This window comes from Corvus hawaiiensis, chromosome 14 (assembly GCF_020740725.1).
Source record: "Corvus hawaiiensis isolate bCorHaw1 chromosome 14, bCorHaw1.pri.cur, whole genome shotgun sequence".
NCBI classification, from domain to species: domain Eukaryota; kingdom Metazoa; phylum Chordata; class Aves; order Passeriformes; family Corvidae; genus Corvus; species Corvus hawaiiensis.
In genome coordinates, this window is record NC_063226.1 from 5,865,030 (window position 1) to 6,004,883 (window position 139,854).

The following is a 139,854-nucleotide window of genomic DNA, read 5'->3' on the forward strand; positions in this document are numbered from 1 at the left end:
GAGGGTAAAATTGCCTCCTGCTAATTTGTGCAGATTCTCTCCCCTCTTCCTGGGTGCTGCTGCCCACCCTTGGCACTGCCCTGCTCCCTGAGCATCCCATGCCTGAGACTTGAGATGCCCTTTCCAACCAATCCACCCCGGGATGCTGGGGCGGAGGCAGCGGGTGGTTCACTGCATCCCTGCACGATCCCAGCTGGAAGGAGGGCAAGCCCAGGTGGAAGGAGGATGGGCAGGCTGTGAGCTGTGGCCGTGTTTGCATCTCCGTGGGTGTTTTCGTCATTAAAATGCTGTGGGAAGAGGTTACCTCGCCTCCCTCAGTGTTTGTTGCTCCTGAGCTGGAAGCAGGAGCTCTTTGTCAGGGAGAATGGCCAGGAGTTTTGGCTGGAAGGCTTTCCGTGGGCTGCCGAGGGCGTGTGGGCACCGGCCGTGGCTGTGGCTGCTGCCCACGGAGGTACCGAGGCTTTGGCAGGGGGAGGACAGGGCTGGGGACTTCTGGACAGTGTGGGTTTGATTTGTGCCACCCCGATGGCAAAGCCCGATGTCCCTTTTAATGGCCAAAGCCCTCTCTGTGCCTGTCACCTGCATTTCTGAGCTCATCTCTCTGAGGACCCCTCCATCCCCCCTATCTCCTGCGGGTGGTTACTGCCAGGAATTATCATCTGCCTCACAACTGCTTTGATCTGGTGCTCCCGGAAAAGGAAAACATGCGTTTTCTCTCTTTATTTTATTTTAAGCATCGTTTATCAGTGTAGCAACACCTTGAGGTGAAGGGGCATGCGGGCAGGGTCCCCAAACCATCCACCCCCTGAGGAAAAAGTCTTGGGAGCACCTGGAAGGATGGGATGGCTCGGGATGGGATGGCAGGGACCCCCTCTGCCCCCCATGGTGGGGGGTTTCACACAGCCGGGCATCCATCGGGCTCCCGATGCTCTCCCAATGCTCTCCCGATGCTCTCCGTGCCTCTAAGCAGGGCTTATCGGGGCTGGACATGCCTTGGAGGCAGCGCTGAAATGGATGCTGCTCACTGAGCTCCTTAATTGCTTTTAGCTGTAGACTTATTAAAGAACAAGATTTAAATAACGTCAGGGGGAGGAAGAGAAAAACACCTCAATAAAAACAAGCTGAAGGAGGGAGTGGAGAAGCTTCCTGTGGTGCCGAGCTGGAGTTACCGTGAGGAGTCGTCAGCAAAGGCTTCCAGGTTTCCTATTTTTCCTCCAAATCTGCTTTGAGTTTAAGCAAATCCCCAAAGATTGCCCATGAATAGTCATGCGGGAGCTGCCTGTGCCTGTGCTCCAGCCGCTATCCCAAAGAACTGGATTCCTGGCAAAAAGGAGATGAGAAAAAGCACCAGGTTTTCCTTGAATATTCCTTATTATTTGGGGAAGGCTTGTAGACACTTGTGCTGAGATCTGATAGGAAAAGATTTGCCCAATTATGGAATGGAAACGGTGCCGGGGGTCGCAGCCAAGGCAGGGAGCGGCTCCTGAGGCTCTGCCAGCCCAGCCCGGGCACAACCCCCCTGCCAGGCAGGGAGAGCTGCCCCTGCCCCTCCTGGCACAGCCCTGCACGTGTGGGTGTCAAACTCCGAGCGAAAAAATCATCCCGAGCACCTGGGGGAAATCCAACAGCAAAAAGGAGCCAAAACACTGCGGGAAAACTTCCCTTGATCACCCCTTGGTGTGCTCAGGGGTCGGGGAATGGGAGATGAATCCCAGATTTGCCCTGCGTGATGGAGGCAGATCATAGGATTCATCCCAAGAAAACACCCCGGAAAGGGCATTAGGAGGGGGACTCGTTGTGTCTCCATGGAGTTAATTGGGATCACGGCAGGAGGTGGGAAGAGGGTGCTGAGGAACCCAACACAAGCCGGTGGCTCTTGGCGTGTCCGGGGGCTCTCGGTGGGATGAAGGATTCACCCAGGGCTTGGAATTTGCCCCAGATTGCCTCACCTTTTCTTGGTAGAAAAGACCTTTCCCCCAGCAAGGTTTCTAGAAGTTGCTCTGGACTTGGATGTTGGGATTTCAAATATCAAAGGAACAAAAAGCTGGGGGTCACGTGTTTCTCTCCACTGTATCCGGTAATCCCACCAGCCATCCCCTTTCCCTGGAACTCAGGTTTTTTTCGGTGGAAATGCAGGAGGAAAATGGCAAAAAAAGGGGGAGAAGAATAGGATGGTAAATGGGAAAGAAATGTGAGAAGAATGGGATGGGAGATGAGAAGGAAATGGGAGAATGGGATGCTGGCAGGGCAGGAGCTCCTGCACCTCTGGAACCGAATGCTCCGGGCTCAGGATCTCTTTCCTCTGCGCCAGACCCAAAACTGCCTGGTCTGATCCCAGAAATGCTTTTGCCTAGGTCTGAAACTGGGAATAAACAAGGAGAGCAAGGCTATCCCTTGGCTCTCAGGGGTGCCCCTTGGCCCACAGAGAGGTCCCTTGGATCACCAGGGTGTCCCTGGGCTCTCGGGGGTGTCCCTGCGGAGCTGAGAATGGCAGCCGGAGCCGGGAATGGCAGCTGGAGCCGGGAATGGCAGCCGGAGCTGGGAAAGGCTGTGGGAGCAGGCGGGAAAGGGGCTCGGCCGCACGGGGCCCGTCCCTGCCGTAGCTGCAGCTCGTTAAAGTCTGGCTGGAGGCGAGAGAGATGCCTCGATAAAGATGTGAAGCGAAATCGAGGGTAAGTACAGTAATCTCCCAACTTCCCACCGGGGTGTGAGCGCCCAGGTTGTAAATAGGCTGGAATCAAAGACTCATAAACCATGCAAATTGCTCCGTGTGTGTTTGTCTGTCTCCTTCCCATGTCTTTGCCCCTCACCTCCTTCCTCTGTGTCTCTATCTCTCTATCTCTCCTCTTTCCATGAGCTCCGCTCTGCTCCCGACGAGCCTGTTCGGGCGAGGGAGGGAGGCTTTAAAAGGCATTTTTGTGGTTCTGGGCAGCAAGTCAAAAAAAATCTGCTTTTTTTTCCCCCCTGCCACCCTGCCCCCCTCCCCATTCCAGACTCAGGGACACGTCACCCCAAACCTACACAGCCATCAAAATAAACATTAATTAAGATATTTCCAGTGATCTTCACTGTCACAAATTACCAGCCCCACAAAAGTAGCGCTGCAACTGCTCAGGATGTTCAGTTTATCCCTTTTTGCGATTGCTGAGAGATAAAACTGAATTTCTCCACTTTCTTCTTCTGCCTTTCAGCCCATCCTGCTCCTCACAGGGAGCCAGCGGGGCTGGAAAAGCAGCGGCACCACGGAGCTGCATCCCCAAAAACTGCAGCGGGGCATGGAGCGATGTCCGAGTGGGAATCACAGAGCCATGACCCACCTGAATGGGAGGAATGTAGAGCCTTGTGCTCTGTGGGAAAGTGAGATCCCCTCCTGGGTCCTGCAGGGGTGGGGATGGGGCGTGGGGGATGCAAGGATTCAGGGATGCAGTGGTATTGGGATGTTGGGATGCAGCGGTGCAGTGTGAGGGGATGCAGGGAGGCAGGGATGCAGTGGCACAGGGATGCAGTGGCACAGGAATGCAGGGGCACAGGGATGCAGGGGCACAGGGATGACGGGAGGTACAGGGAGTGCAGGGGTGTAGGTGTGCAGATGTGCGGGCTGTGGGGATGCGGGGGATTAGAGGGGAGACAGGATTCAGGGATGCAGGGATGCAAGGACACAGAAATGTAGGGATACAGGGATGCAGGGTTGCAGGGGGTACAGGAGTGTAGGGGTGCTTGGGTGCAGGACTGTGAGGATGCAGGGATGCAGAAATGGAGGGATGCAGCACCACGTGGATTCAGGGGCACAGGGATACAGGAGCAGAGGAGAGCAGGAGCGCAGGGTACAGGGGTACGAGGGCACAGGGGTGCAGCAGTGAGGGGTCCAGGGGGCTGGATCTCCCTGTCCCGGCTCCCGCAGCCGCCCGGGAAGCAGCGTGGGCCGCCCGGAGCAGGCGGGCTGCCAGGAGCCTGAGCTGGCAGGGCAGGGTGGGGAAGCAGGAAAGGGAGCCCCGCTCCTCCTCCCCTCGGGGAGAGCTGTGGCTCTCGGCGGGAGGCTTGTGAGTACACACAGACTCTCTGGAGCCTCCCATGTAAATCCTGGCAGGACGAAGCCAGCTCTGAGCTCATTCACGTGAGATCACCGGCTCGTTCGGGGCACGCGGGTGGGGACGTGCCGGGAGCTCGGCGGGACCCTGCCCCGGGGGGCTGCCCTCCGCTTGGGAGCTGGGAGAAGAGCTCAGCCCGTCCAACTCCTCTCCCTCCAGGTCCCTCTTGCAGCAGCACCGTGCCCGTGTGGCCACACACGGCATTCCCCAGCCTCCTGCATCCAGCTGGCAGGAACCAGCTGTCGTGCCAAGATACGGGCTCTGATCCTGGGGATGGCACGTGGGACACTGGGGAGGGAAGGTGTGACACTGGGGATCAGCTCTGGCACTGGGGATCAGGTGTGGGATGGGAGATGGGGCACTGGAGACGGCCGGTGTGGCAGTGGGAATGGCAGATTTGACCTTGGAGATGGAAAGCCTGATCCTGGGGATGGAAGGTTTGGCACTGGGAATGGCAGGTCTGACCGTGAGGATGGTGAGTTTGACCCTGGGGATGGAAGCTGTGACACCGAGGATGGAAATGGTGACACTGGAAGTGGAGTGTCTCATCCTAGGGACGGAAGGTCTGGTCCTGGGAATGGTAGGTCTGGCCCTGGGCATGGCAGGTGTGGCACTGGGAAAGGAAGATCCGGCCCCGGGAATAGCGGGTCTGGACCTGGGGACAGCGAATCTGGTCCTGGGGACAGCAGCACTTGGATTTTCCACCCCGGCCAAGGAGCGGAGGCCAGGGCAGGCGGGGGAACAGCCCTGGTGGGGGCGATGCCTTGGGCCATCCCCCGGCAGCCGCGTGTCCCGGCACTGCCTCGGGCTCTCGGCACTTCCCCTGGGATAGGACACAGCCCTAGGTCACCTCCTGCTCCTCTGCCACCCTCCACCACTTTTCCTTTGGTGTTCAAACCCCGCGGGAGCTCTGTCTGCAGTTGCGACTTCCCCTGGCCGCTGGCGCTCCAAAGAAAACAGATCCATGTGTTTGAAAATCTCGGCTTACACAGCATTCCTTCAGCTTCTGCTCCTTTTTGGGGCTTCTCCTTCTTTCTCTGGCTCGGTGACCTGAAAATGCACTTTGTGTTTTCCCCGGGAGAGGTGGATGAGGAGAGCTCCGGCATAGCTGCATATTAAACCCCGCGGATTTTCCCGAGGTGCCGCTGCCGCGCTCCCGCTCCAACAAATTTTTAATCGCTCGCCCCAGATAGACCCGATTAGATTTATTTTTTTCCCCCCGCTAACAAAACCATGGCGTTTCCTGTGCTCCTTTCTGGCTATTCAGGCCCCTTTCATGTCTCCCTGCCTGTGGAAGGACGGCCGGCTCCGCACACCGGGATAGCGGCGGGAATTTCAGCGGGAATTCCAGCGACAAGCTGCTTATCTTCCCTGCCAGGTCATTAACGAGCTGCTGGTGCCTTTTGCAGGTCATTAAGGGAGATGTTAAGGAATGACCTCGGCTGTGTCCCCTTGGATATTCCCGCCTCCTCCAGCAAGCTCTGCACGAGTGGGTACATTGCTACCTTATATATATATAAATATATAAAAAGACACATAAAAATGTATATAAAATACACATATATAATATATAAACATATAAAAAGGCATAGACCACATATAAATATATAAAACTCATATATATCCACATACAAATATATACTGATGCATATATACCCACATATCTATTTATAAAATTACATGTATGTATATATATATATATAGATATACACACACACATTAATATATATCTATAGATGTTCCTTTTCCCACCATATTCCTCGTGGAATCTCCCACTTCAGGGCTTCTCCTTCTCCAGCCAATTTGAGGCATTTTCCTGATATTTTCAACAATAACAGTCGAAGAGTTAAAGGCAGCTCCCCAGCATGTCGCACCCCTCACCTTTGTTCTTACAAGAGTGAGGTGATTCACTTCTGATGGGGTTTTTAGGATGCATCGCTTGGTTTTCTGGGAATCTCTGGATGCTCAGGACCCCTCTGTTGCCCTCACTCCATGTTTAGGGTGGCACCAGCTGCCTGCCAGGGATTTTTCTTGTGGTTTTTGTTGTCCCTTCCCTGCCCCTTTGTCAGCCCTCAGCCCCACTCTGCTCTTTTCCAGGGCACAGCCAAAGCCACGGATTTGCTGGAGGTGGGGAATGATGTGTCCTGCCCTGGAGAGCAGTGGGAAGACAGAGCCAGGAGGGAATTCGGCCTCTCTCACCCATTTCTGTGGCCTCATTCGTTGAAGCCAGTATTCCTCCCTTCCCAGAGGTCCGGAGGAAAGGGAGCAGCTCCAGTGAGGATGTTTAGGATTAAACCTCTACTCCAGTTCCATTAAAACTCCTGATTAAAGTGCTGGACTCCAGACAATGCTTCCCTGACTTCCCAGTGCCGACAGCTGCTCCCCCACCTCCCACTTTCCATCGCCAGCCCAACCCCTTTCCAGCCACCTTTGAATTTTTCCCTTTCTTGCAGGGTTTTATTCTTTTTCTTTAATGTTTTTTTTTAAACCCCAAATCCATGAGTGGCCACTTCTAGAAGCGATAGAAATCTTATTCCCTGCCTTTGGATTTTTTTTTTTTCCAGGCAATTGCAGCTTGCAACACCTTAATTATTGCAGCTCTGAAAACCGGTTAAAGATTTTAATACTTCCTTCCCCAGCCTATTATGCAGCGACTTCTCAGCCCCATAAAATTTTCCTCTGGAGCCCCATGGCCTCGTGCTGCTGCATTTCCCTGCTCTGTCCTTTCCCGATGGATTAAACACCCCCAGCTCCCCCTTTCCCTCTCCTCCTGGGGCAGGTGGGAAGCGCCTGGATTTCCAGGTGGAATATGGGGCTTTTTAAAATTGAAATCCGGTGACACAGCCAGCAAAAATGTTGCATCACTTTAATCAGGCAACACATCTGCAGAAGGTGCAAGATTCCCGGAGCCTGAGCGCGGGAATGATGGGATAAATCACGGGAAAGGCGAATCCTTGACATCACCTTCGTGGCTGGGTTTGATGCTCTGATTTCACTGCTTCCCTGGCACCCATCCTGCCTGGCTGGCTGTTATTCCATGGGTACACGGCTCTTTGGATGTCTCCATGCATTCCACATCCTTCAAAAAATCCCTGAGTTTTTTTTTGTTGTTGTTTTATAGAGACTTGGGTTAATCACAAATTTTGGCCCCATCTGTGCAGGGCTCCTTGGAAAAGCACTTTCCAGGGAGAGGGGCCACGCCTCTGCGAGGGTGTTGGGGTACACGTGCCAGCCCGGTGGGATCTCATCCCTTTCATCCTAGAAAACACTTAGGGGGAATCTCTCCCTGGTCCCACGGTGCCTTTGGGATGAGAGAGGTTTATTCCCCACCGATGTTTTATTTAGGTGAGTTTTAAATAACTCCAGAGCTTTCCTGGGGGAACCATCCCCCGGATTTCTGCACTAAGCACTTTTTCCTGGTGTTCAGCCGAATTTTTCTTTTCCTTTTTTTTTTTCACTCTGTTTTATCCCATTTCTATTTTTTTTTCCACTCAGAAATTTCTCAGGTTATTTAAATGTGAAGTGGCTGTGGAATACATTGGGCTGCAGCTCATCACTTGATGAGGGGCTGATTGGGCTCAGAGAGACTCTGCCAGTGGCAGGGGAGGCAGGAGAACCGGGAATTTTGGGAATGATGCCGCGTGTCACCATTCCAGTCCCTTTAGAATGGAGCAGGTGAGGGAAAATCACCCGGATCATTCCCAAAAATGTTGTTTTAATGAGGTTTCAAGGGAGGTGAAAAGGGAGGAGAGGGAAGCCAAGAGTCCAGAATCCACACAGTGCAGGAAGGGCACAGTGGGATGTGCGGGAAGGGGGCATGGATAGGACACGAGGCAGCTCCTGGGCCCCAAAAAGGTGAAGAATTTGGGAATTCAGAGATGCCTTTTTTTGTCCCTCCCCAGCTGTAGGTGAGGACTCCGGGGAACACCAGGTCTGTGGGTGGCTTTTGGATTGCTCATGGAATGGGAGCCTGGAGCAGCACCCCAGGATGGAGCTGTGTGGGAGCTGAGTCCCCCAAAACCTGTGACACCCACGTGGGAATGTCCATGATAGCCCCAGGAATAGCGGGGCAGAAGCAGGGCAGGAAAAGGGAAGGGAGATGGAAATCCCGGTGACTCTTCGTGGAAGCACCAGGATCACCCACCACGCCTGGGATTTTGGACATGGATGGGGGGTTGTTGTCCCCTGGACCTGCTCAGAACCCCCTGGCTCAGCCCCCCAGGATATGGATCCCCTCCTGCTCCAGCCCAGAGCCCAGCCCAGATCCCAGTGTCACCGCTGCACCTGAGGCTGGGAACCATTTCCCACTTAATTTATTGGGGTTTTTTACCCCGAACCATGCAAGGAATTGCCCTGGTTGGGCACCACCGATTCCTTCCCTTGGCTGGGTGGGAAGAACTAGCGCTCTGCTTCCCTGGGCAGGTGTTTCCTGCTGTGGGACAACGTGGGGAGGGCTGGGAGCAGGTTATCCCCGTTCTTCCAGACTGATTCCCACCTCTCCAAGGTGTCCCACTGCCCTGGATGAGACCTGTTCCCATTCCACGGGGCCTCTCCCTCGTTACAGGTGTTTGCTTTGGTGTCGCTGACACATTCCAGAGTGGGCAGAGGCCACAATCCGGGTTTTTCCCGGCGTGCCAGGTGTGGCTGTGCTATGGAACTCTCCATGAAGTGGTAACCTTTGGAAGCTCGTGCCTGGCTCACCTGTGCCTGGCTCACCTGCTCCTGCCCTCATCCCAAGGATCCACAGCCCCAAATTTGTCCCCATTGGGTCGAGGTGATGGAGTCTGATCCCAAAGTGTTCCCGAAGGGATCCTGTGCCCTCCTCGCCGGGGGAAGTTGGGCACAGGGGAGCCGTGGGGACATCATCCTCCTTTCCATAGGATTCCCGGCTCTGGATCCCCACCTGAGCCTGTGCCGGGAGAGCGGCATTGCCATGGCAACAGGGCTTGATGTCACCGGCAGGGATGGAGGGGCAGGAGAGTGGGAACGGGCAGGGACAGGGCAGGGAAAGCCGGAAACAGGCAGCAAGAGCCAGGAATGGGCAGGGAATGGGCAGGGAGAGGGCAGGGAAAGAAGGAATGGGCAGGGAATGGGCAGAGAGACCCGGGAATGGGCTAGGAACGGGCAGGGAATGAGCCGGGAGTGGGCAGGGAATGGGCAGGGAAAGCCGGGAACAGGCAGGAAGAGCCAGGAATGGACAGGGAATGGGCAGGGAGAGGGCAGGGAAAGAAGGAATGGGCAGGGAATGGACCAGGAGCAGGCAGGGAATGGCCAGAGAGACCCGGGAATGGGCTAGGAGCAGGCAGGGAGAGCCAGGAACAGGCAGGGAATGAGCCAGGAGTGGGCAGGGATCCAAGGCCCCTCTCCCAGGACCCAGCTGGGTGCTCAAATATATAAAAAAATCAAATTTTTGGATGTTTTTTTCCCTCCTTCCTCAGGTATTTCCTTCTCCTTCGGGTCAGGATGGCTCCAGAAGAGCCCAAATCCCGCTGCTCCCTGTGCCCAGGGAGCCCCTACACTCCATGTGCCACCCCCAACTTGGGGTTTGCATGGAAAAAGTAGAAAAATCGCATTTAAAACTTTGACTTTAAAATAAATTTTATTAATATGGAGCCAATTTGACCCCGATTTTATCTTTTTTTTTATATAATTTTCTCAACAGAAACTGAACAGACCCCACCATTTTTTGAAATTTTTGAGCTTTAATTTGAATTTTTAAAATAAAAACTGAAGGGACTCGGGGGTGTTTTGGTTTATTTTTGTACTCAAAAGTGACTTTTTTGTTTGTTTTTCAATTTTCTCAAGACAAATGAAAGCCACGCCAAAATTTGTTGGTTTATTTTTGTAATAGAAAGGAACTGACTTGAGGGTTTTTTTTTAAATTTCCTTAATAAAAAGTGAACAGACTCGGGAAGGGGTTTTATTTTATTAATAGAAATTAAACCAACTCCAAAGGGGTTTATTATTGTTCTTGTAATAGAAAGTGAAGTGACTCCAAAGATTTTCTTAATAGGAAGAAAATTAATTCTGGATTTTGGCTCCCCCCTCCCCACGGCCAAACTAAAAAACGATTAAAAAATAACAGAAACTCCAAAAAGTCCAGAAGGCAAAAAAAAAAATTGCCACAGAAATGAAGAACCCACTTTAAACAAAATTTTAAAGGAACCTCAAAATGCTTCCAACAGAAAAGAAACTTTTAAAACGTTTAAAAAAAAAATTAAGAAAGAAAAGCTCCAAACAATTCTGGAAAGGAAAAAAAAATTAAAAAGTTAAAAAAAAAAAAAAATCGGAAGATCAAAAACAAAAAATCAAGAAACCTTGGGAAAAAAATTTAAAATCTAAAAACAACCCCTAAAAACCATCCCTAACCTCCAAAAACTACAATAAAAACCCCAAACTAAAAAAAAAAAGAAAAAATCACGTAGACTTAAGAGGGTTTAAAAAATGTAAAGACCTCGAAAAAATAAAAAACTTTCGAAGAATTAAAAAGAAAATAAAAAAGCAGCAAAAAAAATTCCAAAATAGTAAAAAAGAGAAACCAATCAGAAAACTGAAAAAATACATAAAAAATACTCTTCAAAAGAGTTTAAAAAATCAAAAATCTGGGAAAAAAAATTAAAAACCCTGTAAAAAAGTAGACAAATACCCAAATCTTAAAAAAAAGTGGTGAAAGGAAAAATATTTTCAAAACACTTTAAAAAGTCTAAAATATTTAAAAAAAAAATTCTTTAAACAAAGGCAAAAAAGTCAGAAAAGACTTAAAAGAAAACTTCAGAAAAAGTAAAAAGAATTTAAAAATCTTTTAAAAGCCTGAAAAAAAAAAAAAGTTTAAAAAAACTGAAAAAGCCTCAAAAAATCCCAAAAACACACAAATTTTTTAAAAACCCTCGAAAAAAGTCCAAAAATATTGGAAGAGCTTTAAAAAATCCCTCGAAAAAAATAAAAAATACTTTAAATTCTTTTAAAAACCCTCCAAAACGTCCATGAAGTGGAAAATCTTTTTTTAAAATGAGGAAAAAATCTGAAAAAATCGTTGAAAAAGCCTCGAAAAAGTTTTTAAAAATTAGAAAAACTTCAATAAATTTCTTAAAAAATGTAAATACCCTGCAATCCGCTGGAAAGAAGTCCCAAACCGGTCCAACTCCTTTAAACCCCTCCCAACTGAGATATTTAATGGAATATTTAATGCAATATTCACGTTCCGTTCCGGCTCCGCCGCCGCTTCGGGCCTAGCCAGCGGCGTCCGCTGGGGGGCGCTCTAGGATCGCGGCTGAGGGGGGAGGGCGAGGCCAAGCGCGGCGCGCAGCGGAGGGGGTGATGGGCTCGACGGGGATGGGGCCGGGCCGAGGAGGCGCCCACAGCGGCGCTCTGCCAGCTCGTCCCCAACGCTGTCCCCTCCTCACCCTCCCCCCAGTAACCCGGTAGCAACGGCGGGCAACCGGGGGAGGGGCATAAAAAAAGGCAAAAATCCTCCGCACTCCCCTTAAGAACCCACAATGGGCGTGCCCTCCCTCAAGGCCCCCCCCCGCTCCGCTCAGCCATTGGCCGCTGGTCCGGGCTGTCCGCGCCGCTGCCTGCGCGGAGGGGTAGAGCGTCTGCCGCGGCGGGCGGCGCCTCAGTCGGTGCAGGGCGGGCGGAGGCGGCGGGTCGGGAGCGGAGCGGGAGGAGGCGGCGGCGGAGCGTGATGGGCGCCTGACGCCCGGCCCGTCCCGCCGCCGAGGGACGATGGCGCGGCCCCGCGGCGGGCGGTGGCTGCTGGGTGTCCTGCTGGCCCTGTGCCGTCTCGCCGCGCCGCTCGCCAAGAGCCTGGAGCCGGTGTCGTGGAGCTCCGCGAACCCCAAGTACGTGCGGCGAGAGAAGGGGGGGGGTCGGGAGGGACGCGCCTCGCACCCCCCGCGGGGAAAAAGGCATCGAAACCGCGTTCTAAATGCGAATTTAACGGAAACAGCGAGGTTTTTAAGGAAAAATCGCGCCTGGAGGCTGCGGGCGGCGGACGGAGCGACCCCCGGCTGAGGACGGACCCGCGGTGCCGCGCTGCTTTCCGTACTAAAAAAAAAAAACTCCTTTCATTTTTTCCCCTCCGTTTTTAACTATGCGTTTGCTTTTTGCAGCTTTTCCTCTCTTGAAATCCATTTTTATTTTTGAAAACCACGTTTTGTTTCTTGATTTTTAATTTTTTTTTTTCATTTTTCACGCCTCATTTTTTTTCCCCACGGATCGCCGCTTCCCTCCAGCGTTTGGATTTATTACCTTTTTAAAAATTTTTTCTTTCTGGGTTTTCTCATCCGAAATCAGCCGCGGAGGAAGGCGAGGGGAGTCGTTCCGCCTCCACCTCGGGCTGGGTCCGAACAAAGCGGGCGGTGGGGCTGCTCCGCCTGTACAGACACCTAAATTCTATAAATTTATATATTTTTATATAAATATATGGATGTGCACGCGGCCGCCGTGCAGGAGCAATATGAAGGGCGAGGAGGAGGAGTGGGGGGTGTTCGGTCGCCCCTACCCCGGGGCTGGTGGTCAGGATGGGTCGGTGGCCCTTGCTCAGCTTTATCTTGTAGATCATGGAATGTTTATTTATCTTACCCCTTTCTCCCTTCAAAAAATTCCTGCCTTTAGCCTGCCCTTTTTTTTTTTTTCCCACCACACTTCTCAGGGCAAAAAATAACCCAAAAATAATCCAAAGAGTTTTTGAGGGTTGGAAAGAACCGAAACAATTTGGACAGCCTTCCTGCCTGGACACGTATTCCAACCAAATGTTTATTCCCTTGGTTTCTTGTGGGGGGGAAGGGGAAGGAACTTTGCAGGCACACTTTGTGTGTCCCCAGCTCTGGAAGCGCCGGGACAGCGGCTCTGTCACTTCGTTCTCCTCGGTGTGTTTTTCCTTTCTTTGGGAGTTGTGTCAGTTGGCTGGGAGCGGAGAGAGCCTTTTCCCTCGGGAATTGCCCCGCTGGATTCGTGAGCTTGGCGAGGGGCAGGCAAATTGGTTCCAGAAAACAGAGTTTTTATTTGGGAAAAGGCAGCTGGAGGTGGAGGCGGCTCCGGTTTGGTGGTGGGGGATGCCATGTCACCCTGCTTCCCGTCCTTATCCTGCGTTTTCCTTGAGCTGCCGAGGCCTGGGAAGTTGGGAGGAGGCCATGGCCATCGGCTGGCGCAGAGGTGACACACCAGGACTTCCCACTGAGCCCTGGAGTGGTGGGCTTGGAGATGTCCCTCCCTGGGGTGTCCAGGGAGAGCTCGAGGGGTTCCTTGGTTTTCCCGAATTGGGAGCTTGGTGGTTTTCTGCTCCCAGTTTTTGAAGCTCAGTGGTTTCTGCCTTTAGTTCACCCTTAGTTCAGAGCTCAGACGTTGTCTGGCTTCAGTTTTCCCCCAGTTCGGATCTCGGTGGTTGCCCGCTCTCAGTTCTCCCTGAATTCAGCGATTGGGGTTGTCCACCCTTGGTTTTCCCCAGTTCAGAGCTCAGAGTTTGTGTGCTTCCAGTTTGGAACTCACTGGCTGCCCACTCTCTGTTCTCCCCGAATTCAGATCTTAGTGTTTGTCTGCCCTCGCTTCTCACCCAGTTTAGAGCTCGGTGCTTTTCCACCCTCAGTTCTCCCCCAGTTTGGAGATTGGTGGTTGCCCACTCTCCGGGAATTTGGAGTTTAGGGTTTGTCTGCTCTCGGTTGTCCCTGGATTTGGAGCTCGGAGGTTGTCCGCCCTGGGCACAGCTTTCTGGGGATGTGGAGCTGCTCTTGTGGGTGCTTCTCCATCCCTGTATCGCCACAGGGACAGGAGAGAGTGGGAAGCGCCCGAAATGTCGGCGTTTCCACCCAGGAATGGCTTTGCCGGGACGTGCACGGGCAAAACCCATGGAAGTGTTTCGCCTCGGTGGGGATTGTTGGGGCCCGGCCGCGATCCCATTCAGATCCCTCCAGTCTGTGCCCCTGCGGAGCGACCCTGGATCCTCGTGTCTGGGATTTACTTTCCCAGCTCCGAGCTTTGGAGCGTGGCATCGGGCAGAGCCTCCGCATGACTGCTCCCAGCAAACCCAGTTGAGGAAACCAGTCTGGGGATTGGTGTGCTGGGCAAAGTCCGTCTCCACCTGGAGGAAAAGTCATGCTCTTGGTTGGACCGGGATTATCTTCCGGATAGATCCATGAAAACCCTTCGCCACTGTACCTTGGGCTTCCAAGCCCCTTCCTGGGGCGATGCCGGGGCTGTGCCAGCCCCCATCCCACTCTGCCGAGCTTTAACTCTTGTTTTTAGAGTAAAGAGAGCTAAAGCCTTTAAAAATAACACAGCTAAGTGGAATTTTCCAACGGATCCGAGGAGCAAGCATGGTGCTCCGGGCCCGGCTGGCCTCAGTGCGATTGCTGTAAATAAGGAAAATATTTTCCTGCCCTTTCTGGGCAGCTGGGAGCTGTGGGCTCCAGCTCCACCAGCAGGTCTGGGGCTCCTGGTGTTATCAGAAGGATGCTGATAACACATCCAATAGATGGAATGATTTCCTAATCGAGTTAAGTTAGGCTTAAGCTGTGTGCTGGGTTGGGAAGCCCAGGTCAGCTCCTGGGTGTGTGTCCCAAAGCCAGCGGTGAAGTCATCACCCACCTCCCGCTGTGAGGATGTTGGGTCTTAAAAGGGAAAAAAATAGGCCTAGGAATGGTTTTGTTGGAAAAAGTGGTAATTGTCTCAAACCTGTGCTTGGGATGAGCTCACCCTCTGAGTGAGCTTTCCCTGGGATGCCTTCAGAGCCCTTTGGAAGGGGGCTTGGAGAGGCAATATGGCTTTAATTTATTCCATCGTGTCCAAGGGGGGCTTTGGGGAAAGTGCTTTTGGGATTTACTCGTCCCCTTTGCTGCACAGCCGGGGGGCGGTGGGAGCGTGCTCTCCTTGGACAGCCAGGAATTGCCGGAGGAATTCTGGCTAAATCCTTTCTCAACTCCCTTGTCTGTAATTTGGGAGAAATATTGACCCTGGTGGGCTCCTGTACCGACCGTTAAAGGGAAGCATTCCTAATAAAATATGGTTTGGAAAATTCATTTCAGGCTGGAATTTGCCTCCCCAGAAAGTATTTTAATAAGGAGGTGGGGGAAATGGGACACATCATCCACGCAGCTCCAGAGAACGGCTCCTTTTGCCTCTGCTTTTCCCTCTTCCCCTTCCAGAAAGTTTTGCTCAGCTTTGAACTTGTTAAAAACAAAACAAATGCATTTATTTAAGAAAAAAAAAAAAGGTGAGGGGAAGAGGAAAAAAAAAACCCAGACAAAACTCTAATCCTTCATGGTATTTTTATTCCGCCTTTAATGACATGATGGTGTCCCATGGAATTCTGTCAGCGCTGGGGTTGAAGCCTGGCGGATCTTTGCCTCTTTTAATGCCGTTTTACGAGGGACAAAGTGCTTGCGGGAAGGCTGTTTCCGAGGGGAAAGGCTGGCCCAGAGCTCCGGAGAGGGGGGATTGCACTTGTCGGAGCAGATGGAATGGAATTACGGGAGCTGTGGGTGCAGGAGGCGCTCCGTGGTGTCAGGATTTGGGAAATAGGGAAAACTCGCTGCTTATTTTTAATTAAAAGTCGTTTCTGGCTTGTGGAGACTCCCCCTTCCTGAGGCTGAGAGGTGGGGAATGGCTTTAAACTAAAAAGATGGGAAGTTTAGATTGGAAATTGGGAAGAAATTCTTGGCTGTGAGGGTGGGGAGGCTCTGGCACAGGGTGCCCAGAGAAGCTGTGGCTGCCCTATCCCTGAAAGTGTCTGAGGCCAGGTTGGACAGGGCTTGGAGCAACCTGGGCTAGTGGAAGGTGTCCCTGCCCATAGTGGGGGGTGGCACTGGATGGGCTTTGAGGTCCTCTCACAACCGAAACCATTCCAGGATTAAGGATTCTGTGTTCCCATCAAGAATCCCATGGCCCCCATGTGTACCTTGGCCTTTCCAGGGCTTTGCTTCATCTCCGAAGGCTGGGTTGGGCAAAGCAAGCCTGGCCAGCCTGCTTTCCAGCTGGAGTTTCCCTTTGGTATGGGGGGGACCCTTTGCTGGGTGCCAGGTCTTTGGGAGCCCTCCCAGCTCCTGCTCCCCACAAAGCAGACTCCCCCGTGCCCAGCCCACGTTTCACCGGAGGCGTTCCCCCTCTCCCTGTGCCAGGGGGAAAGGAGCACCCGGGGCTCCTTGCAGGTCGTTTGGGAATGACTTCATTAACTTAAATTAAAAAAAAGGGAAGGCAGGGCTGTGGCTCTTGCAGTAGCCGGGTAAATACCACTGGATTCCATAAAATGGATTTAACTGCTTCCTTTAAAAGAAAAAAAGAGCCGTGATGGGGAGGCTGATTGATTGTAAAAGGAGCCGGAGCTTTCTCTGGAGCAAAACAGCTGCTGCAGCTCCTTGGATCCGCCTGGCAGCGGGGCTGGACGGGGCTTCCATGGGACTTCCATGCCATTTCCGACCGGCAAGGGCTGGCAGGGAGCTGGCGGGGGCTGCTTCTCTCTGCTGCACCTGAGCTCCTGTGTCACTTTGGGGGATCTAAGCTGTTCCATTGAATCCTTATCCCAAATGGGCTGGATGTGGCAGGGCAGGATGTGCCCGTGCCCTTGGTGGTGGGGTGGGGTGGGCTGGGGGTCCCTCTGAGCAGCTTCACGAGGTGCTGTGGGGCCCCCCAAACAGGCTTTATTGGGGACTCAGGGTGTCCCCAAGCCCTGTCCATGTTTTTAGGGATCACAGGGGTCCCAAAGAGCCGGAGCGCACGAGCAGCCCCTTGCATGACGTCCATCAGGAGCGGTTTGGATTGTCGCCTGTAAACCAGAGGCTTAGCAGTGGAGATGATCCCTTGTTTCCATGTTGGATTGTGTGTCCCAGCTTCCCCCCGGCTTTCCCATAGCTTTGTGCTCCCTGCCCCTGTGGCAGCACACCCTGTCCTCGGCACAGCAGTGGCCGTGGTGCTGGGAAGCCTGTCTGCCCAAGGAGCGCTGGACTCCGGTGGGAAAACATCTTGGAGCGATCAGTAGCACATGCTACTTGGAGTCTGGCAGCTGGAATAGGGTGGGGAGAAACAAAGCTGATTCCATTCTGTCTCTAATTAATGATTGCTGGGATCGAGGAGCAGGAGCAGGACTTGCTCGGCGCTATCGCGGCGTCACATCTGGGCAGGAATGCGCGGCCCGGCTGCAGGGCTTTTGTTGTGCAGGGCTGAGGGAGAGCCCAGCTCCTTGCTGCTGTTTCCTGATGCTTTTCCCCTTCCCATCCCTTGCTCTGGGTTGGGTGGTGTGGCAGAGAATCCTGCTCTGGAGAGCAGGAGGGGGATGGTGGTGGTGGTCCTCCTACTCTTGGAGAGAGTTGGTGCACTCCCGGCATCCTTCGGGATGGGTTTTCTTGCCCTTTGCGTGGATCACCAGCTCATGGCTGTGCCAGAGCTTCGGAATCCCATCTGTGGTTGGAGCCCTGATGATCTGCTCAGGGCTGTGCTGGAACCTCTGGGTTCCATCTCCCATTGGAGCATCAGAGCTCAGCTCGTGGCTGTGCCGGAGCCTGGGGATTCTGTCTCTGGTTGGAGCAGTGGTGCTCAGCTCACGGAGTCTCAGGATCCCATCTCTGGTTGGAGCCTCAGTTCTCTGCTCGTGGCTGAGCCTTGGAATCCTGGCACTCCTGGCTCCCCCAGCCTGTCCAGGCTTGGTCCCAGAGGAGTTGAAAAGCCAGGGCTAAACATCCTGCTCGGTGAGGCTGGATTTGTGCACGCGGTGGGGTTTTCCTGGCCCCTGCTCTTCTGTGGAGCAGGTTCTGCTGGAGCTGGAGTGGGGACTGCAGGCGATCCCTGGAGCACAGCTTGGGGGCCGCCAGTCCCTCCTCCCTGGAGGATGAGGGGACAGGTTTGGAGGGTTCCTCGTGGTGTTCCAGTGAGCAGTGGCTTCTCTGTGAGCTCTCCCTGCCGGAGCCCCCAGGCGGGATCCGAGCCGGCTCAGGTGCCGGCGTGGCAGTGCTGCCCCGGCCGAGCTGAGCTGAGCTGAGCAGCTGCACTTCAAAAATGCCAGCTATTTATAACCCTGGCTCGGCTGCTCGGGAATAACCTTTTCCTACCCGCAGCTGGCCCTTCCCAGGTGGGCTGCTCACCCTTTCAGAGGCCATGGGCCTGGGCTTTTCCAAGGGGGCTGTGTGAGGGCAGAGCAGGGGGGTTGGTTGGTGTCCAGCCATGAACTCCCCTTGGTGTTTTCCAAAGGGTCTATCCTGCTGTGGTGCTGTGCCTGCACAGAGATCCATGTGTGCTATGTCTGCTGGGGCTGGGCTGTGGTGAGAAGCTTGGAGTCACCTGGTTTGACATGGATTGGCCCTTGCTGGTGCCAACATGGAGGTGCCGGGGTGGGGTACTTGGGAGATGCCACACAAGCTGTCCCAGCTCCTTCTGTCCCAGCACCTTCAGGCCGGAATTTGGGAAGTACAAAGCCCTGGAGTGGGTGCCCTCCCTAGTTGGGAGTCGTGGCTGGTTTTGGTGGCACCCAGGCCTGCGTCACTGCTGGTGATGGGACAGGAACATCCCACTTCCCAGCAGTCCCTTTCCTTGCCCCTGGCATCCTGCCGGGATGAGCCCAGCCCTGTGCACCAGCTGCCATGCCTGGCTTTTGCCATCCAACCTCTTCTGAGTAGGTACTTTGGGAAAAGCAAAGTGCCTTTTCATGGCTTATGAGCTATAAACCCCCTTACACCATTCCCATTGATCGCAGAGTGTGTCCATGTTTTCCTTCTCATTAGGCTGGGAAGCGTCTGCGGTTGCTCGCGCGGGGCTGAGGCTCGGCGCCGTCTCCTCTTTGCCACTGATTTTTCCCTTTTAATGGATTTCTGAAACGTGGGAGCACGGCCTGGTGTGCGGGTTGGCAGGTGGGGCTGGCAGCCTCTGGATGTGGAGGGATGCAGGGATGTGCTGGCGCTGGGCTCCGCGCTCTTTGTCTGGGCTCGCTGTAGTATCGCAGCCAAACGCGAGAGGGAGGGACGCAGCCCCCTGCTCCCACTGGGATTTCGGGGGGCAAATTCTCAGTGGGGGTTGGAAGGGGAATGGGCACAAAGGGACTCCCCCATTAAGACAGGGTGGCCAGTGTTCCTGTGCGGGGGGTCAGGCGGCTCCCAGTGCCGCAGGGATGCCGGTGTGCCCTGCCTGCGGCCGGCCGGGAGCATATGGAAAGGATCTGGGTGTAATATCCCGGGCTGCTCCGCGGCTTTGCTGAAGAGGCCACTTCAGCAGGGGACGCGGCGTGGTTAGTCCTCCCGGCTGACACATCCCAGGCCTTCCTCCGACTTGAAAGAGCTTGAGTTCGCCTTTGAATCCGAGGATTTATAGCCCTTTTAGGCCTCTCCAATAAAAGCACGGCTCCCTCCTCAGACAGAGCCCACCGTCTCCCTCCTCCGAGCTCATTATCCCGGGGATTTGTGTTGCTTGCTCTCGCTCTGTTGTTCGCTACCGCCGCTTTCTTCAGATGTGTGGCCGAGAACTTCAGAGCAGAAAAGCTGAGCTGGAGCGGCCACAGGGCCCAGCCTCGCTCCAGGTTGGAGCAAGCATGGATCCACATCCAGTGGTGTTCCCAGAGAGAGCCCTTATCTGCTGATGATCCCCTGCAGTTGGGGAGCATTGGGGAGCAGTTCCTCTTTGTTCCGTGTGCTCCCTCAAGGATTGTGAGCACATCAGGATGAGCTCCCATTGCATGGAGAGCTGCAAGTGAGTGCTCCATGTATCCATCCCATCTTCCTCATCCCAGCACGTGTGGACACTGGAGCACCCTCAGCCCCACAGATTTCTGCTTTCTAGAGGCCCCTCAAGCCTCGAACTGTTTAAAGGGAGGCTTAGGGAAGAGGCCAGAGAAACGACATAATAATTATTGTATTACAAATTGTTTCCTTTAATGGACCCTGTCGGATCGCTCAGTCTGCTAAACACATTGTGCCCTCCCCCAGCCCCTTCCCACTGCTCCAGCCTCCCCTCGCAGCCCTGGCCTGCCAGAAAATTCCTCCTGGTGAGGAGCTGGGGTGGTGGGATGAGGGATGGGGCTGTGTGTGCATCCACTTGCTCCCACGGCTCTCCGTTTGTGAGGGGAGATGGCGTGGCTCCGCTTCCGCATGGGGATCCTCTCCCTGCGGGTCCCTGCCTATTTCCCATGCTCCGGAGTTTTGTATTGCCCTGGATGTTGCATATTCCAAGGGCTTTTGGCTGGTAGCACCCCCAGCTGATTCTGGGGGCTCATGGACATGGGCTCAAAAACCTCTTGCTGTGCAAGTGCTCCCTCCCTCCCATTCTTTCCTGGCGTTCCGGTGTGTGCTGGCGGAGGCTCCCAGGCAGCGTTTTGGCAGCTCCCAGCCCCGAGGGCTGTGGGGTGTAAGGAGAGGAGCCACCAGCGGCTCTGTGAATTTTTTCGTTGCCCCCCAAAGAATAAACGTGTTGGAATTAGGCAGCAGGTTACGTTTCTTCAAGGCCAGGCAGCAAATATGTTTTAAATTTGGCAGCCGACAGCGGAGAGCGGGTGGGAGAAATTTTCCAGGTATTGCGTTACACTTTCCCCTAAAAGGGCTCTGCTTTGGGGCTGGGGATTAAAGGGAGGAGAGGAGGGGGACCCCCTCCCTTTCACGTACTTGCAGCCCCGCTCTGAGGGTGCTGGGACTGGGATGCCCTCCCTGGGTGCTGCCTATCCAGGGTGATGCCCGCCCCAGGTGGTGCCCATCCCGGCTGAGTCAGGCCCTGCTCGGGGCAGAGCTGTGCTGCGGGGGATGATCGGGATTAACTTTTGGGCTTCCTCCCTCTGGGTGCGATGGGAAATTTACAGTGTGCTCTGGGCACCGCCCCGGCCTGCCGGGCTCTGCCTGGCCCCCCTCCCCTCCTCTCCTCTCCTGTCCTCCTGTGATGTCTTTAATAAACGCTTTATGCAAGAGCAGACCTGGGATCCACTCCCAGCACGGACCTGGGGCTCGGCCAATTAGTCAATTATTTCAAAAGAAGAAATTAAAAAAAAAAAAAAAAAGATGAAATGTTATTTTTGTAAGAGAAGGTCTGGCCCATGGCTCAGCCAGCACCCCCTCTCCTGTGGGAAGAGCTGGGGTGGGGGAAGATTGGGGAGCTCTGTACAGCCCCTCCCTCAGTGACCATAGCCTGCAGTGGCTGAATCCCGTGTCCCTCTTGTGTCTCCCCCCATGTTCCCAGGACAGGGAGCTGCCCCTCACACCAGGCAAGGGGAGGGGGCCTTGGCAGCTGCCTGTGCCCTCTGCACCAGGCTGTCCCTGCCAGCCTGTCCCTTGTCCCTGGGCAGCCAGGCGGGTGGTCCATGAATGTCCATCCCTGCCGGAGCTGGCACTGGTGCATCCATTGTTCCCAGCTTCCTTCATAGCATATGAGGAGGAGGAGGAGGAGATGCTTCCCCAGGAGGTGGGAAGGGCTGTCCCAGTGCCACTGGGGATGCACAGCCCCCTTCCCTCTCACTGGGCCAAGGAGGCCTGCCTGGATGGGGGTTTCAGGAAGGCGCTTGGAAGTGTGAAGGGCTGGAGGCAGCTGGAATTTCCCCTTCAGCTGTGTTAGGGTTTAAGATTTGTATTATTCTTCTTTCATGGAAATTTGTGAGGCCGAGATCTGGTTGTGCATCCCAGCCGGTTTGTGCCCTCCTTTTCCTGTGACTCCCTTTCCCTGTGCCCCCTTTCCCCTGCCCCCCATTAGCAGTGCCTCAGCTCAACTAATTACTGAAATAATGGAGGCAGCAACATCCTGGCAAAGCAGTGCAGGGAGCGGAAAGGAGAGGAGGGTCCCTTGTGCTTCCTGGACCCCCAGCCCTCTCCCCCTGCTCCGTCATTTGCAGCTTTGTGCCTGCTGCTCATTTAATGGCAGTAGAAGAACTTTTTCCTATTTTCCTTCTTTTTTTCACTCCCCTGAGCTACAGGAAGACTCGCTGGCAGTAGGGGATGGAGGAAAGCCTGCTCATGTTGCCTTGGTTTTCCCTCCCTGCAGTGAGTGGTTCTGGGGTGCAGGGATGGGGTGGGGGGGGCCCAAAGGAGTCCATTCCCAGGAGCAGCTCCCGATCCTGGTGAGGTTTAATACTTGATGCTGCTTTTGATCTCTGCCCTGACATGGTGAGCGCTGGATGCTGTTCCCTAATTACCCCCTTCACGTGGGGCTGTGCTGGGTGTTTGTGCTCACCCGGTCTCTCCAGAAGAAAAACCCACCCTGCGAGGGCGTGTGTGGGGTGGGGGAGCCCACGTGCTTTCCCAGACCATGGAGGAATCCTCCGGGCTCTCCATATAGCCCTGGGTGCTCCCACCCACGGCAGGCAGTTTCATGCTCCCTGCCTGGTTTCATAACATCCAGGAGAGGCACGAAAGTCTTCGTGAGCCACCTCCCTCAGCTGCATGTGGAACTCGTGAGCTCAGGATGGTGGGCAGGGGTGCCCCTTTTTTAGGTGCTGGGGGTTTGCTGGACGTGCCAGCCAGCTGGAAAAGTCCTGGTGCCCATCGACGAGCCCTTCTTGGCTGAGTTTTCTTTTTGGGATGCAAGCTGCTTGTTGTGCCCTGAGCACCGTGTGGGATGAGGATATTGCCAGGGAGAATGCAGGGACTCCTTAGCCTGAGGAGGGGGTGTTCAGGGTGGTGGGGAAGGGCTGTGGGATCCTCCTGCTCTCCTAGACAAGGCCTGTTCCTCCTTGTTTTTCCTCTTTGAGGATGGAGGCACGTGGGTTGAGGATGGAAACACATGGTTTTAGGCTGGAGGCGTGTTGGTTTAGGATGCAGCACATGGTTTGAGGATGGAATTGCATGGGGTGCGTTGGAGGCATGGGGACCATCCCACAGAGCTCCCAGGAGTTCATCCATGCCTGTAAAACAGTTGGAGGCTTTTGGGACATCAAACTTGGAAGTAAAATGTTGGAAGTGCTGCAGCGTCGTACCAGGGCACAGGCAGAGGAGAGAAATTGTTGTATTCCTTGTCTGAGCGGGGTTTCCTCCTTAAGGTGCCTACAGGTGCCTGTCGCTGGTGTGCCCAATTCTCCTGTGACCTGGCAGGAGGGACCTTGGCCACCCTGCCCTCTGTCGGGAAAGTCTCCACTGCCTCGTTGGGATGAGGGGGAAGAATTCCTTTCCTGGTTTATGACAGAGAGATTGCTGATACTGGGAATGGTTCCTTGCAGAAGGAGTGGGTGACAGATACAAGAGTGCTGGGATAATTGCTTCCAGATGCTGCCTCCCCTTGTCTGCGGGGCTGTGTGTGTTCCAGAGTCCTGCCAGCTCCAGTGAGCGAAACCAGGGAGTCATCCCAAAAAACAGGGCTGGCTGGAGCAGTGTCAGACAGCTCAGAATCCTCCACACGACTCCTGGTGTCACCCCAGCTTCTGGTGGCCAGTGTGACCCTGTGTGGCTGTGGGAGCAGGCGAGCTTGAGGGGACTCTCCCAGGTCTGCCAGCCCCCGAACTGGGGCTTCAGGAGGAATACCGAGTGCTGCGGGACCGGGATACACTCTGGAATTGGCAGCGCCGGCTGCATTGTGCGCAGCAGGCGGCTCTCCCGGATCCTGCCTCCCCTTGTGCCATAAACACGGCGTTTTTGGCATCTGGGCTTTCTTGCAGAGAGCCTGGTTGCTGCAGCAGCATTAATGATTATTTATTGGCTCTTAATGCCAAATAACGTCAACATCTGGCTGACGCAGCACACGTGTCCCTCATTCCATGAGGCATCTCCGGGTGCTTGGCGTTGGGTTGGCGTTGGGCTTGTGCGCTTTAGGAATTAGAAGGTTGCAAATGGTGGGGTTGTTTGGATACTCCCCTGAAGGGACAGATTCTTGAAGGGTTTCGCTGCTGACCTTCTCCTTAATTGCTGCTCTGTGGCGCCAGCAGGACCAGCTCAAAGGGAGCAATGAAGCATCGGCACCGGCGCTCGGCCCAGGGTCCCCCGAGGGGAATGCTGCTCCCTCCCTTCTGCTGGGATGGTGCCTCTCTCCATGAGATTCCCTGTGCCTGGCAGCTCGGAGCTCCACTCATAACACCTGTTTTAAGGTTACCATTCTAACCTTCATTTACACCAGCAGTTGAGGCAGAATTTTTCTCAAGGTGACTGCCACAGAGGTAAATCCAGCTGATTATAAAGGTGCCAGGGAAGAAAAGGGAGGAAAATGGCTTTGCCGCACATTCTTGCTGATGGACACAGGCTTTAGCTCCCTGCAGCTTTCCCTGCTTTCAGCCCCAGACAGAGCTTGGAGGGAAGGAGAAAGGAAAATGTGAATGGAGGAAAATTTACTTCTGTGATTCCTGTGTGGCTTCTGAAGGTGAGAGTTGAGTCACTTTGCCTGGAACCAGCTCAGCAATTCCACCTCGTCCCCAGAGAGTGTCTGAAGTCACACAGGGAGAAATAATGCTGGGGGTTAAAAATAGATGCTGACAATAGGAAGGGAGGACTGCAAAAGCTCTGTATCAGGCAAGGTGGACAGAGCCTGGTGAATGGCATTGGGACTGTGCACTGCTAGAGCTGGGCTTTACTGGGTTAAACTGGAGTTAAACCTCGTTTGCACTTGGAACCAGGAGCCGATTTCAGTCTTGGGCTTGTGTGTCCATCTGGCATCCTGGGGAAAGCACCTCTGCTTTTAAGGGACTTGGAAAAATGAGGGAGGATGTGGCACTGCCGGGGCCAGGGTTGGGGGAGAAAACAGCTCAGTAAATCCAAATTGCTGGAGGAGGACAGGTGGGACAGCGAAGGGGCAGAGCAGAGTCTGGCACTGGCACCTGTGGAAATGTTCTGGCTCCGCTGGCATTTTAAAGACTCATCTGCAGAGTGAAGCGCTAACACTCGATCTGCTTCGTTGCCAGCTGGGATGTGCAGTCATGACCAAGCCCAGAGCGCTTTGTCGGGGTCTCCCAGTGCCACCAGTGGCCTCCGTGCTGGGAGTGGGGTGTGCAGGGCGCTGCTTGGCCGGGGACAGCGGAGCGGGATGGTGGCTCCTGTAGCCCTTGCCCGAGGCTTTTGTTGAAGCTCACTGAAACCATCTGTGGCCACCGGAGCCCGAGCAGAGCCCCGGGCGACAGCGGAGGCTGGGGCAGTGAGTCCCCGGCCCCGCGGAGGGGACACGGCCAGCGCCGTCCCCCGGGGCGGCCGCCAAGCAGCAGGCGGGAGGAGATGGGGTCACAGCTCCCGCTGGAGCGGGACCAGGAGCGATTCCGACTTCTCTCTTAGTTTCCAGCTCTTTTCTTTCTCTCCTGTTCCTTTCCCGCTGGCAGTGCGCTCGGCCCTCTCCTGGGGCTGCGAGGACAATGGGGCTGCGAGGTGGGGTGGGAGGGGGACGGAGATGAAAGGGGAAAAGTAAAATCGAAGCATGTCTAGAAGGGCATTTTGATGTAAATGGGACTTTTTGATAGACTTGGAGAGACACCGGCAGAAAGGGCACTGGCCCCCTTCGGCGCACTGAGCTCCGGGCTCAGCTCTTTCATTTCGTCAGGAAAAGGGCATTTTTTCACCTCCTGTTGGGTGCAGCCACGGTTCCTCCTGGTCCTCTCCCCGTCCCCATCCCTGCCCGTGTCCTGGTGTGAAGCACTGTGTGCGTGTCTTAATGAACTCCAGCAACCGGAGCTCCCGTTCAGATGCTGAAAGCAGTGGCTGAAGCTCAGGAAAGGGAGATGGCTGCTTGCAGCCCATGGGCGGCCGGGAGGGCCCGGCTCCATCCCACCTTCCTCCCCCCGGGCAGCTCCCTCCTGAAACCTTCCCCCTCCCCGGGGAAGGCGCGTGTTTGATCCGCTCCCGTGCTTTTGATCCCAGCCTTTGTCCTTGGCACCGTCTCGCAGCTCTCGCGTGTCGGTGGAGATGTGGCCTCACCGTGAGTCATCCTCCTTCCTTTCTGCTGCTGTTTTATTTTTCCCTTTTCCTTCTCCTAAGAGAGCACTTAGTAAAAGGAAGCAGCGCATTCATCCAGGAAACAGGAGCACAACAAACGCCTGCCGTTCATCCTTTCAAAGGCGTCTCCCTTGAGCTGTTGCTGCTGCTGTGACAGGCTGGGGAGAGAGGCAGCTGCTGGTGGGGGGCCCGGGGATGCTCCCCTGTGCATCGTCCCCCGGGATACCTGGTCCTGCCTCGCCTCGGGGAGCCCTCGGGGGGTCACCTTCCCATGTGCTGGCAGCTCCTGACCCTGCCCAGGCGGGAGGAGGAGAAATGAGGACAGAGCTGCTCCCTGGAGAGAAGTCTGACAGGTCGGGGGGCTGGGAGGGGGGGGCGGGAAGGTCGATTGGAGCCGGCATCCGTGTCCGTGTGCCGGCGCTGGGGAGCCCAGGAGGAGCCCTGTCACTTCTCATCTCGGAGTTGTTGCCTGAGCCCGGGGCTGGGCTCGTGTCCTCCCCGCACCTCCCCGCCGCTGCCTTCAGTTGTCTCGCACACCGAGCTGTCAGCAGCCCAAAATTTACTGCTGGCATAAACCCATCAAAAAGCCAAACTGCTGGTCGGTAAAAATGGCAAAGCAATTGCAGGGAAACTTGTTTCTTCCTCTGACAACTTCTGAGTCAGTCCTTTAATCTCTAATCTAGGTTTATGGTCATTTTATTGAAATGCTGGGCTCTGTGGAAAGCTGACATGTATGACCATCATAAAACAGGAGTTATGGGAGCCCAGAATTGCCTTGATGGTCCAAATGTCTGCAGGAAGCATTTTTAAAATCTGTAATTGGGATTTATTTGCCATTGTGGCTCAAACTGTCAGGAGAAAATAAAATTACCAGCCTGGGATTTTTTTCCTCTTTGTCTTTTGACTCTTTCCACATATTCTTAAATCTTTTGGTGCTTTGCTTCCGTGCTTAATTCCCTTGTAATGGGGGGACGTGGGTGAGAGAAGGGAGCCCAGCCCTGTGGGTGTCCCGGCTCCCATCCTGGGGGTGCAGGTTCCCCGTGCCCTCCTGCCTCTGTGTCCTCCACCTCGGGATGGCTGGGATCTCATGAGTGTCCCATGGGATGTGGTGGTCATGGACACGTGGGGGATGTGGATGTGGGGACATGGAGCAGCAGGGGAGCCTGGAGGAGGCCTCTTGGCTGGTTCAGTGGAGGATGTGATTTGTGGGTTGGTGAGACTTTGTTGGAGATGGATGTAGCAGGAAGCGTGTGGTGGGCTGGCATAGGGAGAAGAGACTCCTGTGTCCTGCCAGAACCTGTGTCAATCAAAGCATCCACTGCCATGGGGTTAAAATGTGCCAACACCAGAGCCCAAGGCCAAGGGCACGTTTTGTACCAAGAGCCCATCTGAGGCAGTGCCATGGAGGGGGGTGGGCGATGCTGGAATGGGCCAAGCCCTGCTGGGTGTTCGGCAAACCTCACGAAGGACCTTGGTGCTCCATGTCATGTTCTTTCTTTTTTGGATGTGTTGAACCAACCCAGCTTTTGGGGTTTTTCTTCCCAGTCTGTGAGTGACTCCTGTGCTTTGCCTTATGTCTGTCCATGTCCAATGGACATCCAGGCTATGGATGCACCATATGGTTCTTGTCAGTGCTGCCATTCCCTGGCTTGCCTGGTGCAGGATGCACCCGGAAAAACTCCTGCCCCTTCCCCGTTATCTGCCATTCCCAATTTTCTCTCCATTAACCTGCGACCGTAAGCAACACCCAGCAGTGCCAGGTCCAGAGTTACCCTGGAATAATCTGCTGGGCTTGATAAATATCTCTGCTTCCGTTTTGTTTAACAAATATCTCCTTTAATGGCACAGCTTTTTGTTAAGCTTCCTCGCATTATCATCCCGCTTAATCATGCAGGGTGACTTCTAAAAGTTCTTTTTTTAAAAATGCCACTTTTTATCCAGGTTTTAAAATTGAAACTCATTTTTTATCCAGAGGCAGGATATAAATGAGTCTACTAAAATTAGATTAATCCTAATAAGAATGTCAGTTATCATTTCTGAATACATTAATTTTTTTTTTTTTTAAATTTTACATGCCTCTTTAGCTATAATTGCTGGTGTAATTTCTTACACAGACATGGTGTGTCCTCATGGTTGACAGAAATACTTAATGCAGTGTCGACACCGCACTAAGTTCCAAATTAGTGCGTCGCAGACACTGCCAACAGTTTGAACTTTCTCCTTAATAAGTTAAAAAAAGAGAAAGGCAGAGAAAAAAACATCTTAAATGCAATGAAAGACTTACATGGATTGAGGGGGTTGGAGTGAAGTGGGATAGTTGGAAGCTAGAGCCCCATGAAGGGCTTTTGTGGGAGAGGCAAGCAGGAAGGGATGGAGGAGCTGGGGGTCCTGGAGGTCAGGGAGGAGATTTGGGGTCCAGCGAGGCGTTTGTGGGCTGAGTCCTGCCGGGGGCTGGCAGCTGCAGGGCAGGATGGAGGAGCTGAGGGGCAGGGAGGAGATTTGGAGTCTGGTGAGGGATTTGGATGAGTGAGTCCTGCTGCAGGGGCTGCAGGGCAGGATGGGGTGGTCTCGCAGCAGTACCAGTGCTGCTCACTTGGGATTTTCCCAAGCCAGGATAAATGACCCTGTTTCCTGGGGGACACCCCAAAACCATCACTCCAAGGTGGGGCTTGGTCTCTGCTCTTGCAGCTCCAGTGGGTTTGAGGGTGCTCTGTTGTTGGGGACCGGCTCTGCCTGGGGGGTCAGCGGAACAGACGGACACCAGCCTTGGAATAAACTCCCGTTGGGTTGGTGGCATCAGCCCTCTCAGGCTCCCGGCATGGTGACATGGCTGGGACGTGGCCCCAGCCTGGTGACACACACTGAGTGGGGCGAGGACCACCGCTGCGAATGCTGGAGCTAGCGGGATTTTGGGACAAGGCTCTGGGAGATCGCATCTGGCAGCAGAGCAGGGGGGCAGGATGTGGTTGGGGGAGACTTTGGTCTCTCCTGCTGCTCTCGCCAGTTTTCTTCCATGAGTGTGGGTGGCAAGGCAGAGGATTTCGTCTCGGGGGGAGGATTGGGAACACTCCCCGTCCGCAGGCAATTGGAAACTGCTGGCGCTGGAGCGGGACAGGCTGGGTGCTCTGCCCTCCTCCTCCCCAGGCCCAAGGGCTGGGTTATTTTTAGGTTTAAACACGAGCTTTGCTTAGTGCCTTGTGAAAGCTCCCTCTGGGAGTGGGAGCCGTGTGTCCCGGCGGAGTCTGGTGACATCCTTGGAGATGGAATGAAGCACCAGTCCCAAGATCTCCGGCTCTGGCAGCGCCCGTGACACCGGAGCCAGTGCTGGGTTCTGGTTCCTCTCCTCTCCCATTCCCAGCTGGAAGTTGTATGTTGGATTGAAGTTCAGCTGTATGGTAAATCTGGCCTAAAAATAAAAGCAAGTACAAGCCAGATCTCTGGACTGGAGGAGAGATTAAAACCTGACACTGCTGTGCTGTGCTGGCATCTCTCCTGGCCCCTCCCTCAGCTGCTGCTCTTCCAATCAGCCTTCAACTGGGTAAACTGGGAGCAGTGGAAGGGCTGCTGAGGGGGAGCACAAGAGAGTCCCAACTCCTTCCAGTGGTGAAACCTTTAGGAGGGTCTTTTTGGTGTGGATATGGAGAAAATTTGGGCTGTTGTGCCAAAACAGGACCTCACAGTAAAGAGGGGATGTGGGCAGCACTGGGAAGAGGTTCTGGGGCGAAAGGGGCAATTTCTTCCCTTCTGAGTGACATCCAGAGCAGGGCTGGAGGAGGCTGGATCCAGCTTTCCTGCAGAGCTGGCTCTCCAGGCTTTGCTGATGGCTCAGTTCTGTGCGGGAGGACAAGAGGGGAGAAAACAAATAAACTTTTGAGGACCTGTGACTCATCTTTAGCTTTTTCTCCCAGAGCTAACCCAGCCCCATCCACCCCCGTGGAGTGGGGCCAAAGGTCCTGGGCGGCCGAGTGCAGCATGCTGGTAGTGGGGACTGGTGTGGGAGTGAGGAACACGGGGTGACCTGGTTCAGCCTGGAGAAGGGAAGGCTCTGGGGAAATCTTGGGACCCCTTCCAGTGCTTAAAGAGGCTCTAGGACAGCTGGAGAGGGACTTTGGATGAGGGACAGGACAAGGGAGAATGGCTTCCCACTGCCAGAGGACAGGGTTAGATGGGATATTGGGAAGAAGTTCTTCCCTGTGAGGATTGCGAGGCCCTGGCACAGGGTGCCCAGAGAAGCTGTGGCTGCCCCTGGATCCCTGGCAGTGTCCAAGGCCAGGTTGGATGGGGCTTGGAGCAACCTGGGCTAGTGGAAGGTGTCCTGCCCATGGCAGGGTTGGAACTGGATGGTCATCAAGGTCCCTTCTAGCTGGAGTGGGCAGCTGTGGGCAGATGTGCACATGCCCTGTGTTGGGATGGGGGGGTTGGGAAGCTCTTCATAACCCGCCAGGGCCGGTGGCAGCCGAGCGAGTTCCCAGTAGTGACGCCGGGGCTGAGGGCTGGTGATTTGCAGCTGCCTGGGAAGATGGCGCTTCCAGACAGGAGCCAGAGCTGGAATGCCAGAACTCGGAATGCCAGAACTCGTTTAGCCACTCCAAGAGCCAGGGGATCAAAGGGCCCGGTGTGAGTCAGGGCGGCGCGGTGGGGGTGACGCTACTTCCCTGGGACCAGGGGCTGGCAGGGCTGGCGAAACCCGGGAGACCTGTCGGGGCAGGGCAGGGCATCCCACAGCTGGGATGGGGAACCCTCCGCAGGGTTTGCTCCTCCCTGCCCAGTTCCTAACGTTGGGATTAATCCTTCAAACCGCGGCATTGCATCCCCAGGCTGAGCCAGAGCCCCAGGGACCTGGGTGGGTGCTCTGGAGCTGTCACCCAGCCCTCAGCGAGATCTCCAGGGATGGAAACATGAGCCCTGGGACACAGTGAGGGGCTCCTGGGAGCCAGGGGAAATCCTGGAGACCCTGTGGTTTCTGCTGCTCCCTAGGACATGTGTGGGCTTTATTTTTGTGGTATTTCTCAGAAAAATGTGGGAGGCTGGTGTCTCCTCTCCCTTGCTTTGGTGGTGGCCAGAGAACTGGGAAGCTGAGGGATTTGGGGAGCCCTCCTGTACTCCTTGGAATGCAGCAGCAGGAGCACCCAGTCACTGTCCCATGGGGAGATTTGAGACTCCCAGCTGCAGTCTGTGTTTGTGAGGTGCAGGGTTAGTGGGGTGTCAAGTCCTGGGGTTCAGGAAGGAAGGGGCTCCCTGTCTCCTAGGGCCCAACCACCAGTTGTAACTTCAGCTCTTGGCTCTTAGCTTTCAGTTCTTCTTTTTTTCCAACTGAGCTGGAGAAGTGAGAGATGGGAAGATGGGGGATCTTGGAAAACGCTGGGGTTTGTGTCAGGTCTGGTGTGCTGAGCCCCCCACCCACCCTTCCGTGTGCCCCCAGCCCTGCTCTGGGGAGGGGGGGCCTGCAATTTGCCTCTGTTCTGTCCCGACTGGGGTTGATCTGCATAAGAATGAGCGGGGCTTGGCGGGGAGGGCTTGTCTTGGGTTCCTTGGGCATATTCCTGCCGCTTTCCTGTCCAAGTGGGCGCCTGGAAGGGCAGCCCCTGCCAAAGTAATTCTTTGCTTTGGAACCAGGAGACGAAATCTCCTCCGTTTTATTTCGGAGGGGTCAGGCAAGGAGTGGGAACCCCGCTGATTCAACCGTGTTCCCTTTTAACCTGCCTCTCCCTCTCTCCCCCTCCCGGCCCCCCGTCCTCCGGATGAGCGGGGCTGTAGCCAGGGCACGAGTGGCCAAACCGAAGCCGGAAAACACACGGAGCCGAGCAGGAACATGAGCTGTTTCCGATGGATCATTTAATATCTGCAGCATCCCAGGGCTGGGATTGTGCAGCTCCTGGTGCCGTCAGGGTTTTGTGATGCCTGACGTGTGCTGGACTCTGTCGTTCTGCCTCCATGTTTTCCCTCTGGGTTTTAGGTGGTGGTTTTTGGGATGGGGGTCACGGTGCAGCATCCAGTTGCCAGCCCCTGTTGGGGTAGGGATTGGGGTGCAGGCAGGAGAAGGTGAGTGCCCGCTGCCCACACCTCGGCCCCGCCGCCGCCGCCCAGCCTCATTGTCTCACTTCTCTCTCCATTCCTACGCCAATTAAAGCGCTGTGTTGCCATTCATGGCCCTTATGGTTTTGTTCAGTTGTCTGTCAGCTCTTGTCAAGCCCTGTCCCCTTCCCCTCCCCCGTTTCCAAAAACAAAACCCCTGACAAACCCCCCTTTGAATCCCCTCTTACCTCACTCCCAACGTGGGGCCCCATTGCCGGGGGATGCCGGCGGCAGCGGCGGGGAGACCGCTCCCCATGCTGCCTTTGTGGGCCGCCGCCCCCCAGCCCTCGGCCTCCCGCTTCTGCCAGCATTAATTAGATAACTCGGCCCCTCTTGATTCCTCTGAGGGGAGATCGGGACGATCCAACTCCGGGGAGAAAATATGGCTTTTCTTCCTCTTTATTTTTTGGCCAAGCCCTTGGTTCCGTCGCTGCTGGAGGTGCTTATTGTGCTGGGAAATAACATGTTTGGGGGGGGGGGGGGGGGTGGTGTGGGGTGGGGGTGAGCCTGGGGGACTCCCAGTGTTCCTCATTCCCTGTCCGTCCCCCAGGTGGGTGTGGGTGGGAGCCCGGGGTCCCCCGAGCCCATGCCAGCGGCTGCAGAGAGTGCTGCAGGTGGCAGCAGCAGCCTGCACCAGTGGTCTGGCCCTAATTAAATCTGCTCCAAAATCCGTCAATTAGCAGCAGGTTTTGTTTCCCCTGCCTTGCAGGATTTGCATTGAGATTGTTCGGGTGCAGTGTCCGAGTGCATGGAGTGTGCGCGGAGCTGGGAGGACGGAGCAGCACATGGCTGCTCCCGGCAGGCCTGGCTGCTGCGAGGGCTGGGAGTCTTCCCTCTCCTCCCCCTCTCCTCTTCCTGCTTTTCGGGGCATGAGGGTGGTCAGCAGCTGTCCCTGGAAGTGATGGACTGGCATCAGGATACATCCTGGCCGAGCCCATGCTGGGACAAAGGAGAATGTTCTCCTTTTGTGGGCGCTGCCTTTGGTGGTGGTGATCTGTCGTCCTCCTTGGGGCTGCTGGGGAGTCACTTGGATACTCTCCCTGGCCATGCTCTAATTATGGGGATAGCTCAGGGAGAAAGCCCTTCCTGCAGCCCTGCTGTGGCACAGGAGAGCTGAGTCACTGGGGCCAGGGATGTCACCAGCTGTGGTGGCAGCCGCTGGCTGTGGGTGCCGAGGTGTGGCTGGCATCCCACAGCATCCATGCCACCTTTCCTGAAGCCTGCTGACCTGTTCTCCCAGCATCCTAATGGCTGGAATCCTCCTCTGCTCTTGGCTGGTGGTAACCTTGGTGTGACCCTTCCCTAGGAGAAGGGTTCTGGACTGCAGGATGGAAAAGCAGACCTGTCCACAAGCTGCACGTTTGCAGCTGAAACCAGGATCCTGCTCCCGACTTCCTGCTTGAGAAACCCAGCAGTGGTGGGTATTTTCATGGGAAAGTGGGCTCTCTGGTGTTTCCCCCAGATGCTGGGTAAGGGCTTGGTCTTCAGATCTATGGCAGCGACTGCAACATATAAGCAAAGCTCAAGGAGCTATAGTGGGACCTTCCCTGCATCCCACCTTCCCTGCGTCCCACCTTCCCTGCTTCCAGTGCTGCTCAGGGTAAGCAAGGTGCTCTCTTGGCCTTCAGTGTTTGAGGCTTCTTGGGGAGAGTTATGGTCCAAAGTGTTGAACATGAGGCTTGTATTTGCCAAACCTCTGTGTGAAGTGTTGGAGTGGCCTTTTGGCCGTTGCCAAAGCCATGGGAATCTTCAGAGCCACTGGTTTCCCTGCGGAGAGATGCTGGGAGCCAGACTATGACTGGGGCTGGTGTTTGAGTGTGGACAGACTACACTGCCTTGGGCATCACCCTCCTTTCTGGGCAGAGAGGGGCAGTTTGGGTTCATTTCCCCCTGCACTCAGTGTTTCCGTCCCTTCCACTCAATCCCAGCCCTGGCTTGACCGTGACCCAGAGTCGGTCACGGTGCAGAGCTTTCCGGGGTGTCTGTGCCAGGGGAACACTGGCTTGGCCATCTTGTAACTTCACCTCAAAAAATGTCACCCCTGGCACCCGGGGGTGTGGGGTGGGGGGGTTATCAGCCTGCAAGGAGCCTCCCAGCTGGCAGGAAAGCAACAAAGGGGTTTTGGGGAGCAGCAGAGTTGGAAAATGGCATCCTGGAGCTGGGGGGGGTCGGTGAGCGTTGCCATGGAGACCCGTTTATGCCTCACTGATGCGTCGTGTAAATCCGTTTGGAAACGAGAAGGGCCTTTTGTCTTTGGGAGGGTTGAATGGGCCTCATTAAACCCGAGATGAGGGAAAAAAAGGCCCTTAGAGTGTATCTGGGAGGGGGACGGGACAGCCCCGGGGGGGCTCAGCAGAGGCTGTTCCCTCTCCCAGAGATGGTGAGGAGCCGGGGGGTCTGGAAGGTGAGAAATACCTCCCTGAACAGTGGAGACCAAAGGAGTGAAGGAGATAGGAGCTGCTTTCAGATACCTGGAGTCGCTGGCTCTGTGTGGCCACCTCAGCTCCAAAGGATGGAGCAGAAATAGAAGAGGGCTGCCGAAGGGCAAGGAAAATAATTATCCATAGATTAGCAGGGGGAAAAAAGATGGCAGGCTCTTCTAAAGGAGACTAATAATAGAGGAGCACATGAAAGGAGTGGGATCTGAGAGAGTGGGGGTTCGTGTGCTCCTATTTACCCTCTTGTGGTGACGAGCGGCGCGATGGACAAGCGAGAAGGCGACAGATACAGAGGGAGGAACCTTTTCATTCCACTTGTAATTAACTTCCTTCCACGGAGTATCTTTGTTCCCAAGAGCTGAATGGGAGTCAAAAAGGAGAAAGGGGCTGTGCCTCTGCATGCTGGCACCACTCCAGGGAGGGGCTGTGGATGCTGGTGGTGTGCTGGGATCAGGTGGGCCTTTGGGATTAGGGTGTAATTCCTCTGGTTTGATTGTGCTCAGCTCTGGAGAGCTGAAGTGAGGTGGATGGGGGCTGCAGTGTCTCACTGATACCTCCTGGTGTCACCAGGAGAACCTCTCCCTGTGACATGGGGCGTCTGAGGTTCCCAACTCAATCTCCCTGGGGACCATGTGGTTGTCCCTGTCTGGTAGCACTGTTTGACCTGTGAAGTCCTGCTTCACGTAAGTGAGGTCCCAGTTTTTACTACTGACCTCTCAATTCTCAGTGAAAACACAGATTTTGGCAAGGGCAGAGGTGTCTGGCTGTCACCAAGGGAGTTTTGGACAAGCTGTGCAGGGACCCTCCAATGGCTGGAGTGTGATGTGGCTCTGTGACATCGGGGTCTGGAAAACAGCTCTGCAGTGGCAGAGAGTCCCAAGTACCTGGGCATGGCTGCTGTGTCCCGGGGAAGCTTGGAAGAGTGAGGCAGAGAGGGCAGGGTTGGATTTGTGTGTGGCTGGGCACTGGCAAATCGCAGGGCTCAGGAGTGTTTTTCAGGATCCCACACCCAGTTTGAACATGGGGCTTTGGCTTTTTTACTGGATCTGGCCCTTTCCCATCCCTTCCTTGAGGTGATTCCCAGTGGGTGGGAGCTGTGATCTGTCTGGAAGGACTCACATGTTCTGTTGGTGTGGAGAGCTGGGCCCACGGGGGCTTCAGCTGCCCAGACACCAGGAAAACCTCCCAGCTCCTGCAGGTCTCGCTCTGCCGGGCATTGTCAGCCTTCCCTGCCAGATGTACATGTCCTCCATGTAAGATCCAGTTATTTTTGGATTTCTTTGAAGCAAACAGCATTTAGCATATGTCATCTTATATGTATGTCAGCATCAGCTTTAGAATATCTTCTCCAAGGAGAAGGTTCTTGGGAAATGTTGTTCTGTTTCTGCCAAGCCCGAAATCAGGTGAGGGGTGTCGTATGCCGTGGACGCGAGGAAAGGTGATGCTGCCCTGAAGATTTTGTAGTTGACGTGGTTCAAGGAATGCTTGGATCCAGGGGGAGAGCAGTTGGAAAATGTGTCAACCCATTCTTTAAAAAAATTGTATTTATTGGTCTTCCCTAACAAAGAGCTGAAGGGCTGTTGGATTTTAAGGTTCCAGATTACTTACCTGCAGGACACTTGTGTCTGCAGGATTGCTGGGAATGTGTTGGCTCATCCATGTCTCTCCATGTGTGCCCACATGCAGGAGAGGAGCCTGCATGGGAGAGGGGTGTGGAGGAGGGGGGTGTCATTCCCAACACGACTCCTGAGCTTGCTCGGGCCAAACTTGCTCGGTTTTCCTCCTTAACTTGTGTTCTTCCTCCTCTCCCAGCAAACCCTCTCTGGGATGCCTCTGACACTGGGCCCTGGCTGAGTCCATGGCTCTTCCAGCAGGTCCCACCTGTAGCCCCTGGTCACTCCATCAGATCCTGCATTTTGAACCCCCAAGGGGAAGTGAGGGGGGCTCTGCAAGGGATTGAGGGCCCCACCAGCAGCCCCCCAACCAGGGCATGGGAGAGGCTGCACTTTAATCCCATCTCCCTGCTCCGGCATCCCGGCATCCCGCTGCCAACAGAGCTCCCGTTGTTTACCCAACTCGAAGGAATCGGTTTACAAGGCTCACAAATCCCCTTTTCACCTTTCCCATCAGAAAACACCTCCCGAAACAATGAGGAAATTGGACGCTGCCACCTGATCGCTCCCAAGGAACCTGCGGGGCCGGGAGCTGGGGGCCAGGAGCGGCACTGGGGATGAGGATGCCTGGCTGGGATGGCCGGGATGGTCCCTTGGCTCTGCAGGTGGGCAGCCACGGGTGCCACCCAAAAATCACCTCAGGGGCTTTAAGGGATGAAGCTGCCAGTGCTCTCCACCTGCTCAGCTGGCAAAAAAATACTTGTTTTAAGCTTTAATGGCTGTGGTTAATTATTCCTACTGCCTTGGACACCAGGAGAAAGGATGCTGGGATATTACCTGTGAACTGGTGATGGTGCCAGTCACAGGGTCCCAGAATGGTTTGGATTGGAAGGGACCTTAAAACTCATCCAGTTCCACCCCCTGCCATGGACAGAGACACCTTCCGCTATCCCAGATTGCTCCAAGCCCTGTCCAACCTGGCCTTGAACACTTCCAGTATGGGGCAGGAATAAAGCTGGAGCCACTATCCTCCTTGCCACGTGCGATGGGTGAGGTAGAGGAGAGTGATTCTTAACGCTGGGAGTTGTTTCAGCATTAAGGTTGAGCTAAATTTTAGTTTTTCTCTTTTTTTTTTCCCCTCCCACCTTAAAGCAGGGAAATCAAGCTGTGTTTTCCAGAGGAACAGCAGATTCCCCCTCCCCTCCTTGAAATTACACCGAGTGCTCTGAGGGCACGATGAATTTCCCTATTAATTTGAGAGTTGCTCTGTTCATTCCTCCGGGTTAAGATAAATCTGAAGACGTGTGCTTGTGAAGACAAGTCAAGAGTGTAATTCTTTTTTGTCTTCAACCATGCCTCAGAACTAAAATTCCTCGTCTTCAGAACTGGCTGAAATCCTGCATTCAGGCAACATGTGACAATTTTTGCAAGTTTTTTTCCTCTCCTTTTCTTGTGATAAATGGTGCTTTTCACTATGTATTTTAAAGGAGAATTTCCCAGAGAACTAGCCCCTGGCATGGTGGGAGCTGTTGTTGGTCTTCCTTAGGATGATCATCACAAGCTGTTCTTATGACAAAGCAGAATTTTTTTGGGAAATAAAGGTCTCTGTGTGTGGTGAAAAGCTGGAAGAGCTGTGTGAGGGGTTCAAGGCACACACCTCAGGTTTATCTCCTCTGCCTGTGTTGCCCAGGCTGTCATCTGGAAACAGCCCTGCTGTTGGAGAAGAGGGGAAATGGAGGAGAAAAAATCAGGAAAATTGGAGGACAAAGGGAAAACCATCTGTGTGCGGATGGGAATGCGGCTGGTGGGGAGCAGCAGCTGGAGGGAGCAGCGCAAAAGCTCCGTGCACAGGGAAGTGGCTCTGTCTTGCTCCGTGTTTGCATGGATCTGGAAGATGTTCCTGGGCTAATTCCCAGACAGCAGCTGTGTGCTTCTGGAGCTGAGGCTGAGCATTTATGGAAGAGATTTGCCTCCTTGTTTTATCCTTACATAAACCAAAGGTAGGCCTTGGTCCTGAAGTTCCTGCGATGAAGAGGTGCCAGCAGGATGTGGTGCTGGGAGGTTCTCAGCTCCCTGGTTGCTTCATGGCCCCTCCCCTGCTTACAAATCCATTTGGCATGTTCCCAACAGGCTGGTGGCCCAGGGCCGGGTTGGTTTGTAGGTGTTGGCCAAGGTTTTGGCCACAGAGGTGTGATAGGTCCTCCTGGTATGGAGATGAGGGTGGATAGGAGCCTTCTCCTCCTGCTCTGGCGGTGCAAGACATCTGCTTGACTTGTTTGTGGCTTCCTGTTTGGCATCTTCTGGGCAGGAGAGAGCTGGCAGGGGCTGGAGGAGGGAGCTTGAGTCACTCTGGAGTCCTGTGCCAGGAAGCCTCTGACTCAGCCCAACCGTGGAGAAAGGAGTGTGGGATCCAGCTGCCTCTCGAGGTGGGAACCTGTGCAAGTGTTCACTTGCGCTGCGTGTCTGCGGCCGGGCGGGGAGGGAGGGACAGGGGCTGCTCCCGGCTCCTGCTCCCGCTCCAGCCTTGCGTCAGGGCTCCGGCCGTGGGTGGGGAAGCCTTTATCACTCCCAAGCCCTTGGAAGCGCGTGCTGGCCACTGGCCAGGTGACCTACTTGGTAGTGTGAAGCAAAGCATGGCTCACCTGCCAGCAGTGCTGGGATGGAGCTGGGCTCTTGCATCCCACCTGCATCCCTAAACACTCTGCAGGGGTCACGTTTCCCACTCTCTCCTGGTCACCTTCTGCCCAAATCATAACTCGTACAAAACTCCCTGCAACCTCATGTGGCCAAGGTGCTGCTGTGCCAGTGGTGCTGGGGTTGGTATGATCCCAGCTGCCCCATTGTGCTGCTTTGGGTACTACTGGAGCTGATGTGGTGGAGGCAGAGCTGCAGCCAGGCTGGAAGGATGGATCCATAAGCCCTCTAAATCCAGCTGCATGGTGGGGCTGTGCCTGCCATCCCTGTGCCATGCCCTGGGTGCCAGGGATGCTCCTCTGACCTGGTGAGCTGCAAGTGAGGCGCAGATGATGTCTGTGTGTCTGCCCTGCTGCTACAGCTGGCACCGAGCTCCGGAGCCTGTGCCAAGGGCACTGGGGGTGCGTGGGCTCTGGCTCCGCCTGCCTGCTCCCAGCCCGGCCTGTGGATCTGCTGGGCTCCTGCAGCCAAAGGCCTGGTGCTGGTTCCAGCTCTGTGGCTTCTTGCTAAGACTTGCATGGAGCCACGGAGCAGGTTGGTCTTGTGTGTTTGATCTTCCTTCCGTGGAGCCTGCAGCTCCTGCTGGAGCAGCTGGCTGGGGGAGAAGGTATCTCGGCCCCCGTCCTATCTCCAGGGTGGGCTGGGGCAGGGATGGGCTGTGTCCGACAGCGGAAGGGGAAGCGTGGCCGTGCAGCCTTGGCAAAGCGCTCGCTTCGCGCTTTGCCGTGCCCAGATTACATTAGGGAGTTGCAGCAGAGATAACTCTGCAGGAAAATCCATTCCCACCTTATCTCCCATCAGGAACGCGTTTAGTTGCCTACATCAAAGTAGATGATCTGCTGCTTCACTCCTTGCTGCCCTAATCCTCTCCTTCACGCTGAAAAAACCTAATCAGAGCCTTGCCCCACCATAACGAGATCCGAATGTTAATTATCAGCATCTTGTCTTCCTTGCCTTCCCAATGCCCTGCCTTCCAGCCCCGAATAGCTTTCCTCCCTCCTTGCTCCTCTCCATCCGGTCCTCCCACGCTCCTGGGCACGCTGTTGAGCCTGGCTCTGTAGAAGTTGTCCTGCAGGATGCTTCCTTCCCTTCCATTTAAGGACAGGAATTCCTCAGGGAGCCAGGGTGTGGACGGGATCCCTCCGTGCGCCCCATTGTCAGGACTTCTCCCTATGCCTAATTATTGCCTGTCCCTGCAGGAAGCTCCTTGCCTGGCCGTCGGGCAGAGCCGTGGCGTCTCCCAGCCCTTTGTGGGAAGACTCATTCCCGGTTGGATGCCAGGCTTGGGGCCGGGAAGGGTGCCTGCCCTCATCATGGCTGGCGAGCGGGTCTGACCCAAGCCAGCCCTCGTTTTGTCAGCAGGAGCCTGTGCCGGGTCCATGCACAGGCTGGGATGGTGAGGGAAGAGGAAAACTTGATTTCGGTGTCAAAACCCATCTTACAGAGGGGGAGCAGAAGAGCTGAAGCACAAAGTAAATGGTGTCAGAGTGGGGTGGGCCGGGCTGGTGTGGCCTCTGCTCCAGCATGTGGTAACCTCTTACCCTCCTCTCTTCCAGGTTCATGACTGGGAAGGGGCTGGTCATCTACCCGGAGATTGGGGATAAACTGGACATTATCTGCCCCAAGGCGGAGCCGTCCAAGCCTTACGAGTACTACAAGCTGTACCTGGTGAGGAAGGAGCAGGCGGATGCCTGCAGCACCGTCATGGACCCCAACGTGCTGGTGACGTGCAACCGGCCTGAGCAGGAGATCCGCTTCACCATCAAGTTCCAGGAGTTCAGCCCCAACTACATGGGCCTGGAATTCAAGCGGCAGCAGGATTACTTCATCACATGTGAGTCGCCCTCCTCTTCCTTGCTGCCAGCCCTGGCTCGGGAGGGCTTGGGTGCCTGGAGAGTGTCACCAGGCGCTTGTGTGTGACTTGGCCGGTGCAGAGAGCTGACACGGACGGAAAATATGTCCCGCTGGATGGGAGCAGGGGGAGGAATGTGTCACTGGCCGAGTGGGTCAACAGTCCCTATCTGGCTGCTGTGCTGTGTCCCCTGCCCTGCTCGTGGCTGGGAGCAGGAGCACATCCCCATCTGCGGTCGGCCCTGCAGTGCTGTCATGCCTGGAGCCTATTTTTTGCTGCCATCTTTGCTGGAGGTGTTGCAGGGCTTTGCTTTGGGGCTGGGGAGAGAGAGGAATGGTATCCAAGGAGATGCTTGTCCTTATTCCTGGGTGTTGCCTCCCAGAGCAGCCCCAGCAGTGGCAAGTGCTGGTGGTGTCCAGTGTGTGATGTGATGGAAGTGGCTGAAAAATTCTGCACACTGGCCTGTTCTGTTTGTGTCTTGATGCACCATGGCGTTTTCTGGAGGGGAGAGAGAAGGAGGATAGAACTTTCTTGGAGCCTTTCTTGGCAGTCTGTGCGTGCAGGGGATCACTGCACAGAGATGTATCCGCTTGTGCCTGCTCCGGTGTGGATGGTGGGGGACCTGGGGAGCTCGGCCGTGTCTGGGTAGTGCTGCCAGCTCTCTCTTTGTCCCCTCCCCTCCTCCTCAGCCTGGCTGTCCCTGCCTGGCTCAGTGCACTGCAAAGGGCACAGCGGCTGCAGTGGCTCAGCTCCCCTCGCTGTGTGCCGCGGGCTCTGCGGCGAGCGGCCGGCGCAGGGGTCACCGCCCGCATGGGAGCGAGCGCCCGGCCGTGGGAGCGGTGTGTTCCCGGCTGGAAACAGGGTATTTTTAGCCTGGAATCTTTGGGAGGGGGCGGCGAGACCGTGGTGGGCAGTTAGGGGCGGGGGGGGGCTGTGCTGTAGCGTGATGCCATGGTGAGGCTGCGGGTCTGGATGTCCCCAGCGAGCCTGGCTGGGGCTGTTGGAATCTTGCTGCAGAATAATTTGGAATAAACCTGATGCAGAGGAAGCAGCTGGGCCTGGCTCTGGCAGGTCAGCCTTGAGCCCTTATTACTTCTGTTATGGCAAATTTTGCTGAGTGCTTCCCGATGCACAGCTGAGCTGGGTGGTGGCAGGGACTCATGGGGGGCTCTGTTCCCTGTATGGCCGTGGAGATGCCAAAGTGGCTCCTGGATGGTCAACCAAGAAAGTTTCCCTAACAGGAGGGGTGGCAGGAGGGACAACATGGCGCCACAACCCACGGAGCTGGCTCGGCTCGGCGCGGTGCTGGCAGCAACCACGGGCTCTGCAGGACTGAGTCACTGTGGCAGGGCCGGGCTCTTCCAGAACAATGGTCACTGTCACTGTCCAGACATGGGGATGTCTGTCCTGTGTCACTTGAGGGGCACCAGCTTTGAAGCCATCATGGGGGCAGGACACCCTGGTTCCAGCCCAGATGTCCCAGATGGGCTGGGGATCCCAAAAGCCCTGGCACAACTCCCATGTAGGCTCCTATCTCCCTTACCACAGGCGGCACCAGCCTGGTGGCTCTGGGACCCCAAAGTTCAGCCCTTCTGCTGTCCTTCAGCTGATGCAAAGCTTGATTGAATACAAGCTTTGCCTGCAGTGGGCAGAAATTGGGAAGAGAGGCCAAAGTGCCAGGCTTGGGTCAGGCAAACATCTTGAAGCACTCGATCAGTGGCTCCTCTGTGTTTGGGGGTCAAGTTCAAGCACTAATGTGGTCATCAAACTAATGAGGGCTGAAACTGGAGTCCTCCGAGCTACAGCCCATGGGACTCTCAGGCTGCAAAGAGCCCTCAAAGACAAATAGGTTCCCCAAAATGAGCTCAGGAGGTGAACAAAGCACTGAGAAGAAGAGATATGGGATCCCTCTTATGGTAACCAAGTCCAGCAGGAAGGTGGAGGCAGAAGGATTTACCAGCCCCTGAATTACCCAAATTTTAAGGAGCTGTTTTGCATTTCACACGAAAACTTAAGTGAAAATCAACCTCCCGGAGCTTTGGGAGGCGCTTTCACAAGCGGCCGCCGGTGCATTGCCGACTCCAAACGCGGCTCCCGCGGGGCCCCCGCGGCTTTGAGCCGGTGCCAGCTCCCCTCCAAGGCTGCCAGCACACCTGGGTCACTGCAGGTGACCGGCTCCAGCTCGCTGCAGATCTGACGGGACACGCAGCCGGGATTTTGCAAAGCCGGCATAGCCCAGCTTGGGAAATCCTGGCTGTGCGTCCCGTCGGATGTTGGGCTGAGCCTTTTAAGCTCATTTTTTAATATAAAATCCTATTTATCCTCTTGTTCCCAGTTTCAGGCTATATAGGGATGCAGCAAGCGGGATGCTTGGAGCATCCTGAGCATCCCTGTGGGATGCCCCCCCTCTCCTCAGGGGGCCGGCAGTGCCCTCTGCCCCTGCCATGGACCGTTTCTGACTTTAATTTCTCTTGACTCCTCCATGCTTTGATGCGAAACCCCTTGGAGCTGGGAGCTGCCAGCCGAACTTTGGCCCCTGGGTGGGCTGAGGATGCTCCTGTGATCTGGCCGTACCCTCTGCCGAGCAGCCCCAGGAGTTCTTTCTGCCAAGAAATAAAATAGCCAAAAAAAAAAAAGTCAAAAGTCTCCTGAGCGGACCACCCACATGTTGTCTTCTTTTTTTCCCCCCAATTTTTCTCCCCTCCCTTTCCCCAAGCTTTGCCTGGACACACAAAAGGTTTTTTTCTCCCTTTTCATTTCTAAGCCGGGGAAGCGATGCTGGAGCCGAGGGGAACAGGGCGTGTGCCGCTCATCCCCCACCTTCCCCAGCGGCTGGAAAACCTCCCCACTGGAGCCGGGGGGCTTCCCGGGGTCCCTCCTATTCAGGATTGCTCCTTGCCATTGCTTTGGATATGCCAAGCCTTGTTTAGGGACACTTTTATCACGGAGGGACACGGCCCCAGCCCTCAGCTTAGCAATGAAAAGGCTTTTGAAAGCTGCCGTTCCCTGTCCCCGTCCTCTCCGGAGCCTCACACTGACCCCCTCCACACCAGCTCCAGGCTTTCCTTAGAAGCATCTTTGCTCCTGGGGTGGATAAGGAAAGGTGATGCTTATTCCTAAGGCTTTCCGTAAAGAGCAAGATGCAGCTGCTCCTGCCTGCAGGTCTGCACTGGAGACTGAGACTGGGGGGGCACATGGGACTCCAGCAGGATGTGGGGACCATCCCCAGGATCAAGTGCTGAGAGGGTGAAGGAGCTGGGAATTTGGGAATTGTGTGTTTTTTATATCATGATGTGCTGTGGTTTCTTCCATCTCTGGTCTCCTGGGTGTTTCCCTGCTTGCCTTTGGTGCCTTGGTGGGATTCCCTGTCCCCAGTGTCCTGTCCCCTCCCTACAACATACATCCCACTGGAATAGCCTCCCCCCTGCCTGGTGCCTGCACTCGCAGGACGTCGTGGGCAGCTCCAGCCCCGCCACAGCTTATCCAGCCCTGCAGGTTCAGCTCCCTCCACCTCCCCTCCTAATTCACTGCAGCTCCTAATTGCATTTGCTGCTCCTCTTTGAACTTGCTCCAGTTTTACTATCTCTGGTAATGAGGTGCCTGGATAGAGATCCATTAATTCCTGTGTCCTGGCAGCAGGGTGACGTGAGGAGGAGCTCCTGGAGTGGCTCCCTGCTATCCCAGAGCTCTGGATCAGGGAATCAAAGAGTGGTTTGGGTTGGAAGGAACTGCTAAAAGTCACCTAGTCCATCCCTGGAATGCCCCATCCCTGAAAGAGTTCAAGGCCAGGCTGGATGGGGCTTGGAGCAACCTGCTTTAGTGGAAGGTGTCCCTGCCCATGGCAGGGGATGAACTGGATGGACTCCCATAGTTCCCAGTCCCTTCTGCACTTGGTTTTGGGGCTGGTGGTGGTCCTGGCAGCCCTTTCTGTGTTCAGTGGGGTGTGGAGACCCCAGGCAAACCTTGCTCAGCCTTGGGGTGTGCTCCAGGCAGCTGTTTGCAGAGGTGGTGGTGGTTCCGAGGTGTTCTTACAGGTGGGATCTCTCACCTGTCCCTCTCCCAAGCCCCAGGGCATGGCCGCAGTGTCCCACATGTCCTGTGAGCCTCTTTAAAGCACAGAGCCCTTGTTTGATGACAATGCTGAAGGAAAAGCAAGGTCCCAATAGATGTTGCCTCATAAATCCGAGGCGTTTGCTGTTTATTGTGAGTCCTTAAGCCCTTCAATCCATTTTTGATGTAATAACGTCCGTAATCCAATCCAACGCTTTTTGGCAGCGGGATGCAGCGAGAGCGGATCTATTACCCTGAGTGTTGTGTTAAAGCCCTTGTCTTGCATTTCTGTTTTTAGATGCAATTAGTCTTAACCTGGCAAGAGTTATTTGTTGTAAACCATGGCTGCTGCTGCTGCGACGCAGCTTCGTCCCTGGGCCGCACTCTGTCAGCGTTTTCCTGCAGCTCAGCATGGGGAAGGGGGTCACCTATACCCTGCCAGCTGCCAGGATCATCCTTCCTCCTTGGAAGCTTTTTTAGGACACGTTGCCATACTCGCTTTTCTGGCTGCGCTCCTCCAGCTTCCGTTGGTTTGGGAAGCCTTCAGCCCCTGCCAGCGTGTGTGTGCGGAGCTGCTCACGCTCCTTCCTGCATTCCTTGGGATTTGATAATTCCCTCCCTGGTTCCTGGGGCTGGGGGCTGTGCCGGGGGTGGGGGGTGGGGGGGCTGCTTTGTCAGCCTGCCAGCTCTTTGCTGATGCCATTTGAATGTGGCCACTTTCATGTGCTCCTCATCCTCCTTCCCACAACTTGTTTGGTGGAGGGGAGTTGAAAGCCCAAGGGCCGTTTGATGCCATGGATGGGAGCTGTGAACTTCTGCTGATAAAACCCAATTAAGTGGCTTCCTCATTCTTCCCCCAAACGGGCCTGGCTTGTGACACACCCAGGCCAAGCAGAGCCGGCCTGGTGGCATCCATCTGGTTTTGGGGCTTTGCTGCTCCATCCCCATCCCGCTGGGAGCTGCTGGCACAGGGTGGTGATGCCGCGTGGGAGCCGGCGGCCGGACACAAATGGCTCTAACGGTGTCCTGCTCCCGACTTCAAAGCCCGGGCCCTGGCCACGTCAAACCCAAATAATGGCCCTTAGACGACACGCAGTTCCTTGTCTTGCAGGCTTGTCTGAAGAGCGTGACCACAGTAAATGTGATTTTGTTGAGCCCTGTCCCTTAAGCCTCTGCCTCTTTTCTCTTCTCCTCCTCCCTCCTGACCTTTTCGGCTCAGCACTGTCCCTGGACAGCCCCTGGCAGCTGATCTCATGGCTCAGCCTTTCATGGCCCTAATAGGGATGAAAAGCCCCCTCAGAAAGGGCCGGTGTCCTGCGCCCAGCCGGGAGGTAAATACCCCATGCTTTGATCTGCTCTGGGGCCAGGGGGGCCCTGCCTGCCACAAACCCCTGCCCAGGGGTCCCTGCCTGCTATAACCACCCACCCAGCATTTCCATGCCCGCTCAGCTCCCTGGCTGCTGGGCAGCCCAGCCCTGCCCGCGGCCCTGGCACAGCCAAAGGCTCTGGAGCCGGGCACTGGTTGCTGTCTGCCCGGGAAATTCGGCTGGCTGCGTCCCAGGATGCTCTTCCCCAGGAGAAATGATTTCCAAGAGCATCTCTAGCATTGTCACGACCCATTAGGAGAAAAAAAACGTGTTTAACTCCTCAGTGCTCCTGAACACTGAGGTGACAGCAGAGATGACGTGCAGGAGTGATGGCAGTGAAGAGGTGACATCTTCCCCTGCATCACCTGCCTGATCCTGCTCTGCCCCCCTGTTCCTGGGACACTGGGAATCTGCCTGTCCCCCCCCAAAGAGCTTCCTTGGCAGCTGTGTTGGGGAGCTCACAGCAAAGCAGGTGTTTTGGTGCATCCCCTCTTCCCTTTCCTCATCCTGCTCTTCCAGCCCTTGCTCCTCCTGCTATGTCTGCAGCAAATCCCAGGGCATCTCCTGGAGCTGCAGCTGCATGGACTGTGGTGGACCTGGCTCTTCAGTGATGGTCACCTCCAAGGGCTTCCTCTGGGATACTGGAAGAGATTAAACTTGGCTCCTTTTGGATTAAACGTTGAGTAGGAGACTCTCAAGGCAGAAGGAGCTTTCAGCTTTATGAGGAATTGAAACAAATCCTGGCATACTGGTGTGTCTGGGAAGCTGTGCATGGAGAAGTGCAGGCATATTTCTTCCTTGGCTTATTTTTTTAAATAACTATAACATCAAGACTCTCTCCCTGGGCTTTTCCCCTGGGATCCCTATTGCATTCCACTGCTCCTGTAGTGCTGGGAAGAGGCTTGTCGGCATCACTGCCGCTCCGGACTGGTGCGGAGGGGCCTGTGAGGGTGGATGCTGGGATGTGATGGTGGGTGCTGGGATGTGATGGTGGGTGCTGGGATGTGGTGGTGGGTGCTGGGATGTGATGGTGGGTGCTGGGGTGTGATGGTGGGTGCTGGGATGTGGTGATGGATGCTGGTGATGGTGGGTGCTGTCTATCAGACCAAGAGCTCACTGGGGGCTCCAGGAAGCACTGCCACACTTGGACCCTGAGATGCGCAGGGTGCAGGGAGTCTGGCATTAATGAACTGTGACATGCCTCCCTTTTCCATCCCTAATTTCTAGGGATCTGTGTCTGTCCACCCCTCAGCCAGGCTGGCCCAGGTGGTGTGTGGCACCTTAAGCAGGTCATCTTTCCAGAGAGGATTGGTGTCACCCTCCATATGGAGTCTCTTTGCCCTGGGAGTGATGGTTTTGCTGCTGCTGTGTAATGCCTGAGCTCTTTTATCCCACCCTGACAGTGTGGAGTGGGAGTTACACAGCTCATGGAGAGGGGGCTGTGGGAGCACAGGGATCCAGGGGTGGCTGCAGTGGCTCTAATTTGGGGGTAGGGAGGCCCTTTCCTCCATCCATTACTCACCGAGGAGGCAAATCCTTGTCTGGATAGTCAGGGGTTTATGTGGCATCTGTTGGAAATTTCCAAACCCTGTAACTCAAGGTGTTGCTGGAGACCATTTGGTCCATTCACTGCTGGTCCACCTGGAGCAGAGACCAACTCCTGCCATGCAATCCCCAGGAGCAATGGATCATCTCCTGCTCCAGCTGTTGTGGGGTGCAGCACTGGGAGCCGCAGGTGATCCTGCTCTGAGCCAGCCTCCAGTGGGTGCACGACCACAGTGGGAGCAGTGCCTGGGCTGGCTCCTCTTTGCAGTTCTGGGCCAGGAGTTTCACCGATGTCACCTCCCCACATCCAGAAGTTCCTGGTTCTTATGCAAAGTTTGCCTGTAATTGCACTGGGGTTTCCTCCTGGCTGTCCCACAGCACCTGGAGTTCCTGTCCCTCCCCACTGCCTGGCACCTCCTTGGCTCCCTGAGCTCTCCCAGGCAGCTGGAGCTTCCAGAAGATCTGCACATGAATCAGCCTCTCTGTCCCTGATAACCTGAGGTTTCTCTGAGCCCCTGGGAGTGAGGATGGAGCCCGAGCTCAGGTGGGCAGCTGGTGTTGGCATTGGTCTTGCAGCTGGGGATGGCAGTGTCTGTCCCCATCCTCTTCCCAAAGGATTTCTCAGTCATCTCCCAGATGTTTTGCTACCTAACAGGAGAGATTTACCCTGTTAAAAGGCAATAATTGCTTTCCTCCTCTCCTGCTCCCAGTGGGGCCCACAAATGGCTCTGGCGGAGCATCAGGTGGGGAATTACCTGGCACTTTCATCCGACCTGTCTCCAGTTGCTTGGGGCGACTGCAGAGACTGTACAAATCACCCTCCTCTCCCAATGATGTGCTCTTTGTTTGGAAGGGATGGATAGACCTGAAGACAAAGGGTTTATTTAGGGCTGTGGTCCCCCTGAGCTGGGCAGGGAGCAGGATGGGGACACTGGGAGTCTCCACAGCTCATCCACACGGACATCTCACAGTGTTGATGATAAAGGGCTGGAGTGAGTCACCAAGCCGTGGTCCTGCAGCCAAGATGTGCTTTCCAGCCTGGATGAGGTTCCCTGCAATCAAACAGTGACTCTTAATTACTATACTAATTAGGGTTGGTTATAATTTTCCACCAGAAAGCTGATTTAATGGGAAATTAGCTTTTCACGTAAGCATTACTTGGGTTCAAGTGTCTTTTTCCAGTGGATACTTCAGTGTTTGCCTGTTGTTCTCCCTTTGCCCCAGGAAAGAACGGGAGAGAGTGGAGCTGTAGGTGGTGAGGATGAGTGTGGTGGGTGGTGCCCTCCCTTCTTCCCTCTGTAACTGTGTGAGTGTCCCTCTGTTCTCTATAAGGAATGGGTCTAATTTAACTCTTTAATTTGATTTTGGGGATGCTGACCCTGGCCAGGGAAAGCTGAACCCCATCCCAGCCAAACCCCATGCCATGGTTTTCATTCCTGTTTCCAGCAGTGCATTTGAACTGGGGATTTTCCCACTGCCTTTGCTGGAGCAGGGAGCGTGGGGTGAGATGACCAGATTCCCAGTGCTCCATGGGCTGGCTGCAGCAGCAGGCTCCTCACCTGCCCAGTACAGATGTGGGGAGAGACACAGCAATCCCAGCTGGCCTCATGGCATGGGCATGGGCCTGGCCTTGCCCTGATGCCAGGGAGGAGAGCAGAGAGGGCCCTCCCGGGGTCAGTGGTGCAGGCAGAGCAGCCTCCATGGCTCTTCTCTTTCCATGCTGGACGATGTGGCTGGAGCAGCTCTGGAGCAGCTCTGGAGCTGGCAGGAGTGGCTGTGAAACCCAAGCCTTGTACCTCCTGCACCGTGTGGGGATGGGACAGGGCCGGGCTGGCTCGCACAGGCGTTTCAGGGGCTGCAGGGCCCCTTCCCGGTGCAGCTGCCTCGGGAAGGCTGGGAGAAGGCTGGAAGAAGGCTGCCGGCCCCGCTGGCAGTGTGACAGCGTGGGGTGGGCTCCCCCCGCACAGCCCCTGCCCCGGCGCTGGCAGCAGCCCCAGCCAGTGTGCTGGAGCTCAGGGAAAGGGCTGGGGGATGTGTGCGGGGTGGGGGGCTCATGTCCCCACAGCTAGGAAGTGACACCGATATCAATATTAATAATACCGATAATGGGATGCCCTGAGCAGGAGCTGCGTGGCCCTGCTGGCCGGGAGGAGCAGGAGGAGGAGGAGCAGGGGCTGTAAGCAAGCTGTGCTCCCTGGAGGCCCCAGGGAGCTGGTGTGCAGTGGAGCAGGCGGGTGCCTCCAGTCGGTGACCTGGAAGTGGCTTCGTGTCCCTTGGGGTGCCAGCCCTGGTTGGGATGGGGGAAGGAGCTCAGTGCCCGTGGTGGGTTGGGCTCCAGGGCAGCACCTCTGTGTCGGTACTGAGGGAGTGTAAAACAGCTTGAAAGACCTGGAGAGGGGAGGTGGCAGGAGCTGGGATTTTATTTGGAGTGCAGTCTGCTTGTGGATTCCTGCAGGGATCTCTGGCAGTGTCTGAGCATGTCGGAGATGTGGGAGGCACATCTCCAGGGTGACCTGCAGGGGCTTCACCTGTGCCAGGAGGGCCTTTCAGCCCAGGGTTGTCCAGGCTGGGCTGAGGCTGCTCTGCACCAGCTGCCCCTTGCCAGGATCAGTCCCTTGGCTCCAGCGGGATTGGGATCAGGCTGTGGGGCACCGGTGGGATGCTGCCACCTCTCCTAAAGTGATGGAAACACGAACCTGGTGCAGGTCTGGGGCAAGGGGGGTGGTGGGGACGGCGGCCGGGCTGCGGCCACGCCGTGCCTGGCTGGGGCTGGAGCAGGGCTGTGTTGCACAGATGGAAGAGTGATTAAGAGCAATAAAAGGAAAGAGACTTGGATTCGCTACAGTCTCAGCACATTAATTGTGCTTTGGGGCCCAAATCATAACGCAGCCCTGCTAGAGGGAATCCAGCAGAGAAACCAAACATCTCGCTCTGGCCAAGGCTGACCATTTAAGAGACCCTTGCCTTCATCTCTTGCCAGGTATTACTTCCAGCGTCTCCCATCTGCCAAAACCCGAGTTCTCCTTTGAAATATTTTTAGGGGAGGGAGAAAAGCTCTGGTGACACCGAGTGCTGGCGGTGGGGAGGCAGCAGGGAGAGCACATGGCATTGCTGGCTTGGAGACGGGACCATGGGGTTGTTGGGTGTCTCAGCCATCTGTTCCAGCTCCGTGGTGTGTGTCACTGGGCTGGATGGGCGTGTGGGATTCCAGGAGTGGAGGTCCTGCCTGGCTTCCATGGTGGCTGAGCATCTCCTCTAAATTGACAAGCAATTACATGGTTAATGGTATCACTGTTAAATCCTCATCACTCAGCAGCCCGAGGCTTAATGCTCCATTAGGGCAGAGGCATCTGATGGCTCTCCGGGCTGGGAGTGGCCTTTGGAAATCGGCCTTTGGAAGTCGCTGGCCAGAGGTTATTTTTGCTCTCCCAGTCCTACAGCCAACCTGTGAATCCATCTAAAATGGAATAGGGCAGGAAAATGCTCCTGTACGCTCAGTGTTGCTGGGGCTGGCTGGGTTGAGCCTTGCTGGTGTGGCATGGGGAGGTGAGAGTGCTGTTTGAGACCTGCCATTTCCTATTCCCTGGGTATTCCCAGCTCCCTGCCTGGCTTCCTTCGTCGTGTCACAGCCGTGCCTCCTGCTGCTGCCCTGCAGCCGCCTCTCTCCAGCTTGGGGCTCTCCCAGCTCTCCTGCAGCCGCTGCCTTGCCTGTGGATTTAACATTTTCCTCTGGGTTGCTGACTCTGGATTCCATTGGCAGCTGAGGATTGGTGGTGTCACCACGGCTCACCCTAAGCATGGCGGTGAGTGGCACAGGCACCTGGGGAATCCATTAAGTGCCACCTGGATCCCAGTCTGGATCCACTGGAGCTGGGCTGAGCTGAGCCTGGAGCATTCTGCTGGGGCTTCTTCCACTGGGAAAGCAGGAAACAGAGCAGGAGGAGCAGCTCTTCATCGCTGAGCTTCACAGGGAATTGTGCTGGAGAAGCCTTTCCTGATGGATCAGGGACCTGCTGCTCTCACATCACCCTGTCCTATGTGTTCACGTCAAACTCTCTGGACTCTGCACCATTGGATGGATTTGGGGATTTAGGATTTTGACTTTTGGAAGCCCAACCAGCTGCATGAAGCATCCAGCTTCTCTCCGGCCCGTTGTGGATTTACATGGAATGTGGCAGCTCATGTCCTTGTTTCCAGAGGCCATTCCAAGACCATCACTATGGGTTTTACAAATGTTTTCCCCTTTTTCTGTTCCCTCAAGCAACTGCTTCATTTTTCCACGTGGTTCCCTCTCCAAGCTACTTTCTCCCTCATCATTTCCATGGGCAGAACAAGAAGAAACTTCATGTCCAAGTGTGGGGTGGGAAGAAGGATGCTCAGCTGTGTCCCTTCGTCCATCCCTGCGGCTCCAGCTGCTCCCTGTGTCCTCTTTGGACGTTTAATATTTTTGTTATACGTGGATGGTACATCTCATAGTTATTTGCAGGAACTGCTGCCTTAATGGGATCTTCTGGTTCCCCCCGCAGTGAACTTTGCTTGCTTGTTGCCTCATTTTGATATAATTAGTTAATTATTTATAAATCAGACCTTGTGAGGCCTCACAGGGACTGGTTTTTACAGACTGCTCCCTTCTCCCTCGATGGATGAGTCTCTTTGAGATGGAACAACCAATGGCATGGAGTGGGGAAGCTGGGAAACTGTTCAAGGAGCTGCTTCAGGGCCGTGAGCTGGGATGTATCTGCTGATTTCACCCCCAAACCGGTGCCTCTGGCCTGGGAGAACTGGGCTGCCGAGCTTTCTGCTGGAGTTCACTTCAGATGTGTTTTTATGGGGAGTCTGAGCTCAGGTCCATCCTGTTTGGATTCCAGAGAACTTGTGCAGGCTGTCGGGGGCGTTTCTCCGCATTCCCAGGTGTTTGCGTGAGGCTTGGTGCTGACAGTGCTGCTGTCGGAAGGGCCGCCAGCAGATCCCAGCTGGATGCACCATCCCAGCTGCATGCACGGCTCCATCCCGGGAGCTGCTGGCAGGGGGGACCTGCTGCGGGAGAGATGATAACTCAGCAAATGGCCCAGGGACTTCCTGATCAGGAAAACGTTTGCTGGGGTTTCAGGCAAGAGCCTTGATTGCACAGAGGTGTTTGGAAAGAGCTGATGGACTTGGAGCCTGCTTCCCGGCAGGATCTGGGGGTGCTTTCCAGAGTATCCCAGTGTGGCGGCTCATGGAGGCACCCAGCCTCCTGCTGTGGGCAGGGGAATGTGGAAAGACGTCCTTGCTCTGTAGTCCAGCCTCTTCCTGTCCCCTCACCAACACCCAGCAGGGTCCAATGGATTCATCCCAAATTTCCATCAGTCACCTGCCCTCCCAGACCTGCGTTTTTGCGGGATGGAGGCCAGAATAGGGCTGCACAGGGAACCTGAAACCCTGGGGCTGAGCTTTGGCCTTGAGGCTCAGGGAGGTGTTGGCTGTGCTGTGTTGGCCAAGTCCTGCCTTGTGTCTGGAAAATTATCCCTGGACTCTGTGATTCTCCATCGCATCGCCTTCCCCAAGCTGTTGCCGAGCTCCTCCCAGGTTTCACTGCTTCCCTGGGTGAATTGTTCCCTGTGGTTGGATTTGGTGGAGCACTGGGATGATTTGTGTTTGCCACGATGGAGGGAGGTGCTGGGGTAGGAACCATCCTGGTCCCTGGGCAGATCTGGCTCTGTGCCAGGCACAGCGGCCACATCCAGGGCGCTTGTGGGATCAGAAATGAGTTTTTTCAGTCTGTTTAGCAGAATGTGCCATTTAGGTGCTTAATCCTGCAATCCTCTCATTTGGGTTTGTTCTCTCTTGTGTCCCCCCTGCCCTGAGCCCCGCAGAGGGCCAGAGGGTGGGGGACCTTCCCTGTGCTCCCGTGGGATCCAAGGGCTGAAAACTCCGTGCCGGCTCCATCGAAAAGTTAATGCGAATTTAAGTGACTTCTGCCCTGCAATTAGAGCCCCCAGAGCCCACTGGGGCTCTGAGTTTACATTCTTCACCGAGGCACAGGGTGTAATTAGAGATGTATAATTTAAACTGTGCATATGCAAGTGTTCCCATTCTGCACCAGGAGCAAAGGAAATTATCCAGGAATTAAAGGGGGAGGAGGGTGCAGGCATGGAGAATGGCTCACTTGTGTGGATGTGGCAGTGAGAGGAAGCTGCAGGGATCATGTCCTCACTGCTGCAGGCAGCTTTGGAAGGGGCAGGAGCCGGGAATTCAGTGGGCTCCGGGTTGGGGCACGAAGATGTGGCTGTAATGGGGGATCAGGAGTGAATCCCTTGGGTAGGAGGTGCCAGGGGATAGCTGGGACCTGCCTGGCAGTGCCAGGGGGCGATGAGGACCTGCCTGGGGACAGGTGGGGACCTGCCTGGCAGTGCCAGGGGACAGTGGAGACCTGCACAGTAATGCCAGGGAACAGCAAGGAGCTGCCCAGCAGTGCCCTTCCAGCTCCTAGGAACCTGTCTAACATGCCCTCTCTTTTCTTGCAGCCACTTCCAACGGCACACTGGATGGCTTGGAGAACCGGGAAGGAGGGGTCTGCCAGACACGCTCCATGAAGATTGTCATGAAAGTGGGGCAGGGTGAGTCCTCCCGTTCCCTGGGGTCTCCTGCTGCCTGCTGACACAGGGTCTCTGTCCCTCTGGGGAGTGTGGGAGTTCAACATTCCAGGGAAACTGAGGCCAGGCCAGCTGCTCCTGGGAGCACTCCTGGGTTAGTTCAGCAGAATTTCATTTTTAGAATCTTGCTTCCTGCCTTTTTTCTCTTGCCAACATGGCGCATGTGCGGAGCACTGGGGTTGAAAGGGAGCGATTGTTCCGGTTACCTTGTGGGCTGTATCCCTGCGGGAAGTGACCTCGGCACAGGACCCATGAGCCCTGCGAGTGCCTTAGGGGAGCTGGCACAGGCAGTGCCCTGTAACTTCCCGGGCATCCAAGGGGGGATTGGAGCTGGCCAGGCATCAGGGCTTGGGCTTGGTGGCTCTCAGCTGTGGAGGCCACCGGGCTTTGGGGATTCTGGTGGCAGTGGGACACCAAGGATATCACCAATGGGCTCTTCTCCTGGAGCTCCTACTCCCCCCCACCTCTATCCGGAGCTGCTTCCCAGCCCCAGCGATGCCCCGGGCTCATTTCAGCCCCAACTCAGATGCGCAGCTCCCGATTCTGCTTCTCATTATTGTGTTTGCACGTCAGGGCCTATATTTATAATAAACAGGCAAAGCTGTGCTGCAGCCTTGGCCTCCTGCCTGCCCTTCCCTTCCCTTCCTCCCGCTGCCCGAGCAAGAAACCTGTCCCAGCCCACGCACGGGAGCTCTGAAAACAGCAAACCAGGGAATTAGGGTGGGGACCTCCTTCCCACAAGCCCTGGAGCAGCTCAGCCTTGCTCTGTTGCTCTCGGCATCTCCCAGCACTCCTGTGCCCCGTGGGAGTGGCTGGCATTTGGGGGCACTTCTTTAGGGGGGAGCAAGCTGCTGCCTTCCAGGTTGGATTAAGGCTTCTCATCCATCCATCCCCTCCATTTTCCCAGATCCAAACGCGGTGATCCCAGAGCAGCTGACAACGAGTCGGCCGAGCAAAGAGTCAGATGACACCGTGAAAGTCGTCACGCAGAGCCCGCGCAGCAAGGTCCCGGTGGTGGAGGAGCCCGGCAAGCCAGGTGGGTGTTCCAGGGATCCCCAGGAGAAGGATGGGGTTCTACCTGCCGTGGGGCCAATGAAGCCCCTCCAAGCTGAGCTTGTTGCTTGGATCCCAGGGATAGCAGACTCTCCGGATCAGGGATCTGGATGGCTTTGCCGTAAGTGTTGTGCCCATCTCTGCCATCCTGCTGCTGTCCCAAGCCCAGGGTGCAGAGCAGCTCGGGTTTGTTTTCCCAGCTCTTGGCAGAGCTTTGCAGGGAAGTGCTGTTTCAGCACTCTTCCTCCTCCTCCTCCTCCTCTTCCCATGTGTTCCTCACAATACATCTGGGAGGGCTTGGAGGAGGTGAGGTCCTCAGGTGTGAGAGCCCTTTGAAGGTGGTTTCCTGAGTTCCTGGCCCTTCTGAGAGCAAAGTGGAATCAGATGAAGCCAGGAAGAGTCTCTCTTTTCTTTCTGCCTGGATCGGCCTCTGAGCTCCCTGCGGGAGCTGTGGCTGCCCTGGCCCAGGGGTCAGTAATTGAAGACTGGGGGGCTCTGGATGTCTGTGAAGGGCATCCAGGTCTGTTGTGGGGAGCGAAGGCTCCCCGGGTCTGGAATGGTGTCACCTGGACACGATCAGCACTCTGCTCCATAGGCTGGGAGATGGGAAGGGGAGCAGTGGTGCAGGGTGGGGGACAGAGCATATGGTGCCCCCTCTGTGCATGCCTGAGGCTCCTGCCTGCCCTGCCCAGTCCTTCCCAGGGATGTGTGGGTCTCACTGGGGAGGGAGGGTGGGGAGCAAGTGCCATCCCCTTGGAGGTGGGGGGCTCCCCTCCTTGGGAGCATGGCAGAAGAATGTTGTACTGAGTTTGGGGGGCAGAGAGGAGCTATGGACGACTCATCCCCCTGCTCCACAGGTGTAATCCATGCATGGATAGAGCATGGATCTGGCTACCTCTCTGACTCATGTCCCCTTGCCTTGCAGGCTCCGTCAACCAGGACGGCCAGGAGACCCAAGGTCCCAGCGATGGCTTCCTGAGCTCCAAGGTGGCCGTGTTCGCGGCCATTGGCGCTGGCTGCGTCATCTTCATCCTCATCATCATCTTCCTCGTTGTGCTCCTGATCAAGATCCGCAAGCGGCACCGGAAGCACACGCAGCAGCGAGCCGCAGCCTTGTCCCTCAGCACCTTGGCCAGCCCCAAATGCAGCGGGAACGCGGGCTCGGAGCCCAGCGACATCATCATCCCCTTACGGACTACAGAGAACAACTACTGCCCGCACTACGAGAAGGTGAGCGGGGACTACGGGCACCCCGTCTACATCGTGCAGGAGATGCCCCCGCAGAGCCCAGCCAACATTTACTACAAGGTGTGAGGAGCAGCCTGGGAACGGCCGATGCAGCAGCGCGGGAGCGCCGGGCGCGGGGCTGGCGCCGCAGGGAGGAAGCGAAACGCCCCACCCGGCACGGCGCGGGCAGCGCCGGGAGCGGCGCCGGGGAGCGGAGGGCTCAACGCTCACGTGCTGATTCTCCCCTTTGTATTTAGTTTTGTAGTTCTCAGCTTTTGTAATCCCGAGACTCTGAGGGTGAGCCTTCAGCCTCCTCCTCTTCTTCTGCAGACTGTGGCCGGCCGTGGGGGGCAGGCGCTGTGCCTTTCCGTGCTCGGGACACCGCTGGCAAACCTGGAGACTCCACCTCCCCTTTGTGGTTTAGGATTTCCCCGCGTCACCCCTGCGGCCCTGCGGGAAGTGCCCGCCAGCACCACGGGCTCCCCGAGCCTGGAGCGACGCCGGGGCCTCGGTCCCAGGAGCAGCGAGTGCACAGGGGGATGAGGAGGAGGAGGATGCTTTGCCAAGGTGCCAAGATGCAGACAACTGTGCAGGGAGGAAGCTGGCAAACCCGATTTACTACTACTACTATTATTATTATTATAATTATTTTAATTTTTTTGTAACATTTTTATTTTTGTGAATTCCGGGTGGGACTCCGGCCCGCCGCCTCTGGGCACACGCCATCACCTCCTTCCAGCACGTCATCCCGCCGGCCACGGGGCAGATTCCACTCCCCCCGCTGCCCCTGGAAACTTTTGTGTTCGTAGCTGTTGACTCTTGTTTTAGTCTCTTTATAAAAAGAAAGAAAGAAAAAAAAATTCTATCTCCACCCTGTCTCAAGCGTTCCGTGCGCGAGGGGCCGGACAGCGCTCCTGCCCCACGCGGAGCAGCCGTGGCCTGGCAGCTCTTCCCAACCCCTCTGGAGCATCCCACTGTGGAAAAAAGCCTTTGGCTTTCCATCGGGCTGGGGCTGAGCCTGCTGGAAGCAAAGTAGGGGGTGGCAGGGGGAAGCTGCAGCCCCCTCCTAAGCTGGGCATACTGCAGGTGGTTGTCCTTGGAAAGGAAAACTGGAAAACAAAGGTTCCCGACCTGCAGCTTGTGCTGGGGGTATCAGGAGGAGGCTGGTGCTCAGGGCTGGAAGCCCCCAAAGAGGCTGGAGCACCAGGCTTGGCTTGGTTGGGAGCTGAGCCAAAGGCTTTTCCGCCCTCCTGCTTTACCTGGAGAATCCAATGCCCCTTGGCAGGACCTGCTTTGGGGACCAGCCCCTGCTGTGCCTGTTCCCCACCCTGCTCCTGGTGCAGGAGCATTCCCTGTCTTGCCGCCTCCCGGGGGTCCCACAGCCCGGGCTCCCCTGCCCTTGCCTCGCCCATCTCCTGCCCAAAACTGGAAGGGGTTGAGCCTGTGTGGTGGGATCATTCCCAGCTTCCTCTTGCCAGGAGGAGCTGCCGGCACCGTGGCTGATGCCAGTGAGCCCAGCGGGGCTGGCAGTGCCCTGTCACTGCCTGTCCTCGGGCTGTCCCCCCTTCCTCACTTTCTTTTCCTTCCAGCAGTAGCTGCTTTTGCTCAGGGAGCAGGAGTGGGGCCAGCGGGGCTGTTCCCACCTGGGCTGTTCCCGCCTGTCCCCAGGGCCCCGAATCCCGCGTTAGGAAGTGCCCAAAGAGCGAGGGAGCTGCTCTGCTAAAGTGCCTTGACGAGGAGCGGGCGGGGGCGGGGGCAGAGCAGGGACGGAGGGGATCCATGGCCTGGGAGGATCCGGTGGCTTGGGGGGATCTGGTGGCCCGGCTGCTGTGCTGGGGTTTGGCCCTGAGTGGGATGGGAGCATCCCGTGGTGTCACGTTGTTGGGTTTGTGGTGGTTTAGGGCAGGAATTTGGGGTGGAGTGGAGCAGGATGTCCCAGCTCCCCTCCTGCCCTCAGCATCCCAAGGTGGTTCTGCTTCCAGGGCCCTGAACCGGCTGCTTCCCTCGGGAGAGATGCGCTCCAGCGGGTGCTCCCCCCGCTTCCCCCGTGTAGCACCTTCTGTCCCCCTCTCCTTTGTGGGATCCACTGCCCATCCTGGTCCGGGAGCTGCCCCCACCAGGACCCCCATTCCCCAATAGGGAAATCCCAGAGAATTGTGTCTTAAAAAATCCCCCTTTCCCTCCTCCCTCTGCCAAACCTTGGCCTGTGTTTCCCAAAGTGGGCAGAGCCCTGGCTGGGCAGTGGTGGCAGCAGTGACGGTGACAGTGACAGTGGAATCCCTTGGGAGTAGTGGCTGGAGTGGAGGGGGAAGTGGGGGGACGATGTAGTTTTGGTTTGGTTTTTGTGGAGAAGGGACAGAGTCTGGCCATAGGTTGTACCAAAAGTGATCTGACAGCGCTGGTGGCTTCCCACAGTGGCCATCCCCAGCTGAGGTCTCCATCAGTCCCACTCCTGCTGCTGGGAACAGCTGGAAAACCTTGTAAATATGTGAAGAAAGGGTGAAATCAGAACTCTTGGTTTTTGCTGAGCACCTCGGGCTGCTGGGTCCTGGATCAGAGTGTGTCCCTTGGGTTCTTTTTGTGGAAAGCATTGAAGTTTGATTGATTTTTCCTTTTTTTTTTTTTGGATTTTTTGTTTCTTCCCCCACCCCGTTTTGTTTGTGTAAATACTAGTCTTTTTTGGAAGAAATAATGTAAAGATGTTTTGTATAAACTCCGAATTATTTTCTGGTTGCTTTTTCTTAGAAAAACAAATGAGAACTTAAAAAAAAAAGATGAAAAAAAAAGAAATTTTAACCACAAGAACGGGTGTAAAACATTGTCATAGAGCTCAGCCCGGAGCCCATGGGCTGTGCTGGAGTGTGGGAACTGCCGGGATCGGGACTGGGGACCTGCCCTCGATGTAATGCAGGATCAGATGGGCTCCAAGCAGAGAGTGAGCCAGGAGTCTGGGATTCTATTCCATCCCAGAATCTGTGGCTCATTCCCAGTGAGTCCCAGAGCTCTGAGCTGTGCCCTGGCCACAGGCAAAGACTTGGGGACACATGGTGACCTGAAGGAGCATCAAATTTATCTCCTTTCTTACCTTTAACCAAAAAATCCCTGACCTGGGGATGCAGAACTCAGTGCAACATCCTGAGATCCTGCTCTGCTTTTTCAGGCCTGTGGAGCTGCTCCTGCTGCAGATCTGTTTCCCAACCATCCCTATTTTCAGTTTTCCTGTTTTGGTTGCCAGCTGCCAGCTCACCGTGGCCCCATCTCTGCTTGGTGCCTGGGCTGAGGTGGCTCCTCCTCAGCCGTGCCCACCTCAATGCAGGGGCCCTGCCCAGGAGTGGTGACTTGCCTGGAGCCATCTCTGGTGTCACCTGGCACTTGCTGGGAGCATTGGGGACCCCCAGTTGTCCCAGTTGCTCCCGGGAGCTGGGCTGTGAACCTGCATTATATCGACACAGGGTTCCCGGGGGGTTCTGGAGGTGCCGGAGCAGGGATGGACATCCCTCTCTCCATCCCGGCAGCGCCGCACCCCAGCACGTCCTCACTGCGCTCCCACATTTCAGAGCTGTGCCACCTCCACATCCCACAGCGTCACATCCGCGCCGTCCCCTGTCCCCAGGGGCCCGGCCCTGCCATCAACCAGCCGGGGCTGCCGCTGCCCCACCCCTGTGCCATGGTACTGCTGGAGCAGCCGGCCTGCCGGATTTTCCCTGTCCGCTCTCCACTGCCGTTACCGAGAGGTGGATACGGACCTGGAGCCTGGATGTGGTCCCGGTGCGGGGCACACGGGATGGGGCTTGGGCCGAGCGGGAATGGTTGGGCGCCGTGTGGGGAACTGGGCACGGGGGGAGCGAGGTCCCTCTGTGCCGGCACCTCCTCGGCTGCAGGGGCACATCCTGGCTCCGGCCTCAGCATCCCCGTGCTGGTTGATCCTCCTCGGCTCCCGGTGGGGCTCCGGCGGTGCCGGGATCTCCTCGGCCGCGCTCCCAGTGCCGCAGATTTTCTTTCTTCGTGTCATGTTCCTGGTTTTGATTCCTTTCGCCTTCTCCCAGCTCTCCCGCCCAGTAGCATATCATCGGCATCGGTAACAGCTCTGTGGCAGCTGAACTCCATGGAGCCGTGATGGAACCTGATATATTGTTAAATAAAAGGGTTTTTTTCCTATGGAATCCCGGCTGTCTCCCGTGTGCTTTATTCCTGCCCCAGGCTTGAAACCGCAGTCTGGGCTGAAGAGATCTGGGAAGCGTTGGCTGGGACAGATCCTCACCGGCTGGTCCTGGAGGGACCTGGTGGGTTTGGTTTGGTCAGGAAAAGTTTGGAGATTTTCTGTCCAGTATTTACAGCATGGACTCAGGATTGGATGAACACGGGGTTGGATATGGATGGATATGGTTGGGCACTCCATGGATATCGTTGGACCTGGTGATCTTAAGGGTCTTTTCCAGCCCAAATGGTTCTGTTTCCATGGCTCTGTCCCTGCAGCTGGAGGCTCCTGGAGGCCACTGGATTCCCCTCAGGCTTGAGGAGCTGCTCCTGTGCTCCAGAGCAGGCCCAGCCTGTTGGGAGCTGCTGGTGGCTGGCACAGGACAGGGGTGTCCTATTCCTGGCAGGAATGAGCCCGCTCCAGACAGGCACAGGGAAAAACAGGAAGGGAGTGAAGCCGGCTCCTCCTCACTCTGGAGATGCTTTAGGAGAGGATGGAGTCATGGAAGTTCCTGCCTGGTGCAAACCACACCTGCTCCAGTCAGGTTGTCCTGTCAGGAACTGTGGGTGCTGAATTCTAGTGTGACCACAGGGGTATGTGAGGGAATGGGTCTGGTTTATGGGATCTTAGAGTTAAAGTGGGGCTGAGGCACCAACCAAGAGAGGTTGGAGAAAACTCATCCAACATGGAGGGGTGAGGTGAGCCTTGGGGATGGAGCACTGCAGGAGCTGCTTGGGCACAGCCGGAACCACTGGGACAGTGCCAAGAGCCTGCTGGAGCAAGCAGGGAATGGCAGGATGGGGGTCGGGATGGGGGGCCCTGGGGTGCGCCAGCTGGGCTCAAATGTGGTTTGCTGGTTTGAAAATCCTCCTTCTCTGCGTGCTTTGATCCCAGTGGGAATGAAATGAGGCTTTTAATTCTAAACAGCTTCGCTGGGCCCTGATGCCCGCAGGGATAACTGGAAGTGCCAAACGTGCTGGGACCTGCCAGCAGAGGGAAAAGTGCCTTAACAGGTTCCTGGAACCGCCCCCGGGCCGGGAGCGGGAGGGAGGGAGGGTCCCCCCGGCTCCGGGGCTGCTCCGGGTGGGACCGGCACGGACTGGGGGTGCAGAGCCTGCCAGCCCCACGGGATCACTCCTGGTGCTCCATGTGTGTCCCGGGGCAGCTGCAGAGAGGGTCCCACAGGGCAGGGATGTGCTGCAGCTGCTTTATCCCAGGTACACCGAGTTTGGGGAGTCTCCGTCTCCTCCCGATTGCACCCCTGTGTGAGATCCTGTGGAAGTGCTGGGAAAGGTTTGGTTGGGAGCACCCTTGTCCCTGTCTGTAGTGGGAGGGGACATCAAGCCCTGGTGCCAGTGCCCACGGGGACATGGAGGCTCTGCTCTGCTCCCAGGGGCCGGCTGGCAGTGAGGGATCGGCAGGATCCTACCCAGGAGCCCCTGGATCTGGAAAGTTCATTAAAGCTGCAGAGCTGCTGATGGTTTTGGATGTCCATCAGGACTGGAGGAGTTATTTTAATTATTTCACATAAAGGAGCTTTTTGTCGAGTTTATTAACTCGCCCTTGGCCGGATACCACTTGGGAGTGGGGCGGCTGCCAGGCCAGCAGAGCCAGAGCATTTGGGGGGATTGGGATGCTGGGGGTAACCATGTCCCTGGTGCAGGAGTGTTTGGGGGATCGGGATACTGGGGGGCACTGTGTCCCTGGTCCAGGAGCATTTGGGGGGATCAGGATGCTGGGCTCACCCTGGGTGCAGGAGCAGTGCCACTGTGTGCCCTGGCCAAGGTGGAACCCCCACGGAAGGGCAGCCCGTATGGGAAGCACCTGTATGACCTGGTTAAGTGATGGGAAGCTCAAAGCCCCTTGGAGGCAGGTGAGCAGGGAATGACGGATCTGCAGCACTTCCAGCTCCGATTTGAGACCAGGCTCAGCTGGAGATGGGACACTGGGGCTGCTGGGGGGCTCAGGAGGAGCTCTGCTGTGGAGGAGCACGGGGCAGGGACACCCCCAGGACTCCCGGAACGTCGGCTCCATGTGCTGGGGCTGTGCTGGTGGCACTGGTGCTGACAGGGCGCTCTCCCTGTTCCACCCATCGTCTCCCTCCTAATCCCAGCAGTGCCAAGGCATTGCCATCCCTGGAGCTTCTCACTCCCGTCAAGGGCCTGAGCAGCTGTTGCTGCTGCCCATCCATGGATGAGCTGGCCCTGGGAGGCAGCAGGGATGGAGCTGGAGCACCAGTGCCTCCAGCCCCTGCTCTTCCCAGCCTTGGCTGTGTTCCCTGGATCTCGGTTGGGCTGAGGGTGAGCAGGACAATGTATCCCAGGCTTCCTTTCCAATATCACACCCCATTCTCCCATTGCTGCCGCCTGTTCCTGGCCTCATCCGCCCTTCCCAGCCCACTCAGCCTCCTCCTCTGGCATTTCCACTCCAAAGGGAGCATCTGAGCCCCCCAGCCTGGAAGGGGCTGGATAACAGCAATTCCTGCTCATAAACCTTGGCTGGACCAGCTGTGGCCGCCAGGACTGGGAAGTTTATCCTTGTTTTCCCTACAGTATATCCAAAATAACTAACAGGTTTTCCTGGTCGAGGCGCTGGGCTTTTCCCACAGCCAGGCTTTCTGCCGCATCCACTGGCTCGCCTACACCTGGTTTCCAGGGAGAGGAGCCTGGAAGATCCATTAGGCTGTCGTGGAATGCAACGAGTCCCGTAGGCTCCGTAATAAGAGCAATAACAGGAATGCACTGGGGGGCTGTTTGTCACAGGGATGGGATGGGATGGGATGGGATGGGATGGGATGGGGATGGGGATGGGGATGGGGATGGGGATGGGGATGGGAATGGGGATGGGGACAGGGAGGGGATGGGATGGGAATAGGAATGCGGACAGTGGTCTCTGCTTTAGATGCTGAATGGGATGGGAGGAGGAGAAGGATGAGGAAGAGGAGGAAAAGAGCACAGCTGGTGCTGGCAAGGCAGCGGGTCAGTATCCAGCGCTCTCCCTGTGTTCCTGTGCCACTGCCAGCCCCATCCCTGTGCCAGGGCAGCCATCTGTGCCCGAGGCGGAGCAGATCCGGGCAGAGCAGGCCCGGCGCCGCTCGCACAAAGGCCCCGCAGTTGGACCCAGCGAAGCTCAAGTGCTCGGAGAAAAGCGTCACATGCTGCCAAGGTTTTTCCTCTGCAGGCAGGCCCGGAGCCAGCGGGGATGGCTGCAGCCTTTTTCCCCTGGCAGCGCTTCCAGCATCCTGAAAGGCTCTTCCCTGGTCATATCCCAGCCTGCCGGGATGTGCAGGAGCTCCCATGAATGACGTCCCTGGGTTTGCCAGCTGAGATAACCATGAGCAAAGAGCTGGGCTGGAAGGGTCACAGGGCTGGAAAAGGCAAAGGAGTGCGCTAGGAAGCCATGGAGGGACGAGGAGGAAGCTTTCTCCCAGTGAAACAGGGAGCTCCAGGATAAATCCTGTAGGTTTTGGTTCGTTAAGAAGGAATGAACACGACTCTACAGCAAACATCAGTTAATTATGTGCAAGGTTTTAATGTTCCTGAAACACAACCCTTGGAGAGGGTCCCCCAGCTGCTGGAAGGGGGTCTGAAGGAAACACAGAGCTTTTCCTTTTGTTTTTGATGAAGGATGAGAGAAAAATGGGAAATATCAGTGCTGTGGCCACCCTGAGAGCTGCTGCTGAGCCAGCCCAGGATCCTGCTGGGGTTGGGGTGTTCTGTCTCTCTGCAATCCCGGGAGTCTGACAGGGGCTTGTCCCGGTTTCCAGCAATCCTGGGATCCTGACGGGCTTGTTCTGCCTCTCACTAATCCCGGGACCCTGTGGGGGTTTCTCCCTCCTCTGAGCCAGCCCAGGATCCTGCTGGGAGGTTGCCTCATTTCAGTGGTCACTTTGTGCTTCTTCCCTGTTCCCAGGGGCACAGGGATGACACCGTGACTGCAGGGTGGATGTGTCCTGGGGGAGGTGTGATCCAGGCTCCCGCTGCTCCACCACACCCCAGGGAGGGTTGTGGCTGAGGCCTTGGTCAGCTCCCGTGTCCCAAGGCCAGCGCCCAGAGCTCAGGGATGGGATTTGGGCAGAGCCAGGACAAGCTGGGCTCCTGTTCCCATCCTGCAGCTCCTGTTCCCGTCCCAGCGATCGCCCCCAGCCTTGGACCTGCCCTGGCTGGGAAGGGCCGAGTGAGGCTTTGGTTTCAGCTGAGCTCCCCCCTAATTCCTGCAGCCTGGTGTAATCCTCCCCAGTGAGCCCAGCGCCAGGTTCCTGCTGGAAATTGGCTCTGGCTGTGGCTCTGGGGTCTTTGTAGAGAAGCTGAGCCAGGAGGAAAAGCAAGCTGGAGACTCCAAAGGGCTGGGGAGCTCTGCTCTCCACCTGAGGGCTGGGGGAGCTCAGGTGGGGACGTGGCGCAGCTGGTGCCTGGGGTGGGGTGGAAAAAACCCTGAATCCTGCTGGGAGCTGGGGTGGGATCATCCCTGCGGTGGGGGGCAGGGGATGGGGTGCTGTGGGGTGCCAGCCATGCCCAGCAGAAGGTAAAGGGCTTCCTGGGGTGCCCAGGAGGTGCCCCAGCTGGAGATGAGCTTCTCCTGGTGCAGATGGAGGTGGGGAGGGATGCAGGGAATACCTGAGGAGATGAACCGGTGGGTGAATCCCCAGCCAGGAGCACAGAGACAGCTGCCTGTGGGGTGATTTCCCTTTGCACCAATGAAGGGAAGGCTCCAGGAGCTTTCCTGCTGCCCCAGACCCAGCAGGGAAAGCTGCCCTTGGAAAAATGGGGTGGAGGGCTCCCATGGCTGCTGTCCGTGTGGGACCCCCGGTGTCCCCCCAACTGCGGCTGTGCCAGTGCCCAGCTCGCTCCAGTGCAGGGGCTGCAGGAACTTGCAAGGATGGCAGCTCCCAGCCCTGCATCCCTGCATCCATCACTTTGTCCTGGCTGGAAACCAGAGAGCAGCTCGTGAGGAGGATGCGGGATGAACTGTGGCTTCCCACTGCTTGCTGTAAAATGGGATTGGCCATTAATTATGGACTTAACAGGCCCGGGCTGGGGGGACCTGCAGGGGCTGGATCACAGCGAGGATTGAGGGGACCATGCGGCAGGGGAAGAGGTTTCCCAGGGGAGGGATGGGAAGGGCTGAGCTTCATCCCAGCGGGAGAAGGCAGCTCTGGGCAGGCAGAAGTGGTCCTGCTGGGGTGCCCATCCCACCTCCCCCAGGGAAGGTCCCTCCCACGAAGTCCTGGCCGCAGCCCTGCCAGAGCCTGATGCCTCTCCTCGCCCTCCCTGGGCTTCCAACAATAATCCCGGTGCCGGCTGGGCTTTGCTGCTCTTGGACGCGGGAGTGGGGCCGGAGCACTCGGCTCGTAAGGCGATATCCCGATATCCCGGCAGCCGGAGCAGCAGAACAAAGGCGCAGTGTCTGCGGCCCCCCGGGTCACCCGGAAACCCGTCCCAGCCTGGGGGGAAAGGGTTAAGGAAGGCTGAGCCTCCAAACATCCCGCGATCCCTCTCAAAACCAACAGAGGGATAATTAGCTGCTAACAAACGGGAGAGATGAGCCTGGGTGTCCTGGGGGGTGCCGAGGGCTGGGGGCCGTGGGGTCCGCGGTGCAGGGGCAGCAAGGCCGGGGGGACTCATCCCACATCCCAGGCAGCATCACCCACAGCTCAGGCAGCGAGGCCTGGGGGGTCGGGATTTTATTCCATGTCTTATCATAGGATCACAGAATCATCCAGGTGGGAAAAACCTGCTGAGATCGTCGAGTCCAACTGTCCTCCCAGCACTGCTGCGTCCCCAGGTGTCACTTCCATGTGTTTTTTGAACACTTCCAGGGATGGTGATTCCATCACTTCCCTGGGCAACCTGTTCCAGGGCCTGACCACCAACTTTCAGCCAAGAAAATCCTGCAGGGTTTCCCAGAGTCAGTTTTGCACCTTCCTGGTGATCCCAGCTGCTGGAGGTGGATTTCCAGGCACAGAACCCCTGTGTATGTGAGGGGAATGCAGGAATTCCCTCCAGGAATGCCATTTGGACCTTAGAACCCCCTCATTCAGCTGGGGATGGGCAGGGGGCTTGGCAGGAGACAAAAAGGAGTGGGTCTCAGGCATGTCCTGCCCGGAGATGCTCTGTGGGATGATCCATGGGATGCTCCATGGGATGTTCCATGGAATGATCCATGCAATGCTCCATGGGATGCTCCATGGGATGCTCCATGAGGTGCTCCATGGGATTCTCCATGGGATGCTCCATGGGATGCTCCATGAGGTGCTTCATGGGATGCTCCATGGGATGCTCCATGGGATGCTCCATGGGATGCTCCATGAGGTGCTCCATGGGATGCTCCATGGAATTCTCTATGGGATTCTCCATGGGATGCTCCATGGGATGCTCCATGAGGTGCTCCATGAGGTGCTCCATGGGATGTTCCATGGGATGCTCCATGAGGTGCTCCATGGGATGCTCCATGAGGTGCTCCATGGGATTCTCCATGGGATGCTCCATGGGATGCTCCATGGAATGCTCCATGGAATTCTCCATGGGATGCTCCATGGGATGCTCCATGGGATGCTCCATGAGGTGCTCCATGGGATGCTCCATGGGATGCTCCATGGGATTCTCCATGGGATGCTCCATGGGATGCTCCATGGAATGCTCCATGGAATTCTCCATGGGATGCTCCATGGGGTGCTCCATGAGGTGCTCCATGGGATGCTCCATGGGATGCTCCATGGAATGCTCCATGGAATGCTCCATGGGATTCTCCATGGGATGCTCCATGGGGTGCTCCATGGGATTCTCCATGGGATGCTCCATGGGATGCTCCATGGGATGCTCCATGAGGTGCTCCATGGGATGCTCCATGGGATGCTCCATGGGATGCTCCATGGAATGCTCCATGGAATTCTCCATGGGATGCTCCATGGGATGCTCCATGGGATGCTCCATGAGGTGCTCCATGGGATGCTCCATGGGATGCTCCATGCACTTACCCGGCCCCGCCACATCCCGCGCTCCCTCCACTCTTCCCCGCGGCACCGCTGGCTGCGGGAGAGCGGCGGGGAGGGCCGGGCAGGCGAACGCTGCCCTGAATGAGAGAGAAAGGCCCTTTCAGGGAGTGCAGCCAAGCACAGAGCGCAGCCGGAGCGCGGCCGCAGCCGGGGGAGGCCCCACAGCCCCAGTGGACGGGCGGGGAGGAGACCGCTGGGGCACAGATCTGCTGAGCCGCAGGATGAGGAAAATCTCTGGAGCAAGGGAAGGTGGAGGCTTCCTGGGAGACCAGGACTTGCAGCTGGACCTTTTGGATCATCCTGACCCGGCACCGGGGCTGGTCTTGCTGCAGGTGGGGTGTTCCAGATGGGATGGGCGTCTTGGCTGTGGAGCCACCCCACGTCTCCAGTATCAGGGGGTACTGGAGGAGCAAAGGGCTCCTCGGCTGTGTGGGATTCATCCCTCCAGGAGCAGGAGCAGGCAGTTGGGAATGCTCCCAGCATCATCACGGAGCTGGGGGGTGCTGGGGGAGCCGTGGGGGGGGTCTGGGGGAGCTTGGCTCTCACCCTCCATTGGCAAAGTGATTCCTTCCCCTCCAGCAGGTTTTTAAAGGGATGGTTTTGCCCTAGAAGTCACATAATTAACATTTCCCACTTCACTGTGTCCTCTGGGCAGGCTGGTGTCCTGCACAGTGTCCCGTGCTCAGCTCCACAATTCCAGCACCAAACCTGGAATTGGCTCTGCCGTGGTTGCTTTGTTTCCACCGGAGTGGGGTGAAACGTGTCCGATTAATGCTGTGCTCAACAAAAATATGCAGTTTTGGACTGGCCTGGACTATTCATTCGTTCTGGCTTCAGAGCCAAAAGAATGGATTTTTAAAAATATAAAAATGTCTCACTTCAACATTTTTTAAATCAAATATTTTGGCTTTGCCTTTGGAGTCGGAGCTGGGAGATCAGGTGAAGCCATAGGGAGCACTTTTAAAAACATTTTTTCCAGCCTAACTCTCCCTTCCCAAACAAACTTGGCCTTTTCTCTGGCTGTATTTAACGTGGGATTGTTTGTTTATCCTCGTGCAGACCACGGCATTTGCTTTTGTGGTGTTTCTTGTTTGTTCTGGGATCCTTGAAATGATTTGGGTTTTGTTATTATTTGCTTGCTGAAGGAAACCCCAAATCCGTTATTTTCACACTTCTTGTTGCAGTGGGTTTTCCTCCAGCACTTTCCCATTACCCACCAGAAGGAAGAGGGATTTGGAGCGTCGCTTCACATGGACGGACCCTTGTGGGGTGGTTGGGTTTTTTTTGGGGGGTTTGCTTTAGGGTTTTTAGGGTTTTAGAGAGTGTGTGTGCCTGGGCTGGGAGGATTTTGTAGCAGCAAAGCCAAGGGGAGGTCATGGGAGCCATGGGAAGGGGGTCCCTGGGGATGTGTCCTGCTCCACCACCCACTCAGCCTCTCCTCAGGGGGTCCTGGAACATCTCCGAGGTTTTATCCAAGCTAAGTAATTCCAGGATTCCGTGTCGATTCTGGGCTGGGGGGCGGGTGATGCTCCGTGGGGAGCAAACTGGGGGGTTCCCGTGTGAGCTGAGCCCTATCCCGTGCTCCCCTTCCCCCCCGAGCGTCCCTGCGCGCTCCGAGCCCGGCTCGGGCACCGCCAGCGCTGATGATGCGCCCTGGCAGCCGCCGCCTCCGGCTCCTCGGAGCGCGGCCGCGCGGGTGACGAGATGTGCCCTGACGGCCCGGCCACGGTACACAATGGGCTGTGCTGGGGAGGGCCCGGGGGCTGCGGGCACCGGGACCCCCCCACGGACACCCCCCGTGCCTCGTCCTGCCCGGCTGCTGCGCTTCCCGCTCCGCTCCGTGGGGTTTTCCATGGGGATGCTGTGCCGGTCACTGCGGATGCTCTGCCGGTCACTGGCCTTATGGGCTGGGAGCAGTGAGCCGTGGCCGAGGGAGAGGATGGTGGGGGAGGAAGCTTTGGTTGTGCAAGGCCTCCTTTTCCCTGCTCCTCACCGCTTCCCAGATCCTGGCCCTGCTGGAGTAGCAGCTCCCCGGCATCCCTGTGCCGGCTGCGGCCCCCGGGACCGGCTGGGCTGGTGCGACAGGCGTGAACGGCGCGGTGGTGACACAGCTACGTGTCCTCATTCTTCACTGTGGCCTCTGTGTGCAACTTTTAATTGCTTTTGTGCCGTGGGTGGCGAGTCCGGCAGCCCAGGATCCGCGGCGCCAGCGGAGCTGGCTCTTCCTCGCTATTGTTGGTGCCCCTGGAATGTTGGAGCACTGGCACAGCTCCGGTCTGGAGAGACCCCCGAGCCAGGATCAGCCCCCCAGACTGGGATAGAGACACCTCCAAGCCATTCCAGGTGCAGGGAAGCCTTTGTAGCCATTTCCATCCTCCCTGTCCCCACATCCTCCCACGCCAGGCTGGTGGCAGGCGCAGAGCGGGTGGCAGGGAGCTGGAATGGTGACGGGGGTGCTCATGGCCAGCTGAAGATCTTCAGTGTCTGGTTGGACTTGGCATAAAATATTCATTGGAGGCAGACCCATCCCGCTGGCTGCGGGACAAGCCATCAGCTGGCAGGGGACGGGAAAGGCGGTGGGAAGAGGCTGTGTCCCCACGGTGGGGACAGGGGGGTGGCACCAGGCATGGAGAGCCCCCCCAGCCCTCCTCCTCCACGGCCTCCAAATGCTCGGGCCTGGTGGGAGGCTGCGGGTTCCTTCCGGGAAGAGCAGAAGGGTCCTGCAGATCTCAGCATCCTCCTTGGCTGGCGGCTCGGCCACCTGGAAGACGACGGGAATCAGCCTGGTTTGGAGCGGGTTGGATCCCGTCTCCCCACCCGGGATGCCTTGCATGTGCACCGGGATGGGGGGGAGGGGCTGGGTCCTCTGAGCACTGCCAGGGGGGATTTGGGGAGTAATCGAGTGCCAGGACAGGGTCAGCCCACCTCTGCTAACATCCCTGGGCGAGGTGAGGAGCAGGACGCTTCCGCGTGGACATCTCATGCCGTGGTCCCCATCTGTGCCACGGGGTCTCATCCATCTGTCAGCGGGTCCAGCTCCCAGCTGGAGCATCAAGGACCCACCATTCCTGTGGGTTCCTGAGCCCCGGGAAGATCCAGCCGGGAGCTTTCACGGTAAATCTTGGAGCTCAGCAGGAGCCCAGGGCTGCAGTACGTGGTGAGGAGGGTGAGAGACCTGGAGCAGCCCTGGGAGACGCGGCAGCTCCTGCACCTCCCACAGCTCCATGCTCACTGTAATCAGCAGTACTGGGAATCTCAGCTGCTCCTCTGCTCCCTGCAGCTCCATGGAGTGAGTCTGGAATCCGGGAGCCACAGCTGATGGCATCCAAAGGCACTTCCTTCTATGGCTGAGGCAAACAGTTCTTCATTATCATTATGACTATTATTATTACTATTGTTATTATTACTATTTTTATTACTACTACTATTATTATTGTTATTATTATTATTATTATTATTATTATTGCTGCTGCTCTGGGGCTGAGCCCCCCACTGTCCTCTCCCTTTGGGGCTCCCTGGGATGCTGCTCATTCCAGGAGGAGCTGTGACATTCTCAGTGTGCAGCCACCGAGCCCCGACAGCCCCCTGCGTGGGAAAGTGCCATTCCCATCACAGGGACCACAGGGAACACATTCCCCCTTGGCTTTTTCAAGCTACAAAGGTGTCACCGTCCTTCCCAGAGCACAAAAATTCCGGTGGCAATCATGGACATGGGGGAGCCATGTGCTGCCCTGCTGTCACCCTCTGAGCCTGCCCTCCTGCTGGCACTGGGGGTCCTGCTCTGGGATGGATGGTGCCGGAGCAGGATTCCAGCACGGATCCCTCCTGGTACCCTCAGGGCAGGATGGACACAGGGAAACCTCAGGAGAGGCTGCACAGAGCCGGGAGAGAGGGACCGTGTGGCTGAGAGAAGGGTAGCCCTGGCCTCCCAGTGCTTTTGAGGGCAGGAAAAGGGGTTCTGTCCCAAATTCTCCAGGGTTTGGGTGCTGCTGGCCCTGGGTGATGGTCCACCTGCCTGGCAGCACCAAAGCTGGAGAGCAGCAGTCCATTTGAGCTGGAAACCATTACCAGTGTCATGCATCCTGTGAGGAGGGACCAGCGTTCCTCATCCCATCCTGCAATTCTGGGCAGCAGCTTTTGTCCGGCACTGGGCAATGCCAGGGCATAGAATTGAGACTCCTGGAATGGTTTGGATTGGGAGGGACCTTAAAGCTCATCTCATTCAAAGCCCTGCCATGGCAGGGACCCCTTCTACTACCCCAGGCTGCTCCAAGCCCCATCCAGGTGAGCCGGAGGTGGGAAGCCAGCAGTGCTCTGGCTCTCTCCAGAGCCCCAGCACCAGCTCAGTCCTCCAAACCAGGTCACAGCATCCTTGTCCTGCTTCCATCGCTCAGTCCCAGCTGATCCCTGCATATCACCATCCTCCTCCTGATCCTCAGGCCATGGATGCTGTGGCTGTGCCTGCTCTGCGCCTTCTCCCAGGGCCTGGGGCTGCTGCAGTGCCTCTCGCATCCAGTTGGGAACTGGGCTCCTGTCCAGGCACAGGAGCCTCGGCGGGGCTGTGATTTACCACCATCAGCTCAGTGCCACGGGCAGGGCTGCCCTCAGCCCTTCCCGCAGCTGCTTTAATGACCTACTTTTAATCCAGGGCCTGGGATGAATTAGAGGCAGCAAAGCCTGGGCAAGGTTTTGTTTGGCCTTTCTGGGGTGGATTTGTTCCCGTTTGGGCAGCGCAAAAGGGAGCCCCTTCGCTCTCGGGGTCTCTTTCAACTCAGCTCCTTGAAAGACTCCCCCAGAACTGCTTCTCTCTTTAGTGCTGTGATTAAGCTCCTCTCCCCACCCCTGTATCAAATCCAGCTGCAGAGCTGAAGAGATTCTTGGCAGGAGACTCAAGACAGAAACAATACTTCAAGTGGAGAAGGGGGGCCGGGGGCCAGAGCTCTTCCCAAAGCCCTGGAGAGCTCTGGGGCTTCATTAAGGGGATTTTTGCAGCCTGTGGTCAGAAAATCCTTCAACTTTGTAGCTATAAAAAGTAAATTTCCATCATCTGTTTTGCCCAAGCAGATGAAGGTGAGCATTCCGAGCTGGCGCCTTGGCTGGATCCATCCTGAGGTCACCTGAGGGAAAAGCTCTCTGAGATCCTCGAGTCCAACCATTCCCCAGGGCTGCCAAGGCCACCACTCTGTCCCCAAGTGCCACATCCCCAGATCTCTCAAATCCCCCACTACCCCGGGCAGCCTGTGGCAGGCCTTGACAACAATTTCCATGACAAAATTTTCCCGATATCCAACTAAACCTCCCCTGGCACAGCTTCAGGCTGTCTTCTCTTGTCCTGTGACTTGTTCCTTGGGAGGCCCTGCGTGCCCACGGATGGGTGACACTCTCTGCACATCCTGGCATGGAAAAACCTTGGGTTGCTTGGGAAGATGGTGCCCACAGGAGCCTCCCAAACTTTGGGAAGTCAGTAATAATTGGGTGGGGGGAAGGAAGGGGTAATTAAAATAGTTCGTGGACTTGCCAAGGAGGGAACGGGGCTGATCCCTGCCAGAGGCTGCCCATCATAGAATCCCAGAATGGTTTGGGGTGGAAGGGACCTTAAAGCTCATCCCATTCCACCCCATGCCGTGGACAGAGACACCTCCCACTGGACCAGGTTGCTCCAAGCCCTGTCCAACCTGGCCTTGACCCAGCTGGAGACGGGAAGAGCAAGGTGTCCATGGTGCTCAGTGGGATGTGCCACTCCAGAGGGCTGGGATCAAAAGGCAGCTGGGCATTGTCCCAGAGGAAAAAATCCAGGGAGGTTTAAAACTACAGTGACAGGAATATTGGCTGGCCTAGAGTGGCACATCCCTCCCGAGGGGTTCCTGCCCTCATGCCAAGCCTCTCCATGCCTGTGGAAGGGCATCCCACGGCACTGGAGGGACAGGGAGCCAGGGAGGGAATATCCAGGGCATCAGCAGCCGGTTTGGGAGGTGAGGCCGCCCCGGGCAAGAGGCAAGAGCAGACCCAGAGCAGGAATGAATGTGAGAAAAGCAGACTTTGCTCTGGGTGGGGAATCACCGAGGGATTAAAGGTTTAATAAGATCAGAGGGACAAAGCAATAATTAGCCTAAATTATGCTGTAATTTAGGAAATTAAAAACAAAGCCTCTCATGTCAGAGGAATAACTCTGCCAGCAAAGTGGGGGAAGAGCTGAGGAGCAAAGGGGGACGTGACACCTTGGGATGAGGAGATTGGAGGAACGGCCACAGCTCAGCCCGGGCAGGGCGAGGGAAGAAGGGAGGGAGGGATGGAGGGAGGGGAGCCTGGAGGGTCGGGGGCTCGGCCCCAGCCCCCCAGGGTGTGCTGGGTGTGCAGGCTGGGACAGGCACCCGGCTGCAGCTCTGCCTTCCCTTCCCTCTCCTCCCCTCCCTTCCCCTCCCTGCCTGCAGCAGGGGGAGTGGGGCTGGAGCTCAGCCCTGGGCACCGGTGGGGGTCCCCACTCCCACCAGCCGTGCCCCCGCTGCAGCCTGGGCTCTGGGGGGCTGCTGGCTGGCAAAGCCCCTCCTGGCCTGGAAAACCCAACCATCCCCGGGATGGGAGCTGGGGAAGTGGCTCCAGGCTGGGAGCAGCGTTTTCACTGGCGCTCAGGAATTCGCCTGGAGAGACAATCAGCTCAGCCCCCAAGACTTAGCTCATTACAATAATATCAAGATTAAATGGGATATAGAAACAGCTGTCCTAAAGCTTCTTAAAGGATCTGAACAGATGTAACAAAAATAGATTTACATTTAATTTATTAAGTTTTTCCTCCCTTACCATTTAGATCATTTGGGTTTTTTTAATAGTGTTTTATCTCAGCCTGGGCCTTGCCCAGCCCTCTGTTAGCTCCAGTCCCTTGTTCCGCAGCACAGGCATGAGGAAAAGCCCCATTCCAGGGAGCAGGGATGCTGACCTGGCTGTTTTGGGCACATTCACATTTGGATCAGCTGCCCAGCTGCAAATGAGATAAATGTGCAGAGCAGAACTAGGGCAGTAAATGCTCAGAGCAACTTCGGACCTGACCCTGCTGAGCCTGGGCTGCTGCAGGTGCCTGCCTGTGGCTCAGGAAGCTGATTCCAGGCTCTGTGTCACCAGATCTGCCTGGTGACAGGGGATGAAGGGACAGAGCTTTGCTCAGCTCCACAAAATGGAGCTTGGAAAGGGATGGAGGCTCCCTGGAAATTTAGGGGAGAAAAAGGCAAATGGGGAGGGAGAGCATTTAACTCCAGTGGTTGTATCAGTGCGAGATCAAGTGGTTCTAAATTGGTGAAGAACTAATTTAGAGTGGGAATTAGGGAAAGATTCCGACCAGGTGATAGGTGGAAGTTTTTCCCTGGAGAAAGGGAAATGTCAGGTGGGGACCAGGAGCCTGGCTGGGTCCAGGAAGGAGCTCAGTGGGTTTCAAAGAAATCACGGAATGGTTTGGGTTGAAAAGGGACTTTAAAGGCCATTTCATTCCACCCCCTGCCATGGTGGAATGCCCCCCCCCTTCCACTGTCTCAGGTTGCTCCAAGTCCTGTCCAACCTGGCCTTGGACACTTCCAGGGATGGGGCAGCCACAGCTTCTCTGGGCAACCTGTGCCCTCACCAGCCTCACTGTAAAGCAGTCTTTCCTTATATTTAATCGAAATCTTCCCTTTTTAGTTTTAAACCACCTCCCCTTGGCCTATCACAACAGTCCCTGCCCAAATCCATGTCCCCACCTTTCCTACAGGTCTCCTTGAAGGACTGGAATTTTCTGGAGGGGTTTGTGGTGCTAGACATGAAACCACCAAACACAAGGAAATTTATTGGGAATTTGAGTCAGCCCAGAGGGAGGTGATTCATTTTCGTGTGAATTATGGGGAGTTTTTATTCCTCCACCCCTGGTATCTGTGAACAGAGCTCTGACCTTCCAGGGTTTGCTGTCTGCATGGGACAGCAGGGAATGTCACCTCCAGGGAATGCCACCCACAGGAATGCCAGCGCATCCCTCAGCCACAGGGCGTGGAGCATCCGCGTGCCAGCTGTGGATCCTGGTTCTCCTTTCCCTCTCCCAGAGATGCTCCCTGGCCCTCCCTACTCCCTCACCGCCACCTGTCCCCTTCACTACTCCTTCCCTTCCTTTGTCTCTTCCTTCCCCTCGCTCCCAACCCCTTTTCCTCATCTGCTGTTTCCCTTCCCCCCTGGAGGAGGTAATTTTGCTGCCGTGTCCTGTGCATCCATCACTGGCACAGCCGCGCTCCCGGCCCCTTCCCTGGGACTCGGCTCTTGCTGGAGGATCTGCCAGTAAATTGCTTGGATGGCAAACGAGCACCTGGGCTCATTACAGCCGAGTCGGGGACATGGTAATTACCTGCCTGCGAGGGAGCGGGGCGGGACCTGCCGGGAGAGCGGCACCGTCGGCCCGGGAATGCTCACTGGGATGGACACAGGCTCAGGGACAGGCCAGCGCCGGGGGAGACCTCAGGGACTGGGAGACGGGAGAACTGACCCCTGAGGCAGAGCCTGCCCCACACCCTGAACCCTGAACCCCTGCAGTCCCTCACGGAGGGAGTGTCGGGATTTTCGGCAGCTCCGGCGCACGGAGGGATTTTCCAGCTGGGGTGGGCTGTCAGGACCCTCCCCTGGTTCTTCCCTAGTGCCTCCTGAGCAGCTTTGCTCAGCCGCTGGAGAGGAGGATGGTCGGGACACGCTGCCTGTCCAAGGGCACTGCCGGACACGGGATTCGTCCTTCCCGTCCCGCGGCCGGCGGGGAACAGGAGGAGGTTCTGGTCTCCTTCTCAAATGACAGCTTTTCTGCTGAGCAGTTTGTTCTCTCCTTGAGGGCGGCTACTGAAGGGCTGCCAGGCTGGGTGGTGGCCGCTCTCCTGCTCCTCTCTGAAGGATTTCAGGAGCATCCTCCGTGCTGGAGCCAACGCGCGGCTCCCCTGGCTGGGGAGGGCAGCAGTCCAAGCCTCCGCCGGGCCGGCGCGGGGCCAGCTCCCCCCAGGACAGGTTTTAGCCCAATTTCCAGCCCCGGTGCCACAGACACCATCTGCCAGGGCCAGCCCGGCGTGTCTCACAGTCCCCCTCAGCCCCCGGCCCCCGGCCCCTCCTAGCCCCGTCTCTCGGCGGTGGCTGGGGCTCGGTTTTCCAGCGCTGCTGGGCACACGCCGCACCCCCAGAGTGTCCATCTGTCCTCCAGTAATAACTTGGAGTCTGCTGCCTAATTTTAACCGAATCTGACAGCTCTTTCGAGCACATCGTTCCAGCAATTCTCCAGCGAGACAGATGCATGGTAGCGAGGCAGCTTCCGATGGGAAGCTCCAATGCTCAGGGAAACGTCAGGAGGGATTTGAGGCTGAAACTGCTTTTTCCGGGCAGGGGAAGGAGCTGTGCGGGGATGGACCCCTCGTGCCCCACGGCCGGGCGGCGTCAGGGTCCCCCACGGGGCAGGAACTTAAACGGGGTCTTTGGATAAGGACAAAGTGTCTCAGCTTTCCCGCAGCCCCTTCTGCGCTGTCCCAGCCCCCCACCCGTCTGTCAGCTCCTTTCCCCGGCCCGGGCGTTCTTCAGCACCAGCCTATTCCTCGGTGATGAAACGGCCACTCAGCCGCTGCCGGCGAGAGACAGTGACCTTGTGTGTCCCCTCTCGGTCTCCTGCAACAGCAGCTGAAAGATGGGGACAAGGTCAGTGACTCCTGCCGGCAGGTTTATTGCCGAGGAGGGGCGGGAGCTCGGCTCCAGGTTCAGCTGCCGTGGCTCCACCAGCACACACACCTCCCCGGCTCGGGGGTGCTCCAGGACGAGGGGGAGCATTATTCCACCGCGAGGGCACGGGGCTGATTGGGGATGGAGGGCTGGATTTATCTTTATTCCCTCCATCCCTCCGTGTTTGTTTTTCTCCACCCTCGTGGCCGCTGCACGGCGGTGGTGGCGGGGAGCATCCCCCGGCCCCGTGCGGGGTGACTCGGGGCGTGCAGCAAGGTCAGGGACCACCCCGCGGCTCTGTCCCCTTCCCTCTCCCTCATCCTTCGCCTCCCATTGCGTCAGGATGAGCTCAGCCCTCCCTCGCCCGCGGGCGCGGTGTCGGCAGCGGTGGCCGGGGTGGAAAATCTCCCCAGCTCCTCCAGGTGGGAACTGGGTCAGCCGGAGCGATGGGAGCGATGGGAGTGATGGGAGCCGGGCCGGCACTCGCGGCACCGGGCCGGTGATTCAGAGGGTGCCGGCTGCTCCCTCTGAGCCAGGGCTGATTCAGCAGGGCCAGGGAGCTCTGCTGCTGCAGGCCCGGCCTTTGGGCCACCCCCTTTTCGCTGGAAAAATAAAGGATGGGGTATTTTTTATAGTTTAAAGGATTGCTTTTATGTTAGAGAGGGAGTGAGAATCCCAGAGCAGCATCCGGCACATCCCTGGGAGCGCTGGGCAGCTCCCTGTGCCGGTGCTGCATCTGCTGAGCCCGGAGCATCACCCACCTCCCTGGGAAAACTGGAATTCCAGGAGGCCTCGGGCAGAGCAAAGGTCTGGTCCTGGCAGTGATGGTCTCTGGCGTGTACCCCGAGGTGCCACCACACACTCTGAGGTGTCACCGTGCACCCCAGGGAGCCACAGCGTGACCTCCGTGTGTCACAGGGCAGGAATGTCCCCTGTGGGACCTCCCCTCCCTGGCCACTCTGTCACCCACTGATCCAGACATCGCCGTGACAGGGCCTCGGGGACAAATACCCTGTTTGCAACAAAATCCTGCTTCAAAGAGTTCCCAGCACCCCCGTGATATAAAAAGAACTCGCCTGTCTGTAACAGTATTAAATCCATCACTGGGAGATTAAATTCTAAAGGGATTTTGGCTTTCAATATAAACAGCAGATTCTTAAGTGCCTCTTCATTTTCTGCGTTCAGGAAAGACACAGAAAGGCCTAAAATCCTCCCAAATCCCTTGGCATGGCTGAGCCCCGAGCGGCGCTGGGCGCTGGCGCTCCCGGGAGCTGGTTCGTGACTGCCCGCGCTGGCGGGGCCGCGATTCCTGACCGACCACCTCGGGAAGCGGAGAGCTGGAAGGTCCCCAGTCCCCTCGGGGCAGCGACGCGGCAGAAACACCAGGGGAATTCCGGCTGCACCGGGAGCTGCCTGTCTGGAGCTGCCGAGACGGGGAAGGAGTGGGGGAGCTGCGGCGGACGGGGAGCGGGGGCTGCAGGGCGGGCACGGAGCATCCCGCGGGATGAGGGGGAACTGCCCCCGGGGCAAGGTGGGAGCTGCCACGTTCCTCCCGAGATCCGGCTGCAAGTTTCCCGAGAGCCGAGCACATCCCAGACAAGGCCGGAATGACGAAGCCCTGACGAGACACCAGCTCAGGGACAAATTCCTGCTCCGGCTCTTTGTCTTCGGCTGGGTGTGGCTCCGGGCCGGAAGGGAGGGCACGGGGTGTGGCCCCCGCTGTCTGGGGTGCCTCCCGTGCCCCGCTTTCATCTCCCCCACCCCCAGCACCGCTGGCTGGGGGTGATGGGCTCATCCCTGCAGGAGCTGAGCTCCCAGACATTCCCCCTGGGCAAGGTGAGCCTGGCTGGCTCCCATCCCCTGAGTCACTCCAGGCTCACCCGGGCCTGGCAGCAGCGAGGGCAGAGCTGGCAGTGCCACCTCGTCCGACACCACCTGGTCCTGCCACCAGGGAAGCATCTGGAACACGGCAGTGGAAGAGATTTCTCTCTTGGCCTCTGCTTTGTTCATCTTCTGACTTCTCAGAAGAGTGCCTTGAATTGGTTTAATTTTATTTTCTTTTAGTAAATTTTATTTACAAGGGTTTTTTGTAAAACTGAAACTAAAACTGCAGCAATTCCCCATGGTCCAGTCGCATCTCACCTTGGGTGGCCAAGATTCTTGTTGTCCTTGTCTTGGATTCTCCAATGGTCCCCCAGCAGCAGAAGCCAGTGTGGAGGCTTGGGGTGTTCATTTGAATTTTTTGGAGGTGGATGATTTTTTCAGCGATTTTCCCTCCTTTTTTTCCTGCCAAAGCCACCCATACTGCCCCAGTGCCTTGTTCTATGCTGGAGCCACCCTTGGCTCTGGATCACAAGCAGCAAGGGGTTAACGGAAACGCTGCTTTGAAGGTGATTTCTCCTTTATTAAAAAATCCCCAACCAAAGCAATGTAATTCCATAGGAAAATAACCCAGCCCGGGAACGAGGAACCACCTGAAGGCTCACGCTGGCTCTGAACTCCTTTTCTCCCCAGCTCCAGTATCTCGTTGTACATATTTGCCATAAAAGCAGCCACACGGAGCTGTTGGGTCATGTAAAATCCTGCCCCAGTGGCCACAGCCCACGGCAGCCATGCCCTGAGCCACGTTATCCCAGCTGGCACTGCTTCCCGGGCACGGCACAGCTGGAGCTGCCTCACAGCCCAGAGAGTCCAGAGGGATGGGGAGTGGGCTGGGGGGGCTGGGCTTGCCCGATGGACAAGGGAGACCTGTCCATGGAGATGCTGCTTCTCATGGAGAGACCGAGCTTGGTGCAGCTGGAGCAAGGATTTGTGCTGGAGCTGGATCCTTGGCCATCCAAGGCGATGTGGTGGTGGGAATGGACAGCCCTGGCCACCTCCCCAACAGCAAATGGAGGGAAATATGACCTGTAAGGTAGAGGGTTTATGTTCTGGAAGTGTTCCAGGAAGGGTTGGATGGGGTTTGGAGCAACCTGGTCCAGTGGGAGATGTCCCTGTCCGTGGCAGGGGGTGGCACTGGATGGGCTTTTAGGTCCCTTCCAACCAAACCCCTCCCATGATTCATTAGAGGATTTTGTGATTCATTTTATAGTTCCATGGTTCTCTATAAACAAACCCTTCTGAAATCTTCCTTACAAAGTCTAAAATATCAACAGACTTATTTACCCTCCAACTCCTCCTCCGTACCAAACACTGAAATATGAATTCCGTTCCTCCCTGTTACAAAACATGACACGAAGTGGGAATTTGTTCTCCCAATCCCCACCACTATTAAAAAATAAATGCATGAATTTGCATCTCTCTTCCCTCACACACCTCAGCAATAAACCAGGATATCTCTTTGTATCATCTTTCCCCTCTTTCCCATCTCCAATATCTGTGGGGTCACTGCAGGGCCACTTCTACAAAATGAAAACCTCTCTAAGACCAAGCAGTTCAATCCCCCCCAGCACGCTCCAGCTTCCAGGTAAAGCCCGGCTCTGGTCCCTCCCTGAGGCATCGGGAGCTGAAACAGCAATTCCAAAGCTGGAAGCAGCAAACCCAGCGCTGGGATGTGCTGGGAGCTGTTTGCAATCAACCCCAGCACTGGAGTCGATGCACATGAAACGGATTTGGAGCAATTATGGAGAGCGGAGAAATTAGTAAAGAATCAGAGGCTGTTCCTGAACAATTCCCAGGCAGGAAGAAAGAGAAAAAAGGGCAAAATGCTTGGAATAAGTTGTTTGCTATAAATAGTCTGCCCGGTTCGAGGAGCTGGTGACAAACAGCGGCGGGGGAAGGCGAGGATAATGCAGCACAAACTGTACTTTGTTCATTTATCTGACAAGTGTAGCTAAGTTTTAATTATTTATGATTAGACTTCATAATGTGCTCGCACATGTTCTGAGGAATATTTTCAGCTTGGTAATCTGAGCCCTCGCTCCAGCACTGTCCGGGCTCTGAAATCCCTGCGGCTCCGCAGGAAGCCCAGGAGCTTCCACGCACAGGGAATCCATGCAGATCATCCCATCCCACGGTGTGTGTAAGCCAGGTAAGGCCCGGGACGCTGCAAAACCCGGGACTGTGAACCTGACAATACGCCTTTAATCTTTGTCACTTCACATGCCAAATCCCAGAAGTGCTGAATTATTAAGTCTAAAGTTCCAAAATAAACTCGCACTCCGAAGATTATTTCCATATAATTTGAAATTTCCTGCTCTAATAACTCCTGCGCTGGGTCTGTCTCTGCCCTAATCCTGTTTGGAGAGGCTGAGCCCAGCCCTGGGCTGGGCTGAGCCCCTGGGGTGGGCTCACCTTCCCCTTCCCTCCCCAGATAAACCCCCAGTCCCCCAACTGCTGACGGCTTAATTATTGCCTGGGATAATTAGCACGAGGAACCAGCCTGAGTCCTCTCCAAAGTCATTGCACTGAGGAAATCAATCTGATCCCTCCCAAAGGGCTCCGCTGCCAAACTTAATTCCAAATAATTGAACGGAAAACTCCTTTAGTGTTTCAAAGGGGGAAATGTGAGGAGGTGGTGACCGGGCCCTGGCACCCTGTGGGTGCCCACCAGGATTGGGCAGCCCCTCACAGGGATCCCAGGATCTGGCAGCCCCTTGCAGGAATTCTGGGATCAGGCAGCTCCTCACAGGGATCCTGGAATCGGGCAGCTCCTCACAGGGATCCTGGGATCACGCAGCTCCTCACAGGGATCCTGGAATCAGGCAGTCCCTCACAGGGATCCCGGGATCACGCAGCTCCTCACAGGGATCCTGGAATCAGGCAGTCCCTCACAGGGATCCCGGGATCACACAGCTCCTCACAGGGATCCTGGAATCGGGCAGTCCCTCACAGGGATCCCGGGATCACGCAGCTCCTCACAGGGATCCTGGAATCGGGCAGTCCCTCACAGGGATCCCGGGATCGGGCAGCTCCTCACAGGGATCCTGGAATCGGGCAGTCCCTCACAGGGATCCCAGGATCGGGCAGCTCCTCACAGGGATCCCAGCTCCCTGGGGCTGTGCTCCGCGAGTGCTTGAATCCTCCTCTGTCCCAGCTCCAGTAACCCCAGTCCCACCCGAGGATGTGCTGAAGGCTGCAGAACGTCCATGGGGCTGGAATTCCCCAGGCAGGGAGTAGCAGGAGGTGGGTGCTGTGGGCTGTGGGTGGGCGCAGGGAAGGATTGGACCCAACCAAAGCTATTTTTGCCATGAAAAGGAAAACTGTGCCTTTGCTCCCTGGATTATGGATCTGTGTGTTTTTCCCCCTGCAGTAACTGGAGAATAGAAATAAAATACTGAATTATTAACTCTAATTACCCCCAGAATTACTTCAATAACAGTGCAATTTCACAGACGGCTGCTGCGAGGACAATATGCAGGGATAAAAGGAGGAGAGAATCCACTTCCACCACAGGAATGTTTGCAATTTATTATTTTCACATTAACCCTTCTTTTTTTTTTTGGTTCCCTCATCTTTTCCTTCGCGGTGGTCAAATTTCAAACGCTCTGAAGCATCATCCCGATGTGTGGCTTTGTTTCAGGAATATCCCAAGCCCTCCAAGCTGCAGAGCTGGGCTGGAGACTGCACAGGGATGAAGCCATGGGGGTGGAGAGGCAGGGATGGAGCTGCAGGGATGGAGCAGCAAGGATGGAGTCCCAGGGATGGATGGCTAGGATAAAGCTGCAAGGACAGAGAGGCAGGGGTGGAGGGGCAGGAATGAAGGCTCAGGACTGAAGCTACAGTATGGAGCAGCAGCAAGGGAGCAGGAGTTGGAATGGCAGGGATGGAGCTGCAGGGATGCTCCTGCCCTGCATCCTTCCCTGCTCTGCTGCCCATCCCAGCAGTTGGATCTGGGAGCTCCCAGCTGTGGGGGGATCTGCTGCCTCAGCAAGGTCGGGGGCACACTCAGAGCAGAGTTTCCTCCAGCTCTCCTGGGTTTTGTTCCAAATCCAGACCCGATCCCACTGAATTCCAGCTGGGAGCCTGTGTTGAGGCCAGGCAGTTGGTCCCCTCCTCCCTCGCTGCAGGTGTAGCTGATTTGATTTTCATTCCCTTCCTGAATTTGCACGGGCTCTGGGAAGGTTTTCCACAACAAGAAAGCTTTGGGAACTCTGCAAAATGAGACCTGAAACAGGGAAATGTTCCCTGGTGCTCATGGTCCAGATCCAAGAGCAACACTGGGACAGGGAGAGCCTCTCTCCTCACTGAGATTGGGGATCCCTGGCACCGCCTTGCTGGTGCCTTTCCCCACACAGCTGCATTTGGGGTATCCAAGCCCATTTTCCATGGGATTTGAAGCAGGTGCTCCTGCTCCCAGCCCAGCTCTCTGTTGGGTACCCAGGCACGAGCAGCACTTGGCATGGCCAGGACGCTCGGGCACCATTCCCAGGCCGGTTTAATCCCGAGCAATCTGTGCTGTGCTCGGCTGCTCCGGACCTGAACTGCCGCTCAGGGCCGTGTCCTGCAGCTTTTCACAAGCACTAAATCAAAGGGCACTCCTGGAAGGGAGAAGGGGAAGAGAGGGAGAAAATGCACTTTCCACTGGAATGTGCCCAGCTGGGTAACTCAAAGCAGGGGCAGCCGGCGGCAAGCAGGCAGCTGGCAAGGGGCTGGTGGGGCTGGCATGGCCCGGGCCTGACCTGCCAACAGCCTCTCAGTGCTGGATTCAGGGAAAAAGGGAATCCACACCAAAAACATGGTGACTTGGAGAGCAGCTCCATGCTCTTTGATCTGCAGCTCAGGATTGGGAATGCGGCATCTCCATGGGGCAGGGAGTCAGTGCAGTGTGACCCAGTGATGGGCTCAGAGCTGGCAGGGGGGTGACAAGGTTGGAACGTGGAGGGAGCTGTGTGAGGGTTACAGGGTGGGTGATGGCACCACAGAGGGGCAAATCAGCCTTGGCAAGGATGTGGGGAGGAATGGGATCCAGGAACCCATCCATGGGGGAGCACGATGAGAAAAGTCACAGAATCCAGAATGGTTTGGGATGGGAGAGACCTTAAAGCTCATCTTGTTCCACTCCTGCCATGGGCAGGGACACCTTCCACTATCCCAGTTTGCTCCCAGCCCCATCCAACCTGGCCTTGGACACTTCCAGGGATGGGGCAGCCACAGCTTCTCTGGGCAACCCAACTTACCCACAACCACATCCAAACCCTTTTCTGGGATGAAGCCTGGATCCCACCTCCATGCCCATCCTGAGCTGCTGGAGACTGTGCCGGTGTCCTGGTGCAGTGTCCCCACAGGTGGGATAACGCTGGCAGTGCCACCCAGAGCAGCAGCTTGTGCCCCACAGCCGCATGCCGTTGGTCACCGCGTGTCCCCCCCTGGGGACACCTCCCAGCCTGGCACTGGGCACCCTACCTGGGGCTGCCCTCTCTGCTCCTGTGTTACCTCTCCAGCTCCCATCCTGGCTCCCGGCAGCTCCCAGGGTCTCTGGATGCTGAATGTGCCATGGGGACCGGGACAGATCCCAGCCACAGGCAGGTTCTGGCATCCCTGATCCCTGATTCCATCCTCTGTGTGCTGCTGGTCCCAGTGAGGAGCAGGAAGAGAGCAGCAGGTTCCCCTCTCTGCATGCCTGCCCTTCCCAGGCCGCTCATCCCTCTTGCCAACAAGTGTTCCAGTGGAGAGCAGCCAGCTTTTCCCTGTGAGCAGACACTCGGGCAGGGATCAGCTCTTTGAGGAGCTGGCTTGGAGACGGGAAAGGAAATCCATGGACTCTGGCAGGCTGGTGCTGGAGCACTTGGAGCTCTGCACTCCAGGGCTTTTGGGGAGTCTGCTCATCTTTCCATGGTTTTGCCTTCATCTGCTGGCGAGCAGCTGCTGCTCCCGAGGACACGGCTGGCTCCAGGAATTTTCTGCATGGAGACCAAGGGAGTGGCTCTCCCTCTCCACCCATGTTCCCACTTTCCAAATGGAACAGAAAATTCACTTTGCTGCCTTTCCTGGCATTTCTTTCCCGAAAGCTGGCTGAGTGCCTCCTGCAGCACCCTCCCCAGAGTAGTTCCCATTCCCAAGGTCTTCCCAAGGCTGCTCTGGCCACGCCGTTACCTCTTGGAATGCTGTGTGCCTCCTTCCCGCAATCCCTGCCGGCCTCACTCCATCATCCTTTTGCCACCAGGAAATCATTGTGCCTGATAATGCATTAAAGCAATTGTTATTTCAGTGATCGTGCTCATATTTCCCTCTTTGTTTTCCTGCCAGGCTTGAGGGGAAACCTCAGCAGATAAATCAGGGCTGGGAGCAGGTGTGGGAGCAGCTTTTCCCGTGCTGCTGGGATCACATGGATGCTTTGAAGCATGGACCACCGGCTCCAGCAACACCTGCATGGATCCCTGGAGGGATGGCATTCCCTGTGCCCCACAACCGCCTCTGTCACCCTGGAGCTGCTCTTCTGTCCCTTTCTCCCACCCCTGTGACCTCCCCTGTGTGAGGTAGGGGATGGAGCTGAGCTCCCACCATGGGGCTGAGCTGCCTCTCCCTCTGTGGGGTGCACAGCAGGAATGTGGTGGTCCTGGGATGGGTGGGAGCAGTGGGATCTGCCCTAGGATGCTGCAGGATGCTGCTCTCCTGGGAAAAAGCAGCCACTTTGGGGGGCAGGAGCCCTCCAGCCTGGGAACCAGCGGGGCAGGGGAGGCACAGAATGCCCAGACGTGCTCCCAGAGCTTCCCTGCAGCCGGGAGCTCTCCCAAGGCTGGAGCACTCAATGGGAGCTTTCAATCCTTCCCTCCCTGTCCCTCCTCGCTGTGCCCCGCAGCCAAGCCAGAACCTCCCCTTTGTTCCCTTTTTAAAAATAAATCATTTTGGGATGAATTCCATGCCAGTGAACAATGCCAGCCCGGCCGTGGCAGGGATGTAAGGGTCCATTATTCCATGGGGATGAGGGGCAGCCGCAGGCAAAGCAGCTCCCGGGATGCTGAGCACCCTGCCCTGCTCCATCGTGGAAGGGATGTCCCTTCCCTGGGAGCTGCTGTCGCCTCCCCTGCACTGCTGGGGGGACCCCAGGCTGCACCCCATGGACTGGGACCCCCTCAGCTCCTTCCAGCCAGAGCCTGGCACTGCTCACTGGGAAGGACTGGGATACCCCGGAGGAAGGACTGAGACTGCGAGGCAGGGTGGAGGGGGAAAGGAGCCCATTCCCAAAACAAGGATAGCTTTGATAATTAGCCAGGACTGGGAAGGGGAATGATGAAAGGTGGGAAGGATTTGTTTAAGCACATGGTGTTTTATTGCTTTCCTCACTCAAAGTTGCTCTTTAAAGTGGTTGGAAGATATTTGCTCTTGTTTTGCCTCAGATGTTGAACTGTAATTACAGCCAACGCACCAAAATACCTGGAATATGAATAAACCATGGAAAGGCTGCTCCCAGGGCTTCATTCTGCCCTGAGCTCTCCCCACCTCGCTGCCATACAGGGGGTCCTGGTGAGACCCAGCTCAGCCTGGGGATGCCAGCACATCCTGGAGATGCCCATGGGCAAAGCCAAGGCTGGGCAGATCCTGGGATGAAAGTTCGGGAGGACCTGGGGGGAAATTTGCCACCCTTTCCCAGCCCAGAATTGCTGGGATCCTTCACCATCCTCTTCCTCATGGTTGTGCCTGGAGGCAGCAACAAGACTGAACACAAGCGGTGTTTTCTGGAAGATGGAGCTCCTCTTCCCAACCCCTTCAGCTGCTGGATCCAGGGATGGGGGACAAAGCCCGGGGGCAGAGGATACCCCCAGCCCGGCACGCTCAGCACCTGCCGCCACACACCTCCTTCCCAGCCACAATTACAGAAGGGATCGTTCCAGCCCGTGTGTGCTAATTGTGGCAGAGTTCCTGTCCCAGGAGGAAATCCCAGGAGTGGCCCATGGTTTGTGCCCCTTCCCCTTGTGGCCCATGGGGATGTGGTTGGGTTTTCCAGGTCAGGGAGCCAGGGCAGTGATGGAATGGCTGGAGCTGGCAGGGGACCAGCAGGGATGGGGGGACAGCCATCATGTGGCCAGGGGCTGCTTGGCTCAGCCTGTCCCAGCTGAGATCCCGAGGGATGAGGATCTGGGGAATCTGGGGGGTCTGAGATGTGGGAACAGGGCAGGATGGGGTGGTGGGAAAGTGTCAGCTCCACTGGGGAGAGCGAGATGTCCTGGCTTGGCTTGGCAGGGGAGAAACAAGGAGAGGCAGGATGCTGCCACATGTCCCTGGCAACCCTGACCCAGGAATTCTCCTGTTATCGATTATTTTTGTGGATTTATTATTCACAGTCCTCCTTAAGTGCTCAGGGTTTTATAGGCAAACAAAGCCTGCGGGCAATGCCCCGAGGCACAGCATTCCCATCAACAGCTCTGACAGCTCCCAGGCCTTCCCAGGGCTGCCCCACTGAGCCCCTTCCCACACCGGGAAGGAAATGGGGACATTCCCTTCCTTCCCAGACAGGGATCCCAGCAGCCAGGGGACCACAGCTCAGCGCTGCTCGCTCCAAACCAAGGCGATGATGTACAAGGCTGGGTAGGAAAAAGCCCAATTAAGATAAAATCACATGAAACTGATTATTAATTAGCAAGCAATTAGTTATCTCTGTGCCATCTGGAGGGCTGAATCTGCCTGTGTGGCACAGGATTGTCTGCTGGGTGTCCCCCACCACGCAGCTGCCCTGTGTCACTGGTGGAGGCCCTCGCTGGAGCCCAGACCTCCTCTGGAATCTCTGCTCCAGGCACTGCTCTCTCTCTGCGTCTCAGAGGCATCTGATGCTGCATTATCCCTTTTTTTTCTGGGTTATTCTGCCAGGCTGTGAAGGGAGAGCTCTCCGGTGGGCCCGTGCTTTGTGCAAGGGAACCTGAGATACTGAAGAGCTCAGAGTTGGAGAATCCAGAATGGTTTGGGTTGGAAGAGACCTTAAAACTCACCCAGTTCCACCCCTGCCATGGGCAGGGACACCTTCCACTATCCCAGGTTGCTCCAAGCCCCTTCCAGCCTGGCTTTGGACACTTCTAGGGTTGGGCAACCATGAGCATCTTCTGCTGGAAGCTGGAAGAGCCAACACTCAGCCTCTTCCCCAAAGAAAGGCTCATCTATGCTGAAGTGTTTTAAATTTTCAGCCCCCAGCTTCAGGGTGGGGCAGAGACCTCAAAGCCAGGAGTTCCCCCCGTTTGCTGCCAAGGTTGGTGGGGGCTCAGCCCCTTGCCAGGGAGGTGCCTTGTCCAGGAGCAGCCGTGCTGCGCCATAGATTGAATGTGCTCATCCCTACACGACTCACTCTCCATCCTCCCTGTGCTCCAGAAGTGTCACCAGGCCTGTGACTGCCAACCTCCTCCTCTCTGTGCCCTCTCCCGCCTCCCTCAGCCTCATCCCAGCTCTCTCAGCCTCCTGGGAGTGCCGGGAGAGGCTGGAGGTTTCCACACACAGCAGTGATTGATGCCACATCTCCTGAGAGAACCCAGGGAGCAGGAGGGGAGCCAGAGCCAGAGGGTCTCGTTTCCCTCACAGGACTTCTCTGGAGGGGATTTGTCTGGCAAACAGCACCAGCACAAAACCTGAAAGTTTTCCTCAAAGGAATAAAAGGCTTGGAAGACAGAATGAAAACAAACACTATCCAGAGGGTCTGGGTGTTCCAGGGTGGGTGCAGCCCATATCCCATCCCGTGGGAGCTGTGTCCCGTAAGCACGGACACTGTGTGGAGCTGGTGGGACAGGATGGGATCCCCTGGCCAGGAAAAGTTGTGCTCTGGCTGTCTGGCTCCATTGTTCAGCTCTTGGATGCTGGGAGCATCATTTGACCCTTTCCCATCCTTGGGAGACGCTGGGGAGGTTTTGCTGGGGGTGGCTCCTCCTCCATGGCTGTGTGACCCACGGGGACAGGACGTAGTGCTGCCATGGCTGTGTGACCCACGGGGCTGGGATGTGGTGCTGCCATGGCTGTGTGACCCACAGGGACAGGACGTGGGGCTGCCATGGCTGTGTGACCCACGGGGACAGGACATGGTGCTGCCATGGCTGTGTGACCCACGGGACTGGGACGTGGTGCTGCCATGGCTGTGTGACCCACAGGGACAGGACGTGGTGCTGCCATGGCTGTGTGACCCACGGGGACAGGACGTGGGGCTGCCATGGCTGTGTGACCCACGGGGACAGGACGTGGGGCTGCCATGGCTGTGTGACCCACAGGGACAGGACATGGTGCTGCCATGGCTGTGTGACCCACGGGGACAGGGTGTGGTGCTGCCATGGCTGTGTGACCCATGGGACAGGACGTGGTGCTGCCATGGCTGTGTGACCCGCGGGGACAGGACGTGGTGCTGCCATGGCTGTGTGACCCACGGGGACAGGGTGTGGTGCTGCCATGGCTGTGTGACCCACGGGACAGGACGTGGTGCTGCCATGGCTGTGTGACCCACGGGACTGGGATGTGGTGCTGCCATGGCTGTGTGACCCACGGGACAGGACGTGGGGCTGCCATGGCTGTGTGACCCACGGGGACAGGACATGGTGCTGCCATGGCTGTGTGACCCACGGGACTGGGACGTGGTGCTGCCATGGCTGTGTGACCCACAGGGACAGGACGTGGTGCTGCCATGGCTGTGTGACCCACGGGGACAGGACGTGGGGCTGCCATGGCTGTGTGACCCACGGGGACAGGACGTGGGGCTGCCATGGCTGTGTGACCCACAGGGACAGGACATGGTGCTGCCATGGCTGTGTGACCCACGGGGACAGGGTGTGGTGCTGCCATGGCTGTGTGACCCATGGGACAGGACGTGGTGCTGCCATGGCTGTGTGACCCGCGGGGACAGGACGTGGTGCTGCCATGGCTGTGTGACCCACGGGGACAGGGTGTGGTGCTGCCATGGCTGTGTGACCCACGGGACAGGACGTGGTGCTGCCATGGCTGTGTGACCCACGGGGCTGGGATGTGGTGCTGCCATGGCTGTGTGACCCACGGGACAGGGTGTGGTGCTGCCATGGCTGTGTGACCCACGGGGCTGGGATGTGGTGCTGCCATGGCTGTGTGACCCACGGGACAGGACGTGGTGCTGCCATGGCTGTGTGACCCGTGGGGAAAGGATGTGGTGCTTCCAGAGTTCTGCATTTCAGCAGCTCCGGAGCTCTGCCTCTCCTGCCCCGTTCCAAGGCCTCCTGCAATAAAGACAGTCCTGAACCAGAGCCAAGGAGTTGTCTTTGGCTCTCCCTGTGGTAACAACTTGGAGGACTTGAGGCCTTCGCAAGACCATCCCAAGGCTTTGCTAATGAACCCCTCCCCGTGCCACACATTTCATCACAGACCCGGAGAGAAACCACACGAGTCCATGGAGAGGCATTTCTGCTGCTCCAGAGACGGCAAAAATGCTCCCATGCAAATGCGTCTGGATTTTGCTTCCATTTTGGAGCCCAGAGCAGCTCTGTGCCTCCCATTTTCCGGTTGCCAGAGCCGCTCTGGGCAGAGCTGGAAAGCTGAAGCCGTGGATTGTCTTTCTTCTGGGAAGAAAACAGGAGGGAGCAGCTGATTTGGGACTTGGAGGGAATCAAAGCCCTACCCAAAGGGCAGGGGGGGAGCTGGGCCTCTTTCTGTCAGTCTTTGAATTATCTCTGGGTCCCCGAGGACATCCCCAAACAGGACACGGTATTTTTCCACTGCCATGGGATTTTTCCTGTCTCCCCACAGCAAAGCACACACTGGCTGATGGTAACTCTGTGTCCTTGGTGTCACCTCAGTGGTGCGATGAGCATTCCTTGGGCAGGCAGAGCCTCCTGTGTCCTCCTGCTCACAGACACTGTCAGATCCACATCAGCCTTCCCAAGGTCCCCAGGTATCCCGTCACTGTGCATCCGTGGGGTCCCTCCGTGCTCCTCTCCACCTGCTGTGATTCCCCACTCCAGGGACTGAGCCCTGCCTGGGGACCCCTTGCGATGTCCCTCACAGGGGAGGGTGCACAGAGGATTTCCAGGGAGTCACCTGCACCTTCCCTACACTTGTGCTAAAGGAGTAACAGGAACCTGAAGTTGGATCCACATCTTATGAAAAAATAATTTAATATTTATATTAGTTAGTCTTCTCCTTTACTCCGCGGCTGGTTTGTGCCTGGCAGATTATTCAGCACCTTTTTCCCCTCTTCTGGAGAGGGAACAGTCATGGAATCAGAGAATGGTTTGGGTTGGGAGGAACCTTAAAGCCCATCCCTTTCCTGCCATGGGAAGGGACACTTTTCATAGACTGGGCTGTTCCAAACCCCATCCAACCTGGCGTGGATGGAGGTCAGTCTGGAGAATGAAGCTCCGGGATCATGGAGACACACACAGAGGCCTCTCCAGGGTTCCAGAGGGAGGATGAGGCAGCCATTCCCCATCACTCCCTGACTTCTGGGCTTGGGAAGGCCCTTGCTGCCCATCTGTGGGAATCCAGAGTGGAGCAGCTGAAGGAAGATCGTGGGACAGAGGAGGAGTAGGTGCAGCTCCAGGCGCTGCGAGATGCTGGTGTGAACCTCCCTCTCCTTCGTCCCTGCCTTCATCCACAACGGATCAGCCGCTTCCTGCTCTGCCTTTAATTCCTGCCATTTGCAACATCTGAGTCGTGCCAAAGTGGTCTCGAGACCTAATTCCTATTTATGACTCCTTCTGAAAGAGGGGAACTGCTCCATGAATGCTGAATATCCAGAGAGATGGAATGATGCCACCAGAATTCCCTCAGCTGGCAAGGATGAGGTTTGCAAATCCCAGGTGGAATCCTGTCCCACCCCTTCTCCAACTGCTCCAAAATGGCTGAATTTCTGTGCCCATGTTGATTTTCTTCCATTTTTTTGGCTCTTGCTTCACTCCTGATGAGGTTTCACCCTCTGCAAGCAGAGCAGGGCAGAGCCAAGAGCAGGTGGCTGAATCCATGAAATAAATGGGAAACTTTCTGGGAGCACCAGAGAGCCTGGGCCAGAGCCAGGATCTTCTGCTGATATTTTAATGACGATAAATGCAATTAAGGAGGAGAAAGAGGAGCATTAAATTAAATAAAATAACCAAAGCTTGGAAATTCTGAGCAGGTGGGCTCATGACCCTCTCCTGGTTTTCCATAGGTGAGGGAAAGGTATTGTTGGATCACCTTCCACCTGTAGAGCTCCTGTCCCATCCCTCTGTCCCTCTGTTGCCTGTCCTGGTGGAGACTGACTAATCCTGACCTTGGTTCTCACCCACGCTGAGCACAGAGCTGCAGCACCAGACAATCCCAAGTCCTCCAACATCCCACCTCATTGGAGAGGGATATTCAATGTGTGCTCTCTCTCTGCTGTTCCTGTCAGGCTGAGCATCATCCCAGCTGCTGATGGGACATCCAGTACCTGTCATCCCACCCCTGGGAAGGTCCAGTGGTCTGCTGGAAGACTCATCTTGCCATGAGGAAGGATTTTACCATGAGGGTGGGGAGGCCCAGGCACAGGTTCCCCAGAGAAGCTGTGGCTGCCCCTGGATCCCTGGAAGTGTCCAAGGCCAGGCTGGACGGGGCTTGGAGCAACCTGGGCTAATGGAAGGTGCCCCTTCCATGGAGTGAGATGGTCTTTAAGGTCACTTCCAATGATTTTGATTTCATGATTCCATGTGATCTTAACCGTGCATTCCAGCAGTGGCCAGGACTGTGGTGGTACCAATGGACAAACTCACTTGGCTCCTGGAGGAGCTGGAAGAGCCAAGGACACCCATTTCCCAGCTGGAGCAGTGTTATCATCATGTAGGGGGATCACTGGTGGTCCCAAACCGCTGTGGGATTGACAGCTTGGCATTTGCTGATCCCACCAGGAGCAGGCAGCTTCCCCGCGTGGGAGCACTGCCCTCGGACACAGTGCCTCTGTGTCTGCTGGTGCCGTATCTCCTGGATCTGCTCCTGAGCCTTTCCAGGGGCAAGGACAGGACAAGGGGGTTTTGCTGGGCCCGGAAAAATTGCCAGGTTTCCCTCATGCTGGCCTGTGCCGTGCTGAGCCACTGCTTCCCATCGGCTCCAGTGTTCCTAACGAAGTCCCACGGGTTTCCCACCTTCCCTCGCTCCTTCTGGAACAGTCACTGCTCCTGAAGAATTTAAAGCTCCTTTTGTTCAGGACTAAAAGCACCTGAAAATAATCATTAAAAATGAAATTAAATTAATTGAAAAGGGAGCCATTCCAAGCTGGCTTCCTTCTAGCCCTGACAGATTTTCCATCTGGGTTTGCTTCACCTTGGGCTGGGTATGAACCTGCATCTTCCGGAGTTGCCTGGGGGAGGTATCTTTGTGCAGGGATGTCTTGGGGGATGGTGGTTGTCCCCAGCATGCCACCAGCCATGGGGACACAGCAGAGCAGAAGTGATCTGCTGTGGTATCCCAGGAATACCAATGCCCCAGTCCTGGCTCATCCTCCCCTTCCCAATGTGGGCATCTCTGCCATGGGCTGCAGGACTGAGCCCCATCTCCGAGGCTTTCCATGCAAAACCCAGGGTGCGAAATGCTCCAGCCTGTCCTGGGTTATTTCTTGCTCCTTTCAGAAAATTCTAATCCCATCCATGGATTTCCAGGCCAGAAGGGACCACTGTGACCAGCCAGGCTGACCCCCTGCATTCCACAGCCTTGGCAGAGACCCCATTGCTCGTGCTCAAACCAAAACACATTTTTGAGAAAGATCCTCAGTCTCCATGAGAAGCCTTTGAGTGATGGAGATCCCACTCTGTCCCCGGGGATTCGTTCCAACGCTTAATTGCTCTGACGGCTCAAAATGTGCTTCTTATTTCTAATCTGGATTTGTCTTGTTTCGGCTTCCAAGGAGGGATGTTGTAATGCCTTTTCCTGCTAGATTAAAGAGCCGGCTGCTATCAGAAATCTCTTCTCCGTGCATATGCTCGTGGCCCGTGAGCAAAGCACCTCTTGGTCTCCTCAATAAACCAAACAGCCGGAGCTTCTTCGCTCTGTCACTGTAATGCACATTTTCCACTGCCTTGACTCACTCCCAGCTCGTTCCTGAACCTGTTCCAAGTTCTCCTGCTCCGGTTGGAAGCGCAGATGAGAGCACTGAAGGCAGCATCCTCCTCGTGCCATGTGGCCTGGTAGGGGTGGTTCTCTCTCCCCTTTGTGGCTCAGCCAAGGATGACGCTCCTCTCCCGAGCCTGGATTTGTGCTGCTCCAGCTGTGGGGTCGTGGGGCCTCGGCACTGCCAGCTCCGGGTGTCACAGGAGTTGGACACTGCTGATTGTCCGTGGATGCACTTCCCAGGTCTGCAGGACTCGGCTATTTCAGGTCTGCTGAACCAGAGATGTTCCAGACAGGCTGAGCTGTACCCCTGTCTCTGCTGGAGCCTTGGAGAGCTGCCCAGGAGGGGAAAAGCAGAGGGAACCCAACCACCCATGTCCACCCACAGAACTCCCTCTGAATCCTGGCCTTTTCACCCAGTTTCCCAAGTTCAGTGCTGACACGAGGTGGGATTTCTAAGGGCCAAGCAGAGCTCGGCAGGGTTGAGTTGGGGTGGCTGTGGGAAAAGGGAGGGGGAGAGGAAGGGCTGGAATTTGTCCAGTTCATTGTTAAAAGTCAGTGTGGTGGGATTCACCCACTGGCTCATTAGCGCTGGGGCTCTTGGAGCTGTTGGAGCTGTGGGAGCAGCTCCCTGCGAGATTAATCATCTGTGACCCATCCAGGCTGGGCTTTGGCCTCCTTTCCAAAGCCTGTCCTGTCCCTGTTCCCTACCCACCGCCAGCCAGAGGTCGGTATCCCTCTTCCCTGCAAACAATGGAGCCGGGGCTGCGGCAGCCGGAGCAGCTGCTGATGGTTGCCAGCTGTGTTGCCTTAACATCTTCCCATTATCTCCGGCCTGCTGGCTAACCCCATCCTGGGGGAAGCTTTGGCCTGGCTTTGGCAGAGGAAGGAGTCTCCCTCCCAGCATGGAAATTTGGCCGGAGGATGACTCGCTCTGCCCCAAACATCTGCTGCTGGCTTGGCGGGAGCGGGGCTGCAGCTGGCACGGCCGTGGGGTGGTCAGGAACACCCACAGGAACATCCACAGGAGCATCTAGAGGAACACACACAGGAACACACAGAGGAACACACACAGGAACACACACAGGAACACGCACAGCCTCCCCACACCGTGCCCTGCCATTCCTGGGGCTGGGACACCAGGCAGAGCCCAGGATGGGGGGCAGAAGGACTGAGCATGGGGGGGCTGTCACCAAGGGGAAGGCCATTCACCCGGGACATCCTTTCATCCTGTCTTGAAGGATCCAAGGACTCCTCTCAGCCCTTTGGCAAGCTCTGCTCCGTGAGGATTGGACACTCAGGATGGAAGTGCCAGAGCCTGGCTCAGTGAAGGGAGGAATTAAGCCCCTGAGCTGGTCCTGACCAGCGAGGCACAGCGTGGGGTGGGACATGGAGTAGCCAGACCAGCAGGGCTGGATAAACCGGCAGTGCCCTTGGTGGACCTGCCCATGAGGTGCTGCAGGAGCAGGGTGGGAGCAGGAGCAGGGAAGTGGGACGCTGTGGGGATGGGGTTGATGCATGCTGGGTACACAGGGAGCCATCCTAAAATGGTTTGGGTTGGAAGGGACCTTTCAAGGCCGCCTAGACCAACCCTCCTGTAGGGACCTTCCACCATATCAGGGTGCTCAAAACCCTGCCTAATCTGACCTTGGATGATTCCAGGCATGGGGCATCTCCCACCTCTCTGGGCAGCCTGTGCTGGTGTTTTACCCCCTGGCAATGCACAGAGGGGTTTAATCCTCTGAAAATGTGGATGCTGATGGAGCTGCAACACTCCCAGGGCTCCAGAGGCTGTCTCATGTGAATGCCATGTGCTCCTGTTATTATGGAGCAGGAGGGGATGTGGGAGCTGCTGTGTCCTGCCTGTGCTCCCTGCTCCTGCTGGGGGAGAAAACCTGAGCCCGTGCATCCAGCCCTGTCTCTGGATGTGGCACTTTTCCTGAGTCCCCCTGCATGGCTTTCCAAATCCATGGCTCTGGAGCAGCAGGAGGGAGCCAGGGGGAGGCCGTGCAGAGGGGCCCTGCCAAAGCTGGAGCACGAGAGGGAAAATGAGAGTCCCGAATAATTTGAGAACCTGACCGTCTCTGGCTGTTCAGGTTTTGTGAACATCCTTAACGGAAACACATGTGGAACGAGCTCTCTGCGGATCTACCCGAGAAGGCTTTTCCGTTTTTGCTGCGTTTGCAAACTGCAGACGACTCCTTCTCTCCACCTCAGTGAACTACTGAGCAGGGACCCTGGACTCGCTCCTCCATTTTCATCCAGAGCCTCTGCCAGCGTCATAAACCCAGTAAAACATTATGGCACTTTGCACCCACTGGGAAACCAAATGTATTTTAATGTAGATTTAATAGATTTCAGGTCTTTCTGTTATTAAATTTGCTTTTCATTCACCCCCTCCCCCTCTCTTTGGTGCCTGAGACTCAATGGGAAATTTGAAGTGTATTAAAGCAGCATCTCGCAGAAACAAATCCAGATGGCCTGGTACAAATCAGGGAAAAAATCGCATCAGAATCCATTAGAATCCCAGCCCAAATGCAAGGCACATTCCGGCAGGCAGAGCCCTCCCCGCTCCTCAGCTCCTCGCTCCATGACAGCCAGGAAACATGTGCTTTCTTCGGCTTCTTGGGAAGGGGATGGATCTGACAGCCTGGAAGCTGCCGGCCAGATTCCCCTGTGGAGAGTGCTGGTGAAAATAGGCACTGGAGAGGTTGAGGTCAGCTGGGGTGTTCTGGTTTTTCCTCGCTCTAACTGGGAGCTGAATGTGACCCTCGAGCTCTGGCTCTCTCAGAGCAGGGCATGGTGCAAACTTCCGGTCCCACGGGGTGATGTTCCAGGTGCTCTTCTTCCTGCGGGACCAACCTGCCCCTCCAGCCAGCACCAGCAGACTCTATTCCCACTGGTTTTCCAATGCCAGAAGATGCTCCTTTTGGGATTGCAGACACAGCTCAGTGGAGAGGGGACCTCGAAGGGTGCCCATGGCTTTGGTTCCTCTCCCTGCTGACTCCCAGAAACACAGCACAGGATCATGGAATCATGGAGTCAGAGAATGGTTTGCATGGGAAGGGGCCTTTAAAGGTCATCTATGGGCAGGGACACCTTCCACTAGCCCAGGATGCTCCAAGCCCTGTCCAACCTTGGACACTTCCAGGGATGGGGCAGCCACGGCTTCTCTGGGCAACCTGTTGGAGATGGAAATGGGTGGGAATCTTTCTCCTGCCTGGAGGTCTGCTGCCAGCAGAAGACGCTGGAGAGGTCTCCCCGTCCATTCCCTCCCAGCACACGTATCCCAGGAGTGAGGCTCCTCCGGAGCACGCAGGGTGGGTGGCATTGCAGGGAGATGCTTTGCCAGCTAAACACAATCCCCCATTTTCCACAGTTTTTTAGTGCTTCCCTCCATTCTGGTGAGGAAGGACAGCCCGAATCGCCAGGTGAGAATGGATTGCTTCCCTTTCTCCTCGAGCGAGCACCGCTGGGACACAGAGGCAGGAGGGAGCCAAGGTGAGGGCTGGAGCAGGCAGGATTATTTACTTCATCTGCACTGACATTTGTGGAGTGCTCCTCAGTGGAATTCCCCTCCGGTCTCCGTGCCCACTCCTCTGGCTCCAATCCCCACACGGCCCTGCTCTGTTTGCCTTCAGTTAATATTCAAGCAAACAGAATGAGTTACAAGGAAGAATGGCCACGGAAACAGTGAATTTTAAGGCCCTCTTGTAAAATATTCATAGAAAGCAAATTTTGAATTAATACAAAATGTGTGTGCTGAAGCCCCAGTGCTCAGAGTCATCTACTCAGGGAAGGGAAACAATCCCAGCTGACCTATAGGGCCAATAAAGCAGCTTGACTTTGGAATTCTCGCAGTAAACTGCCTGTGAACAAGACACAGGCCAAGAATTATGTGCAGAAATTATTCATTAAGGGCCTAATCCAAAACCCAGCTAAGTCAGTGGAAAGATCCCCCTATGTTAGGCCCCAAATAATTCTGGATAATGAATACGTTGGAGAAAACAGCGATCCTTTCCCAGATAACTCAATGAGCAGAAGAAAAGGAGCAGAACTTCCCGGAGCACAGACAGGGGCTGTAAATAACGACCTGAGTGGATCTTTCCTTCTCCACATCTGCTCCTCCCCGGCCACCGGAGACGTGGTGGGAGCTGGAGGATGCACAACACCCCTTCCTCCATGGCTGCAGCTCCCACAGGGATAGGGATCAACACAAGACACCTCCCATGGAGACAATGCCAACCTGGCCTCACACATCTTCTTCCCTCCACGGGGCTCCCGGGAAAGGCAGGTCACGGATATAGATGGATAAGGGCAAATCCTCCGTGCTCGCTGCTCCCCCCGCCGCTCGGCTCATCCCTTCCCGAGGAAATCAGGCTGAAGAGATGGTTATGAGTTGTGGCTTCTCCAAGGATCTAATTGCAAAGTACCCTGGGAGAGGCGGGAGGCACGGAAATATATTATTACCTCTATTGTTGTTATTATTATTATTACTATTCCTATTAGAACACGGCAGTAATTCCATCAACAGATCCCGGGGACACCGTAAAACACAGGAGCAAGGATTGAAGTTGCCTGGGGGCCTCAGAGCTGGAACGACCCAATTAATAGCTGTATATTTTTATGGCCACATTTAACACTATACATTAATCCCACAAATCTTGCCATATTATTAAATGCTGCTTTTTATCCTGCTTTGGGTTTGTTTGTGTTTAGGATGATGCCGGTGGCTGGGAAGTCAGATTTGTCCCTGAAAATTTGGCCCCACCTCCAGGGTGATGGAGGGAAATAAACAAGGGGGTGTAAACAGCCAGACTTTGAGGTTTGAATGGAGGAGGGAATGATTCCCTTGTCCTACTGGGATGGATTTGGGACACCGACCAGGCAGTGGCGGGGAACCAGAGACTTGGGAATGGTGGCACTGGCAGGGGAAATGGCTTAAAAAAACTCAGGAGAACCAGCAGCACGTTGTATTTGTCAGCTATCTGGGTAAAACATATCTGCATCCAATATCAGTGTAATGGGAAGCCAGTGTCAGGGAGGGTGACCCCCAGTCCATCTGGATGCAATTCCAGCTTCACATCTGAAAATCAAATACATATTTTTGAAGCCTATCAGACAGAAAAGGCTCCTTTTTTTGCCTCTCCCTCGGCGTGTGCCTGGCTCTAATGTGTGGGGATGTTAATGGGGTTATTGTGGCAGGGGTGTGACACAGGGGACCGAGTCCCCTTCCCCTGTCTGGGTCAGCCCCGTGGAGAGGGCTGGAGTCCCTTATGGGTTCACAACCAGGGCAAGGCACCCCTCCGGCTCTTCTTGGGACGCGGCACTGGGAAAGATTTCCTTTCCTTCACTTGAGGTCATGGATATGCAGCAAGAGTGGAAATTCACCTTTGGAGACTCCCTTGTGCTCTGTATAGCTTGGAAAATTTGGAGGAAGAAAGCTGTTCCAGGGCTGGCAAGTCCTCCCCGGCTCCTCTCCCAGGTTTGATGGGATTTCATGCATTTGAACGCTTGCAGAAACACAGTTTGGGAGCGGGGGAGAGCCGGGAGGAGCCAGGCGAGTGCTACCAGCAGCAGGGAATGCTGCAGCCGGGAAGGGCTGAGCCGGTGCGTGTGAGCATCCATGGAAAAGCCGCGCTCCGCCAACCCGGGCACGGCGCAGGCCCCACGTGCCTGATGGCAGGCGGCCAAGGCAAACGCCATGGTACATGAACTACAAGTAAACACAGCTTGAGTTTCACATGTCAAATATGCTCAACAAACTGCTGGCGGATAATCTACAGGCCAAGGAACCAGACAGAAAACGTAGATGATGAATCAGTTGCAATGATGAATAAATTAGGGGCTGGAGCAGTTTGCCCATAGGCGGCTCGGAGAGGCCGACGAGGAAAAGCACGGCATGCACAGGGCTTGCCCAGAGCTTGCTTTTCCTCCAAGCCAAAGCTCTCCCTGGTGGCCCTGAGGGATGGGCAGGCTCTGTGCTGCCTCTTCAGGGCTTTGCATGGGTGAAAAAAAGCAGTTTGTGCTCAGGAGGAGCTGCTGCAGCCCTTGCAGAGCATCCTGGGTGGCTGCCACCAGGACAGGATCGCTGTGGCCATGAGCAGCCTCTTCCTCATCCCTTTTTTTGGCTGGTCTTCTTTTATCTGGGTCCAGCTCGGGGTGATGCGTTGGCGTGGCTGTAGGTTGGGTCAGGATGGTGGAGGGTGGTGGTAAAGGGGCCAGTGGGGAAGGAGGCAGAGGTTGCACCAGGGGATCTTCCACCTGCCATTCTCCTCCCACCCAATGCTCTCCCAAATCTCTCCCTATGCTCTCCCATCCAACTGTCTCCCACGCAATTCTCTCCCACACAATTCTCTCCCACCCAGCTCTCCCACACCAGGGTGAAGTTTCCAGCCCCTGTCGATTCAGTCGGCCAGAGCTGCCCACGGCAGCTGGAAAGCAACGTTCCCATCTCCCAAACTCAAACAGGAAGACTCATTAACCGTAAAAATATACAGAGCCCCAGCCCTTCAAAAGCTTGCAATTTATTTTCCTCAAGGCGGCCAAACTTTATATAATGGGAGATGAATGCTGGGATCAGGGACCAGCCGAGGAGGAAGGGGCCGGGAGCGAGTGCGGGGACAGCGGCAGGGTCAGAGGAGGAAGGGGAGGAGGAAGGTGGCTCTTAATGAAAGGACATGCTCCGGGGGAGCTGGGAAGAAGGGGATTGTCCAGGAGGATGGAGAACGTGGGGGCAATGTAATGATTGATGAGCAGGCGAGCGGAGCAATCAACGTGCCACTTTATCCCAAAAACAACCCCGGAGCCGTTGGTATTTATCCAGGCCCCAGCCTGATTATTATTGTAAGGGAGATTTCTCTAATCAAAACTCCAAAATTACACGCAGGCCTTGCTGATTAATATTCCATGATAACAGCAGTGGGGCACATCTGGCAAAGGAGCTGCGATTTCTGAATTACCAGTGTCCATTGGGTGGAAGGATGAAATCCACATCCTTGGTGCTGCTGGGGCCCTCTGGATTCCCATCGTAGGGCACTGTCGGCACCATGCTGGTTCTAAGTAATGCCTGACTGGCACAATCCTTCTGCTCCAGGGTCTTGGGAAGAGGTACTGTGAAAGGCACCTTCAATAACTATGATTTGGTGCCTCCAGGGTTCCAACAGTGCTGTGGCTAGAGCCTTGCCCATGTGAGCATTCCCACTTCGGGAAGCTCCGCTTGAGCTCTTTGCCGGCTGTGCCGCTCCGCTTGTCCCTGGTGAGAAACAAGCGATGTTAATGGGATTTTTTTTGGAAGCCGGGATGGAAACAGTCTCACCTCATCTTATAAAACCCAACAAATACGTGCAAGGCAGCAGGGCAAGGAAATTCTGTCTGGGATGTCGATGCTGGGAACTCTGCTCTCTGACTCCACTGTACAGACAGGGATGCACAGGCTGGAAACAGCATTTGCCTGGCATTACACGGCTTTTATGGAATGATTCCTCTTTCCCAATGGAGATGGTGGAGCTGGGTCAGCTTCTGCCTCTGCACAGTTATGGAGAGGAAATATCTGGGATCCTCCTCCTCACTCCAGCTGGTGGGAAGTCATTTGGGTGGGATGTGTTCCAAGGGATCATAGCCTTGACTTGGACGGGATGTGTTCCACGGGATGATAGCCTTGATTTGGGCAGGATGTGATCCATGGGATAATAGTCTTGATTTGGGCAGGATGTGTTCCATGGGATGATAGCCTTGATTTGGGCAGGGTACGCTCCACTGAGAGGGATTGATAACCAGCCCCCATCTATCGGCTAGCGAGAGGTACAACCATTTTTCCCAGGGATACGATAGGAATCTCAGGCTGGAAGTGACAATTCCTCTCTCACGTTGATGGGAGGGTGCTTCTTATACCCCTAAGACAAGCAGATGGGAGAGGGGTCCTGTGTTTTCCAAATGGAGTGATAAACAGGATCCTTTATTATCTGAGCAGTTTGGCGTGCAGCAGCATGAGCAGAACTGGAAATGCCTTGGGGGAGAATATCCTCATGGGAATCTGGTGTAATGGGAATCTCACAAGATTTCCAGCTCAGCTGGAAAGCTTAAATGGGCTTACGAGAAGCTTTGGATAAAAACTTCTGGACTTGAATGCTTTAACCAAATGTCTGAAGACTCCCCTGGCACAGGGGGCTGCTGCTCGCCAGCCGGAATGGAGATTCTCCTGGATGGAGAATCATGGAATCCCAGGGTGGTTTGGGTGGGAAGGGACCTTAAAGCTCCTCTTGTTTCACCCCCTGCCATGGGTAGGGACACTTTCTACCATCCCAGGTTGCTCCAAGCCCTGTACAACCTGGCCTTGGACACTGCCAGGGATCCAGGGGCAGCCACAGCTTCTCTGGGCACCCTGTGCCAGGGCCTCAACACCCTCACAGGGGGGAATTTTTTCCTAAAAGGAAGGAATTGCCAGTGGGAGACTCTCCTGCCCTTCCCTGCTTTTCCAGTCAGTGCTGACCTCAGGAGCCTGAGCTCAGGGATGCTGGGGACCATTCGCCGCCTCTGCTGTCCCCATCCCCAAAAGCTGCAGTTAGGGCAGCTCAGACCAGAGCGGCTCTGAGTGTGGGACATGGTGGGGCTGGGGGGGATGGGATGGGTCTGTCTTGTTCCTGGTTTCCATGTTGCTCCAAGTTTGGTTCCTCTCCAAGCGGAGGTACCTGGAGCTGGGCTGCAGCCAGCATGCAGGTTCTGCATTATCGGGGATTTATGAGCCATGATTTATGGGCCAGTGGCTGGGCTGCTGTTCCATACCCTCACTGAGGAGGCCAATTTTATGCCTAAACTCTATTCTTGGATCGCTGTACCTCCAGAAACAGTGGTTAAAGGAAAAGCACTTCCCAGTCACCCACTGTTCCCAGGCTGGGGAGCAGAACGGGGGCTGGTTTGGTGCCATTTCATGAGCTTCAGTGCCAGAAGTGAGCTCCTGGGAGGGCTGGTTGGGTTATCCAGACAGAAAATCTGATCTCAAGACCCCTCTTTCCCAAAAAAAGACCCTGCTGGCCGCAGCAGAGCGGGATGCCACACGGCTGCCCGGAGGTGGCAATGGCTGTGGTGGGTGGCTCGTCCCCGGATCCCATCTCCTGCCGCTCCCCGGCAGCTGCCCCGAGCCGAAAGCAAATCCCTGCCGGCAGCGTGGGGGCAAAGGGCCGAGGAGCGCTCCGTTCCCTGATGGACGCGGACCATCTGTCCCCTCCGTCCTTGACATTCCAGCAGAGCCGTTCCGCCGCTCTCCGCTGGCAATTTCGCGTGTCCTGCCGGCCGTCAGGAAACGTGCCACGGCCTGGGGACACAGCTGCTGCCAGGGGGAGCCTGTGCTGGGGGACACGGCCACCCCACACCTGTCTGCGGGTGACGCGGGGCCGCTTTCATCCCGCGGCCGGGGTCGTGCTCAGGCTCCGCTCCGCAGCGCCCGGGGTCAGGGCTGGAGGGGCATTGCCACCTGGCTCCCATTAGGAGGGCTCCGTGCTCCGGAAGAGGGCTGTGTCATTCTCTCACTCCTGCCAATTATCCCGCTAGGTCTCTATTAGGCTGCCCAAAACAAGCCGTCCCCATCCCGAGCTCTGACAGCCCGGCAGACGCGGCCGTGCCGAGGCTCTTTCCCAGGTTGTGGCTGTGGAAAAGGCTGTTCCTGCCTTCCCCTGCCTCTGCTCGGGGCAATCAGGCTCGTTTTAATCCTTTTCTCCTGTTTTTTTCTCTTCTCCCTGCTTGGCTGGGCTGAAAGGTGGCTCCTCGATGGGGCTGGGTAAAGTGCAGCCAGAACCTTGGGTTTGATGTCCAGATCCATCCAAAAATAAAGCACAAAGGTGAGCACAAGAAGCCATAACCCCAGCTCCCCACAGCGTCCTGGCTCAAGGGGAGCGATGCCCACTCAGCAGTGCCACCTCCGAGGCCCCCGTTATGGGATGTGGAGCAGAAAAGCAGCTCCTGGGCTGTGAGGGTTTTTTCCAGCTGCTCCTGGGCTGCTCCACCACCAGCTCTCCGCTCCTGGGGAACAAATCAAGTAGCAAACCACTGAGGTTTGCTGCATGGCTGCCCTCCCCACGGCTCTCCAGGTAAGTGTTGCTGTAATAGGATTTGCTCTACATCCCTGGAAACCCCCCGGAGGAGGATGTGGGGTTTTCAGCACGTTAACTCCTTCATGCACCACAGAGGGTGAAACCCCAGCATGGCCACATCAAGCCCCGGGCTCTGCTGAGAGCCTTGGCCAGGGCGCTGCAGCTGTGGGAAGCAGCTGGTGGGTTTTGGGAGATGGAGGGAGGGAGAGAAATGTCATGGGGAAAACCATCCCGTGGGAGCACGGCAGCTGTGGGCAGCAGAGCCTGTACGTGGGGAGCACCATCAGCTTCTCCCCCAGGGCAAGGGGCACCAGGCTCTGCCCCCAGCCCAGCCAGGCTCACCAAAGCCTCCCCATCTTTGCTGCTTTTCCCTGTTCTCATCCCATTGTTCAACAGCAGAAAATGCCGGATCAGATCCCTTAAGCCAGAGGGCTGATCTGGGAATAAACTGCCTTTCCCAAGGCAGGATTTCAGGGTGTCTGCGTGTGGTTTGGCTGGAGGGTCCCCAGCACAGAGGAGACCAGGCACTCCAGGCAGGGAGCACCCATGGGAGTGCAACCACCTTGTGTGGGGACCATGGAAGTGCAGCGAAGCAGAGACCTGACCTGCTGGCAGGTACAGAGGAGGGAAGGTGCTGTGAGAGCAGATTTGGGTGCCCAGGGCTCCTCAGCCCCCAGCAGGATGGCTCCTTCCCAACCTCCCCAGAGTCCCCTCCCACAGCATCCCTGCTTTGGCCTTGGGAAAGGGCTTGTGTTTATCCCAAACAGCCGTGACTTGTCTTCATGCCAAGCTAGAGGTTATTTGAGGCTGCTGTCTTGTTCATCAGATCCTCATGTTTCATTAAAAGAAATTAAGAAATCCTCCAATTCAGAACAGCAACAGCCTGGAGTAGGAGAAACCCCTTGGTGCCTGAAGCTGCGATTCTCAGTGTGGAGCACCCTGGGCAAAGCTGAACTCCAGCTCTTGGCCAGGGTCCTCCTGAGCTCACCTTGGCCCCAGGGCTCCGGGTGCTGACCCACAGGGGGGATGCCTGGTGTGTCCCTGCACCGCTGCCAGCTGCGTCCCCAAGGGAGCTGTGACACAGCCGTGGTCACCCATCTCTCCATCTGGGATGGTCATCCTGCCCAGCAGCTTGTGCAGGGGATGAGAGACACCCAGGACTTGGCCAGGAGCTGTTGGGGGGTCCCATCCGTGCACCCATGGAGGGGAAGCTGTCGGGCTCTGGAGTGGTCCCACCCCGGGGTGTGGGGCCGTGGGACCCTGGGGCAGCTGGGCCCCCAGACTGGAGCGACTGGAAATGGGGAAGATTCACAGCACAGAGACTGAGACTATAAAGGGAGCTGAGGAAGCTCATAAGGAGGTGTAAATTGGAACAATATGGGCTGTGTCGTGTCCTGATTTGGCTTCGGGGAATTAAGAGCTAATCTTTTCCCTGAGACTGGGATTGCTGGAGTTGTGCATGCGGCACACGAGGGAGTTTGGGATCGCTGAGCAAAGCCGATGCAGGAGATGCAGGGCTGAGGTTTGGGATGATGAGTTTTACATTTGGTCTTTCTGTGGTTATTGAGGGGCATGTTTAAAGTAAAAGCCTCCTCCTGCAGATCTGCTTTGTTAATAAAGGATCCCTGTGTGCAGTCAGCCAGGAGATATAGAGACCAAACTGGTGCCAGTGGGCTGGAAATGGGTGGCAGTGGGTTGTAAACTGGAGGCATCTAGGAGAGCTCAAACGTCAGAAATCAAAGCAATTCCACCTGAGAATGGGGGGACTGGGTGTGGATGGAGGTGGCTGGGGTGGGGAAGGAGAGGTGGGTGATGCTCCAGCCTCCAGCCCTTAGCCTAAAGTGGGGCTTTGGCTCCTGGCAGGGATTTGCCTCCTGCCCACATCGCTCTTGTGCATGAGATGTGGAATGAAAACAAATCTATATAATGTTCAAAGCCAGGTTGGACAGGGCCGGCAGCACCCTGGGAGAGTGGAAGATGTCCCTGCCCATGGCTGGGGGTAGAACTGGATGGGCTTTAAGTTGCCTTCCCACCCAAACCATTCTGGGACTGTGATTCTATAAATGTGAGCTCCATCAATGAACACACACAAAGACATTAAGAAACTGCAATTCTCACTGAAAACTTGGCATTGCAATGATATAACACAGCAATACTCCATGGACTCCATCCATGTGAACGCTCTTCAGGAACATTTGGCTTGAGAGGTTTTTTTCATTTGCTTTTTCTCCAAAACTGCTGTTCCTGCTCTCACGAAGGTTTTGGGGCCTCCCCCGTGCAGCCCCCATGCCGTACCCTGGCAGGAGGCTCTGGCTGCAGCCCTGCCTGTGCCCCAGCCCCTGCACCCTCCTCCTCCTCTCGCAGCAAGTTCCTTTGCTATCTAGGTCAAAGATTAGCAACAGCAATAAAAAAAAGAGGAGAGAAAGCAAAAGCCAGCAGTGCGCCTTTCATGCGGACATTATTTGCTGCTCGGCACGGAAAACACATCCCCCCTGCACTTCAGGCTCCAGCTTTTCCACACCGGGCTGAGTAGGAGCAGGAGCAGGAGGAGGCGGAGGTAGTTGCGTGCCTGTGGAGGGATCAGCAAGACCAGCCTGAAGACAGGACTGTCCCGGCCCCAGGAGCACCTTCCCACCCTCCCACCGCCTTGGCCAACCTGGCTGATGATGCCCACGGCTGCTGTGGGGAGGGGGATGAGCCTGGCCCCCCTGGGCAGGCCACAAGCTCCCCGGGGGCATGGAAGAGCTTTCCCTGGAAATAAATCCCTCCCCTGCAGGGCGCAAAGTCCCGTGTGCTCCTGCTCCAATGGATCAGTGTCCTTGGGCTGTGCTGGGTGCCAGGGGTGCTGGGCAGCCCTGGGAGGGTCCTGGGGCTACTGGGCAGCTCCAGAGGCTGCTGAACAACCCTGGGAGGGTGCTGGGAGTGGTTTGTAGTCCCAAGAGGGTGCTGGGGGTGGTTGGCAGCCCCTGGAGAGTGCTGGACAGTCCCAGGAGGGTGCTGGGGGTAGTTGGCAGTCCCTGGAGGGTGCTGGACAGTTCCAGGAGGGTGCTGGGCTGGTTAACAGTCCCAGGAGGGTGCTGGGGGTGGTTGAAAGCCCTGGGAAGGTGTTGGACAGCCCTTAGAAGGTGCTGGGGGTGGCTGGCAGCCCCTGGAGGGTGCTGGACAGTCCCAGGAGGGCGCTGGGGGTGGCTGGCAGCCCCTGGAGGGTGCTGGACAGTCCCAGGAGGGTGCTGGGGGTGGTTGGCAGCCCCTGGAGGGTGCTGGACAGTCCCAGGAGGGTGCTGGGCTGGTTGAGAGTCCCAGGAGGGTTCTGGGCTCAGGTGGTGGCAGCCCAAGGCAGCCTGGCCGTGCCTGCCAGCCCAGATTGTTTCAGCCCAGTGCCCGCACAAGTGGGTTTGCTAAAGCTGCAAGTTGATCTCATGGAAGGAAATTGAATTGTCGGCGGGGCTGGGTTTTATCTGGGCTTTGGGCTCCGCTGCCTGGCTCGGCCTATTAAGGTTTGCTCGTCAGATTACAGACACAGCTTGGGGTGAGAGGTCACGTTTAAATCATGCCTCTTTCCTTTCTCATCAGTGACAGTGGCGCTGAGGGGCTGGAGAGGTTTGGGGGAGCTGGGGGTGGGTGGATGAGCCCCTGGACAGCTGCCCGTGGGCACTGCAGGGTGAGCTGGGAGATGCTGGGTGAGGGATCTTGCTCCTAAATGTGTTTTTCTCCCAGACACAAATGTGGGTGACCTACTATTTTTGCTCCCAAAAAAATAGGAAGGGAAAGGCAATGCTAAAAATGACCTTTCTGCTCTAATCACAGGGCTCTGGGAGCTGGAGATTTAAGGGAATTTATAAATAGAGTCAGAAGGTGCCCACTGATACCTAAAGTGAGGTGTGTGGGGACACTCCTCAGCACTTCGGGAAGCTGTGGCTGCCAGGACTGGCTGCAATGGGATGCGATGGCTGGCGAGTGGCTTGTTAGTGGTGATGGAGCCTGGCTGTCCCCTTCCCGTCCCCCCAGTGCCCCTGGGTTAAGATTCTTTAATGACCTTAATCACCAGTTCATTCACAGCAGTCACTTTCCCCAGCGATGCCCTCCCCCAGCATGGGAGCAACGTCTGCTCCCCCTCATTGCCCCTGGAAACTGCTCCTATTCCACACCACAAAAAATATATCCAGGGCATTAAAGTCGGGATGTTTTATAGGGGAGCTGTCAGGCAGCTCCAATCCAGGCTCTGACCTACTTAAAAGTTGTCCTAATCAGGGGAGGCATTTGTGTGTGTGCTGAGTTCACATCTCCACTTCCATGTGTCACCCTGGCGCTAGGAAATGGAAATGGGAATTATTTACAGAACGGAGGAGTCACATTGCGGGAGAGGAGGAGGAGGAGGCAGGGGAGCAGTGCTGGGTGTCTGAGCAGGAAGGGCACAGCTTTGTGGGGATGGGAAGCAAGGAGGATGAGGAAGGGGTCTGGAATCAACCCTGGTTCCTCTGACCTGCGTTCTGTGGCACTGGAGCCATCTGGAAATGTGGGGTGCTATGGAGGCTGTGCCTGGAGGAGGAGGAATACAGGTGCTCACACTGCCCAGCAGGGACAAGGGTCTTGAGTTTAGTTGCCTTTCCTGCCATAGATTTCCCGTGGGATGAGCTGGGTGTGGCACCCCACGGATCACCAGGAGCTCCCAGCCCCTCCCAGGACCTGAGCCGGCAGGGCTGTGGTGGGGGAAGTCACACTGGGGAGAAGGAGGGTCTCACTCAGCTCACTGAGTGTCACCAGCATCCCATCCCAGATGTGTCCTGCAGCCCAGGGAACATCCCGAGGCACAGATCCCAAGTCCATGCCAAGGGATTTGGTGCCCCTGTGCTCTGATGGGACAGTTCAGAGCTTCCAACGGCCTCAGCTCCTTGAGCACAGGCCAAGCACCAGCTCTGGGTCATCTCCGTGTGGGATCCCTGTGCCCCCCGCTCCCTGTCCAGTGTGTGCTGGGAGGGATGAGCCACCACTGACACAGCATCCCGAATTCCCACAACATGTGCCTGCAGCCCGCAGCAAGTCGGGAGATGGAGCATGGATAGGTCAGCACATCCTCCAGGGAGCAGGGCGAGGGAAGGGCCCCTTCCTGCCCTCGAGGAGCTGATTCAGCCTCCCAGGATGGCGTACCCAGCACAGTCATGGGGGTGAGGAGCAGCTCCTGCCCCGGAATGTGGGAGCAGAACTCCAGGTCTGGACGGGATGCCGGCACTGCCCAGCTCCCACTGGGATCCTGGGAACCTCCCACGTGGGACAAACATTGGGAGCTACCCCTCACTGCAGGGTCCAAAGGGGCCTCCTTGGCAGGGCCAGGGATCTTCTGGGGAGATGCTGGGAATTTAAATGTTCCTGAGGCCAAATCCCATTTCTGTGTCACTGTTCGGCATCACGCAGGGAAGAGGGGCATCCAGGCAGGGAATGCGGGCATCCAGGCAGGAAATGGGGGCACCCAGGCAGGGAAGAGCAGCACCCAGCTCCAGGTTCCTGGGAGTCAGGAGCCAGCCAAGCTCTCGCCCCTGCCCTGGCCATGGAGGTGAAGCCTCTGTCCAGAACATCCTGTTATCCTTGGCTGTTTTGGAGCTTGTCTGTGCTCACCCTCAGTTCCCACTCCCAGAGGTGTTTGGACAAAATAAGAGCAGCTGGGGAAAAATGGAGCTTCAGCCCTTTGGAGAAGGGACCAAACCAGGGCCTTCTGTGCAGTGCAGCCTCCAAATTCCTGGAGCATGGTGGGACACCGGGACTGCAGACATCAAAGGGGCAGTTTAATGGCCTGTGCCTGGGGTATCTGCAGCTTCCCACTGCCCCCAAGGCTCTCAATCCCTAATTAAACTGTGTACAGCATTCCTTCCCCATCACACCTTGTAAAAACGGGAACCCACCAAACCCGGGCTGGGCTGCTTCAGGATAATGATCCAGCACGGAGCTGCTGCAGATCCAGAGAGGGCAGGGACCCTGCCAGGGGCAGCGGGATCTGAGGGGGACATGGGGGCTTCTTTCTTTGTCCCTCACTTTGGTTTATGTGCAAATAAGTCTGAATCCAGCATAATGAGAGGGAAAAACAACAGCAGAATTGGGAATGTGGCCCGGAGTGTGACCGAGGTGGCTCATGGGGACATGAGAGCTGGGACCTGCAAGGACACGGCTGTGGAGGGCAGGGACAGCCCAGCACTGTGGCTTCTTCTAGGATGAAACCCAGGAATATGGCAATTTTTGGAGCCACAAGGCTGTTGGAAGTCACGATTCAAAGGAGAACATGAAATGGGAATTTTAACATTGATTCTGTAGAGTTCCCAATGTGTGGAGCTAAAATCTTCCATCTCCCGGGCTCTACTTAGGCCAGGAAAACACAGATCTCTCCTGCTCTCTGCTCACACAGAATGTGGGGAGTTTTTCTGGAGCAGCAGCTTGTCCCTTTGTCCAGAGCCATCTCTGGAGGGATTTAAAAAGCTGTGGGACTTGGGCACATGGGTGAGTGGTGACCTTGGCAGCGCAGGGGACTCGATGGGCTCAGAGGGCTTTTCCAAGCTAACTGGTCCTAGGACAGGGACTCTCCAGGCTGGAAAAGCTCTGGGTGATGCTTGGCCAGGTCTCCCAGCATGGGCAGGAGCTGGAGGGCTCCGCTGCTCCGGCCTGGGCCACCGTCCCCCTTTAATGTGTTTTACACATGTGATGAATATCGAAGGAATTTGTTTTTTAAAGCCTGTTTTGATTGAAATCGCACAGAAAGCGCCTCATGCTCGGGGCCTTCCTGTGAGTTATTATTATTTTTTTCATTTTGGGGCAAGATTATGTTTCTTAGGCAAACAGGAAAAACAACAGGGAAAAAAGGCTCTGTTTGTTTCTTTAGCTTGGAGCTCAATCTTGGAGCGGTTCCCTGTGGTGGAGATGATGGAGCAGCAGCACCGTGGCATCAGAGCGTCCTGCTGGTGGTAATGGTTGGACTCCTTGAGCTTAGAGATCTTTTCCAACCTAAATGATTCCATAATGCTGTGATTCTGGGATTCTGTGATGTAGGAGGAGCTGGTTGGGGTAACACTGTGGTCCCCTTGTCCTCTGTCCTTCCTTGAGGCCCAGCTGTGCCCCCATCTCAAGGACGTGCCTTGAGGTGGCCCCCAGCAGCCCCTGCAAGCCCCTCCAAGAAACTTCAGCATGTGGCAAGTGGGATTCAGCCAGTGGGGTACCTGGGGGAGGCATTTCCCTCTCTTCCCCCTCCTCTGGAGAAGGAGGAGGAGGTGACCGGAGCTGCTGGAGGCCCTGCAGGGTTTGGGGCTGCGGGTGGGAGCAGGAACCCCTCTTGGTGGGAACGAGGAGGCGTTTGCAGGTCATTCCAGCATGTTGTCCCAGTCAAATATTTGTCTAGTTAATAAATATATTGTTGTTTTTTGCAGCGAGGAAATGAGGAGACTGCGAAGAAAAATAATGAAAGGCCTTTCTTGTGCAGCCCCGCTCAGCGAGGAGCTGGATCAGGCCCTCGCCTTCTCCTTGGCCCTCCCGCTCCCAGAAACCCTGCTGCGGATTTCACAACGGCGTGATTGACAAGATTAGGAATTATCTCCCCCTCTCCCTACATATAAGGTTACTGCTGCTCCAGGCACAGTGTGAAATTCCCCTTGCCGGAGCTCATTAAATGGGTCAATGGACGCGTTCCAGCTTCTCTGCAGTTCACAAAGGGCTGAGTCCTGGCCACCCCACCAAACCCTGTCCCAGGCTGTTGACGAGTAAGTGCTTCCATATGGCTCACCTCAGCATCTCCCGAAAGATAACACACAGCTAATGGCTTGCAGATTCCACGGATGCTCGTCGGGAAATGCGCAGGGACGGGGGCTCGGGGCTGCCTTCAATCACAGCTGATTGGGACCGAGGGGACCCGCGGGCTCCCTGCCAGCCCCCGGCCCCCACAGACCCTCCCGCGGGCTGGGGGCACGGGGAAAGGGCAGCGGGTTCACGGAGTTGCCTCAGGAATTGGGAGCAGGAGAAGGGTGAGCGGCAGCTGCCGCCCTGGAGGCACCAGGGGCTGGAGGATGAGGTGGTGCCCTCTGAGCTTTCATGGATCTTCACAATTCCTGGGATGAGGAGCTGCAGGTATCCGACAGTGGCAAGAGCCGGTCCTGGTCCTGGATGCACCCCCAGGGCATCCGGATGCCTTCAGGCCAGAAAGCCACGGATGTGGGTTTGCTGATGTGAAGACAATAAAATGCAAGGAAAGCATTCCTGCCGGGATGTTTGCCTTTCTTCCCTTCTTTTGTTTCTAATTGTACTTCAGAACTGGATATCGGGAAGAAATTCTTCCTTGTGAGGGTGGTGAGGGGCTGGGATAGATTTCCCAGAGAAGCTGTGGCTGCCCCATCCCTGGTAGAGTCCAAGGCCAGGTTGGACAGGGCTTGGAGCAAGCTGGGATAGTGGAAGGTGTCCCTGCCCATGGCAGGGGTGGGATGGGATGAGTTTTAAGGTCCCTTCCAACCCAAACCATCCTGGGATTCTGGGATTTTGGGATTCAGTGATTCAGAGATTCAGTGATTCAATGATTCAGTGATTCAGTGACAAGGACACTTCTCTGAATCACATTTACTGTGAGGAACAAAATTACAAATTTCTCCCTGACATTCATCCCCGTCCATGAATCCCTGTGGAGCAGATGCTCAGAAATTCATCCTTGTCACCCAGCCATGGGCATGGCCTGGCATTTCTCCTCTCCTGCAATTGGGTGGCTCCTGTCACTCCCTGGCACAGGGAACATTTCAGACGCACCCAAACACGCCATTCCAAACACTGCTGTTGAATATTTGAGGATCCAATTCATATTTCATGAGCCCATGTGCAGAATTCATGCAGAAGAGACACAATGGGGTCGGGAGCTCAGGTGAGTCAAAGCATCCCCATGTCACAACAGGCACTGTGGGACGTGGGTGTCTCTGCTCAGGCTGCTCCAGCACCCGGCAGCGCTGTCACTCTGTCCCCACTCACAGGGAGGTGGTTTGGGATGCTCTGGGATACAAATCCCTGTGCTGGAATATGTCAAAAAACAGCCACAGCCTGGCACGTGGGGTTTTCTCAGTTCTCCCATCAGCAGGAGCCACCCAGCGATGCTGTTGTGATGCTGTAGGTGATGAAGTCTAGGGATGAAGTTCCTGTAGTCCCCAAAAATGTCTGCGTGTGACACAGAGGGGCTCGTGGAGCAGGGATGGAAGGTGCTGCTGGAGGAGCTTTGCCCTGGGTGGTTTATGGGCTCCAAATTTCACAGCTCAGCATCGTCACCACCCAGTGAGGTCCCTCCAAGCAGGATGTTGGTGTGACTAACAGCCCAGTAAGGTCCTGCTCCCAGATCCCAGTGCTGATTCCTTGGAATCAGGACGGTGGAAGTGCCCTTGACACCTTTCTGGGGGGTTCTGGCTCCCCAGGACCATGGGCCCTGCTCCCAGAGGGGCTCCCAGGCGCGGCTCCACCTCGCCAGGCTGGGCTGAGCCTCACTCTGCATTCCCTGAGCACGGGATGGGGAAAGCCGGGCTCCGGGGAAGCTCTCCCTGCTCCACCCTCCTCTCCAAGGTAATTCCACACGTCTATCCAGCACAGGTCTCTAGAAGGGAAGGCTCCCTCTGGGACCAGCTTTTCCCCCCCAGAACCACTCTCTGAATGGCCCCATGCCACTGTGGGATCCCCTCTTCCAGGCGAGCCTCATGAACAGCCGGGCTCAGAGAGAGGGACCATGATCCCAGGAGGGAAAAGGGCATCCCTGTAACCCCTGAGAGCAGCTCGGCATCGGAGCTCTGCTTTCTGCCCTCCCCTCCTTCAGTGAGAGGCTGGAAACCCCCACCCCTGTCTGCTTTACACGCTGGAGCTGAAATAAATGAAATTACCTTTAATTATTCTCATTACTTTCCTCGGGAATGCTGGAGTGAAAGGCAGCATTTAGCTGTGAGCTACAGCAGGGCTCTGCCCTTCCTCCTGCCCCCCAAACCGCTGCCAGGGGCCCCTGGCTCCTGCCTCCAGCCCCTGGACACACACGGAGCTGCTGCTCCATCCCGGCAGGATGAAAGGAGGGGACAGGAGGGGAAGGACCCGGACAGAGCGGAGGGCGAGGGGAGAGCAGGGGGGAGCAGGGGTCAGGGCTGGGGGCTGGCAGGGGTCAGGGCTCACAGCCAGGCAGGGCTGACCTGCCCCCTTCCAGACCACCTCCAGCTGGAGGAACCCTCGGAGAGGGGGGAGAGGGGCAGTGCAGGAGGGTGGGGGGGTTCTCACACCTTCACGGCCCATCACAAATCAGCAGGAGGTGTCCGGCCACAGCGCACTTCCACCACACTGCATTCCCTGTTTGTCCACCCTGGGAGCTGCTGGGTGATGGATCCTTGCCCCTCCACAACTGGGAAAATGGGTGGGACCCACTCCCAGGAGGGAGGCGCTGCCTGAGCTCCCCACTCTTGAAAAGGAACTGCCAGTTGTTCTTCCCTCTTTGAGGATTTCTGGACCTGCAGCTTCGTAAAGTGCTGATTGACATCTTCCAGGAGGTGTTTCCTGGGATATTTAAGTTCACAGGTCAGGCAGGCTGGCTCTGGGGGGCTGTGAGGCTCCAGGAGGGTTCCTTGTCAAGGACATCCACCTCACGTTCTGTCCAGCTGTGAGTTGGGACCACAGGGATCAGCAGCTCCTGCTGGTTCCTCAGAGCAGGCATCACTCCACTCCCCTTGGTTTTTCTTTCCCCACCTCCTAGTGTGGAAAAAGAGGATTTTCCTCTTTCTAGGAGCAAGACTGAGGAGAAATTCCCTATCTCCTGAGCTGTGCAGGAAGGATCACCCACCTTTGTGCCCAGCAGAGAAGAAAACCCAAATGAGACCCCCACCCCATGGGACTTCCCAAAATAGACCTTCCAAGAAATCTGAGATGTGGGAAGAGGAGTCGGGGGGTTGGGAGCCCCATTCCAGATGGACACTGGGCCATTCTTCTGGAGAAGGTCCTGTTCTCCTCCAAGGTCAGCCATAAGTGACACTGAACCCAGCAGGGCCTTAGGGAAGGAACCCCGAGACACGTTCGCTGTCAAATGGAATCTATTAACAGGGATTAGAGGCTTTTTCCCTCAATCCCCCTGTGACACCGTGATGGGCTGAAATTGCTGTGAAAACATCATTATTAAAAATGGGCCTATTAGTATTAGAACGGACAGAAGCTCCTCGCTAAATTTAGCAGCAGCCACCAGAGCCAGGAGTGGAGGGGAAACGGCGCAGGCAGCCCTGGGAAGGGGCTCTGGGAAACCTGGATGAGGTGGGAGCAGAGGGGGCTGGGCCATCATTCCTCAGCCCAACACTCAGCATGGGAAGCAAAGCGGTTGCTTCGAAATGCAGCAAACACACCGTCATCCATCATGCTCCAAGCGCATCCAAAAAGATGGAGATGCTCCAGACACGCACATTGTCCTCCTTCAGGGAGCGGACCTGGCTGAGAGCATCACCAGGGACAGAGGAACACTGCTCGAAGGTCAGAGGTCCAGCACCTCTGAAGGGTTTAAGTGGGGGCTGGAGGCTCTCAGGAGCTGGCAGGACCGTGTCCCCCAGGAGGACACATCCCTCTGCATCCAGGAGGACACATCCCATCGCTGTGCCTGTTGGAGTGGAGGCTTGGCGCTGCCAAGCACAACCCGATGCATCCCAGGATGCCTTGAATCCAAGGAGTGTTACCTGGGCTGGGCTGGAGAGCAGGAACTGGGCATGGGGAGAGCTGGGAGAGCCTGGCACAGCGGAGCCCTGACAGCACCAGGGTGGGAACATGGATCACTCCAGGCTGGAGCTAATTCCCTGATGGGGAATTTTAAGTTGGCTGATTTTTATTGCTGGGAAAGCAAAGCTGATGATCCAGAGCCGCACCGGTGATTCCTGCCCATTCCATGCATTAGGGACTCCCAGACCACCTCTCCCCTGGGGTGTGCACAGATCCCTGGGGGTCCCAGGGCTTGGGAAGCCCCTGGGATGTGGGATCAGGCCCCGGCTGCTGCATCTCATCCCAGTGGGAACTTGCACCAAGGTGTCGCAGCAATGAGCAGCACCTCCAGATCTTCACCTGCACAGGGACAGGATGGACACATCTTTGTGGGATCCCCCAGCTGCCACAGGGTATAACCCCTGGGGGACACGGGGCAGCCTGGGGGGACTCCCACGCCACAGTTTGGGAAGAGTCTCTCTGGAACCAGCTTGGTTCTGTGGGAGGGCTCAGCCTGGAATTGTTGACAGGTTGGTTTTCCTACTGAGAAATGCAGTTTTATGGAAATCAAAGTGTTCCTGGGGAATCTGCTGGTTCTGACAAAGTTTTTGAGAGGAATGTGTCTGAACAAATCACTTTAACTCTCTTGCTTTATTTTTCACAGAGGTAAAAATAACTCCTTGGATCTTTAGGTGCTATAAATCCCATACAATACAATTAATCTAATATTTATAATATCGCATCTTGCATTGACTTTGTCAACTGCAACATTTAGCTGTTGACAAAAGGACTCAAAAATTCTCTTTCATAAAGCAGCCAGGCTCGTTCCCGCAATGCAAGTGTGGAATTCCTCATGTGGGGCAGGCTCTGCTTAGGAAACAATCTGAGCATGAAAGCCCCAGAGCTGGGGATGGTGGTTTGGGGGGCTGGTGGGGTTCAGCCTCCAAGGGGGGCTTTGAGGGTGGGTTTGAGACCTGAGCCCCTGATCAGCACCCCCCCGGTTGGACTTCCAGGGATTTAACCCGAGTTTGCTTAGTCCCGGCCCTTTCCAGGCTGCTGCAGAGCACCAGATGGTATCTGATCCCCAGCCCTAAATGTTGGCTTTGATAATCAGCTCCATGTCATTAGGATAATTAAGGCTCATTTGTGTGCAGACTTTCCTTTGCTGTTCGAACCTTCCCTTCCCTTCCCTTCCCTTCCCTTCCCTTCCCTTCCCTTCCCTTCCCTTCCCTTCCCTTCCCTTCCCTTCCCTTCCCTTCCCTTCCCTTCCCTTCCCTTCCCTTCCCTTCCCTTCCCTTCCCTTCCCTTCCCTTCCCTTCCCTTCCCTTCCCTTCCCTTCCCTTCCCTTCCCTTCCCTTCCCTTCCCTTCCCTTCCCTTCCCTTCCCTTCCCTTCCCTTCCCTTCCCTTCCCTTCCCTTCCCTTCCCTTCCCTTCCCCTCAAGGCACCATCTCTGCCTTGGGCTCCCAGATTGTCTGGGAACAGAATTTTTGGCAGGACCTGGAGCGATAGGGCATGGGGTGATGCTTTTAAACTAAAAGAGGGGGGATTTATATGGGATATAAGGAAGAAGTTGGTCACAATGAGGGTGGAGAGCCACAGAGAAGCTGTGGCTGCCCCATCTGTGGAAGCATCCAAGGCCAGGGTGGATGGGGCTTGGAGCAAGCTGGGATAATGGAAGGTGTCCCTGCCCATGGCAGGAGATGGAACAAGATGAGCTTTGTTTCCTTCCAATCCAAACTATTCCATGATTCTCTGAATCCCAGACTCTCCCCGGACCCCTCTCCCTGCTAGCAAGGGTGGTCTCACAACTCTGCTGCTAAAAGGTGCCTGAGGACACCACAACCTCCTCATGACAACTGGGCTGTGCTTCCACCTCAGCCTTCTGAGGGCACAAAGGTCCTTAAGAGCCACTTTCTCCCTCAGCCCCCATCCTCTGGGAACAGCTCTCACCCTGCTCAAGGACCACCTCTGTCTAATCAGTGGGAGATAGACAACAGACAGGACAGAAAATGCAATCCCTCACCTGGGTGTGCAAACCTCTTCTTTACAGCTCCCAAATTCCCTTGGAAAGCCCGCATCCCTGTGGATGGGATGTCCATCCCCAGCAGCATCTCCAGCTCTCTGTGGGTGTCCAGTGCCTTCCCAGGGCCATGGAATTCATGGATGGGCACCAGCAGAGCCGTCGTGCCAGTGAAGCCCCGGGCACATCCACCTTGGGAAAGGGGCTTTTTAATTAACCGCAGGAATAAAGCCGTGGCCAGTCCGTAACCATGGTGATGCAGAGCCAGTCCCAGAGGATCGCCAGCCAGCTGGAATATTTGCTGGATGGCAAAGCTTCAGCCCAACGTTTAACGGTGTTCGACTCTATTCGGGGAAACAATTACATGCTCCATTTTCAAGGGAGTCAGCTGAACAATGGAGTCAATGAGGCAATTTCGGCACAGGCTCCTCTGCTGTGCCGGGCCCACGGAGCTGCTCCTCTGCCAGGCTGGAGCTGCCTTCTGAGGGCAGGTGTGGGGCTACCTTGGGGCTGTGTGTGACAAGAGCCACCCTCGTGGGGATGCCACAGGTCCTCACACTGGTGGTGGCCCCAGCATGTCCTCCTGGACTTCCTTGGGTGGCCCAACCACTCAGCTCTTGTCCCAACCTTCACTAATGCTGGGTGGTTGGAAGGGTGGCGCAAGGGACACCTTGGCTGCCTCCCCGGCTTTGCGCACCTGGAGTGGGAGCTGTCCCTTGCTGGTTTTCCCCCTGCTCAGTTTGGGGTCTCAGTCTCTCTTGGGGGTTCCAACCTGGAGCAAAGGAGGCTCAGGGGGGACCTTGTGGCTCTGCACAACTCCCTGACAGGAGGGGGCAGCCGGGGGGGTCGGGCTCTGCTCCCAGGGAGCAGGGACAGGATGTGCTGGGGGAGGTTTACGTTGGATATTAGAAAATTTCTTCATAGGAAGGGTGGTCAAGTTCTGGAACAGGGCAGTGGTGGAATCACCATCCCTGGAAGTGTCCAAAAACCATGTGGATGTGGCACTTGGGGACATGCGTTAATGGTGGCCTTGGCAGTGCTGGGGAAATAGTTGGACTCGGTCTCAGAGGGCTTTTCCCACCTGAATGATTCCATGATTCCATGATGCTTTGCTCCCCTCCTCCTGTGTGACACAGGTATCCGTCTGTTTCTCACCTCCCTTTCCCAGAGCTCGCCCTTCTTCAGCTCTGTGACCTCTTTTCTCCTTCAGGTATATCCTGTTCCCTCTCCATGTGTCAGCACCATTGCACACCAGCCCCGTGGCCTCCAGACACACCGGCCACAGAAATGCCTTTTAAGGCCTGATGGGATTTAATTAATCACTGCCTTTATTTTATTAGGATAAAAAATGCAGGTCTGGAAAATCTTTCCGTGGATGACATCAGTGTCTTCAGCTGAGTTTGGATTTGGTTGGTGTTATTTTAGCTATTCAAGGAATGTGAGGAGTAGGGGAGCCTGCTGACTCCTTCCCTGCTGCCACGCCTTGCTCAGGCTTGTTTTCCCTGTCCTTGACCTCAGCACATCCATGGAATGACAATCCACCTCGACCTTCTCCATTCTGTCCTTTCTCTCCAAGGAATTGGTTGGTTCCCATGGTGGTTCAGCTGATCCCTGATACTCGGGGCAGCCTTTCTCCTCCGTGGTGCTCCCTGAGGTTTATTATCCCCCCTTTTCCCCATCCCCACCCTTTCACCTCCGGCTTTATAACCATGGGCAGGGCCAACAGTGAATGGACAAGCCCGCTCTTGCACAACTGCTCCATGAGAACATTCCTTGGATTCGCCGCGAGCATTTCCCTGGAGGTTGAAAGCAGAGGGGCTCTTTGGGGTGCCCATCCCAAGACGTTTTCCAGCCTCTTGAGGTTGGGAAAACAAGCACACGGCATTGATTGTTTTCTAAGTGCCATCTTCCAGCTGGGCTCCCAAATCCCTGGTTATTCCTGAAAATTCAGGCTGCTGCTCTCCCAGTGACTCAGCTCGCATTGATGGAAGAGCTTAATTAGGGTTACTCAAACCAGGGTTACTCAACTGGATATTCACCCGCATAGGAAGAGCTCTGTCTCCTCACTCACCCTTCCTGACTCTTTTGGGAAAGCCAACTCTAGGATTTATTGCAGTTTCTAGCGTGTCCCATCTTGAAGGGAAAGATTTGCCTCCAGGGCAGGAGGGAACCATCTAAGAGCCTCCTCCTCCTCCTCTTCCTCCTCTGACTCTGCCCTTTCTCCACCTGCCCGTGGGCCTCTGGCACCACCACACTCCTGGGGCTTGGAAAGGACCTGGAAAAGAGAGCAAAAAGCAGTTTTTTCGTGAGGATTTATAAATTGCTGCTGGCGCTCCCTGGTCTGGGGATGGTGGTGAAGGAGGGGAGGGAGAAGCTGCTCAGGAACAGCTGTGGTGGGACAGCCTTGGAATGACCCCCTAAGAGAAATACCACCAAAAATGAGTTTGGCCTCTGCTTCCATCATTGAGCTCAGTAGAAAAGGATAAAAGAGAGGGAAAGAGGGATAAGGGAAGAGCCAGGCTGGTCTGAGAACAAATTGTTTATCTGTATTTTCCATGAAGCATCAGCAGTTCTTTAAAGAGGACAAAACCAGAGGGACCTTCCAGAGAGATCCTTGTAGGGTCTGGGGAGGTCTAATTAGTTTCTATATTTGCCCAACGTAAAAGTTTATCTTGAAGCCTCCTGTATTTTTTAAATATGATATCAACGTCTTCAGCTTGGCTTTGATTGTCCTTAACGAGCAGGTTTTATTATTATTCTTTTTTTTAAACTGTTTCAGAAAAATAAGAGGGGAATATTTACTCAAGGCATAAAAATACCCCTGAATTCTGATGGCTTTGGCAGAGAAGTGGTGGTCCCATTGCTTTTCCATGTGATAAATCCTCCCGCTGCCATGCTGCTCCCACCCCAGATCCAAGGATTGTTTAATTTTCAGCTCGATTTTGAAAACCCAAAATGTTCGGAGCCCAGTTAATGTCGTATTAATTTTTTAAGGCAGCAAGGCAAAGTGGCTCCTAACATAAATATTTTACCAACCATTTATAAATAGTGTGGCTGCTCGAAAAGAACAACACTGTTGATTAGGAAGCTTTGGAGGCTCCATGCTCGGTGCCAGAGGGATGGAGGGATCCAGGGTGGGAGATGTCGGCAGCCACTCCAGTGTGCTGGAAGCTTTTCGGAGCTGGAATTTTGTTCCTGTTTTCCCCCTATTTTTTGTGTCCTGGAGTTGATTGTGGTGCAGCTGTTCCTGCCTGTGGGGAAATCCATTCTTCTTGTGCTTCCATCCTTGTCTTGCCTGGATGAAGGCTGCATCCTGTTGGCACTGCTGGAATTGGCACTGAAATAGTGAGGGCACTAGAAAACCTTTCTGCGCTTAGCTCTCCAATCCTGACCTGAGGATTCAACAAATTCTTCTCCTGTTGATGTTGGAATTCTCTTTGGATCAGTGCTGGCAGCTCCCTCCATTCCATACCCACCCCAGGACCTTCCATGTGCCCAGAGATGGGATGAAGGGATGGAAAGAACTGGAGGAGAAGACACAGGGAGGGAAAGGCTTTAAAAAATTAACTTTTAAACAAGTGAAAACAGCATTAACCAAACCCTGGCCCTTTGTGGGGAGGATAATCCCCCTTTCAGATGTTAACGGGAAGGAATTAAAACAAGGATTTGGCTCTTTTCTCTTCAGAGCAGGAACAGTAATTCCGTAAGTACATCTTGGGAAGGTTTCCAAAGTGCTGGGAAGGGACAGTAGTAAAGCTGGACAGGTACCTTGGAGAGCAGGAATGGGATGTAACGACCAAGAGCCCACAGGGACCTGGCCCTGCATCCTAGCCCTGCCTCTGGAGCAGGGCGAGGGAGAGAGGGTCCAGGGTGGAAAATGGTAACAGGAAAGGGCATGGGACGGGATGGGATGGGATGGGATGGGATGGGATGGGATGGGATGGGATGGGATGAGGTGGGATGGGATGGGATGAGGTGGGGTGAGATGGGGTGAGATGGGGTGAGATGGGATGGGATGGTGTGAGATCGGGTGAGATGGGATGGGTGGGATGGGGTGAGATGGGTTGGATGGGATGAAATTGGGAAGCCTCTCTACCAAGCTGAGCTCCTAGTGAGCCTCTGGAAATGGTGGGAGGTGTGGAATGTGCACTGGAGGCAGGAGCACAAAAGAAGGAACGGGACAGAGCATTTGGAGTTTGACTTGGATCGAAGGAGCCAATCCCCTGTCCCTGACCCTTGCACTGCTTCCCTTCAGCTGGAGGCCAAGCTGATAATTCCCTCCCTTAGGAAAAGTCGCCAGGGAGGCAGAGCTATTTCCTCCTCAGATTGTGGGATTTTATGGCTGTTTGCACAATTCCTGGATCACGTCAGCCAGGAGCAAGCTGGGAAGAGATCCCCACCTTTCTGGGAACACGTGGGAAAAGCAAACACAAGGACAAACACACCTTCCCTCGCTCCGTGGGCAGCTCCTGCTGTGGCGAGCTGGTTTCACCCAGGGCAATTTCCCTGCCTTCCATCCCCATCCCTCCATCTGCAGGCGTTCTGTGGGATATTTCCCTTCCCAGACGTGGTGCCGTGTCCTTGACATCTCCGGATTGACATGGACAGTCTGGAACAGGAGGAATTGCAGGAGCCAAGCCGCTTCCTGCCCATGGAAGTGGCATCGGGAGGAAGATGTCAGCTGGTGACGGGCAGCACCATGAGTGTGGTCGGCAGTATCCAGGGATCCCGGGATGTAAACACCAAACACACACAGGGCTGCCAGAGGAGAAGGGATGGAATGAATAGCACAGGCTCCGTGCCAGCTTCCCGGTGGCACATGGAGTTTGGGGCTGGCACAGGGTTTGGGGGGACAGGGAATGCCTGGAGTGTTTGGGGGACCCGGGGAATTGTGGTTTGGGTCTCCCAGGTCCCCCGGCCTTCCTGGGGAGGTCTCCAACCCAGACTGGGGGCAGAAGATCCGTGCAAAACTTCCTGCCAAAGTGCTGGCAGCCCTCTGGGCTCCTCCTGGAATGTGGCAGCAGCTCCATCCCGAGCAGCTGGGGCAGGACCGAGGTTCCTGAGGCCCAACAATAGCGGAGCTCGGGCCAGCCCTCAGCCCCTGGGGCTCTCTGCCACCCTGCTGTCCCTGGACATGCCGGCAACACTGGGACACCAGCCCAAGCCTGGAGGTTTCCTCCCTCCTCCCCTCCTGTCCCCCAGCCTGTCTTGTCTGCATCCGATGCTCCAGCGAGTATTAATAGAGTTGCAACATCTGACGTCTCAAAGGAATCCCCTGTTGGGAAAAAGCTGCTCTGGGAGCTGGTGGTGGGATGGCTCATCCCTTCCACCACGGCATTCCCGGCTGCTCTCGGCACAAGCCCTGAGCATCACGGGGCTCCTGGATTTCAATCCGAATTCCAGGGGTTTGGGGGTGCACTGCATCCACCCGTTTGAGCATTTAATGGGGTTTTACTCCGGGTAGTTTTACAACTCTAATGCACTTAGCACTAATTTGGGGAAGTTTAATGCCAAACACATAAATGTTGGATGGGAGATGGCTGAGGTGTTTTATGGCCTCTGGGAATTACCCAAAGTATGTGGGGCTCATTTCGGCTTCTGATATCACTCAGCACAAAATTCCCGGTGCCTGGCCAGGTGCCAGGTGCTGGGGCTGATGGATGGCGGTGGCACTCTCGGAGCGGTGACCGTGGCCATACATAAACCCCAGAGCCAGGCGAGGGCTCAAAGCCTCGTTAAAGCCTTCCCTAATCTGGAAGGATCAGATTTGCCCAGTGCACTCGTAGCCGCTCCCGCTCCCAGCCTCTGGTTTGTGTGGTCGCCTCAGTTCGTGTTGTGGGGAAAGCGGAGACGGCTTCGGTGCAAGGAAAACACCCCGGGAGGCTGGGAGGGGGAACCCGCCGGGAAAACCGAGCGGGACGTGATGGAGCAGGGACCAGCCGAGCCAGCATTGTGTCTCTGCCCATTCTGTCACACCTCTTCCATCTCCAGGAGTCCATTCCGCTGCATCCCGTGGTCTGGAGGATGGAAATGCCTGCTTTTCACATGGCAGTCTCTCCTGTGGAGTGAGGGATTGCTCCACTGTCAAAGCCAAAGTTAAGACAAAGTGGTTGAGTCCTGGATGCAGTGAGCCTGGAGCAACAGGGAGACCAGGAGTATAAATCAGTGGGATGAAGGATATCCAGAAGCCTGGGGCAGGAGGATGGACACACAGCTGCCCTGTCCTCTGCAGGAGCTTTGAAACAGTGTGGAAAAGTTGCTGCCTCTTTGGAGGAAAGGATTTGGCCGTAGGTTTGAGCCCAGCCTCACTCCCCAGGCTCTGAAATCAGCCTCATTTGTAACAACCCCTTCATGGTGAAGCCTGTGGAGACAGGGATGGCTTGGAAAAAGAGGCTCTCAGTGAAGATCCTGGTGGATACCCAGGTATGGATGTCAGGGGAGGAGATGGAACTGTTCTGTCTGCATCATGTCCTGGGAGCAGGCACTTCCCCAGTGTGCAGGATGCTCCTCTCTCCTGGGGAAGGAGACGACCTTCAGCCCTTCCTCCATGCAGGAGGGACCGGCAGCTCCATGTCCCTGGGAGCCGAGAGCTGGGAGCACATCCCGCACAGCTCATGCTGGGCACAGGGAATGAGCAGGGGAAGTGCCACCTACAGCCAAGGGAGAAACTACACCCCAAAACATTGGTTTCTTGCTTAGTCCTTTAATTTAGCAAATGAGCTGCTCCTTTCCGGGGTGAGCAGGCTCTGCCTTCTCCAGCTAATCCCAGGGAAGCTGTTATGGCTGTAGGAAGCTTTGGGTGCTCTCCTTGTCCCAGATTCACTTGTTATGAGTCAGAAAAGTCTTTTCCCAGCTTTGTCCTTCAGCTAACACCCGTGAACGGTGCCTATCGAGCAGGGTCCGAGCATTAACTTGTCAGTCATACCCAGTCTGTCGCGCTGCTTCCAGGATTTGGGATGAGCTGAGCCAAAGGCATTCAGTGCCTTATCCAGGGTCAGCAGTGAAACCAGCTGGGTCACTTGGGCCACCGATTCCCAGCCCTGTGCTTCCTCCAGGGAGATGTGGCAGCTGCCACTGCAAAGGCTGGGATAGCTCTGAGGTGGGACAAAGCCTGGGAAGCAGCCTGGGAGAGCCAGTGACTGAGGTCAGAGGGGGGGCACTGCACAGGAGGAGGAGGAGGAGGAGGAGGAAGGGAGGAAGGTTGGGGTTAGAGCTGAATTGACGTCATTGTGGCTGTAGATGCTTCACTGCACCCTCCCACCTGCACTGCGGCTGCCTGGGGCTTCCAAAGGGTGGCCCAACTGGAGCCTCAGGAGCTCCATGTGATCCCAGCAGCTCAGCAGGCACAGGGAGAGGAGATGGCATGGAATGGGTCGTGGGTCACCAACCCCACCTCTCTGGGAGCTGTCACAGGAGGTGCCAGCAGCATCCCTGGGTGCCTGTGCTGCTCCTGACACTGCACCCAGCTTCTCCCACCTTTCCTTTTGCTCCAGGTGGAACCTGCTGGTTTATCACACCAGGCCAAGGGGCAGATCAGCCCCACAGCTCTGGCGGAGCAGTTGGAGCTGTTGCCCCCACACAGCCTGGTTAATCCGGTTATCCTATAACCAAAGAGCTTATCTGCTCCTGGAGCTCAGCCAGGGACTCCTGCTTCCTCAGCTCACAGCCCTGGGCAAGGGGCTGCCCTGGACTGCGCAGTGACCCCAGCACAACTTGTCTGAGCCATCCTGGCACTGATTTCCATCAAGGCACAGCCCAGACACTCGGCCAAGTGGGGAGACTTTGCTGTTCCCGGGCAGCCCTGCCGAATTCCACCGGAGCAGCCAACCTCACCATGCACAGTGACCTGCTGCCCACCAGGATTGCTGTCTCAGCTCCCACCCCTGCTCCTCAGCTCCACAGGGAGTCCAGGCAAGTCCTGACATCTTTCCTGCAGGCAGGATTTGCTCCCTTTCCCACTGGAGGAGAGGAACATGGAGCTCTGGCAGTGCCTTGTGCCTGATGCCTCGAACAAACTTTTCCACCCCTGGTTCTGCAGAGCCCCTTGTGCTTGGAAAGGTTTTAAACCCACTGCACTGGGCTACATTCTCCCTGGGGAATTCCCTCACAGCCCTGCTCATCCTTCCTTTAATTTTATGCCTTTTCTTCCATCATCTCTTTTAATTACTTAAAAACCACCCCAAAATGAAATTGCATCAAATAAATTCATGCTCCCAGGAGAGCCCCAAGAAGCTGCAGGAACTTCAGAGGGAATATAGACCATGTCTCTGGGATGTTCCAGGAGCTTTAGCAGGAGGTGCCCAGGAGTCTCAGGGCTCATACTCCATTTCCCTTCCTCTTGTGAATCTCATTTATGGTCCCCTGGTCGGGGTGGGGAGGAGGAGGGTGAGCTGGGGGTGCCTTCTGTGGCACAGGCACGAGGGGGTCGATCTGAGGGAGACCCTCTGCCTGCTGAGAGCTGGGAGAAGGAGAAAAACATGGAAAATCCGTGTCAGGGCATGGCTGGGCGCCATGGCAGACACACTTTATTCCATGTCCAACCCCATGCCCTCACAGACCCCGCTGCCCTGATGCCATCGGGAGCTGCCTTGGCACCTCAGGAGCAAACACCTCCCTTCCCCAGCAGCTGAAAAGTTTTCTGTTTGTTTTCACTCAACACGAGCCTTGCCCTTCTTGCTCCACCACTGGCTGTGACTCAGAGCTGTGCAAGAGGCAGCAGGATGGGCCTGGGGCTGCTGGACTTGCTGTGGCCAGCCCAGGGCACACACGGACCTGCCCGGACCCTGCGTGCCCAGCCCAGGGCACACACGGACCTGCCCGGACCCTGCCAGACCTGCCCACGGCGCACATGGACTTGCCTGGTGCCCAGCCAGCCTCAGGACCTGCACACAGACCGGGATCAAGGAGAAATAAAGCTCTTGGCCCAACATTTTCCCTGGGCAGGGGTTGGGGATGGCACAGGGACCCTGCAATGTCCAGGCTGCCCATCCTTGGGTCCCTCCCTGCTTTCTCCTGAGGTGCTGCTTTGGGGCTGCCGGTGTCACCAGTGTCCCTGTCTCATGTCATTGATCCACAGCTGCGTGGGGACCTCCCCACTGTCATAGACTCAGGGAATAGTTTGGGTTGAAAGGGATCTTAGGGATCATCCAGTTCCACCCCCTGCCATGGGTCCGTCTCCCACCAGACCAGCCTTGTCCCACCTGGCCTCCTCCACTCTTTCAATCCTAACACACCCCTCAGCCACTGTCCCCTGGGGGCAGAGGGGAAGCGTCTCCAGGTACCTTGTCCCGCCACAGGCTGCGGCTCATCCCTGCTCCGTGGGCAGCACGATTCCAAAGAAAAGCCTGGAGAGCCCAAAGGGACTTCTGCAAGGGATGGCCTGACCCACAGAGCTGGTGGGACATGGAGCTGGCACCAGCAGTTCCTGCCTCTGTGCCCTTGGATGTGGGGAACTCCCCGGTCTGGCCCAGCAGCAGGAGCTGAGCAAGGACCTGTGCATGGGCTGTCCTGGCAGTGGCGTCCCCGCTCCACTGGTGTCCCCCACCCCTTGGAGAGCCCCCCCAGCCGGCCACACAGACACACACCTTGCCGGTGCCTGTGACAAGGACCAGGAGCGATCAGACAGTCCCCCCGCGGGGCTGGCAGACAGCTCCCGCTCCGTGTGGCTGAGCGGAATGTTAAAGCAGGCTTGGGGATCCATCCCTGCGGGATGGGGCTGCTGCGGGATTGGCCCCCACACCACAAACCCCACAGAGCTCCAGGGGTGACACCGGGGCAGAGAACAACCAGCAGAGCTCCAGTAAAACCAGTGCCGCGGGCTGGGCTCGGTGGCCAGCAGTGAGGAGTGCGGGGACAGCCCTGCGCCATCCCGCTGCCAGCTCCAGCATTCCCATGTCACCTGCATATGAATGAAGGGAAAATAGGACATCAGTTACTCCGGGCAGGGATGGAAATGGTTGTTCAGGCGGGTTGGGAGGGACCCCGGGTGCCGGTGGCTCACACCTCACAGCAGGTGAGCAAAATGTTAATTGGAAAGGTCCAAAGTTCCAGCCCTGCTCGCTGCTGCTCTGAGTGCTGCAGGAGCACGAGGTGACAGCAGGGAAACGGCCACCAAATGTCCCCTCGGCGCCAGCCCCCGGGACACAGGGCCAAGCTGGGGTAAGCCCCATCCTGCTGGGCAGGGACTGCTGCCCCGGCACAGGGACACGTCCTGCCGGGAGCAGGGTCAAAGCCAGCAGAGAGGGACAGAGCCAGGAGGGGGATGAGACAATCAATGCAGGATGTGACACTGAGGAGCCTGACCCAGCTGTTCTCAAACACACCAGGCCACAAGTCCTTGGCATTCCCACGTCTCGCTGGGCTCGGGGTCAGGTTCACAGCAAAAGTGAAGCCAAGGAGCCCTGACACCTCTTTATTCAATCCCTGGGAGAGGAAGGAGTTCAAATTTTCAAATTTCACCTGAAAAAACTGGAAAAACTGTGATTTAATAAATAAAGGAATTGACTTTTTAAAAATCTCACTCACAGAACTTGGAAGTGTTTTTGGAAGCATTTTGGTTTGATTTTGATGTTTCAGCTCAGAGGGAAAATGCTAAAACTGAACTGGGACCCTTGGACCTCACAGTGTTTTCATAATTATTCACCAAACACGTCGATGAAATATAAATGTTTCCACAAAGCCCTTCTAGCTTGTGGAATCAGCATTTCCTGACTCCCGCATTCCATTGGAAAGTGTTTGGTCACCTCTCAAAAATGCCTCCTCTGAGCTGATCGTACCCACCCTGCCCCTGCTGTCCTTTTCCTTGGAGCACCCAGGCTGCTGCTCCCACCACAGCTTTGTGCAGAGGCCGTTGGATGGGGGGGAAGGAAATATCGGAGAAGCTCAAGTGGATAATTTCAATTTCCTTCCCTGCTGAGGAGCAGAAGGCTGGGGGCTGTTCCCAAGCTGGGGACCCCTTGTCGCACCCAGCCACTCCCTCCCAGGCTCTCCCGGGATTCCAGTGCTGTGTCAGGATCCCACAATGCGTTGGATCAGACCAGGAGGCTCCTCCATTCCACAGGCAGTAGCCAGAGTGGGACGTCGGGGGTCAGAGGGATGAACCCTCCTTGCTCCAGGTATCCACCCAGGGTACCTCGGAGCTGGGGCAGCACCCAGCAGTGCCACCTCCACAGCTTCCTCAGCTCAGGCAGGAGCTGGGAATCTCCCTGGTGGTGAGCTCAGGGATGCCACAACATTTTCTCTCCCTTCAGAGACTTCTCAGCCTCTTTACCTGGACCATTTGTGGTTTTGGGATGCTTTTAAAAGGACACGTTCCAACAGAGGGATGCAGCAGCCGAATCCGGATGTTTGGCTCCCTGTGCTGCTGAGGGGACACGGAGGGAACTGGGACGGCCCTGACGAGCTGAGTGGAGGGGAACGTGGTCAGAGATGGACGCACCCCATGAGAGTCTCCACGGAGCTCTTTGGGAGGGATCCTTCCGATGTGGCAGAGCTGCAGAGTCCTGAGCTCCGCAGGCTCCTGGCTCTTCCCAGGGCTCTGCAGCCCCCCCAGCTCCCCATGCCAGCTCCTTGGCTGCTCCCAGAGCTGGGGCCGTGAGCTCTGGCAGCCGTGAGCGAGCGTTGGCACAGGGAGCCGGGCCATCTCACCTCTGGTGATTAATTATCCCCCGAGCCTGCCGCCTCCTTCACCTCCAGCCATAATTCAAAGGCACTTAAAAAAGCCGTGTTTTTCTTCTCCCTGTACCATTTAATTAGTTACACATGTCCCCGGGACAAGTTGGTTTTTTTTTTTTTTTTTATGAAGCACTTGGAAAATTAAAAGGAAAAGGTGATAAGGCTTCCTCGTTCCCGGCTGCCCTCTGCTCCCAGCTCCTGGGGTGTTGGTCCCTTCATTCCCGGGGACGGACTGGGATGCTGAGGGGGCACCGGGAGGTTTGCCCGGGCGGAGCAGCCCCTGATCTCTGCCCTGTGTCCTCCCCGAGGGGCTGGAGGGATGGGGGGTGCTCCCCGGCTGCCGCTCCCGGCGGGAAGAGCCCGGGAGAAGCTGCCCACACCCCGCACCCCACACCCCGCACTGCCGGGGCAATGCCAGGTAAAGCTGCCAGGGAGCATTCGCATAGCCTGCTCCCTCCCCACCTGCACCCACCTTTGGGAAGAAAAGGAGGAGAAAATCCCAAACCCACCCGGAAGGAGCAAACCCCGGAGCCTTCTGGCCCAATCCTGCTCCTATGGACGGTGCCAGCCCTTTTCCCTGATTTTTTACACTGCAGCAGGATCCAACCCCACTCCAGGTGAAAACGAGGGGGTCCCGTTTCCCATTTATATAAACAAATATCTAAATCCCTGTAAATATCTCCATATATAGAGCTGTGTCCTCCTGTGCAGGACTCCCCTAAGTCCTCATGGCTTCAGTGGATTTCTTGCGGAAGATCAACACAGAATTCCAGAACAGTTTGGGTTGGAAGGATCTTAAAGCCCATCTCGAGGAAGGCAGGACCTGCTGACAGCCCTGCTGGTGTCCCTTCAGCTCCAGGTTGTCCATCCTTGGCCATCCCCAGGAAAAGGGACCCTCTTGTGTGAGGGGCCGTGTCTGTTCCCCCTCATCCTGGCTGGAGCGTTTGGACCTGGCCCAGGCTCTGCTTGTTCAGGATATGCTGTTCCCTGTCAATGCTCCAACACTTTTGTTTCCATCCAAAAACCCAAGACAAAACACAAGTGGGGAAAGCTCAGGTAGCCTCAGCCCAGCCCCGGAGCGGGTGCTGTGAATTCATCCGGAGTGAACTCTCTGTTTGGAGATAAACGCAGGAATTCAGCCTGGGATGAGGGGTTTGCAAAGCCCCTGCCAGGAAATATTTACTTTAAAGGAGGGAAAGTCCCCAGCCCAGCAGTCTCCTCCCCATTGCCACCATGACCGGCCTGTGCCCAGTGTCCTGCACACTGCCGCTGGCACGTGGCACAGGGGACAGTGAGGACAGTGCTCGTGCCACAGCTCCCCGCTGCCCTCTGCAATGTGGGGGTGCTTCCAGGCTGTGCCAGGTCTCCCCCAAACTTTGTCCCCAAACTGGGGATGAAAGACCTCAGTGTTGCACCACTGCTTCTCCCTTGGAATCTCACGGTTCCCATCCTGGCAGGATGTGGTGGGAGAGGTTTCAGCTCCTCATTGATGCCTTGAGACACCCCCAAATCCATCCTCACCTGGGCTGCCAGCCTGGAAAACAATGGGAGGGATGAACCCTGCACCCCTTCCCAATGAGCTGGGGACGAGTCCCTGCTGGAGCCCACCCTGTCACACTCCGTGTGCTGCCGAGCTCCAGCCACACCACGCTCCACGTCCCTCACCTTCCTGGAGTGAGAGAGAGGAAAGAAAAGGGGAGGGAGAGACAGGTCCCCAGGAAATGGGGATTTATGGTCACTGGTGAGAAGTGCGAGGGACTCGCAGAGACCTCCAGGTTTTATGAGCGATGTTTGAGGCTTGACTGGCTGCTTAAACACAGCTCAGATAATCCCGGCACAGCGTATCCAGCACAAATTGGAAAAGGTTTAGTGGGAAGACAAGGGGAAAATGAGAGCATAAAACATATTTTACATCATGTCAGAGGAATATATAATTTACAGTAAAAGGATGTTAAACAAACACCAGAGGCGGCCGCGGGAGTGGAGATGGAGCAGAGGAGCTGCTTCCCTTTGGGCAGCAACGGGGGGATCCTCCAGAGCATGGAGAAAGGGATCAGCTGGGAGTGGCACTTCTGCTCCTCTCCAGAGACATCCTGGCAGTGGGACAGCTGCACCTGGCAGTGCCAGGGCAGGGACAGAGGACACCACCCCTGTGGTGAGGCAGCACAGGAGGAGAATTCCCAGGGAACCACAGGCTCTTCATTTTAACCTGGACCCCTCCTCGCTGGGCTGTGTCTCTGCCTCGGTCCCTCCTGTGCTATCCCAGCTGAGGAATGGCTTCCCACTGCCAGAGGGCAGGCTTCGATGGGATATTAGGAAGGAATTCCTCCCTGTGAGGGTGGCGAGGCCCTGGCATAGGTTGCCCAGAGAAGCTGTGGCTGCCCCATCCCTGGAAGTGTTCAAGGCCAGGTTGGAGCAACCTGGAATAGTGGAAAGTGTCCCTGCCCATGGCAGGGGGTGGCACTGGATGGGCTTTAACCTTCCAACCCAAACCATTCCATGATTCCATGGCACAGACTGGGGGTTGCTGCCTTGCAGCCCCTGCAGAGTCCAGGCAGGCGCAGGCAGGTGGCTGTGCCAGGTACGTGCTTCCCTCGGGATCAGCCCAGAGCAGCAGCTCTTCCAGCTGCTCCCTCTCACCTGCCCGTGGGAGGAGACAGAAACCAGCCCAGGTGGGAGCAGCCTGGGCGGTGGCAGCACAGCCTTTGCTGCAGGGGCTCCGGGAAGCTGCGTTTCCTGGAGAAAGGAGCTTCCTTCTCCATCCTCCTCCATTAGCATTGCTGAGGAGAAGTGTCAGGTGCTGGCTGGAAGAAGAGCAGCTCCTGCAGGATAACGAGAAGCCGCAGGCTGGGCTGGGCTTCCAAAGGCTGCAGGAGCTTGGGGGGTGATGCTGCTTCCCCTCCCAGGCTGCCCTGCCCTGTCCCTGCCAGGTGTTCCCTGCGCTGGTGCCAACACCTCGTCACCTCCCTGCCATGACCCTTTTCCAGCACTGAAGAACAATTAGGAGGCTGCTTTTTTCCCGCTGTGTCCAGCAGCTGCTTCCCTCCACTCTGCTGGCTCTGACCTTCCTCTTCTCCTCTGCCACAGATCAGCCTGAGGCCACCGGGAATGGGCAGAGAGGGACGCAGGACTGTCACTCCAGAGGGACATGCTGTCTCCATCCCCAGCTCAGCCCCAGCCAGGGCTGGCACTGGGGGGTCAGACAAGTCACCCCCCTGACAGACAAAGCTGTGTGGTGCTTCCTGCCTGGAGAAATTCCAGCTTTTCTTCACCGAGGGCCCCGTCCTGGCTCTCCCCAGCAGCCACAGGCTACCAGGAAATTTATTAGACTTGTAAAACTTCAGGGCTGAAATCTAATTGTCTCCTTCTCCCCCTGCTCCCTGGAGGGAAGCTCCTTGATTTAAGCCCCAAGCCCAGCCAGCGCGTCAGCACTTGGAGTTCAAAGTCAAACGAGCCATTTGTGCCAGGGCCAAGGGATAATTACAGCTCCCATGGATCGGGGACCAGGAGCAGCTCCTGTCCTGACAGAGAGATACTATCCCTTGTTTGGGGACACCAGTCCGGCTCACCTGAGCTGACTGGGACAGAGCTGAGACATCCCAGTTCACTGTGACAGCAGGAATGTGGTGTTTGTTCTCCAGCACAAGCAACCCCTGCAGGTGAACACAATTCCTCTGCCAGAGGCTCTGCCCAACCCCAGAGGGTCACAGAAACATCTGTGAGGGGACTGAGGTTGGATTAATGGCATGAGGACTTCCAGCACAGCTGGGTTTGCTTGGCCACAAAAAGCAGCACATGATGGGTGGGAAAAGGAGCTGGGTGGGGATAAAATGGGGCTCAGAAATGAAGGAGCTGAAGGTTTGGTTTGGGATTTAACTCCAGCCAGGAACTCAGCCCCACACAGTCCATCATTCCCCAGTGATCCAGGGTATTGGCCCTTCCTCCACGTCTTGTGGGGGGCAAGGACACCCCTGTGCCTGGGATGAAGGCTGCCTGTGGAAGTGAGGGCTGGGCGTTTAGGGAAGAGGAGGGCTGGGATGGTGCAGGATGGCTCCTGCACTGGGAGGGTTTTGAGCTGAACCAAAACTGGTGAAACTGTGGAGGAAAGGATGTTCCACTGCACCCTTGGGGGTGATCCACGTGCTCTGCCCCTGTCATTCCCTGTGGAACTCCTATCCAGCCCCCTTGCTGACTCTTGTGAGCCTGTTGTGCCTCACTGAGCAGAGATGGGACCCTGCCTCCAGCCCTGCCTGCTCTGTGTCCCCATGGAGCACGAGGCTTTTTGTGGGGCTGAGTGCTTTCATCTGATCCCTGGACTGGAAAACCACCCTGAGCTCCCTAAATCCCCTCGGCCTTTCCCATAGCTTCACACAGGCTGTTTAATTGGGCATTTCTGTGCTTATCTGGGGGGTTATCCTGGCAGGGATAGGGCTCCATGGCAGCCTGTAAGCCCAGGCTCTGTGTCACCGGCTCCATCAGCCACAGCCACCGGAGGTTGGTTGCCTGAAGCAGCTTCATTCCAGCAAATCTCCAGGAAATTTTGCAGCTCTGCTTGGGGCCTATCTGGCAAGAGCAATCCCATTTGCCTCTTTGCTTCCCTGTTGAAGATAAACTTTATTTTTCCATTCCTTAACTTTCCTGAGCAGTGCTGCTTGTGGGCTGAGTGCATTCCTTCCCTGCACATCCCATCCCCGTTCCAGTTTGGAGAGGGTGGGGACTGATGCCATGGGGGTGCTGCAGGGCAAGAGCACCATCCCTGGAAGCATCCAAGGCCAGGTTGGACGGGGCTTGGAGCAACGTGGGGTAGTGGAATGTGTCCCTGCCTGTCCAGGGAGAGGAATGAGATGGGCTTTATGGTCTCTTCCAACCCAAACTATTCCATGATTCCCAAATGAGGATGCTGAGCCCAGGGAACACGGCTGCTGCTCCTGGGGGCTCAGAACTCGCCCCACTGAAGGATCCCACGTGGTGTGTGAACTTGCAGCCTTCCCTGACTCCCGGTTTCTTTGCCTCGCAAGCTGCTCCCCAGCAATTTGCAAATCAAGAAAGGAAGTTAAAATTCCGTCTCCAGAAATAGCTGATTCCTGGGTTTGCAGCTTGTCTGGGAGCTGCTGGCAATTTTGTCATTTGCAGTTGGGAGAAGGGAGGAAAAAAAAAAAGAGAAATAAGAAAATGCAAAATCCAATGAGGGCAGAAAGCTGAAGTCTGGATGGAGCCAGGAATTACAGGAGGTGCCCAGGAGATGCTTGGAGGTGTTCAACACCCTCTGAGCTGCGGTCCCCAGGCACTGTGCCATGGAGGGAGGTGGCAACAGCTCCTTCCTGGACAGCTCTGCTGTGCCAATCCATCACGGTGCCTCTCATCCAGAGAAATGAATGGATACAGCACTGGGAGTGGATCAGGGGAGATTTATGGGGAAGGATTAAAAGAACTAAATATCCAGAGCTGGGTGGGGAGATGTTTAAAGGAAAGGGCGCGTGTGTGCAGGCAGGGAGTGAAAAGTGTAATAACACTCTATAAATATTTGAAGGTGGAGGCACCAGCAGCAGATTGATTTATTTGTGGCTGTGGAAATGAGATGAGGCTGTGGAAGAGGGATGGGAGAAGCCAGAGCCGTTTCCCTGAAGAAGGAGCATGGATCCCATCACCTGGAGGCAGGTGGAGGTGCTGAGAGGACAGAGGGAATGTGGGATGCCTGCTTTGGGCTGAGTGGCCCCTGGTGCTCCAGTTCAGAGCATGACACTGATGGAGATGGCCTGGACCCTGTGGACTCCATCAAACTCGGCTCTGTGAGCTTTTCCATTCATTTCTTCCTGAGCAGCACCCAGACAATGCCTGAACTGCTCCTCCTTCTCCTTCTCCTCCTCCTCCTCCTCTTCCCCCCCCAGCCCCTCGCGCTGCCAAGCTGTTCATGTGTAAGGAGAACATCTTGGGCAGGACGCACGCTCCGAGTCCTTCCCGCTTTCTCGGCAGCCCCCCGGCCCCCTCCCAGCTCGGTGTCACGTTGTCCCTGCCGAGTGTGCCACGCTGGGTGGCAGAGCCTGGCTGGCATCGGCGGCGCCGCGAACGCGACAGATGGGAGCGAGGAAGGCTCGCTCCGCCTGTGCCAGGGTGAAAATGGCTCAGCTGCAAATGAATATTTCCAGAAACCTCTCCTTCCCTGCTTTATAATTATGAGCAGATTTTCTTGGGGATAAAAGGGAGGCTGGTTTCAAAAAAGAACTGACCCTGTGTGGGAAGAACGGATCCTTCTTGGAAAAAATATGGTGCCTTGAGCGAGTTTAACTCTTCTGCTTCCTCCAGGCAGGAGAGGATTTGCTGCATCCAAATTCCCATCAGTCAGTTCTGAGCCTGAGGCCTGGCTCTGGCAACCTACCGGCACGGGAACACAAGGCTGTTTCAACCAGCCAGCCAGTTCCTCTTTCAGGCTTCGTGTGGGGTGCTGTGATCCCATGGGAAGCCCCTCCTTGGAAGCTTCTGGAGCATCTGTGGCAGGCAGGACTCCACACACGAAGGTCTCTGGCAGCGTGGCTGGGAGGCACTGGTGGGAAGCAGGACACGTGGCCTTGCCTGGTGATGCCTGTGGGGGTCCCTGCTCTGCTCTGTGGTGCCCACCAGTGTTGACACCAGGGCTATTCCATGGGGAATTCCAGCTGGGGAGATCCCTCTGGATTGGATTCCTGTACTGAAACCCAACCTGGAATTCTCTGGAAGGCAGCTGGTGCTGCCCAGTGGGGGCTGGGCTGAGCACTGGGCTCCATCCCACGTGTGGGAGCTCCTGCCAATGCTCATTCCACAGCGGGGAAGGGAGGGAGGGGAGGCAGCTGGGAATGAGCTGGGAGGTGTCCACGGTGACATCACACACATCCATGGTGACATCACACATGTCCATGGTGATGTCATACAATTCCGTATCACATAATTCCATGGTGACATCACACATGTCCACGGTCACATCACAGATGCTGTGGTCACACCACAGATGTACACAGTCACATCAAACATGTCCATGGTGACATCACACACGTCTATGGTGATGTCATACAATTCCATATCACATAATTCCATAATCACATCACACACGTCCATGGTCACACCACAGACGTACACAGTCACATCAAACATGTCCATGGTGACATCACACAGTTCCATATCAGATAATTCCATGCTCACATCACACATCCATGGTGATGTAATACATGTCCATGGTCACATCACAGTTGCACACAGCCACATCAATCATGTCCATGGTGACATCACACAAGTCCATGGTGACATCACACAATTCCATGGTGACATCATACCATTCGATATCACACAATTCCATGGTCACTTCACACAGTTCCATGTCACATCACACATGCCCATGTCACATCCCATGTCTGTGGTCACATTGCACCTGTCCATGGTCAGATCATGGGATGTCCATCCCATCCTTGTGTTTGCCAGAGCATTGTGGCCGTACGTGGCCAGCATCCCACAAGCTGGGAGCTCTGGGACACACAGTCCCCTTCCCTGTATCCAAACCACCTCCGCTATGTCAGAAACACCCTGGAAAATTTGCGCGACAGACGCGGGAGGCAAAGGGGTCCTTGGAAGCTTTCCCCAGCATGAGGGAAGCTCTTGAAGTTGATTCCTAGAACAGGCACCTTATTAGGGAGCGTCGGGGCGAACTTTGAACAGCTCTTACACGGAAACAGATCTGCCTCTCGAGCAGCAGTTTGCTGTGTTCCTTTTGATAACGATAATGATCTTACATTGCAGCGCTGCCTTTCATCTCGCCCGATCTTAATGAGCTTTACAGACAAATGTGCAAGCGATACGGGCAGATCCATTCTCCCGACAACGCCAGCACTGGATGTGGCAGGTGTCTGGGAATCAGCCCGCACCGGAGCGGGGGGGACGGGGGTTTGTTTTGATTTCTCCTTATTTATTGAGAATGCAGGCAGCATTTTAGAGAAGTGGGATTTGGCAGGCTCGGATTTGGCCAGGACAACAAAGTTGTCTCTCTGTCTTTCGTTTTGGAGCTGTTCCTCTCCTCGATCCATATTTCAGCCGCGGCGGTGCCAGGGAAGGGATCGCTTCCCGGCGGCTGGAGCGGCTGCCTGGCGTGGAGGCGCACGGCTCCGGGGCTCTGCCGAGTGTTTCGTGTGTTTCAGAGGTGCCAAGAGGAGGGAGATGTGCCAGAATAGCCCATGGCCCGTGCCCACGGAGCTCAGCTGGGCTTGGACTGAGGTGCTGCATCCATCACAGCCTCTCCCTGCAGTTCTGCTCCCAGGTTTTTTTCCCTGTTTCTCACCCGTGCCCCAAACAATGGGGTGGGATCTTCTCCCTCATCCAGCAGGATATTTCCAGCCGCTGTTGTGTTCAAGGGTAGAGGCATCACCTTGAATGCCGGGCTCTGTGTCCCCGGAGTCTCATCTGTTCCCAACCCATCAGACCAAATTTAGCATTGCCGTGAGGAGTGGTCCCCAAGCACAGCACATCTCCTCCATCTCCACCATCTCCCCCCCACCCACGAGGGCACCGCTCTGTTCCTCCCCATAGCAACCAGCTCAGGAGCCAGCCTTCAGTGGAGAGGGAAAGGCAGGAGCTGGGAGCATCCGAATGCCCCCAGCTTCCGTTCTGAGCCAATATTCTGCCTAACGAACCCAGGCCAAGGGGAAAACTGCTGCTGCTGCTGCTGCTCAGGTGTGGCTGGAGCCTCCTGCCCTGCCCCCGCCAGGAGGCTGGAATCCTCCTCCTCCTCATGTAGGATTTTTCCCCAGGAAATAGCTGCCCCCCACCCCAGAACCCAGCCAGGGCTGTGTGTGGGTGGTGCTGTCCCTCCCTTCCTGGGGACATCCCAGCTCGGTTAGGATGTGCCCCCTCCTTTTGGCCCTTTGGTTCACACCTTTCAACCCTTTGGGGTTTCTGGGCAAGCAAATTCCTTTTCTCTCCTCTGTTTCTCTTCCTCTCAAGCTGACCCCTCCTGAGAGGCCTTTTATCCTCCTGTATCTCTATTTCCACCTCTTTTTTTGGGGTTAACCCTTCCTTTGCTGTCTGGGGTTTGCAAAAATGCTGCTGCTCAGGATATCTGGGGTTAAAAGCAAACCCTTGTGCCCTCAGGAAACAGTGCCACGTCCCTGCCAGGGGGCCCACAGGAGGCTGGTGTGGGACATCGCAGCCCAGAGGTTTTGTTCCCATGTTCACTCTCAAGGTTTTAATTCCCTGGGGAGCAGAGAATTCAGAAATGGGTCTGGGGGAGGATGTTTTGTGGTCAACAAGAAGGGCCCTGGGGGGTATGAGATAAATGCTCATTTGTTGTAATAAAAATTCATTAGTAGAGCTGATCGACAGCAAAGGACACAAACACTGACTCTCCTGAGTGCTGGTGTGTGATGGGAATGCTGGAGTGGTTATCGGGACAGTGCCTGTGGATTTGGGAATTGTCCAGTCCAGGACCGTCAGGCCAATGTGAGCTGTTCATGTGGCGTTTGCTGTGGCTGCCCCATCCCTGGAAGTGTCCAAGGCCAGGCTGGCCAAGGCTTGGACAAACATGGGATAGTGGAAGGTGTCTGTGCCCATGGCAGGGGTGGGATGAGCTGAGCTTTAATGTTGTTTCCCACCCAAACCATTCTGGAATCCCACTCTTGGAAGAGCTGCCGTGACTCTACAGCTTCCATGGAATTCCCGTGTTTGTAGCCATTACTTCACCCTGACTAATGGCAATGGCATAAAAGGAAGCAATTTGCAGGGAAGTTTGAATCATCCAAGTCCAGTCTGGTGGCCTTGGCTCTCTGCTTGTTTACATGGAGACAATCAACGCTGCCACATCTGTGTTTGGAGCACTGTGGGAAAGGCTGAAACCTCTCCAAACCTGTTTTTCTCTGAGAATTAGAAAACCACAAAAAATCAGAAGAAAAGCTCACAAAAAAGAAAAACACAACCAGACTGGGGAGTGTTTTTATCCATGTCAGCTTCCATGAATCTCCTCTCTCCTCTATTCTCCCACCCAACCTGAGCATCCCTTGGGGATGAATTGGCTGTCGGAAGTTGGGATGCAACCAGGGGGTATCTGGTTACATCCCAGGGCTCAGGAGACAATCCTGCAGCTCCAGAGTGGATCTTTCTTCCCTCTCTCCAGCTCCAGC

The 139,854-nt window shown here is 56.0% G+C and overlaps 1 protein-coding gene and 1 long non-coding RNA gene across 2 annotated transcripts; both read left to right on the forward strand.

Moving 5' to 3' along the window:
• Positions 1-4,031: 4,031 nt before the first annotated feature.
• Positions 4,032-6,418, forward strand: LOC125333384. Its single transcript, XR_007206836.1, has 3 exons — positions 4,032-4,114; positions 5,498-5,577; positions 6,186-6,418. It is a non-coding gene; the product is annotated as an uncharacterized LOC125333384 (long non-coding RNA).
• A 5,303-nt stretch (positions 6,419-11,721) lies between these two features.
• Positions 11,722-60,588, forward strand: EFNB1 (ephrin B1). The gene is made up of 5 exons (XM_048318842.1): positions 11,722-11,929; positions 40,253-40,530; positions 54,017-54,109; positions 55,053-55,181; positions 56,124-60,588. Exons 1-5 carry the CDS (start codon positions 11,814-11,816, stop codon positions 56,510-56,512), a joined length of 1,005 nt encoding a protein of 334 aa, XP_048174799.1. The 5' UTR covers positions 11,722-11,813; the 3' UTR covers positions 56,513-60,588.
• The last annotated feature ends 79,266 nt before the right edge of the window (positions 60,589-139,854 follow it).

Excerpts from the sequence above, each read along its gene's own strand:
- EFNB1 (XM_048318842.1), top strand. The coding sequence starts at position 11,814 with ATGGCGCGGCCCCGCGGCGGGCGGTGGCTGCTGGGTGTCCTGCTGGCC. Across the intron at positions 54,110-55,052 it reads TGTCATGAAAGTGGGGCAGG|ATCCAAACGCGGTGATCCCA; the intron begins GTGAGTCCTCCC and ends CCATTTTCCCAG. Across the intron at positions 55,182-56,123 it reads GGAGGAGCCCGGCAAGCCAG|GCTCCGTCAACCAGGACGGC; the intron begins GTGGGTGTTCCA and ends CTTGCCTTGCAG.